The 144,179-nt window shown below is 45.5% G+C and overlaps 6 protein-coding genes across 7 annotated transcripts in view; 4 read left to right on the forward strand and 2 right to left on the reverse strand.

The window, feature by feature from the left end:
• myo1d (myosin 1D) overlaps positions 1-17,534 on the forward strand; it is a 96,729-nt gene extending 79,195 nt beyond the window's left edge. The window contains exon 22 of the mRNA XM_048233626.1: positions 13,636-17,534. Within this exon, the coding sequence (XP_048089583.1) occupies positions 13,636-13,792 (157 nt within the window). The 3' untranslated portion in view covers positions 13,793-17,534. The remainder of the gene's footprint in view (positions 1-13,635) is intronic.
• Positions 17,535-19,149: 1,615 nt separating this feature from the next.
• Positions 19,150-25,963, reverse strand: cdk5r1b (cyclin-dependent kinase 5, regulatory subunit 1b (p35)). Its single transcript, XM_048233654.1, has 2 exons — positions 25,597-25,963; positions 19,150-24,091 (listed from the first exon to the last, which is right to left on the reverse strand). Exon 2 carries the CDS (start codon positions 23,785-23,787, stop codon positions 22,885-22,887), a length of 903 nt encoding a protein of 300 aa, XP_048089611.1. The 5' UTR covers positions 23,788-24,091; positions 25,597-25,963; the 3' UTR covers positions 19,150-22,884.
• Positions 25,964-26,498: 535 nt separating this feature from the next.
• On the forward strand, positions 26,499-38,022 carry psmd11b (proteasome 26S subunit, non-ATPase 11b). Its single transcript, XM_048233645.1, has 13 exons — positions 26,499-26,602; positions 27,623-27,724; positions 27,970-28,166; positions 28,748-28,805; positions 31,363-31,557; positions 32,011-32,155; positions 32,768-32,828; positions 33,028-33,090; positions 33,198-33,323; positions 34,796-34,831; positions 35,000-35,051; positions 35,182-35,324; positions 35,781-38,022. Exons 1-12 carry the CDS (start codon positions 26,512-26,514, stop codon positions 35,322-35,324), a joined length of 1,269 nt encoding a protein of 422 aa, XP_048089602.1. The 5' UTR covers positions 26,499-26,511; the 3' UTR covers positions 35,781-38,022.
• Positions 38,023-38,333: 311 nt separating this feature from the next.
• On the forward strand, positions 38,334-63,468 carry LOC125287673 (vesicle-fusing ATPase). 2 transcript variants are annotated; one of them, XM_048233637.1, is made up of 23 exons: positions 38,334-38,467; positions 42,985-43,070; positions 43,364-43,463; positions 43,824-43,836; positions 44,277-44,316; positions 45,865-46,031; positions 47,062-47,169; positions 47,268-47,343; positions 48,187-48,342; positions 50,973-51,172; positions 52,148-52,313; positions 52,510-52,584; positions 52,760-52,947; positions 54,350-54,445; positions 54,583-54,739; positions 55,127-55,260; positions 55,453-55,519; positions 55,646-55,725; positions 57,864-57,998; positions 58,622-58,735; positions 61,001-61,056; positions 61,176-61,242; positions 61,571-63,468. In XM_048233637.1, exons 3-22 carry the CDS (start codon positions 43,399-43,401, stop codon positions 61,204-61,206), a joined length of 2,124 nt encoding a protein of 707 aa, XP_048089594.1. In that variant the 5' UTR covers positions 38,334-38,467; positions 42,985-43,070; positions 43,364-43,398; the 3' UTR covers positions 61,207-61,242; positions 61,571-63,468. The 2 variants fall into 2 exon arrangements, with proteins under 2 accessions (XP_048089594.1, XP_048089593.1); XM_048233636.1 differs by lacking the exon at positions 43,824-43,836 and having other exon boundaries at positions 38,335-38,467.
• A 3,464-nt stretch (positions 63,469-66,932) lies between these two features.
• Positions 66,933-91,470, reverse strand: wnt3 (wingless-type MMTV integration site family, member 3). Its single transcript, XM_048234133.1, has 4 exons — positions 90,993-91,470; positions 74,523-74,764; positions 69,879-70,144; positions 66,933-67,481 (listed from the first exon to the last, which is right to left on the reverse strand). Exons 1-4 carry the CDS (start codon positions 91,115-91,117, stop codon positions 67,002-67,004), a joined length of 1,113 nt encoding a protein of 370 aa, XP_048090090.1. The 5' UTR covers positions 91,118-91,470; the 3' UTR covers positions 66,933-67,001.
• An 8,429-nt stretch (positions 91,471-99,899) lies between these two features.
• On the forward strand, positions 99,900-104,789 carry LOC125287506 (ORM1-like protein 3). Its single transcript, XM_048233376.1, is given in 5 exon segments — positions 99,900-100,743; positions 101,194-101,408; positions 102,245-102,396; positions 104,508-104,584; positions 104,587-104,789. Coding segments are annotated over 4 exon segments (459 nt in total). The 5' UTR covers positions 99,900-100,743; positions 101,194-101,234; the 3' UTR covers positions 104,643-104,789.
• Positions 104,790-144,179: the final 39,390 nt, after the last annotated feature.

Here is a 144,179-nt window from a genome sequence, read left to right on the forward strand (position 1 = left end):
GCCACATAACACGGATTCCCTGGCAGGTGTAATAGAAAGAAACAAAATTCCAGTGGATATTTCACATCTTCTCAAAGATTGGCGGCTGTTAAGAGTGACGTTTTTTGCCAAAAAAATAAAGCCAAAACACGTCTGTGAATTTAAGGATTTTAACCACATGCTGTGAAGTTACATGCAGGTCTCTTTTACGGAGGAAACCCATGCTAAAATAAAACTCTGTAGTCACGAATTTGATCGTGTTGGCATGAATTTATGTTGTAGTATGTGATTCCTACAGTGTAAAAAAATATACTAACGTCTTAGAAACACTGTAAAATTATTGAAATAGATTAAGCAAGCCATTGCCAAGTGAAATTGCTGCCTTGGCAACGCTACGTCATGGCTTCGGTACTCTATTTAAACATTAAAAAGGATAAATATCAAATGCAGCTAAAATTACACCACTTCAAATCTAAACTGACCAAACCTCAAATATGTGGTATATTGGTAAAGTGGGACACCCATACTGTTAAAGTGGGACACTCATTTTTATTTCTAAATCAATTTGGGTAGAGGTGGAAATTACCTAAATTATGTAAAATACCCCATCCTTAATAATCATATGATGGACCATACTGTGCCATGCCATACATCAAGTTATTAGGTTGACACCCATACTGTTAAAGTGGGACACTCAGGTTTTCTTTCTAAATAAATCAATTTGGGTAGAGGTGGAAATTACCAAAATTATTTTTATTTACTTATTATTATTTAAGGACCGCTACTGTTCCATACATCAAGGTGAGAGTACAAGACAGAAGACAAATAAATTGGAAGCAAAGAAAGAGTGTTGAGGCCCTATATGATTTTGTGTGTGTGTGTGTGTGTGTGTGTGTGATTACTTGTTTGTATTAAACATTCACACCTATGCGAGGGAAACGGGAGAGTGACAGGGAGGAGAGTAGATGGTGTTGCTTCTGTTAATTGGGATTTGTGTGTATGTGCGCATGTGTGTGTGTGTGTCTGTGTGTGCATGTGTGTGTGTGTGTGTGTACCCCTGTCTCTATATGTGTTTTTCATAGCCCTTAAACAAACCAATGTGCTCCATACTGTGTACGTGCTCTGTCACAGCTGCTCGATGTGCTATAGAAAAACTATTGGCTTTGTTTCTGCATGTACGGTATGTTCCACAAAAGCAATTTGTTTGTGTGTGTGTGTGTGTGTGTATGTATGTGTGTGTGTGTGTGTGTGTGTGTGTGTGTGTGTGTGTGTGTGTGTGTGTGTGTGTGGCAATGGCGACCAGATGCTGAGGTGATTGAGGGTTTGGTGTGTGTGCACACTGACCTGTGAAAGAGAAAGGGGCGGCAAACACTGGGTCCCCTCCCCCCTCCGCCTCCACTCCTGTCCCCCCATATATCATAATTTATCATCATTTACTCAGACGCAAACTGTAATGCATAGTATGAAATATTCATACAATTGGCCCGCATATATCTCAGAACACATTCTGAATATTTCACATAGGTGCACCCTTATGCACTGCAGGAGCCTTTGTTTCATTGCAATCTGTGCTCACTCAGTTATGAGCTGATAATTGTTTGGTAATTGTCCTGAAGAGTGAATAAATAGCATTTGACCTAATGGGCTGTGAGAATAGACAGAAAGGCATGTTGGGATGGGGGGGGGTCTTGCACTAAGCCACTGACGATGCGTTTTCGGTTGAGCTAATAAGTCATTTAATATGGCGTTCAAACACAGGTCTCTCAAGTCAGTCAATTAGTCAGTCAGTCAGTCAATTAAGGTCCCAAGTATACACACACACACACCAATCCACTCAGACACACTCTCACACACAAGCACATGGACACAGATATGCACCACCCACTGTCAGTTGCAGACCTATTATTGTGTCAATGGACCAAAAAAACGATTGTCATTTACTTTTTATCCTCATTAATACAAAATCCTAGTTAACTTTAATGAGTGAATCATCCTCAACCCATAGAATAGAACACCATTAGTGTGGTTATTTTTAAACAGTTGGGATCATTTGTTCGCCCTCCTGAGCGCACACACACACACACACACACACACACACACACACACACACACACACACACACACATCAGTCCAGTCGGAGGGTTCACGTGGTGAACAGATGGCGACGTGAAACCGGATGAATATCGTAATGCAATCATCTCTGCTGCAGTCTGTGCCTGTTAATATAATCAGCTAAAGTATGCACGGGTGTGTGTGTGAGAGCGTCGTCTCAGAGAGACGGGTGTGCTGGCGTGGGCAGAGATACCCGATGCCGTTTATTGACGTGCGCCACAGTTGCCGCCTTTTGCGGAAGTCTCTGTAAGCATGATAATGCAGAAAGCCAGGAGGTGGGGGCTGTGCGGCATGGCGTGCCGCGGTGGACCGATCCGGTAACATGATAGCGCGCATCGGGCTCATCGTGTAGGAGAAGCCCGGCCTGCACGAGACGGCGTCGGGAGCGTCAGACGCTAGCGGTCAGTGCCGGTGCCGCTGCACCTGCCGCCCAGTGCTGCTGCCGCTCCTGCTCCTGGTGTCTTTGTCCCCCACAGCAAGGTCAGGCTTTATGCTGAATCGAAATTTCAGACTTGGAGGAGTCATGCTCCCCCTCCATCTCTCCCTCCTTCCTCTCCTCACACCCCTCCATCTCTTCTTCACCTCCCTCCCTCCATCCCTCCCTTTCTCTCTCCCTCTTTCTCCATCTCCACTCACACATTCTTCCTTCTCTCCCCACTCCTCACCATCCAGCCCCCTCCCACCTTCCATCCATCCCTCTCTCCCTCCCTCCTTCCCTCTCTCGCCTCTCTATCTCCTCCCTTCCTGTATCTTAGCCTCCCCCTGCCTCTTTTCCCCAAGAGCTGCAGATGCAGTTCCCATAGCAACCAGCCAATCCATGTTTGATATTTAGTGCATTAACAGGCCTTCTGGCAGTGAATGCTGATGACTCCACTGTCCACCTTCAGTGAGAGAGAGAAAGATGGAGATGGATGGAAAGAGAGGGAGGGATGGAGAGAGAGAGAGAGAGAGAGAGAGGGAGAGATTGCATGTGTTTTTGCCCAAAGCTCCTCATCAGTCTCTTCGCATAAGTGTGTGCTTGTTTCAGTGCTGATTTCATGTGATTGAGTTATGATCCTACTGCCGTAAATCCAGATGAGGGTCACATCTTCTCTCTCTTTCGCTTTCTCTCCGTCTGTCTCTCTCTCTCACACACACACACACACACACACACACACACACACACACACACACACACATATACCCATCTACACTCTTTCTCTTCCACTCTCTCAGTCTCCCACCTCTTTCTCTCTCTCTCTCTCTCTCTCTCACACACACACACACAAACACACACACACACACACACACACACACACACATATACCCATCTACACTCTTTCTCTTCCACTCTCTGTCTCCCACCTCTTTCTCTCTCTCTCTTTCTCTCTCTCTCTCTCTCACACACACACACACACACACACACACACACAAAAACACATATACACATCTACACTCTTTCTATGCGTTATCCACCCGTGCGTCTTATGATGCCTTCTTTACCTGGAGCCTGGACCGCATGGCGCGGACACCCTCGTCGCACAGCCCTTGGATTCAAAACATTCTCGTTACAGTAATGCAATTTCCAGGCCTTACATAATCACGCCAATCACCCCGTGAACGCACACACACATGTGAGCTCACGTGCTAACATGCAGTCATGCACACCCACCCGCCCACGGCTCATGAAAACATGCCACACATAAACACACAAACAGGTAAACACTGAGAAAGACACACAAACACACACACACAAATATATATGCATATGCATGTTTGTTTCGAACACATGGTGTTTTGTTGAAAGGCATTGAGGATTTGTCAGTTGGGTGTGTCTGCACCGAAGGTCAGATTGAGAGAGAGGAGAGAGAGAGAGAGAGAGAGGTGAGAGAGAGAGATAGAGAGAGAGAGAGGTGAGAGAGAGCAAGAGAGATGCAAGGGGTGTGTAGCTTGGCTTTGCCTGGGTATGTGTGTGTGTGTGTGTGTGTGAACACACCCGTGCGGAAAGTGGATCTGACCTACTTTTCAGCACTAGCCCTGCATTGCTGTTTCTCTGCGTCGTTCTCTCTCTCTCTCTCTCTCTCTCTCTCTCTCTCCGTCTCTCCCTCTCTCACATACACTCTGTTTCTTTCACCCACCCCCTCTCTTGGTCTCTCACTCTGGCTCTGCTGCTTTCATTGTTTGCCAACGTATCCACTGAGCAGAAATGGGAGGTCACACAGACATCACTCTAAAACATCATTCCACTCTCTCTCTCTCTCTCTCTCTCTCTCTCTCTCTCTCTCTCTCTCTCATTCCCTCTCACAGTCTCTCTTTTATTCCTCCATCATAACCAGCATTCTCCACTCTCCCCTTCACCCATGTCCACTGTATTTCTACCACATTCTTCTCCATTCTGCACCTCTATGCTTGTTCTTTTATATTATTCAATATATTGTGTTATTATTGTTATTTATCTCTCCCGTCTCAATTACCCCACAGGTGCAAAGTGCAACATAGCAAAATGTGAATCATAAATGTCAAGGAGTCCTAATGCTTTGGCATTGCACTGTATATGACGCTACGCTATAAGCCTGAGTCCTCCTACTCCATCCATATCTGTAGCTGCATGCAGGCTCAATGCTCCTAAAGCCATACATCACCCTGCACTTCCTCAGCTGCTCTTATCTGTCAGCTGCACACACACACACACACACACACACACACACACACACACACACACACACAGCAGACTGTACATCGAACAATAACCATACACAAACGCATGCACATGCACACGCACACTCACACACCCTCACACACACACACACACACAGACACACACACACACACAAACGCATGCACACACCTGCACACGCACACTCACACACTCTCATACACACACACACACACACACACACACACACACACACACACACACACAGCTCTGCAGGCTGTACATCAAACAATAACCCACACAAACAAACACACACACACACACCCACACACACACACTCACACTCACACATACATATACACACACACAAACACACACACACACAAAGACACTCACACTCAGACACATTTAGACTTAAACACACACACCTTATCTTCTTTAGTCTGTCTTGTGCTGCCTTCTTCCCATCCCCCCATCATTTCCTCTCCCTCTCCCTCTCTGTCTCCCTCTCCATCACTCTGTCTCGTATTACACATCGCATGCACACACCCACACAGATGCACACGTTTTCGTGCAGGATTGTGTGTATTGTAAGCACATACGTACAGTACACAAAGAGATAACCCCCGCGCTCTTTCATGCATGTTGATTCACCGGCTCACGTCCCTGATGACCCTGAACAACCCAGGCATTGCCTGCTCCCACACACACACTTCAGCAGCGGTCATCTCTTATTGATGTCATGTGCGTAAGATGCTCCATGCTCCATACGTACGCCACCGCATCCCAGACTGATGTCACTTCCTGTTCACCAACTCCATAGTTGTACTGCCCACGTTCTGGTTCTGGTACAACTCCCACCACCACCACCACCACCACCAGTAGTGACGTAGTCATCAATTAGGTTGTTTACCCTCCACTGCAGTTCCACAGGCTGATTCACACACAAGCCCTCACACATGCATGTTCATGCATTTATTACCATCTCAACTCAGATACTGTTCACACCCACACATACTGTACATACTGCATGCTTACACTTGCACACACATACAGTATTGCACACACACATATTGACCATTGTTTAAACATATAAACAGACTTGAACACACACACACACACACACACACACACACACACACACACATACACATACAAGCACACACACACACACACACACACACACACACACACACACACATACAAGCACACACACACACACACACATACAAAAACACACACACACACACACACACACACACACACACACACACACACACCTTTAATACCACCAGCATCATCACTCCTCCCTTCACTGCTCTCGTTTAATTGCAACCTCTCCATCCTTCTCTCTCCCCCTCTACCACTCCAACACTCCCGGCCTATTTGTACCCATCATCGCCTCACATTCATCACCTGTCAATCAATACCAAACCTCGAGTGTGCCGATCATCAGACCACTGGGCTTTGATGAGTAAGGCCTGAGTGGGATGCCATTGACGTTATTGACGGTATTGAGGGAAGAAGCTCACTTAAGCATGCAATGGTCGGCTTACAAATTAAGAAATAATGTAGTCACTCACTCGAGTGCTCTGCTCGCCTCCCCCCTCCTCATCTCACCTCTCGGCTCTGTGAGGTTGGAGTAGAAGTATTGACTGTTTTTAACTAAGACGTGTCAGGGTCTTTTGATGGATGTGTGAAAATTTAACCTGTAAAAGTGAGAGAGGGAGGTGTGCATGTCTGTGTGTGTGTGTGCGTGTGTGTGTGTGTGTGCGTGTGCACGTGGGTGTGGGGAGGGGTCATCCACAACACCGAGCCATCCAGAGAAGTCATTTTGATCTCTTCTCTGGCCCATTTGCTCAGAGTAAATAGTTACTTACTTCCCCTCCTGAGCTGATTAGCCTTGCATTAGATACACTCTCTGAGCTCGTCTGCAGTGTATTGGTCATTCTCACTGACGTCCCTGAGGGGAGGCCAGAGATAGCTCTCCCTGTGGTACTGTGGCTCTCTCCGGGGAGCTGAACTGGCTGAAAAGAATCCCAATAGGAGGAGCATGTCCGGGAAGTGTGTCCTTTCTTCATCCTCTCAAGAGGAGCATCTGTTACATTGTTTGGGGACTAGAGAGAGAGAGAGCAGATTGTCTGCAGTGCAACAGTTAATGGTGTCCCCACCCCGCAATCCCCTCCTTACTCCGATTTTCTTTTTTTGATTTTCTTTTTTTCTGTTTTGTGTGCGTCTAAGGAACTTCCTCTAATGGGGCACCGTCCGGTCTGTGCACCACCTTACCTGGCGGTGGCTGCAGCATGTGTCTGGGCCTGGTCGATGCGGGTGATTGATCCAAAGTTTTCTCTGCTGGCCTCCCTTACTCAAACCTCAAAGCTCTGAGGCACGGACCGATGAGAGTTTTACTGTTAATAACCGCTCCTCTCTACTGCTCTCAACTGCAGTTACGGCACTCTCTCTCTCTCTCTTTGTCTCAATTTGCCCTGCAGCCTGTCAATCTGTCTGTCTGTTTGTCACACAGTCCTACTCACCTGCTGTCTCCCTGGACCTTCATCTCTCTCCTTGAAGGAATGATGTCTTCCTGTCTCCAAAACAGTGTCATTTTTGCAATAAATATTGGCACGATTAAGAGAAAATACTGACAATAGAGTGTCAGATGTGATGTTCTTTTTTCTCTGTCTCTTTCGGTGTCACTCTCCTGGACTGTTCAAACGCTCAGTGAGAGTTCTCCCCCCAGCTCAACACGTTCCATAGTTAAAAAGCCAGCCCTGCTAGTGTCCGCATCCCCACCTGACAGATCCATATGCCCCCCTCTCCCTCTCTTCCTCCCTCGTTCCCTCTCTCCCCTGCCAGGCATGGAAATCATGCAGCCTCTCCCCTCTGGAGTGTGAGCGGGCAGGCCTGCCCAACTTTGATCTCCACACCGGCCGACTCCCTCTCGGCATGGCTTCTCCACAAGGCTTCCTCTATAACATTGATTCTTTCTCCACTTTAATTCTCGCTTCCCCTCTCCCACTTTATTTCTTTCTTTCTTTCTTTATTCTTCCTTTATTTATTTTTCTCACCTCTCTCACCTCCCTCCTCTGCTCTCTCTCTCTCTCTCTCTCTCTTCCCTCTCCCACTTTATTTCTTTCTCTCTTTCTTTATTCTTCCTTTATTTATTTTTCTCATCTCCCTCCCCTCCCCTCCCTCCTCTGCTCTCTCTCTCTCTCTCTCTCTCTCTCTCTCTCTCTCTCTCTCTCTCTCTCTCTGCTGTTGCCTGCAAACAGGGCTCCATGGCTTTGATCAATGCTGCTTCCGTGCTGGAAAGCCTCCCCACCTCCCTGCATTTGGAAATGACCTGCGTTGTAATCTCCCTGCTTGCTGCTTGCGAGTTATTGCGCGCTGTTTTTTTTTTTTTTTTTTAGAAAAAAAAAATGTTTGGAAATAGGAAGAGAGGGGACAGAGCGAGAGAAGGAGTGCAGAGGGGATATGAAGGGGGGGGGGGCAGCGGATTTGCCACTCTTCCATGGCTTAATAAATATTGAAAGCGGCAAGCTCGCCTCTGCTCCAATTCGATAAATAATAGCTCAGGTTGGGCTCAGACTTGGCAGGCCGGGAGGCCCCAAGTCACTTTGTGGAGGCAGATATGAAGCAGCTGTCCCTGCCATTCTCCACCCCTACTCTCCCTTAGCCCCATCCAACCACCCAGCCCAGCCCAGCCCAGCCTACTATCTCGTCTGGCTTTTAGCAAGGCCAGTAAACACTCGTTTACATAATCAAGACTGCCGTCGCCAACAAAAACTCAAATGCTCTCTGGGATTTGTCCTTTTCTCCTCTCACGGTAAAAGCGAGTGCCAGTGGTGTCTGGTGTGGACAAATGAGGCCAGGTCTTCTGGAAAGTTCTGCTTGATTCAGTGCCCATTGTCCTGACCTGCCACTAAGTTCAGTTCATGCCATCAGAAAGTGCATCTTTTCTAGCATTCTGCAACTAAAAATGACTTTTATAGTCCATTAATCTGTCGATTATTTTCTTGATTTTCTTGATTGTTCGATTGATAAAATGTCAGACAATGGTGAAAAAGTATCAATCAGTGTTTTCCAAAGCCCAAGATAATGTCCTCAGATGCCTTGTTTACTGTCATAGATGAGTAAATAAAGCTACAAATGATCAACTTAAATGAGCAGCATCATTTTTAGGTGTTTTCCTTGAAAAACACAAACTGGTTTACCAATTACCAAAATAGTTGCCAGTTGATTTTATAGTTGACAACTAATTGATTAATTGATTAGTTGTTGATTAGGATGTGTGGATATGTGCAGGCTTATGCTAATCATGTTGATATTCAGTATGCCTCACTGAAGGAGTTTTGGGGGATTAAGCATCTTTGTGTTATTGTGCCATGTGTGTGATGTGTGGATGTGGTACACATCCATATGTGCCTATCTGTGTCTGCTCAGCATCCCCTCTCTCTCTCTCTCTCTCTCTCTCTCTCTCTCTCTCGTTCTGTTTCTCTCTTTCTCTCTCTCACTCTCTCTGACTGCAGCAGAGATGAGGCAAGCACACCACTAATCCCCCTGTGCTACATAGCTGGGGTTATTATTAGCAACCGAGAGAGAGAAGGAGAAAGTCTTCCTATCCAGCTCGAGCAGCAGGAAGTGTGTGTATGTGTCAGTGTGTGCGAGACAGCGAGAAAGAGAGAGAGAGATAGAAAGAGAGAGAGAGAGAGAGAGAGAGAGAGGGAGGGAGGTGTTGCACGTGAGGAATGTGATGGCGCCATGTGAGGAAGGGGAGTAGTGGGTTCTTAATTCAGAGTGGGCCATTGTTCTGTGTGCTTACAGTAAAAGATGGTGGGCCTCTCTCTCTCTCTCTCTCTCTGTTAAGCTGTGTGTTTTACAGCGGTGTCTGAGCAGGCGTGGGCGTGATTGGCCGGCGGGCATATCAGCTATATTTGGGAGGTGGCGGCAATGAGGGTGTTTGTAACGTCTCCTCTTCTGACAAGAACAGGAGGGTAGATTCTTCTGTTCTCAGCAGCACTCCTCTAATGTCTCTCCTCCCCCTCCACTGATCTCCACCCCCCTCTCTCTCTACTCCACTCTCCCCCACCCCACCACACCCTACCACACCCTTAACCAAAACCCCCCCTCGAATTTCACCAGAGGGATGGAGATAAAGGCTCGCACACACAATCCCATAGGCTGCACAACACACACACACACACACACACACACACACACACACACACACAAACTGCACGCAGGGTTTATTGATTCTAGGATGTTGGAGATGCTTGCTCTCAGTGGTGTGGGCTGCAGAGTTGCTGAGGAGGAGGTGGGCATCAGTTGGCGGATCTGACCAAGCAGCCAAGGGAGGGGACAGGAGGGGTCACTCCTCACATCAATGGCACCCTGCCGAGAAGTCCTCTTAAGCCCCTGTGTGCATGTGTGTGTGATTGTGTGATTGTGTGTGTGTGTATGCGTGCACAGGCATTTGCATGTACACAGATGTTTGCGTGTGTTATCATGTGCTTGTGTGTGTTGAAGTGCATTGTCTGCGCGCATGTTTGCATGGGGCCGTGTGGAGGAGAAAGATGAGATGGAGAAAGAGTGACAGGAGAGAAAGGTGGCGGGACAGGAAAGGTGGCAGAAAGGGGGAAGTGAGAGTGAGAGAAAGTGTGATGGCGGAAAGGTGTGCTGTGTGGATGTTTGTGTGCTGTGTGTATGTTTGTGTGTTTGTATGTGTATGTGTGAAAAGAGAAGTGAGACAGTGAAGTGTGATGCAGACATATGGAAAAGCAGGATTTTGACAAATTGAGATTACTAGATGGAGAAAAAAAACCTAGAAACATACACAGAGGTGACCATCAGGCCGGTTGGGAGGAGACATGAGTGTGAATACACCTGTGTCAACTTTGTACGTGTTTCTACATGTCTGCTTATGTGTGTGTCTCTTTCTCTGTGTGTGTGTGTGTGTGTGTTTCACACTAAGCCGCGCTACTGTGTGGTGTTGTCACCTGTGAGCCTGTTAATGCTGCCACCTGCATCCACTTCATCATCGCTAACATCATGAGCAGAGCAGAACAAAGTAACTCAAGAGTTGCTTCAAAGTGGTTCAGTTTTGACAAAAGTGCCTGCAGAACACGTAGCTGTAACAGTACAGAGGAGGGGTTTTCACTGGTGTTGCACAGCTTTGGTTCTGAGCCACTAACAGTCGTGTTGTACAGGTGAGGAGGGAACTAATGATGCTGCTTGTGAAACATTCTGTTGAGATTTTATCCAGTCTTCTTCTGAGTTCACTTCACAGAGTTTCTGGAAAATCCAGGGTTTTTTTTTTTTTTTTTTAGGGGAGAGCTGTAGATTCAGCCGGGACAAAGAAGTCCTAATCCCATTGAACTATTTTTGGGCACTGGGAGCAATCCCCACCACTCTTTCTCTTTCTCTTTCTCTTTCTCTCCCCCAATCTCTCCCTCTCTCCCTCTCCTTCCCTCTCTCTCCCTCTCTCAGTAGTGCTGAGTAGCTCTTATCTCTCCTCCAAAGCCTCCTCTCTTCTCTTCTCTCTTCTCTCCTCTTGCTTCCCTTCTTCCTTGCCTCTTATCAACACCCCACCCCGCCCCCCTCTCCTCCTCTGAGGGTTCTGTCTGCTGTGGGTCAGATAGGGCTGTTTGAGGTTGCCAGCGTGAAGGGTGCAGGCTCAGGGGAAGGGAGGCGGGAGAGGACGAGGTGGTGGTGGGGGTGGTGGTGGTGGGGGGTGCATTCGGAAAGAATTGATTTTCCAGTGGGAACTCGCAGCCGCTGTCTGGAGCCAGGGACTCGTGCTGGGGAGAACCGGTCTGGCCCAGAGGGGAGGACTCGGGAGCACGGAGGGGTTGGGGGGGGGGGTTCAGCGCCACATTTGCCTCCCCTCTTCCTGTCGCAAATGAAGCTCCAGCCCCATGAAAACGAAGGAGAAATCATCCCCAGCATTTTGATGAGTATAGTCCATAACTCCAAGCCCATATTGGAAGGCTCTCTGCATCTCTCTCTCTCTCTCTACCCTCTCAATCTCAGTCTTAAGCATTTATCACTCATCAGGGATTAGGAACTAATGGATCACAAAATACCATGTTCAAATCTCATAATGCCTACAAGTCGATGAAAAGGTCAGCTTGAATTTGAAGTCTAGGAGTCTGTTGTTGTTGTGGCTGTGGGAGAAGCAGGCGTCGTGATCAAACACAATGGAGAGAGTCTGCCGTGCGAGAGGGCCCTCCGCCCTGGCCATCTGGGCGGCACGGCAGGCCCGCTGAGCTCAGACAGGCGTGATGGAACACCGCTTACAGTCACGCAGCAGCAGGAGCGGGAGCAAGGGGCCCGCCTGTCTCTGGGAGGGGGAACTGGCCGGCCACCGGGCACTGAGCGCCGCCGCGCACACACGAGCGCCCCACCCAGCGACATCTGTGCCCCCTGTGTGTCTCTCTGGATGCGGACTGACCAGCGGGCCTGTGTGGAGAGCAGATTTAACGTGATAGAAGAGATTCTCTTCCTCCAGAGCGTTCGTTTTTTATGGGCTGTGGTCATTTAATTGGCGCTTGCAGTGTAGCGACTGTCAGAGGGGAGGGCTTGTGGCAAGAGCGCAGAAGCTCGGAGGGTTGTGCTTGTTTTGATTTAGCTTCTCGTGGTACGGTCCAATTAGGAAAACAAATGGCCACGCTTTGTCCTAGTGTGCACTATTCTCCTCTGCTTAACAGGTCAGGATATTGAGGCTTGAACTTAGAAGTAAAACAATGGCTCAGGGCATAGACTTTCTCTGAAAGGGGTGAGAGAGAGCAGTTAGGCAAAGTCAAAAGGCAATGCTGAGCTAAAGTGGGCTGGGTCTGCTTCTGGTGCTGATTGTGTTGGATTGAGCTTTTGGAAAGAGGATACTAAGGTGAGAGAGAGAGAGAGAGAGAGAGAGAGGGAGAGGGAGAGACCAAGACAGGCAGTAGGAGACAGACTACCCCTCACAAAAAAAGGCTGGCAAAGGTAGCCATGACAGATGGAAGAGTTCAGTCGTCGCCATAGCAACGCCAACACAGCCACCCTTTCTTCACTGTAAAGTGTGGAGATGAAAAAAAAACTACTGTGGGTTTATATTATTATATTTTCAAGCCATTTATAAACAACAACAAATAGTCTGTGAGAGGGTCACTGGAGTGAATCACCCTCTTGTTTACGCAGATAGTGAGCAATCGTGTCTTTCTCGTTTTTGTCTCTTGAGACATTACATCCAAAGTCTGAACAATCTCCTCTGCTGTTCAGTTGGCAGGCGCTCGGGCGCTCTGTCACATCATCACCATGGAGATGATCTTCCTCCCAAATCTGGCAGTTTTCGGAGCCTATATTCATTGTCAGACATATGCTAGTTGCAGGGCCTTACAGCCTGTGTCAGGCGACATGTTTGCAAACACAGTTTCAATGGAGGAGGTGGCACTGTGAGAGGCGTTGCTTTGAAATACTGGGTGATACATCCATGTCAGTGGACTAAAGAAATTAATTAGCCATCATTATGAACAATTATACACACACTCTCATGTACACAAACTAACGAGCAGATGTAGTGCTTATTTGACAGTGTGGTGGCCCAGTCAATGGGCTCCAAACCCACACTGGCGTGTTGATTTACTGAGTAGGGGGACGCTGTAAAGGCTCTAAGCTGATGGGACAGACACTGGGCCAAGAGTCAGCCCATAAAAAAGGACCCACATAGGAACCCTCTGTTTAGAGAACGCCTTATCTTCATTCTCTTCTCATCAATATCGCACCCAAACATTACTGCCAGAGCTACAGAGAATGCCATTTGGATCTCAGTAGGACCTGGTAAAACAGAGACTAAACTCTCTCTACCTCTTTCTCTCTTTCTTTCTTTGTTTCTTTCTTTATCTGTCTCTCTCTTTCTCTCCACCCATCTCCAGTGAGAAGCGGAAGCTGCTGGTCAACATCGGCAGCCCCATCCAATGCAGCCTGAACGGGAGGAAGTGCACCGTCGTGGTGGAGCCCAAGATCAACCAGTCGCAGCCCGACTTCACCAAGAGCCGCTCCGGCTACATCCTGGCCGTGCCAGTCAACTAAGCAGGGGGACAAACAGGACCATGGGAAGCCATAACCATTTCTGTGCCCTCCTTCCTCCTGTCGTAGAACTGAACTGATTTCAGAGATCAAAGCCATAGAAACATTCTCCAGTGAAACAGGCGTCATATTGAACCTCGCTTAGCTGCATTGACTAGTGTGTTCGCTTGTTTCATTTGTATGTAAATGGAAAATGTCATCCGAGTAATGTCCTGTGCTTTTAATTGCTTGTAATTCCTCATACTTGCTATCCACCAAAGTCATTCACCAAAGAGTCGCATATTCAAACGTGGGTGATGTAAGAATATAGGAAATCCCAGACGGGGAGTTAAACCAATTTAATTTTCTTTTTTAGATGCCAAATGAGGAGGGTAAATCATTATTGTAACGTTTGTGCTAACCAAACAATGTAGTATTCACTCAGACTGAATACAGACTGAAATATTAGATAATTTGCTATGGGGCATTTCCTATTAGTTTAAGATGAGAGATTATATCAGACCACAGCTAAGACTGTGATTATTTTTGACCTTTTGTAGATCGTATTCATTTGGGTCAATGACATTGGTAAATTAGTTTTGGGTAGTGTGTTCCTAAGAAATCCTTAAATTCTTGGAAATCCGTGGAGACCAAATTGTGTGTGTGTGTGTGTGTGTGTGTGTGTGTGTGTGTGTGTGTGTGTGTGTGTGTGTGTGTGAAACGATGAGAGCACTTTCCCCGTCAGGTGAAGACAAGGATGTGTTGATCATGTCCTTATTCTCTTCTACAGCTCTGAGTAGAGCATTACAACTCTCTTCTAACTTAATCACCTTTCCATTAGTATCCTCTACACTTACTATCACACTACATGCAAGTACTAACTAATGCAAAAACACTTGCCAACATTGAATGTTCCAATTGTATGCAATGTAGCCTATATCCTAAATGCAGTGTATTTTAGTATCTTGAGATGTCTTGAGAGACACAATGAAATGAAGAAATTAATATTAAAATCATTGATTTTTTGTATACTGTTTCCATACTGTATGTATGTATACTAAATGTAAGATGAACGGCACTAAGGTGAGAGGCTAGCAGTGGGCACCCTCCAGGCAGGGAGCATGCAGTGGTTTTGTCCTGCATGTAATCCCTCATTAGGCTTGTAATAGGTTAGATAGAGACTCTTTTGAGTGGGCCAAGGCAGGTCTGGAGGTGGGCCCTCACCCCTGACTGAGGAGCCACTTGAGTTGCACACACCCCCTCTCCTCCGACACAATGGGTGCAAAGCGAGCGTGCTCATTGGTCATAATCCGGCTAGACCTCTCGCTTTGATAGTCTGTTGGCTTTGTGTGTGTGTGTGTGTGTGTGTGTCAAACCAGTCATCCATTTGAAAGAGGCTGGGGACCAGAGCTTATATGCCCCCTCTTGTAAAGCCCCCCTCCTCAGCATCAGCTAGAGGCCAACAGACGGACACTCAGCCAGGTAGTGTTCTAGGGGCTGAACCTCGCTACCCATCCACCACGGGCATGTTTTGTGTGGAGTTCATGGGTAGTGCATACAGGTACCTCATCCCATGTGACAAGACTGACCAGCGTGCTGTTTCTAAGCCAAATACGTTTTTTAAACAACTCCAAGTTCTACCAAATACTTCACTCCTGTTGCTACTGTATGGATCTAGCCGCCTGACAGATCACTGTGTTTAATGGCTCAGTGGATATGTAAAATAATGAGTCATCCAAAGCCTCAAAAATAGCAGCTCGAAAGATGTCACTGGCGTGTGTGGAGGGGGATATCCTTGAAACCGTGTAATGTGTTATTTATGAATGGCAAAGCCTAAACCAACCTTTATTATTATCTCTCCCCTGCTATTGATTCAGAGATGCGCACGTATCCCTATGTTTGTCATCAGTAGATTTGTGTGTGCATGTGTGTGTGAATGTGTTTGTTTGTGTGTGGGTGTGTGCGCGCGTGTGAGCGTGCTCTGGCTTTATTGATTCAACAAGAGTGACTGGAGGGGTGATGAGAAAGGCACTCCCAAGACACATGGCCTACTTTGAGCAGTTTCCCTTCTGCGGATGAGAAGTGGCAAACCCGCCTCTGATATCAGCGTGTCGCGTCTGTCCTCGCCGAGAGAAAACGATTCCGCTCCCTTTAATTACCACGCGCCTCGCAATAGCTCAAGGAGCCATCCGTGAGATTAGGGTCATAATCAGTTAATTGGTACCGTGGCTGCAGACAGAGGGAGAGTGGCCCTGTTGTGGTATCTTGCGGGGGTGACATGATCTGAATGGAGTTATGGGGGTATGGGTGGAGGAGCAGGCGGAGGCTGGGGTGGGTGGGGGTTAGTGCCAGGCAAGTGAGGGGAGTGGGCACAGCAGTTTGGTGTGTGCCATGTGTCAGTGGCTGATTCAGTTGGTAGGGTCCTCTCTTTTTTCTCTCTCTCTCTCTCAATTCAGTTGTTCCCTCTCTGTCACTCCATCGACCTATCTGTCTATATTGAGGGGACAGTCTCTTGGTTAGTAATCAAGGATCTTTGGTTCCTCTCTAAACGCTTCCATTTCCGCCATATAAGTCAAGCCTAGCGCAGTGAACTACGCCTCTGGAGCGTGCACACGGTTCTGGTCTCTTTTCCTCGGCCCCAGTTTGCATAGAGATCCAAATGACACACCAATAGCCCTCAGAAGGATAGCACCTCAGGCACCAGTTTCTACCGAATGTAGGCTGAGCTATTCAGCTTCTTAGACTTTGTTAGTATCACTTGTGTTGTTGCTGTCGGAGGATATTGAAGAGACGAGAGGAGTGCTCAGTGGCAGCGGTGAGTGGCTTCCCTCGCAGATGACTCAGTGGCCAGACAGCCCTGCTTCAAGGAGATTAGAACAGTAGGAGGTGTGCTGCCCACACACTTTGTAACGGTTGTTAGATTTCAAAACCAGGGTAGAGGAGAGGGTGGTATCTGTTTTTTTTTACATTGTTTTTTATTCTTTTGCTATGTTTTTTTCCACTCTACACGCCAAAGTTTGGTTTCCTTCATCCTTAGACAGCAGTAGGATGTGTTTTGGAATTGATGACTGCTGTGTCTGTTTGTGAACCAAATAAGAGTCCAAATATCTCTCCACATACACATGTTTTTCCCTGACATTCGTTGGAAGTAATAGGATAGCCACTGTTGATGTAGTACCTTGTCAGTGCTGTGTGAAGTCTCTTTTTGTGCTTTGCAAAGAAGATGTCTGTAATCCCATTTGCATTGGTCCACCAGAATCACATCTTAACCCTCTGTTGTCTGTCTCCAGCCTTTCTTTCCTCCTACACTTTTTGTACCTGGACCACATGCACCATAGTGCCTTTAAATGTTTCCACATTCATATTAATGTAACGTCAGTACAGTACGTAATACCACCCTATTCCTAAGATAAAAAATAACCTGTTTATTGTCTGTGCTGTTTATTGTATTCAACAGTAACTAGCTAGTCTGATCAGTGTATGTGCCTAATTTTGTATTTTGTGTATTTAAGTAATATATTATTAATATTGACTGTAAATGAGGAGATCAGATGATGGACCAGATCAAAGGGAACGTAATCAGTGTTTTTTTTTTTTTTTTTTTTTTCAAGTTTATGTTTATATGGGATCCCGCAAGACATTGATTTTTTTTTCATGTTATATACTCCTTCATTTGTTTGTACAATTGTTTGCAATTGTCATTCATGAAATTGTTCAACCATCTGTATTTGAGTTAAGAAAATAAATATCTTTTGTTTCATATGCACCAATCCTCAAAAATGGTGTGTATTTGTCTATATATTTGTTCCATATATAATCCATTCCTGCTGCTCCTACGGAGGCAAACTACTACTGTATGGCCTAATAGTAGATGCATATTTATACTAATATTAAGTATAAATATGATATATTAAATATTATGCTTATACTCTTATAAATATATTATAAGAGTATAAGCAATTTTGCAAGATAACATTTCTATGGTGTCTAAGCCTTGCAGCTTTAGATACCATCTGTTGCTTTAATGTCAATCTTTTTTTGATTTGCTCGCACATCACTCAAATTAAACACACAGACACACGCACAAAGAGAGAGAGTGAAAAAAAAGAGAGAGATCAAATCCACTGAAACCAGATGTTTATCTCGGGCGATTGCAGCTGATGACGTGAGGGTGAATGACGTCTTAAAGTGTCAAATCCTATTCGTTAATGACGGCAGTGGCTTTTTCCCTGCCTGTCTGGCTGGATCAGGGCAGTTCTCAGCATCCAGGCCAGACCGCCATTCACAATCCCCACTCCTCACCCCTCCCATCATCACTGCACACAAACACACTACCAGTCTCCAGCACTTAAAAATGCTCAGGGACAACTCCATGTATCAACAATATGGCAAGTTCCAAAACAAGTGCAGTAGACACAGTGACCTTGTGTTGATGTTGGAGTGCAGCTTGTGCTTTAGTTTGTATTTGGTTGCATTAGCGTACAGTGTAGAACAGTCCACTGTAGAATGGTACTGAGGAGAGTGAAGTCTTGGTTAAGTCATTTGCCATCAATTTGATGTGCCATCATTTGATTTGCACAAATTGGAGGGCCTTTGGGCTTCTCAGCATTTGTTGTGGTGTATATGGGACCCAAGGTGTGTGTATGTGTGTGTGTGTGTGTGTGTATGTGTGTGTACTGTATGTACATGCCAGCTGACAGCTCAGGCATGGGGCACAGGAAGTTTGTGGCGTTGGAGCCTGCTGGGCCGTGTCTAAGCCTGTCAGCGGCTCTCATCAGCGTGAACTCAAACCCCCCACGGTGCGCGTGAGTGCTGACACATCAATCACCTGCCACACAAACAACCGTATGACTTTCTCTTTTTTTTTCATAACGTGCCGTATCACGGTGATGTATGGCATGTGTCCGAGAGAACCTCAGCAGGAAAAAAATTGCAAGAGCGAGCTCATGTACGTCTCCATCTATTGCCAGGCAAAAGCCATTTTCCTCCCACCAAGAGCGAATGCACAAATGAGCCTGTTAATAAACAATGCAGATAGTAAATAGCCCCTGATCCGCCTTAGCTCAGAGTGCAGGTGTAATGAGTTCAACTCAGCCATGCTTCTCTCTCTTGCGCTCTTGTAATTTGCTGATATAAATTGAAATGTCCCTCTATTTTTCCCTTGTGTGCTGAGGGGGAAGAAATGGTGATTTGTTAGGCCTACAACCATCATTGTCTGAGCATGGTTATAAGTTTAGATCCGTATTCTATTTGATCAACTCGTGACAAGTACATTAATACGGTTTTGTGTACTTTATTGTGAAAGACTGTCATTGAAAATGCCAGTTACTGACGTTCTTCCAAGGAATAATGTCAGGAAAAAAGAAACCACCACTCGCTTGTGAACTTTGAATGATCAGTGCATTTTATTTCCATCACAGTACAAAAATAAATAAAAATAAGCAGAAATGAACTCAAAATTTCAATTACAGCAACAGCTTTTTTGTCTTTTTTTGAAAGAACAGTTGTAAATTGTAACAGCTTGGCACCCCTCCCAACCTCCAATCCAAATCTAGCCCAATACTGTTCAGATTTCTTCAATTGAGAGAGACTCTCCCTCTCTTAATTTATCAAATAAGAAAAAAATAATGCACACACACACACCGCTCTATCTTTTACACAAAAGAAAACTTCACTCACACACACATGCAATCGTGGAGAGTTTCTCCCATTGTAAGATCTTTTCATAACACTGTTTCTTTTCATTTTTTGTCATCATCTACAAATAAGTATGCAACAAGATACAGAAAAGATGAATCTTGACAGAATTGTTCTCTTGTTATCTATTCTCTCTTTTTTGTCTTTTTTTTTCAAAGTTTCTTTTTTATTTTCATAGAAGTCATTAAACTACTCAGTGATGCAAGTGAAAAAATGGCACATTATTGTGAGTCAAGGGGACAGCCGATCGTTTTTGCAAGTGGCAAAGGAGATGGCTGACTCCCCAACCTTCAGCAGCCAGAGTCCACCTTCCCCAGCTCCTACCCTCTCCATCTTAACAGTACCCCACCTCCCACCCCAAATCACCCCCCAAAAATCTCCATTATGTTCTCCATTCAGCAAAGCTCCCTGCTGAATCCCCAAAATGTAATAAAAACATTAATCAAGTAAGACCCTACCCTCGTAACCCCGTCATGGCACGTCATTGAAACATGGGCGTGATGCCTACCTCTTGTCCTCTACCCCGCTATCACCACCACCATTACAAACACATTCAGCCTTCCTATCCTCCTTTCAGCTAAATAAAAGTAACCCATACAAGACATCATCCATTTCTCTATACCAGTATCCAGGGACATCTGTCATTGTTTGCTAAAGAAGCCTTTTGTCAGGATGGAGACAGCATACAGAGGAAAGAGAGAAAAAAGGAAGTGACTAAATGATAATGTCTGCTTATAAGACTTTGTTTGTTTTTATCTCTAGAAAGAAAACTGAGACACACGACTACAGAAAGAAAGCATGCGCTAACTGACCTCTGCTGAGATGGTAGAAGAAGAAAGTGGGCAACTAAATCAATTTGCTTTATATGTTGTTTTTTCTTTTATTTTCTTTAAGATGTTCCTGACAGTAAAATCCAGTGTGCTCTTTTCTTTTTTTTTTTTTTGAAAAAAATCAAAAAGAAAGCAATTCTTTTTTTCCAGATAACTATGCCATAAGCACAACCGTTGGAAAAATTATTTCCAGCCTGGTCTGCCATTTTACCACTCTAGCCCAGAGAACAGCACTAAGATCTGGCACCGTCACCCAACAACTTCATCCTGGATCACTTGTATCCTGACCCACCTAACATTCGACTTGACTCAGATCACACATTTTTCATTTGCCAGAAACAAGTTGGGTCCGATTTAAAAATATCTCTGCTTATCTCTACAGGCTTCAGCAAGACTGCCCCTGAAACTCACTCCAGCTTCATCTCATCTCATCTCCCTCCCCCAAAAGCACATTATGGCTGAAGACCCTGTCATCTCCAATATTTGTCTTCTCTTTCGGGCATAGTGATTAATATTGCATCTGCTATCTTTGTTTTCCCCATATCTGACTGACTGACTGACATTGATAGAGAGACACAGTCTTTGGGTAATTGCTTTCGCCTTGTCACTGATATGTTGAACATGTCCGAAACTGTCCTAATGCTGTGACCTTATTAATAAAGATCTGTGTTGTGCAGTTTAGACTTTCTTTTTTTATCCTTATTGAGTCCGGGCTTTAACGACTATTGTGATTTATTTTCTGCCCTGCATGTGACTCTGGCGCTGTTCAGATTTGACATTGGTCTCGGTCTAAGCTCGCAGATCTAATATCCTCCGCTAAATCCTTGCAACTCATTTCACCATCAACCAGAATCTTCATTCCGCACCAAAGATAATCCCACCAGGTATAGTACAGAGAGCAACCTCAATCATTTCCAACAAGGTTGTAGATTAGAATATCATCACTTCTGTTTGTCTTTTTTACAATAATCCCATCCATGTGTCAAGAGAATAAATAAATAAATAGCAATAAATTAAGTTTCAATAAATATTCATTATTAATAATAATGATTCATCCCTTTCAGCAATGACAGCCTTTGGTGTGCTCATAAGACCAACGAGATGTTCATCAAAGGTTTGGCACACGTTCCCAATTTAAACATTGAACGCCTGTTACAGTGTGGACTCCTAGGAGAAGACACAACACTACAAAAAGAATGGAAAATCCCATGAAAAACAGTAGCTCGTTTTAGCAAGCATAGCTAAATAAACTAATTCTGCTATTTTTTTTTTGTTGTTCATAGCATTCTCTAGACGCAGATGCAGTTGGATTACAAATTCAAGGATAAGAGAATAAGTAAAGAAATGTCGTCCCTCCAAAAACACCATAAAAATGCATGGCACACGTGCATTTGGTTACATTTCTAAGTAGAAAAAAAAAGAAACTATTTTTTGTTTGTTTTCCTCTAAGCAAATCCGTTGGCAACTCTCCATCATATGTGATCCTGACAGAGACCAAACATTTCTTTTCCTTTTTTTCCCCCTTCCCCCTGCAGATAAAAATAAAGTAGGTCTTTCTCAACACACTGCGTGTGCCCGCTAGGAAACCAATCTCCTACCAGAGTCCATCAGCTGATCATTCCTCAGACACTGCATACAGTTCCATTCATTTCTCATCCGTTACATATACAGGTGATATCTACACAAGTAGCCATCTCCAAGCTACAGACTCAGTCAGATAGATACACACACAGACACACATTGCAGTGAAGCGATGTGTGTGTGTGTGTGTGTGTGTGTGCGTGGCCAGCATTACGCAGGACAGGTTCGGCTGAGGTGTCCTTAGGACCCTGGATTGCAGCTTTGTCCAGTGGCCCTTGAAAGGCCAGGGAAGGGGCTGTTTGCTTTAAAAGAGTCTCCCACACCAGGCAGTGCACATCTCCCATAGTCAGCAGGTGGCTGGTAAGACAGCAGCCGCCACCCTACCACATTCATTGCTGTAGATTTTGTTTTCCCCATTTCTAGTGTCTGTTTTTGTTTCTTTTTAGTTGTTTCGTTTAAGTTTTTCTTGCGATGTTTGTTTGTTGGTAGTCGTCTTTTTTTTGGTGATGGTGGTCTCTTGCTTTTTTGTCAGTGTCTTTTTTTGTTTCCAGTGTTTGTTCATAATAATGGATACATAAGTGTCTGGTGTTTGTTCAGGTGCAATTCCAAATCCTGTCTTTCCCCAGTTCAGATGGCATTCAGATATCTTTTCTAATATTGAATTAAACTGTGATTTAAAGTGAGCTTTCTGGAAAGATTTGGAAAACCTATAAGTGCAACTTTTGATTTCTTCCTTCACATACAGTACAAATCTACAGCTATAATCAAATTTCTAGTAGGCCTATGAGTAGTCAAACTTACTTAGTAGTTCTATTTTTACACATATCTCTGAAAATGGTTTCTTCTGAAACATCAGCCAGTATAATTCTCATCCACCCACCCCACACCGACGTACTTCTGAGAAGCCCTTTGGATCCCTCCACCTCCGCCCCCTTCCTTACTGAACAAACACCAGACAGCTATGCTCCACTCACTGCCCCTTGGTCAGCCCCTGGGTAGCGCCCTCCCTCACCGGTCCAGCCCGATGAGCAGGCGACTCCTCTCCTCCTCCTTCTGGCTCTCGTTCTTGAGATCGGCGAACACCTGCGTGAAGTAGTGTGGGTCGGAGTTGATCTGCAGCATCTTGGCACTCATCAGGTTGATGATGGACAGGCAGCGGTCCCAGAAGGTCTCCTTGGAGCTCTCCACCAGGAAGGGCTTGAGCGGGTATGAGATCTCGTTGCCCATGTACGAGTAGGACAGGTAGAGGCAGGTGAGGAGCACGGCCTGGAGCTCGTGCTCGGTGGCCACTTCCGAGGAGACCACATCGCGGCACAGCATGTAAACGAACACCACGTTGGCGGGCGTGATAAAGCCCTGGTCCTGCCACCCCTGGAGGAGCAGGGAGCGGTCAACGCTGCGCAGCCACAGGACCGGGTCAGTAGGGGACAGGTGTTTGAGCCGGTAGCACCGCCGGCACAGGAACTCTCCCAGGCAGCGGAGGAGTTCGCTGGTGGAGGCCTGCACGATCACCCGCTTAGGCGTGCCGGACGCCGCGTTAGAGTTAGACAGCGGCGCCTTCTTTACCGACGACACGGCATTATTGGCGTTCTTGGTGGGGCTACCCTGGTCCTGGGCAAAGGTGGAGAGGTTGGCACATGACTGCGACTTCTTCAGGTTCTCGTTGTTGAGGTGCGTGACATTGTTCTGGTAGGCGGCATTGGGCTGCACCTTCTTGGAGCCCTTCTTCTTGGCCGAGACGGCCACGATGCGTTTCCATGGCAGCACGTTGATGAGCGAGTTGCGCTTCAGGTTCTTGTCTTTGGCGTTCTTGCTGTTCTGCACAGCCGTGTAGTGGCCCACCGTGGCCGGGCCATCCTCGAAGAGCGCCGCCTTGCGGTAGCTGGGCGAGAGCGACAGCACGGTTCCCATGGTGCCAGCGGGGTCGTGGGCCTCTGGGCTCTCTCAGGAGGCGATGAAGTCGACAGCAGAGGATAGCCTGGGATTGGAAAGTGAGGGTCTTGACCTCACTTCTTCAGAGCGCGGAAGCCCCGGGCTACCAGACGGAATTTATCTTAGGCATCCACGTCGGGGAGGAGTTTGGAGCTCCAGAGGGGTGGCTTTGTTATGGTGGAGCAGGCTTGCCTCACTAGTGGATGCAGCAACACTCTCTCGCTCTCTGTCTCTCTTGTTTCTCTGTCCTGCTTGCTCGTCCACTGTTTAACCTCAGTAGGATCTGTAAAACAATTGAAACAATTACCTGAGTATTCACAATGATTAAAGTCACAACACTTCAAAAAACTGATTGATCACCTTGACCTAAAGATAAGGTGCAAATGACTCAGATTCTGGCATAGTCAAACAATGCCAAAATCCCCTTATGTACAAATAAATATATCATTATCAGTAAGGGAGATCACTCTTCTTGGGTGTCAATAGCCCATCTTTAACAGTGGTTTAAATAAAAATGTTGATTTCACTCAAAAGATTACATGGTTTTGGCAATTCACCCAATCTTATCATCGAATATCTTATCATACTAAACCAGATGAGAGGGTTGATACATAAATGAAATGGTCTAAAACAAACCATCTCTTCCAGTCTGTTTTTATATTGATGTTTTAGGCTAGGCTACATCAAAACAGTTCCCTGCCTATCAAAGGATTCAAAGGAGATGCCTCACCGATCCCTGCAACCTTCCCTCCCCAATCTTAATGAATTTGTCCTTGCACAAAACGCCTGATCGAAAACCTTGTTGGATAAATGATATATGCTACCAACCAAATAGCCCACCGCAACTACAACAAATTGGTAGCACAGAATTTTGCACTACAGCCTACATAACTAAAAATAGACTGTTACAGTAGGAATATGGGACACCACCGGGGCTGATGTTAATTTAAAAATGGTAGCACTAAAGCTATAAGATTGTATCACTGTCAGACCACCTTATAATGACTTGCATTGATACAATGAATATATGTTTCAATACAATAACATCCAAATATAGATTAAACAAACCACTCGCCACCATCTCCAGAAATATTCTAAGCTTTAAAATGGAAGCCTATGAGCGTAAACATCTGCGTGAACGTCGTCTTGTTATGACCGAGGCATGCAGGAACGCCATCATCTACTCAGTATAGTGCCATGCTAATCATGTTTTTACGTCTACAATATGTTTTAAGATAAAGTATTCGTTGATGAGTCATCTGATCACAGCAAAAAGTTCAGGGAAATGTCATGCTGTTTATTTTAAAGAAAGACCTCGCTTGATGAAGTGCATTGACCACAATACCAACTCTGCAGCATATTTATTATAGACTAGAATGCAAGTGCCGGCTCTTTATATGTGTTTTCTCATTTCGAAAACGATCTACTGGCCTGAATCTGTGCGCCGTTATTGGTGGTGCTGCGTTTGTTTATGTGGCGACTGTCCACGGTACTGAAAAGTAGCGCATGGTTAACTATGGCGATGGAATTCCCCATGAAAATAGACGCATATTTTCATTCGCCTCTTTCACAGGCTGTTTTCTCGACCAAGGCCTATATTTTTTCTTTTATTTTGCAATTCCGATTTTGACCCATAAACACATCACAACCTTTTTTTCTTTTTTAAAAAAAATGCCATAAAGGTAGCCTAGCCAAAATTATTTCAGTTTAATTAGGCCTAGGCTATATGTTCAAGGTCTCAGTGTAGGCTATGGCTACTGTAAGATTATAGGTTAAAAACGCACTTACCAGCAGTTGTTTTTTTCCTCAACGCTTTTATAGACGAATACAAGACACACAATGTCGGCGTCTGAATTGCTTTTTCCTTGTGAAATGAAGCACATCAAGGTGAAACAAAACCGGTCATCTCAAGGAATGTCCTCAATGACAGAAACGTGATTAAAATTCCGATGAAAAGCCTTTAATCAGACGAGTATCCCCACGCCTTGACAGAGCTCTCCGCTGGCTCTCCTGCACTGTGGTGATGTCGAGCTCTCTGTAGGATGGGGATGCTGAGAGCTGTGAAGCTGCGCTATTGGTCCTCGCCAGGGCAGACGCGGATTTGGGTGGTTGTTGTGCACATTCACAAGCTCTGAGCTACCGCAAGGAGCACTGTTGGCCAATGAAACACAGTGATCGAGCGCCTCTCTGTGCTGTCCTTGGTGCTGTTTTGACAGCTCCACCCAGCGACCGTACGCACACCGTCATTAGCGCTTGCTAGCCCAACTGCAATATTTATGGCAGCTTATTTTAGAATAAATGAGTTGCTCAGATAGCGCAGGTACACATCATCAGGGCAGAGCAAAAGCAATACGAGTCCCATAGTCTAAGCCAAGTTGGCCCGAGGCAAAGAAAAGAAGGCTATTCTGGTTTATAAACAGGCTATCCAGCCTAGACCCATTAAGACAGCAGCCAAGCCTATTTTTTTAAAGGGGTTAGGCCTACTGCCTATCCTAAGAAGCTGTTTTGCGAAATAAATGAAAATAAATTAGTTAAATAATTATTTGTTTAAAGACAAATTGCTATGACATCCTGTGATGGGCATCAGTGCATCAATAAAACTACACTTCCCGAAAACACTCTCCTACCCAGAATTCCTTGTAACTCCGTTTTTGCTGTCACCCTCGCGATTATTTAGGAGCTGGCTGATTTTGAATAAGGAAGATGGCAACCGCGGCAGTGGTTGAGTTTCAGAGAGCTCAGTCTCTCATTAGTACGGACCGAAATGCCTCAATTGATATTTTACACTCAATAGGTAAGTGAAAAACTCGTTATATTATTTGAAACTTCTTAAATGTAGCCTGCTAATTTGAACGTTTTCGGGTTACAGCCCTGTTTTGATTCTGCTCGCTGCTAACAGCCGGCTGGTGCGTTGCTGACTCACTGTAGCTAGCCATGCTGGTGGTAGGTTAGTGTTCGTGAACAGGCTAGCTAGCTTGCTAATAGTAGGCCATAACCTAGCTATGTAGCTAGATAGCCTAGCTCAAGCAATGAAACGTCTGTGAGTCACCATCAAGCCAATACAGAAATTCATTATCTAGCAAGTAGCTATTGACCTCGGCGACTTCATAAAACAAGTGTAGTCGAGCTTTGAACAAAACATTGTTATTCACGTCAAAGTACTATTTAACCTACGAAGACAATCAACGGGAAATGTTTAATGATATTCCGTGATTTTTGTGGCTGGAACTAGCTTGCTGGCTGCCAACAAATTAACGTTAGCAAGTCGACATTCACTGTCATTACTGTGAATACTAGACAAATCTTGTAGCTGTAGGCATATTGATTACATGTAGCTAACGTTAGCTATCTATGCCTACGTTGGGTGTTGAAAATATAATCTTGTTTAGTGGTAAAAGTTGGCTTCAAGACCGTTAACCGAAGTTTAGACGTGTTTAAGAACCCAGCTATCGTAACAATGAGTAAATTACGGAGTTTGTAGTAGTGCATGATGATTATTAACGGTTAACACTAACGATAGTTGTTTTGCTACATATTTAGCTAGCTAGCATGCTAACAGTGACACTGCTTGCTCCTGTCGATTCACTGTCCCACTGAAGTTGCCTAACAATCATGGAATCTAGACTAGTTGGTGTTGCTCTTGTGGAAATCAAAACACGATGGCTACTGACAGAGTGGCTGTCATCACTTACTGTATGGTATAAGACTAGGTGATGCGTCCTCACCTCTGTATTCCCGATCATGATTTTTCATTGCTCATTGTAAGTGTCAGACTTGGGACTACTTGTGATAATAACTTGTTTTTTGTCTTCAGTGAGGCGAGATGTCCAAGAGGATGATGAGGAGGCGGTCAAAGTTAAGGAGCAGAGCATCCTTGAGCTGGGAAACCTCTTGGCCAAGACCGGTCAGGCTGCAGGTATGTTTGCATCTCATGTCTTTTACATGAGACTAGTTTTTTCCAAACTTCCTCTTAACCTCATTGGAAAGCCTCTTACAATCTGTTCAGAAATCAGTAACATGCCCATTTTTACTTCAGAAATTCTCTCCCCAGTGGGCTGGTTGCTTGGTCATATAATTTGGGTTTGAGAACTGGGGTTATATTTCCCCACCATGCAGCGGCTTCAACGAGTAATGACCCACCTTCCTTCCTTATGGTTTCAGAGCTGGGTGGTCTGCTGAAGTTTGTGAGGCCTTTCCTCATCTCCATCAGTAAGGCCAAGGCTGCCCGACTAGTGCGCTCCCTTCTGGACCTCTTCTTGGACATGGAGGCTGCCACAGGACAGGAAGTGGAGCTGTGCCTGGAGTGCATTGAGTGGGCCAAGGCTGAGAAGAGGACCTTCCTCAGACAGGCCTTGGAGGTAAGCGTGTATACATGGGTCAAGTTGCCTGTGTGTTGAATTTAGGCTTCTGACCGGTGTCATCGGCTGGGTTGGTACTACCAAAGTTTTATGATTTAGCAGAATTGTGTATTTACATCTTTTCGTAGAGTGGTGTGTGCAGTTATTTGTAGATATAATTGATGTCGGCAGACTTTGTTATCCCACTGAAAGATTAAACGTTTGATAGGGATGTAATGATAACTCAACTCACGATTCAATACGATTCACTATTTTAAGTTCACGATCCGATTTTCTCACAATTTTTAACAGAATAAGATCCAGACAAATTGACATAAACCACCTGTCACCATGTCCCAGTTCGTGCATATTCTGTCTTATCTGGTGCCCTGATGAGGTTGTCTTAAATTAGAATAGTCTTGTGAAATCAAAAGTACATTTCGTTTTTTTTTATTTATTTTTTTTATCTCAACCCGTTGTAATATTCACACATTTTTAGCCGATTCATGGTGCATTGTTTCATTTCTAATGTTTGATGATTGCCTTGTTTAGGCATATTCTTTTTGCTTGTGTATGATATGAGTCTCACTCTTTCTGTACAGGCCCGGCTTGTCTCACTGTATTTTGACACCACACGGTATCAGGAAGCCCTGTCACTTGGTGAGTTTCATAATGATGGATGAGATTGTTCTGGAACAAAGTTGCTGTAATAACAAGTCGTTATGAAGATTAAAGGCCCATTCACACCAATAACGATAACTATAAATAAATATCGTTCTCGTTAATATGAATGACTACGTTCACACTTAAACTATAACGACATGAAGAACGATATCGTTGGGGATCACTTTCAGAGCGATTTTCAGAACGATAAAAAGCTAATAGCCAATCAGAACCCATAACATTTTAACCTTCATATTCATTAACACAAGGGGAGACTTTGCTTATCGTTGTTCAGTCCGAATGCTTTTATCGTTATGGTTATAGTTATCGTGATCGTTCTTGGTGTGAATAGGCCTTAAGAGCTTTTCACATGAGAAGCGAGACACTCTAGTTAGTATTCAGTTAATTTTCAATGAGCAGCTGGCGTGCAACAGGGGCACGAATGGATACACGAATCGAAAACATGCCTACATCCAAGATAAAAATCATTCAGCTTTTGAGGTGGCACTGCAGGCACTTTAGTTCAAGTAACAAAATTGAGGAAATATTTGTAAGGTTAGACCTGTCTAACAAATGGATAGTTTATGGATTGCCTCATTTAAAGGAGAATTCCGGTGTGATTTTGACCTAAAGTGTTTTGAAACATGACGCCGAGTGTGAACCTATGTCTCATAGCCCATCTCGCCTTGTCCCCTGCACTCCGAAATCTGGCGCTAGTTAGCCGATGCTACCAACAAGGCGGCTAATGCTGGTGCCTCGGGCATCGGTCTAGCCATGCAAATAAATCACTGTTTTACACCATTTACGAGGCTCAACGTATCTCCACACTTCATTGGTATACTTCCCAGGGCCCTGACATTTAAAACGAGACATTGAGAACTTTGAAAAAGCACTGGTGGAAATGCATGGATTCCAGTTGCTGCTTAACATATGTATTGATGATGTACATGACAACGAAGAGCACCTTACAACAAATGGCATAAATGTTTTACTACTCAGTGACGTGAATCTTGCATAGCCTAATGTTGTTGACGGAAGACGTGCTGTAGGCCACACGTGAAGAAGGAGTGGCCATGTGTGCATCCATACTACATAGCCTACTGACTGCAGCTTCAGATGGCATTACGAAGGATAAGAGAAAAGGAAGAGAAGACAGAATGGTTCGCGCTTGTGCTTTTCCAGGTTGCGGCAAGGAGATGAGAAGCTATGTTCCAGAAAGTTTTCACAGGCTACCTCTACACGAGTCAACTTGGAAGCAGTGGCTTGTTGTTTTGCAAGTCGATGTCGAGACACCTATCCATATACTAAAACAGAAGGATTACCGTGTATGTAGTGCACATTTTGGACAACTATTGGATTGATCAAAAGCAATAAAACCCAAGTGTGCAGAGTACTTACTCAGTAGATAAATGTCCATCTTGCCCCTCCGGCGGGTCTTAAATGTCCAGTTTAATTTTGGGACATGGAAAAAGGCTTCCAATACCCACAAGTCCAGAAGGGAAGAAAAGCCTTGCGCTAATGTCACATAGCGTCGTCTTGAGTCGATGGTGCAAAAGGTCCCACTCTTTGCAACAAAAACACTCCATATCGGTAGGCATTCTCTCACAGCACCGGCAGGAACACCACCATTTCCCCGTGATACGAGGCTGTGCTTGCAGCTGCTTGCTCTGCACGCTGTCTCTCAATCTCTCCTTTCCGCGGCGCCACGCAGCTCTTCCTCCGTATATTCAGGCTCAAATAAATAAGGACGCCCATCAAACTCAAATGTTTTCTCCTCGTCTTCATAAAACTCCGTAGCTTCATCATCCGACATCCTTGCAATAGCCTAGTTGCCAACTGTTTGCACTAACTCCATTCCACAACTAAAGCGAGTATTCACGTGACTTATCACCTGTAGTTTCGCTCCTGCTCGTCACTCGACTTATCGTGACTAAATTCAAGATGGCTGCAAACGCTAAACTTTGTGAAGACACTGTCTGTATAAATCGTCTTGTAAGTAAACTACCAGTGCTTTTTCAAAGTTCTCAATGTCTCGTTTTAAATGTCAGGGCCCTGGGAAGTATACCAATGAAGTGTGGAGATACGTTGAGCCTCGTAAATGGTGTAAAACAGTGATTTATTTGCATGGTTAGACCGATGCCCGAGGCACCAGCATTAGCCGCCTTGTTGGTAGCATCGGCTAACTAGCGCCAGATTTCGGAGTGCATGGGGACAAGCCGAGATGGGCTATGAGACAGGTTCACACTCGGCGTCATGTTTCAAAACACTTTAGGTCAAAATCACACCGGAATTCTCCTTTAAAAGGGTAAATTTACAATTGTTTGATTAGCTAAGTTGTTTCTATGTTTAGCTCACTGTAGTGACATATGTTTTAGATGATTTGTTATCTTTGAAATGAGGGGTAGAAAGTGTACGGGACAGAAGACGGGAAAAGCTCTTTAGCTTAAGTTTGTGTGGTAGTGAGCCGATACTTTAGCACATCACAAGTGTACATGAAAATAATCTTTCAAATAGGACCTTTTTTTGTATAAATTACATGGATGTTACTTCACAGGGTCGCAGTTGTTGCATGAGCTCAAAAAGATGGATGACAAGGCTTTGCTGGTGGAGGTGCAGCTGCTCGAGAGCAAGACTTACCATGCCCTCAGTAACCTCCCCAAGGCCCGGGCTGCTCTCACCTCAGCCAGAACCACGGCTAATGCCATCTACTGCCCTCCCAAACTTCAGGCAGCTCTGGACATGCAGTCAGGCAAGTTCTCACAGTATGGTGGGGCTTAATCTTGGCCAGATGGTTAAAATGAGCATTAAACACTTTGATTAATGGCTGCTGTACCAAGCTGCTCTGATGAGTCCTGATTGTGTTATATGGACATATGACTGTCTATGGTACTTGCATCACATATAATGTTCAGACAGGGTGTAAAGGTAATGTGACATAAGCCCAGTCTTATTTGCTGTTTACCTAGCCTCAGAGCATCCCACCAGCTGTCAGGTCCTGTTCTAGAATATTGTGGATGAAATATGTAATATAGGCAGATTGCTGGCCCTTCTACAAAAAGCAGAACATTTAATTGCACATATCTTTCTTGCAACTGATATACAATCATGACTTCACCCCCTCTCTCGTTACCATGTGGATGGCTAGCAAGCAGGAGCTGAGTCATGGAGTGTAACTGACTGTTCTGTTGCTCTCCCCCTGTAGGAATCACCCATGCAGCTGGGGAGAAGGACTGGAAGACGGCCTACTCCTACTTCTTTGAGGCCTTCGAGGGCTACGACTCCATCGACAGCCCCAGGGCCGTCACTGCACTGAAATACATGCTCCTCTGCAAGATCATGCTCAGCCAGTGAGTCACACTTGGCCAGCCGCATGCAACCCTCTCCAGTAACACTAACGCCTTGCATCGCCTCTCCTAAACACAGACTGGCTTAGAATACATAAAGGATAGGAAGCGTTTGAAAGTATGGATGCTTCACTGCTGTCAGCAAGCCAGTGAAGTTTTCTGTATTCAAGTGAGAGGAAACCATGCCTATTTGTAAAGGAAATTAAGAGTACTTAGATCTTAAAACTAGTGAAAGGGAACTACCTGCTGTTCATCCTGGTTGCTGAAAACCTGAATAATCAAGGAAATAATTTATACTACCAGGAGCTGTTGATATTACTCAGCATTGCTCTATTCCAAGTCAAGTTAATCGGTGGAAAATGCAAGATCTATGCACAGGGCACTAGTAATAACTTAATTAATATTTGCTGTTGTGGTGTATCACTAAGATCATAGTAAGTCCAGCACACGAAGGTGACTTTATTACGGGTGAAGACGCTATGATTGCCGCTACAAGGTGTAATGGCTTCCTCTCTGTTGGAGTATCCTCTGTAGAGCTTGTGTGTTCGTGTGTGATGTGGACAGCACAGTTTGCTTGAACTTGTGTAAAACACAACTGCCTATGTGCTCCTTCAGGCCAGAAGATGTTCAGTCCCTGACCAGTGGAAAACTTGCCCTACGGTATGCTGGGAGACAAGTAAGGCGCCAACCTTTTGGTTTTGTTTTGTCTTGTTTCGCTTGTTTGCCTCTACACAACTGTTGAATGTTTGGTCTCGGGTGCTTTTCTTTTGCTCTCATTGTTTGCCTCTACACAACTGTTGAATGTTTGGTCTCGGGTGCTTTTCTTTTGCTCTCATTGGCTTGTCCTCATTGTTTACGCTCCATCCTCCCCACAGACAGATTCACTCAAGTGTGTAGCACAAGCCAGCAAGAACAGGTCATTAGCTGACTTTGAGAAGGTGAGCCCGCTGGTCTTTCAGTGGATTGTGGTATGTTTTGTAAGATCAAAATGTAAGAAATATATGCATTTGCTCCTTTGTGATTTTGCCTTTTCACGCACACGTAGGCTCTGGGAGATTACAAATCGGAGCTGAGGGACGACCCTATTATCAACACTCATCTGAAAAAGCTGTATGACAATCTGCTGGAGCAGAACCTCATCAGGGTCATTGAGCCTTTCTCCAGAGTACAGGTAGAGGGCGCTGTTCACCACACGCGTTAAACCTGCTATAGGAAACACAAAAGCACAGATTAAGCACTCTAATTCAAGTGATCAATGGCTGTCTAGAACAGGGGTCTCAAACTCAAATGAGCTGGGGGCCAATTCTGCCAATGTCCTCTGATTGGAGGGCCGGCTATTTCTGAAAATGCAATGTTCTTTTTTTTTTTTTCCAAATACCACACAACTGCAAACAGAAAGTGCAAGTGTTTTTATCTAGTTTTAGACACCTGTGCTAGCAACCTTAGCTTATAAATAAAAATATTTTAACATTTTTTTTTAAACCTGGCAAACTATAAGAAAGCAACACCATTGGATTTTTATATCAAAATTTCAAAAGGCCATTGCTTGAAAGTGGTCAGAGATAAGGTCCTACTGTAAATGTAAAAATCTTTGAGTAAAACTAAATGTACCCATCTAATTTGCCACTGGATGGCAAGCACCTCAAATTATGCACCTTTCAGTAAATACTGGATGAACATATTTGAGCAGGTTTACTTTCCTTTTTTCATATTACCCACAACAAATTAACAGGAAAACATCTAAGATGTATACCAACACCTAAGATGTATATGGTTTCTAAACCACAAGGCCTACAATAAAGCATTCTGGTCAAATCAGTTCCTATCGCGGGTAATCTGAGTACCCAGAAGTTCGCATCATATTGCGGGTGACTTTGTAGTTTAGAGCCCTATTTCTACTAGCCCTGCTGTCTGTACCACGTCCATTACGGACACCATCATCACGATAGTAACCTCCAAGCTATGTTGGGCAGAGGGTCGAAATAAGCATGGTATGCTTAGTGGACACCGTCGTATAGGCTACACGCAGACGCACCTCCATTCAATAGACGATGGATCATAATCTCCAAAAGGATATTCTTCAGATTTAGAATAGGTGAATAACATGGCCTACCTAAGACTTCATCACACGTAAACGTTTTTCAACATTTGGTGTAGGCCTATTTCTGCTTAATTTCTGTTTCAATCTATGCAACACTATGGCCTGCATCGCTTCCGCGTCATTACAAATGCACGTCTTTGTTTCTCGCGTGTAGCCTAATACAAGTAGGCTATTTCCTGAAAACTTTGCGCAGCGATTTTGGGTTTGAATGAAGCTCTGGATGTCTAGCACATAGTGGAGCAGAGTACAAATGAGATTTGTCACCGTACTTGGAACTATCGTCTATTTTAATCAGTATCGTTGTTTGTCGCAATTAAAAATAGTCTCAAGGGCCAGATTACATTATTTTGACATACGTCGCGGGCCGGAATTGGGCCGGACGCGGGCCGGGTGTTTGAGACCCCTGGTCTAGAACCTGATTTATTGTTTCTATTACAGATAGCTTTAGTGAAATTTGGACATGATTTTTGGTATATTCTCCATTGAAATGCAGTTTGGTGAGACTAGTTTGAATGAGAATAACCCTGTTTTCCCGGTTTCAGATCACACACATATCTACACTCATCAAACTCTCAAAGGTAATGAATGGCCTTTTTCTTACTTTCATTAGACTATTGATCACTGATATTGCATTGACATTATTGTTTATTATTGCTATTTTCCTTAATGTAGTATTACCAACAATTTAAATTTGTTCACTGTTAATTGTACCATTATCTTATTGACAATGTCATTGTTCTACACAGGGGGATGTGGAGAGAAAACTATCACAAATGATTCTGGATAAAAAATTTCATGGTATACCATCACTATTCTGTACAAATTCTCACAACCTATTCACCAGACTAAGTTTGAATTTGAACTGCCAGTAGTCATGAAGTAGTCTGTGATAAGTGTTCTGTAACATTGTTTGTCCATACACTTGTAGGCATTCTGGACCAAGGTGAAGGGGTTCTTATCATATTTGAAGAGCCTCCGGTGGACAAGACCTACGAGGCAGCCTTGGAAACCATTCAGAACATGAGCAAAGTGGTTGATTCACTTTACAACAAAGCAAAGAAGCTGACATAGGTGAGACTTCTCGAAGGAGAAAAGATCATTGGTTTGGTCACCTGTGTGTATTCCAAAAGGCCACAGAAGGAGTTTTTTTCAGTGTTCAAAATACTAAAGCAATTTATGTCAACACTTTTGTCTGGTCTTACTAGTCTGGTTTTGTGTTACTCATGTATGTGTGTGTATATATATATATTTGCAGAAATATCTGTGTATGTGTATGTGTGTGTGTGTGTGTATATATATATATATATATATATATATATATATATATATATATATATATATATATATATATATATATATATATATATATATATATATATATATATACACACACACACACACACACACAGATATTTCTGAGATTAGGATTTGAGAAATTGCACTTTATTTTGAAAGCTATATTTAGTTGTTTCTTTTTCTTCCATACATCATACACACTTAGAATCCTTTTTTTTTTTAATCCCATAGGACCAAAGTCCGGACTGCAGCTAAGAGGGACAGAGTGTGTGTGTGCGCGTGTGTATGTGCGTGTGTGTGTGTGTGTGTGTGTGTGTGTACATGTGCGCGTGTGTGTGGCCAACACGTGGAACCTTTTTTTGCGGGGAGGAAGGACAACATCAAGCAGAATTCGAAAACTGCAATGGGAGTCCACCCCCACAACCCCCCACCTGAGAGTTTTTAACATCTCCTCCAATGGACTTCAACAAATGATACATCCGTTTCTTTCCTTCACTCTTTATTTTCCGCTCAGTGTTCTCTTTCAGTGTATCTCAACGGCCGTCACAGGCCATCAGGGATTATATTTACAGCCACAATAAAAGATAAAGCAGTAATCATATATATCAACTGTATAAATCTCCTACAGAATACATACATGTCGGTTTCATGTTCAGAGGTGCAATACAAAAACCGTGAGGAGTTCTGAAGAGTTCCTCTGCCTCAGTCTTTCAGTACGTTTGGTAATCTTAAAGAAAGCACAGGTTTGCTATGGGGATTTCTCCCCACTAGGTCAGGTGTTTGCTGGAAACTATGAGTGTTAGTTCATTTGGAGGGGGAAAGAAAACCACGCAAGATGGGTCCGAGCACCGTTTGCCAAGAATCACCCGGCCCTTGGTCGTCGTCAGTCCTTAACGCCTCCCTCCCTCTGTAAATCTGCTGTACAATATCGGTTGAAGCCCTTTCTCTCTCTCTCCCAGGAGTACATGAACATCAACCCCATGATCCTTTTCATACCATCGGTGCCCATTGATGGCCTCAGGCCTTTCTGTTAAGCATTAGGTGCAATACAAATTTGGGAGGCAAGGTGGCGAGTGATTTAATTAGTGATTCATTTATCTAGGCCGTCTACAAGCTTTTGTGTCTGTGAATACGCCCCACTGTAGTTTTCTGGCTATTGTACAGTATGCTAGCAACCAAACAATTTCAGAGCAGTTTATATCACTTGGTTTTTTTTTTTTTTTTTTTTTTTTTTTTTGTTCTCCCCACCTTCATTTCATTTATACATAATTTACCAATAAATGTTTTTATTATTATTTCTAAGTCATGTCTGCTCCATAGAAATCTAGTCACGTTTTTAAAAAAATAATAATAATAATATTTTGCCGTAGTTTCAAGATTTCAGCCTTTGCTTGCAGAGTTTGAATATGCTTTGTACAAGATTGTAGAATGTATTTTGTTAAACTACGCCAGGCTGTTTTGCATGCTTTTTGGTTGGAATTGAAGAAGGTGGCATGGAGGGAGGGAGGGAGCTAGCAGCACCACTTGCTTGGTTTTGCTTTGTTGATCAAATGTAACTTCCTGCTCAAATGTAGAGTGTGTGTGTGTGTCTGGTGTTGTGCCTGATTGATGTGTCGATGAAGGGAGAGGAACAGTGCCTGTAGAGGTGCTTTGACAAAAAAAAAAAAAAAATGAAAAGGGAATGTGTAAAATTAGAGGACATGCCAACAATAACAACCATTTCACAACACTCAGCAAGTCACATAGTGTGTTTTTGGAGGTTAGTAACAAATGCCTGTTTTGTTAATTGAGGATATTGTCTTCAAAAGGGATTTTGTTTTAAATCACACTGTAGATTGAATGTCAGCATGGTTTGTCCCAGAGTTAGGACTGTGGACCACTGATGAAGGCACAAGGTCAGGCAGCGGTTTTCTGGGCGAGTGGAGTGTTGTGCCCTGAATCCCTTGCAAATTCGTTTGTGTTTAGTGCCATACAATGCACTAAGCAGGGAAATTGTGCCTGCTCATTTGTTAGATCATTTTTTGTGGCCACTGTTCATGTTGTTAATGTCATTTTCCCCATTAGTCATGGTTTCAATTGAATTTAACTGAAAATGAAGACAGGGTATTGGGACAAAAGAAAATTAACTAAGCATAGACTCTAGAGTCTTGTAGACTATGTCCTGATAATTTAGTCTACATCTCCAGTATGGTGTTTTCATGTTAACTAATCTTACAGGGCTGAGCACTTCAATTATTGTGATGGATAAAGAGCAATCGTTTTCTCCAACACACCACGTTGCAGTTGTTTACCGCATTTTTAAAATTAAAAAGGATTCTTTTAAATAATTCCTGCTTTCTTCTTCTAAATCTGAGGACCAGCCCACTGGCTTGAAAATTACGCACATCTTCCAAAACCAAATGTAACAAACCTGCTGATCCATTACCTAATATATCTGATGTTCAGATGAGTTCAATTAAATCTTTTTATTAAATATGTTTCCCTTTTGCCTTTCTTAGCATATTCATAAAGGCCAGATTTACGAGTGTTGTTGAACACAACTGAGATTATAGTGAAACTCGTTGACAGTTATTTTGCCTGCAGGTTGTTTCATAGGAGCTGCAGCAGTGCGTGTAGCCTAAATCTTCAATTGAACAAACCTTTTTAACTTTGCATGCGAGATCCCTTTGTGGTACGTCATGCATCCAAACAATATAGAAAGGCGATACCTATTCATAGCCAATATATGCATGTCCATCTTATCTACAGTGATGTTGCATGCTAAGGAAGCTACCTCCTTGTAGGCTACTGTGTATGTGTGTACTGCTGCGACGTCATTTACAACGCGGCATCGCTGTCGTGTACGTCCGTCAGCACTATCGACTTTCACTGCCTGAGTTGCCGCTGAGCAACAAAAAACTGCGAAGATGGCCGGCCGGGTAAGTATCGCCTACTGTAAGGATAGAAAAAAAGTCAGTGATAACGTTCCCCTTCGTTGACAAACCGCGTTGAGCTCTTAGCATATTTTTCAGAGCTAAGATTTGGGGAAAAAACTTTTGACTTCCTAGGTTTTTAGTTGTGGCAAGGCAGTTGTACGTCATTGTGCGAAGCCCGGAAGGACGACTAGTATCTTATGACTTGCCACCTGATGGAAAGTAAAAGCAATGTACACGTCTAAAAGTCTTTATTCTTGTAAGACTTTTAGATTCGGTTACGCCAGTCTCAAGCATTTGTTGTTTAAAATTACTCATACTGAAATGCTTGAACGATGTATGCAAACTGATCAGTTGGTCATTGGTTAGCTTTGTCAGGCTAACCAAATTAGCTTGTTGCAGTGGCACAGCCGCACATCACACCGTGTTCTTTGAGTTTGAGTAGTCTGTACATGTAACGTTAATATAGGCTATGTCTATTGTTTATTTATCCACCAAACAGTTCTAAATAAAGTAGCAAACTGACCGGTGTGCTTTAAGATGTAATGGTGCATATTAAAGTACATGTCCGCGATTGTTAACATTAGCAACACTGTCTCGCTACTTATTATTAACTTAATGAAGCAGTTCAATCCTTGACTTGCTGTCTTACAAAAAACATTCACTCGGGATACGGCTATGCCACTGCCTGCGTTGGCTTGTAATCCGTTCGTCCTCCAGATGTCAACAGACGTGACAGCACTCTGACTATCCAGTGGTGTGTTTTCGTCTGTCTCTGGTGAAGATAGCGGTTCCGTTCTAAGATCTTTGATAACAACATCCCCCTCTTGAGCAGTGAGCACATTACAACCTTGCCGCCCAAATTAATCTTGTGGTATGGCTATAAGTAACCTTTAAATGGCACCTTTGTATGTTTGAGAAGACTAAGCCACATGAGAATGTAAGGAACTTGCTTTCATCCACTTTAATCCTATTGCTCCTATAGGCTATGGCAACTTGTGCTATGTTAGGAGTCTGAGAATGGTCTTCCTGCAATAGTCTGTAGGTCTGTTCAGTGTTATGTATTCATTTACTTTAAAGGAGATAACATTGGTATTTAAAAGTCTGTCGAGCTGTAGTTTAGCCTGAGTGATATTATACAGTCTCAGCTCATTGTCTCATGCACAGGTAACTTAAACTGGTACAAAAGACATGTTCTCGCCAGGGGCCTCTGCCCAGACAGAGACGTAAACAAATTAGTCTGCTCTTCCCTCTACCTGACCTACCCAGCCTACTCCAGGCTGGTCAATGACCCTGGCTGAACGAAGCCTTTAGGGACACATGACAAAATAGGGGTTTTACCATGTCTCAAAAAAACAAATGTGCATACTGTAACTGTAGGCTAATCTCCTCTTTAATTTAGTGTGTAGTGTCAATTTAACCAAACTGATCAGTAATCTAATTGAAAGCAGGATTCAGTGAAAACCATTTGGAGCAAAGATAAATGTTTACATTTTTTGTTTATGAGACACCTTATCACCAAAACACCTATCACCAAATCTGGTTTGCATCATATGGGGAGAACAGGACATCCTGGACATTGGAAGAACTATTGACCCATATCCTTTGGAAATAGCTGGTCAATGCACTTACTAATTCAAACCAACCTTTTCAGTTTCCCCTTTCAAAAGCCAGCATTTTCCCCAGTTGTTTTGCCCATCTTAAGAAGGAAGTAGGCTAGTTCGATTAGTCTTGTCCTCTGGTCAGGTTGTTAAATGGACAATCTAAATACAGCACTATTCTATGTCTAGAAGTACTTCAGTGCACATAAATACTGTTGACATTTAGCACTGTCACTGATTGGTATAGTTTTAAAAATAGACTTCCCTGTTCAGGATGTTTCCTTTTTCAAATTAGGCATAACACTGTCTGACTGTTCTTGCCATAGCCTACACTTCACGTACAGAGATTGAATATAACATACTATCTGGAAAGTCATTGATGGCTTAGATTATTTTTTCCACAAATTGCTTACTTATGATTTGTAATCATGCAAGGGAAAATGCACAGCTGCCTTTCTAACTCCTCACAAGCCCTGAAGACAAGCCACTTATGTAGAGCTTTTGTACACTAGTCATCTTGTCAATCCCAAATCTTTATAGTTACTAAGAATTCTTAGTAAAGTGTCTCGCAGCAATCTGCCAAAGACTCCCAAATCCCCATAGTGTTGTGAAGGTGCTGAGGACTCTAAAGTTCCCTTGTTTAGCCTGCTCCCCTCCCTAGCAGTGTTTGGGGAATTACAGCAGCTCCATCAGGACCATCACAGAAGGACCCTGAGACAGCAGAGCTGGCTGTGACGTGCCTGATTTTCCTACCCTCGTCACAATACACTTGTTTAATTGCCACAGGGGAATCACTGCTAATAGCGAGGCCATCCTCTTTTTCCATTACCCAATATCTTGTAAGTAAAGATCTAGTAATGGCCTTTCTGTAATAGCAGGTGTTTGGTGTTTTACAGTGGCCGTGTAGTAAACCTGTTGTTTGCACTCTTTAAAACATAGACCTAAGGCCTATCATAAATAGTCCCTCTTTCTCTTATACTCACTCACTTGTTCACTCACTCACTCACACACACACACACACACACACACACGTGCCACTACACATTCTATTGTATAGAGAACAAATGCGAGATTTAGGCACAGTTGCTGACTTCAGAAACACATCTTTACAAATCCACATGGGTGGCTTCCCATCGTGCTACCAAGCGTGGGAGGAATGTCTTATTGCCATGTCAACTTCAATGCAGAGAGTGGGCCGTACACTTGGTTTCCACGGCATTGGTAGTCAATAGGTGATGCAGGCAGGGAACTCATAGGCCTACTAATCAGTATGGAAACTTACCACAAAATATCAACCAGCCATTTTGCTTATGGCAACACATTGTGGTTGCACAGTCCTGTTTTAATCTCTCGTCCTGCAGGATTTCAAGCCCAATTTTATATGTTTTTTCAGTCACATTCCCTGAGAACCTGAATGTTCTAGGTAGGAGTGCTCGATAAATGCCTCTGTTAAGCATGATATTGATTTTCGTCAGACCTTTCAGAAGGACAAACAAATGGGAATGTTGTGTTAAACCATAAATAAGGGAAGCTGTAGTTGCTAGCAGAGAAGTAGACTAATATTGTTAAGGTTAGTTAATGACTCATTAGATGAAAAATTAGCATGTCATCTAATGTGATAAGAGGAGAGGATCTCAGATGGCTGTGTTCCTGTCTTGATGTTGATGTTGAGAGAGTCAGTGTTGAGTGACACCATATAGGCCACTGATATACTGAAGGATAAGACTGCAGTGCATCTTCAGCATTTCCCACTCTTGCAATCCCAAGCTGCATCTGTTTTGATGTGTGAGCACACACCTGTTTTCACCCTCTGGAGCAGTGGTTCTCAACCTTTTTTCAGTAATGTACTCCCTGTGAAATATTTTTTCAGCCAAGTACCCCCTAACTAGCGCAAAGCATTTTTAGTTGAGAAAAAAAGACTTAATTATAAGAATTACCGCTATGCTTCAACCATGACTCCATCGTTTGAGTTTTGACAGTGATTGACAGGTGATGGCGGGTGGCATGTGACAGGTTGGGTCGAACCATCCTGATATGGGGGGGGCTCTGGGTTTTTAGGATAATGAAATTGAATAGCCTACTAAAATATAAAATTCATTTTATGAACTTATATTTTCCTGAAATATTTATTAAATAATTGTTTTTAAAGTACTTTTGCATGGATTCTACTTTTTAAATATATGTATATTTTAAAATCTCACGTACCCCCTGGAGTGCCTTCACGTACCCCTAGGGGTACGCGTACCCCTATTTGAGAACCACTGCTTTAGAGGAGATCAATGAGAGGCTTTTATGTCTGAAACAGTCAGGCGAAGTACAGATGGGCCACCCTCATGTTGGTGTCTGAGACTTGGGTGCTTTGTGTTAATCTGAACTCTGACTACAGGGGGAACACCAGTCCTCACCATGACGACAATGGTCACGGTCGGTTTGTTTGGGGATGTGATAGTGGTGTTTTTGCTGCTGTGGTGGCGATTTATACAACATATACCATATATGCTAGGCATTTATCTGTACCAACTCAGAGCCTACCGGCATTAACAATCTACACCAGCCTGTGGTGTAGAGCATTTCAAAGTTAGTTTTGTGTTTCTTTATCTTCTAAAAAAATATTCACAGCTTTTAATAGGACTGAATGCATGCCTGCATTTATGAATTTGTAGTAAGTCACATTCTTGTCTGACCTAAATCATGCACATTTTTATTTTCTGTATTTTGTAAGTTTTGTGATGGAGGAGATAAGCTCAGAGAGACCCAGAGGATATCAACTCGGCAGCTAGCATTGAGCTGCAACATTTCACACAGTTCCATTAGTTACCAGTAGAAATCTCTGCGGTGATGTCCACGGCTGTGTTGACACTTGCCCGTGTTGGAATATCAGAATGGGTTGTCTGACCACTTCTCTCATGTTTTCTGCCCCAGATGATGCTAGCAGGGCGATGCCCAACAGACGAGCTGTCTTTGACCAACTGTGTCGTCATCAATGAGAAAGACGCGCAGATTGGACAGTAAGTTCCTTTTTTTTTGTAGAGTGGTGAGAAAAACGTCAGTGTATAATGTTTAATGTGTACAGTGCTGTAAGTGATGATCCACCATCATTGCTACAGATTTTTGAAATCCTGATTTTTTTTTTTATGTAGCACTGTTTAGACACTTTTCTTGGTCAAGTCATGTGTGAATGAAAATACTGTTTTGATAAGCTATTCTGATGCCACTTCCTCATACCTGGCATGTTACTGTGGCTCTGTTTCTTGACAATTATCTGTTTTTTTTTTAATCTTTTTTTTTTATTATCTTGTAGACATGTGATAGTGAAGACCAATCCGCCCCACAAGTATGTGTTTACAGTTAAATTTCATCAAAGTGTCCCAGCTGGATCCATTGGCTTCAGTCTTCCTCAGGTACACTGGGCCTAATTCCCTTCTTCCATGTGATGCCTGGTTCTGGCAGACTTTTGATGTACTGTACTGTATGTCTGTCTATGTATTTCTGAAGGTGAATGAAAATGTCCTTGTCCGTCTTTCAGTCCTTTCACTTCTGTTAGCTATGCTCCTCTAACCTTACAGTATAGATGTGGAAATTCCTCTGTCACATGAAATACCTGTCTTTGCTTATGAAATGAGTGTTGCTTCACTCTTTCGCTGTTACTCGCTGCTCTTCAGCACTCTGTTGCTCTGTTTTCGGCTTTTTATGTCTGTCATTGCCTTTGACCTTTGCTTGTCTGTCTCTGCTTGTCTCTCGCCCGTTAAACTTGACCTCAGCGTGGCCTCTCAGGTACTGCTGTAACTTTCTCACCCCAAGGGCTTATTTAACAAACACTTTTGGCTATATTCTACTTATTGCAGGTGCCACACCATAGACACAACGGTCTTGTTTCAGTGCTTATAAGTGTATTATTAAGCTTCACACGACTCGCAAATAAGATAGATTAGTTGTTCAATAAGCCCTGCCATCAGAGGAGTTACCTTGTTGTTTTGTGATAATAGATAATAATGCTATATAAATCCTATGAATCCAGCCAAATGATACCTGTTGTTTCCCTCATGAACCTGGACAAACTGGCTGGTTGTTAAAGGAAATACGGGCATATGGTTATTATCTGCCCATGTCAACAATAGCCTGTAAGAGGAAAAACCTGTTCTTGAATGACCATCATTAACAAGATGAATCTGAACTGGGAGGCCAATGCTCATGCTTATTCATTGTTGTTGCAGAGGAAATGGGCTGGAATCTCTATTGGCCAGGATGTGGAAGGTAAGTCAGCATTTCTATGTGACCTGTATGTGCACTTCTGAGTTCACCCTCACATGGTGTGCAGCATGATGGGGTGTTGGTAGTCTATGGGCTAAGGAACTGTGCTAGCATGCAGTACCCGATAAGTTGTGGGTTTGATTCCCGGACCCCGGCTACACCATCGTGCCCATAAGTAAGGCATTGAACCCCGAGTGGCTGCAGTTGGTGCCTGTACTGTAGGTCGCTCAATAGTGTCAGCTTAATAGATAAATACCGTACAAATAAAAAACATGTAATTTGGATCAAAGTGTCAGATAAATAAATAAACAAATAAATAAAAATAATACCACAGACCACCTTTATTCCCTTCCATAGTCTTTCCTGGTGAGAGTAGCCATGGAAACATTGGTTCTGTTTCCATGCTTTAATGGACAGAAGCTCTTTCACCTCTGTATTGATTTTTGTCTGTGAAAAGGGGATGTGGGGATGGTGAGCAGAGCAGCTATGATTTATTGGATTTTGGGCGTAAGGAGATTATAAGTAAGATGTCAGAGCAAGATGGAGCATAACTGCCCAACCTTTGCCATGCTAACACAAGATCTATTCTCAATTTTCATATCTCAATGACCATGGAGCTTGGTATGTTAAACTCTTACTGAATCCTTTCAGAAGTACAAGGAACACATCTTTCTTGTAAACATAAGTTTTACCCAGGTGTTTACTCTGTAAATATATGTCAATTTTTTCTGAAACTGACACCATACGCGCAGCCATTGGCAGTGCCACCTGTTTCTGTCATTGTACAAAGCCCTGTTGAGATTGGTTCCTTGGATTTTGGTGATTTGGGAAATCGCTGTGAATTGAAGAATTGCTAGACGGACAAATTCAGATGCGCTGGCAGATTCGTCTGGGGTCACCCAGGCCACACCATCCTGGCCTTGCTAAGACAAAACTCATGAGTTGCATTTAGCGTGCTTGGCTAAGATGGACGTCTCGGTGTTGTTGAACTTCCCTCAAGCTCTCACTTTGAGTTGTTATAATTTACCCAAAAAGTAGCAATTTCATTCCTTTTGACCAGAGTGGCTAGTTACAAATACCAAGGAAATATCTAGAGTGAGATGTAGTGGTCAGAGACTTAAAGCGGGAGATTATCGGCTCCAATGTGAAGCTTATCCAAGTTTCTCATTAGACAGAGAGAAAGAAAGTGTTATTACCGTTGGGCTGCCTAGAAATACAGCCGCTAATTGCCTGATTTGCATAAACAGCAGCAGCAGCTGCTTCAGAACAGGTGCTAATGTATTCTAGCATCACTCCTGCTAATTCAGCCTTCCTCTTCTTGCTCGCTACAAGCCCTTGCTGACACAAAAATGTATTTGCTTGTCTTGTTCTTACATTGGAAAAGCCCTTAGGGTTTTGTTGTATTTGAGTAGTGAGTGGTTCAGACTCTATGGAAGTGCATTAGAGGGCAGATGCGGTATGTGAAATTGATATGAAGCATGACAAGAACATCACTTCTAGGAGATGTGTGAAAGAAGCAGTATGTATTACCTTTGTCTATTCACTTCACAGTCACCAATTACAACTTCGACAAGTCCAAGCAGTGTGTGGGCACCATGATGGTGGAGGTGGACTTCCTGCAGAAGAAGAGTGTGGACAGCAGCCCCTACGACACGGACAAAATGGCCGCTGAATTCATTCAGCACTTTAACAGCCAAGCCTTCAGCAAGGGCCAGCAGGTGAGCGAGCGAGGACCTTGAGCTGCCAAGGGCAACTCTGTTCTGTGGGATAGCCTTTCATTGGACAATCTCAGATATAGACCATTGTGCTTTCTAATTAAAGGCCTATCATGTCTACAACTGCCCCTACTAGGATTGGAGCACTGTCCTTGTGAAGCTCTGCTCTGTTAGCTTTTGCACACCAATGTGTTCGTTAACACCCGTGTTCATGAAGCTGTAGAGACCATGAGTTCTCTTGAGACTGTTTCATTTAAACCCACTAAGCGTATTTATAGTATGTCCGCTCCTACACAAAGCATATCAACAACTGACCCACCACACTGACCCCTTGGTCCTCCTGGAATTGATTATGGTTTCTTGGAGGGGGTTGTACATAGGTGAAAATACCATTTCCTTCACATGGATTAGATGCCTAGATGTGCAGATCACGTCCCAAGCTCAAAGCTATTCATCTACTGACTACAAATAGTAATTGGAACAGTTTGTCTAGCATCTGTGTGTGTCTGTGTGTGTGTGTGTGTTTGTGTGTGTGTGTGTGTGTGTGTGTGTGTGTGTGTGTATGTGTATGTATGTAGTGTGTTTAGGGAAGGGGGTTGAATGTGATTGTGTTTAACAAAGCACAGAATGAGAGTGCCTCCTCTGAGGCCAATGCAAGTGAGTGGAGTTTTTTTCCATGTTAATCAGCCTAGGAATCGACTGATTTGGCTTGGGAGCTGAGTCGCCTCATTTTTGCTGCTTTTAATTAGGGCCTGATTAAATGCTTACCAAGAAAGCCCTCGGTATTCGAGTTAATTTCTCCCTTGTTAGAAGGAACCTGACTAAAATTAAAACTCCACATTTCAGCTTGTGCCACCATGAAGATGAAATTGTAGTGCCATCGTTGAAGCTCTATTTACAGAGGCATTTCAGTGCACTAAAATTTTACAGCTTTCCTGTGATTGAAATCTCTTTTTTCTCTCCCCCCTCTCTCTCTCTCTCTCTCTCTCTCTCTCTCTCTCTCTCTTTATCTCTCTCTTTATCTCTATCGCAGCTTGTCTTCAGCTATTGTGACAAGCTGTTTGGCATTGTGATAAAGGAAATAGAAGCCATGGACCCCAGCATCCTCAAAGGAGATGCGAGCTCGGGCAAGAAACCAAAGGTACTCCGAGAGGGCCCGACCCTTCTCCTGTTAGCGTGCTGATTTGCTCTGTTGATCTGATCTGCATTGATTCCTCACCCCCGCTTCTCCTTTTACAGATTGAAATAGGTTTGTTGCTTGGCAACAGTCAGGTGATTTTCGAGAAGTCTGAGAGCTCCTCGGTGCAACTCGTTGGTGAGAGTTTACCTGACACACACACACACACACACACACATGTACACACTCACGCACGTATGTACACACACACACACACACACACACACACAGACACAGCTCACTCCCTTGCTTGCGTGTTTACACAGATGTTTTTTATGGCACAGTGCTCTGGAATAGAGCTCTGTAATACCTACCTTTTCTACTGTAGATGGCTCAAGTGAGATTTCAGCTGTCAGCTTTCCCAAAGCCACTAGCTACTTGTTATTGATGAATGTTAAAATGCCTCTGGTTGTCAGGCAGCTGTGGAAATGTACTCCTTCAGTGATGCCACGTCTCACCGGCTCACACACATTTAGAGTTTGTGTGTTTGAAAAACACAATTCATCTCATAAAGAACCACATATAGTTCCACCCACACTAGGTTAGGATGTATTAGAGTTATTGCTGATAAGGGTATTCCCCCAATCTGTGTTCTGCATCTATGCAGCAGCCTTATAGGACCTCTGCCTTCTGTTGATGCTGGACTTGGAGATACCAATCCACTATCTCTATTGTGTACTACCAGGTGTAGCCACTAGGTGGAAGCATCTGACATGTTTTTGTCAGGAAAGGCTGCTTTCAGTCAAGAACGTGTTTAAAATTCCTGACATATCATAGGTTTCCAAAATACATTTTCCCTGCAATTATTTACCCTGTTTGCACTTAAAAGACATTACAGACCATGTAATATGAACCCTGAATCTAGTTGTAATGCTTTCATTAATTGCTGTGACTTATTGTGCTAGTGAAATGTTTTGTTAGCGTTTGCGTGACGTCGGCCTCTAAAGCCTCTGGTTATCCTCCCCCTCTCTGCTCCCACAGGGAAGTCCAAAACCCGGGAGGCGCGGCAGTCCATCATCAACCCCGACTGGAACTTTGAGCGCATGGGCATCGGTGGCCTGGACAGGGAGTTCTCAGACATCTTCCGTCGGGCCTTCGCCTCGCGAGTCTTCCCTCCCGACATTGTGGAGCAGATGGGTGGGTGCTCTCTCTCTCTCTCTCTCTCTCTCTCTCTCTCTCTCTCTCTCTCTCTCTCTCTCTCTCTCTCTCTCTCTCTCTCTCTCTCTCTCTCTCTCTCTCTCTCTCTCTCTCTCTCTCTCTCTCTCTCTCTCTCTTCTCTCTCTCTCTTTACCTCTTCACCTTATCCTTCTACCTGTCTGTTCCTGTTCTTCTATGTATCCTCTTTTCTTCCAGCCTTTCCTCTGTGTCCTGCAGTGCTCTCTCTTTCTTTTTTCCTTCCCTCTCTTCCCCCTCTCCCCATCTGTCATGTCCTCGTTTCATAGTCCGTGTCGCGTGGTTTGGCCGGACCTCATTGCGCTGTCACCAGTAAATCTTCGCTGGCCCACACACTGTCAGCCTCCCAGAATGCACTGGGAGGGCTGACTCATGAGGAAGTGTGTGTGTGTGGGGGGGGTGCATTCGCCAAAGTAAACTCTGCCGTCTGAAGCCTAATGATTTAATAATGATCCGGTCTAAGACTGTTCTCGTGCTCTGCTCTGCTCTGCCTGATGCTTGGGACAGTGATCGTTGAGACATCGCTGACAAAATTGCTCGCAGAGAGAGTCAGACAAAGTTGTTTAGTTTGTGTCTTTGTGGCAGCCAGGCTGTTGATGTAATGATCTTGGTGAATGCTTCAGGTCATTTTAGATCACACAGTACGGTAATGGGGAACCAGCATGTGTTCTATTAGAGGCAGCAAGTTTAATTGAACATTTTGTAGGTCCCAGGCCCGGGCAACACCGGGGCCGCAACTGAAGCACTGGCGCATGGCGTAGAAATAGTCTTAAAAGACTGGTCTAATGTTTTTGAACGTACGCGCCGCTATCACCTGTGGTGTAGCCAGTTCCGTTGATTATAGTGGAAGCTGATTGTTGCAGCAGACGCTATGCGAACGGAATGCTTTAGTTATGTGCCCGGTATAGCCTTCCTGTCAGTACTACGTCTGAGTAACCATGTCATTTCAGTGAGGTCAAAGTTTGCCTGAGGTTTGTACTTGATAAAATGATAGATGATCTATCATTTCAGTCTAACAGAAATTAAGTTTAGAAATGTCCTGGTGGCTAGTGCAGGTAAAAGATGAGTTCTTAAGGCTAGATGGAGTAAGGGTAGTGCCAGTGTGTAATCTCAGCAATCCCCGTTAGATATGGTTGGGGGCAGCAGCGTCTGCGTTACCTGCACTCATCCCTACAGAGCGTCCTGCCTGGGCTATTAATGAGGGGCTACTGACGTGTCCAAGCAGTGGGTCTATCATTTCCCCACCCACTCAAAGTTGTCTTGATTCACATGAACATTGTTTACACTTTACACAACACCTGACAAATAAATAGCCCCCCACACACACACACACACACACACACACAACAGAGCACGCGTAGGCACCAGGTCAGCTCGCCAGTGTGGTTGACATGGGGTTGGGAGATGACCTTTGGGGTGCTGATGTACGCGGGAGTTGGCCTCTGGCTGGGAGCAGCTGGCCGCAGTAATGAGATGGCGAGCTGTGATAGCGTAAAGGTGAGGGTCTAATTGGGCTGTGTGGGGCGCCCAGGTGCAGAGAGGGAGAGAGACCAGGAGAGGGGGAGGAGGAGAGGAACAAGCGAGAGAGGGGGAGATGGAGGGAGAGAGAGAAAGAGCAGGAGGGAGGAGAGGAGTTAGAGAGGGGAGAGAGAGAGAGAGAGAGCAGGAGGGAGGAGAGGAGTGAGGGAGGGAGAGAGTGCAGGAGAGGTAGAGGAGAGAGAGAGAGAGAGAGAGAGAATCTGGTTTTCAGGAGGAATGGGAGGCAGGGGCGGAGAGAGAGAAAGGGGGAGGACAGACGGACGAAGGCTGGGTGGGAAGACCGAGAACTTGCACTCTTAGTCACACCTGCACACTCCCCCTGTCTGGCTCCCTCACGCACTACACACACGCGCACACACACACATCCATGTCCACGTCCATACACAGAGACACACATTCACAAGCTCACTCTCACAACGTTTACAAAGATAAGGGGGGTTCCCACCTTAAAGGTCAGTTCTGTAAGGTGAGGACAGTGGCTGCAACCCCTACCCCCCAACACACACACACACACACACACACACACACACGGCTCTCTCCGCAGCAGCCGACTCCTGAGGCCTGGCGGTGGCCCAGCTGTCATCAGGTGTGAATGGGCAGGGCTGATTTGGATCTGGGGCCTGGCTCTTATCTGCAGCCGGTAAATGGCAGCCAGCGGGCGTAATTAGGCCGACCCGCCGCTGAGCCTGTCTGGGAAGCAGCAGAGCGCCAGGCTGAGCCCCGCGCTGCTCACCTGAGTGGTATTTGTGTATGAAAACACATCTGTCACACTGAAACAACTCAGCAGGCTTTTACTGTAAACCCCCAATAACACCCCCACAGCCCCCGATTCACTCGCCTCCTGGACTTTTGCCCATGGCCGACAGTCGTGTACATTGGTGAATAAGCCTCCAGGCTTTGGTCCTTGCTAGTTTTTCCCCTATATTAAAAGAACCTTGACTTAATAAAATAATTTGTGTGTACACTAAATTAAATCTTGGCTACATGTCTTCATTTCTTACTCTCTCTCCCTCCCTCCCTCTCCCTCCTTTTTTCTGTCCTGTGTCCCTCTCCAGGCTGTAAGCACGTTAAGGGAATCCTGCTATACGGACCTCCTGGCTGTGGTAAGACGCTGATGGCCCGACAGATCGGGAAGATGCTGAACGCCCGCGAGCCCAAAATAGTCAACGGCCCCGAGATCCTCAACAAGTACGTGGGGGAGTCCGAGGCCAACATCAGGAAGCTGTTCGCCGACGCGGAGGACGAGCAGAAAAGGGTGAGAGATGGGGAACCCTCTGGTCAGACACACACACACACACACACATGATTTATACACACACAAACACATATTCACAGACCCCCACACAAACACTATATTCTTAAGATACCATCAATCTCCAGTGGCGGGTATCCAAAACATGAAAAGTCTAACTATGATGCGTCTGTTCCTGCACCACATTTTTTTGGGGAATGGGGAATTTCCATTGCACTTCCAATATTGCCCAAAAGTAAGCATAATCCTCATCTTTGGATACAACCCCAAGAATCTAGACTTACATGACAGTCTGTCAGTTTGTTCGGCAATGTTTAATTAAAATACTTCTTTAAGGGTTATTGTCAAGATGTTATTGGCATGTTGTTGGCAAACATCAACAATGGAAGCCCTGAGCAGACTTAAGTGTGATGCTCAGTGAGTTTAGCACAATGGTGTACTTCACTGTGAGACACTGAAAAATCTTTTCAGCCATGGGCTCTTCCATCCTTGTGCAATGCTGGGCTGGGCTGGGTGTGACTGTTTGACAGTGACGGTACTCACTCCACACCTGCCTAATGAGTGTTGCACTATCTCCAGCCCAAACCCCAACCCACCCACCCACCCATGTTCTCCCCCACCACCTCTTGTCCCGTGGGGGGCACCAGGGTGGCCCGGCCCTGCCCCCCCTCCCAATAACAGCCCCTCACCTGGGCGAAATGTTACGGTTTGGTCCCAGAGTGGTTGACAGGGCGGCCAGTGATGTGGGAGATAAGCCTTAATTGGAGGTGCCACTGTGCACGCGGCTAGCCAAGCCAAAGACCGATCTCTGACCTTGGTGATGATTGCTTCACATATTTAGGTTGGAATCATTAGCCAGAATAGTCATTTAATTTGATCCGGTGGAGATTGATGGTTTGCCCCTTGGGCCGCTGGCTCGGTTTGCGTGGTTTGTGAAGCTTCAGTTGGGTAGACAGATGTTGTGCAAATCCTTTGCAGCTTGGTGCCAACAGCGGGTTGCACATCATCATCTTTGACGAGATCGATGCCATCTGCAAGCAGCGTGGCAGCATGGCTGGGAGCACAGGGGTCCACGACACGGTCGTCAACCAGCTGTTGTCCAAGATCGATGGAGTGGAGCAGCTCAACAACATCTTGGTCATAGGTCAGTGTCACTTTACCAAAATGAATACAGTGTGACATTTCTGACAATAGCGTATTCCTGTTAGGTAGGACACTGCATTTTTCACTACAGTAACATATGCAGGGTATATCAAAAGCCCATTTTCAGCCAATTCACTGATGCCTCTTGGTTGGAACTGCTCAGTGCACTATATGATTCTATTGCGTTCCATTTTCAGGAATGACCAACAGACCGGACCTGATTGATGAAGCCTTGTTGAGACCTGGCAGACTAGAGGTGAAGATGGAGATTGGTAAGACACCTGCTCTTATGTGCAGCAATCAGTTGCTCTAACCAGTCTCTCATTGCCGTGTCATTTTTTTTGTAGTGTTTCTTTGTCTGCTCAACTTTGTGGTGTGTGTTTGTGGTATGTGTTTGTGGTGTGTGTTTGTGTGCGTGTGTGTGTACGCCTGTGTCCCTTCTCTCAGGGCTGCCCGATGAGACCGGACGTGTCCAGATCCTCTACATCCACACGGCCAAGATGCGCGAGTTCAAGTTGCTGGCCTCCGATGTGGACGTTAAAGAGCTGGCCGCCGAGACCAAGAACTTCAGCGGCGCTGAGCTGGAGGGGCTGGTCCGAGCTGCCCAGTCCACAGCCATGAACCGCCACATCAAGGTTAGAGTGCTGATCTCAGATCAGGCAGAAGTATCCCTTTAACAGACAGTTACATGGATAAAGTCTTTCTTTTACTCTGGTCCAAAATGACGCACTGCTGCTACAGTACAATGCATTTTATGCATAATTTGAGGGCAAATCTGTAAAACTCCAAATGTACAGAATCTGAAAGAGTGATATTTCCATTCTCTTCAAATTGGTGTTGTCTCTAGAATAAGGCTACACTCTTTGTAAGGAACAATCAAACCATTATCACTGTATCAACAATACAAATAGATTAAGTGAACTATTCTGTTATGTACAGCTAGCTATGTAAGCTAGCTAACTAACTAGAATACTGATTAAGTAGATGAGAGAAGTAGAAACCCTAGGCTTAACTTCATCCAAACTTGATTACGGTTTGCCAAAGTGTGCTTTTTTGAAGGCTAGCGTCCTATAGGATATGTTTGAATGACATTGTAAAGAACTACTTGGTCCAGTCTGCTATAACTTCAGTTAATACATCTGTCTCCACTCTGGCCAGACACTTTCTCTTGGTGTGTGCGTGTGTGTGTGTGTGTGTGTGTGTGATTAATCAGACGTGCTGACTACAACTCCAAGGCGAGCAAACACACCCAGTGTGAGGGAGGCCCTCACCAGTAGAATGCCCAGCTCAGCTCATATTTGATGGTGTTGAAAACCGATCGACAGGAACTCGCACAACTAAACTGGGATGACATTAGCTTTGTCTCTCTCTCTCTCGCTACTGAGTCATCTGTCCAGCTCTCTGGCTGAATCACGCTCCTTTCTGGTCTGTGTGTTGAAGTTTTAATAATGGGTCATGCTCACTTAAAAGACTTTTGGACTATTTTTTCCAAAACTGAAAATACAAAACTGCACATTAGTTTTCCTGACCCAGATGCACAGTTGCAATTATATCAGTTGCTTAGGATTCTTAGCAACCTCTGTTTGGGAGATGGGCACTGAAATATGTGCTGATGACTTTAAAGATCACTTCCCAAATTTAGCATGATGCATATGTACATTGTCTTAAAGGGGTGCTGGTGTTGTAGTGACTAAGGCATTGGGCTAGCAAGCAGGAATTCACAAGTTGCCACTTTACCAAGTAATTGTCATGATTACTGGTTGCCACTGCTGTCCCCCTGGGTTTCCTGCGGAGGACTGTCTATGCATTGATTACCATAAGTCGCTTTGGATAAAACTTTGAATTTTTTTGAATTCATTTTTGAATAAAAGAAATGTAAAACAGTAAAGTACTCTACTCCTATAGTACTCTGCTTAGACTGAAGACTATTTTTTTTTTTTTTTGTGTGTGTGTGCTAATTTCACCTGTCCATTACAGTCACGGCCATGGGCTAATACTGGTCTAGCCGAATAAGTAACTCTCTGTCCCTCCTTGCAGGCCAGCAACACTGTTGAGGTGGACCTGGAAAAGGCAGAGAAGCTACTAGTGCACAGAGATGACTTTCTGGCCTCTTTGGAAAATGACATTAAACCGGTAAGAGAACAAGCAATAACTGCTCCATTTTAAGCTATTTTCACAGTCGAAAACAAATTATGATAACTAGTGCTAATTGATAATTGATTCTGGTTCCACAAGCTTTTTTTACATTTCTTGATACTCTTCTTGTTCAGGCCTTTGGTACCAACCAGGAAGACTATGCCAGTTACATCATGAATGACATCATAAAGTGGGGCGACCCCGTGACCGCCGTGTTGGATGATGGCCTCCTGCTTGTCCAGCAGACCAAGAACAGTGACCGTACCCCACTAGTGTCTGTACTGCTGGAGGGTCAGTGACCTTCTGTTCAGCAGCACTCTTTTATATACTTCTGTCAGTATTTGTGTTTCTCCCTCTCTCTCCTTTCTCTCTGCCTGTCTAGCTTGCGCTTTCTGGTACAGAAGCATCATCTCCTCAGTTCTTTCCATTGCCCATTGTTGATAGTTGCTGAAATTGAGTCCTAAAACCTCCTCTCTGTGTCTGTGGTTTTCTTTTCCCACCACTTATACTCTCCCTCGTATTTCTTTCTCTCACACTCTCTCACTTCCATTCGTGCTGGCATTTATGGAGTGAATTTGTTTGGTTGGTTTTACTCACCCATATCGTCAACCCATATTGTGTGTACATTCCCAGCGAAAAACCGCCGTACAAAACATCATAAACGCTCTCTGTCCCCAGGGCCGCCGCATAGCGGCAAAACCGCCCTGGCTGCCAAGATCGCCGAGGAGTCCCAGTTCCCCTTCATCAAGATCTGCTCCCCAGACAAGATGATTGGCCACTCGGAGATCGCCAAATGCCAGGCCATCAAGAAGGTGAGCGATGGTGGCCATGGTTACTTAGAAAACTCTTCAATCACACGGGTTGTTTTGAACTGTTGGGTGGTGCAGCGTTGTCAGCAGCACATCAGTCACAAAAATCAAATTAGTTCTGGTTGTCTTTTTGTTCTAAAAATCTTTGTCTGTCCCTAGTCTTTAGTTATAAAATGCCTCTGTCCATCCCTGTAGATATTCGAGGATGCCTATAAGTCACAGCTGAGTTGTGTGGTGGTGGATGACATTGAGCGGTTGCTGGGTAAGTATCCCTCTGCCAGAGAAACACGCCAGACAGTTTGTCTCTTTACTTACCAAAGAATGGCCCATGATGGTAAACTAAGTGCCACATCAGTAACGAGCAGTTTTGCGTGGCTCCTCTTTCCAGATTATGTCCCAATTGGACCTCGGTTCTCCAATCTGGTTCTGCAAGCTCTGCTGGTTCTGTTGAAGAAACCACCTCCACATGTGAGTACAACAGATGAGAATGAGACGGTCTGGGAATGCAATTGAGACGCTGTCAGCTATGTGGCATGTGACGCCCTAAAACACATTTGTTTATACATGTATTTGTTCAACGTAAGGAAAGAGCAGTACTGACCATGACAGACAGGGGGCAGTAGCTTAGCCTCCCAGTTTGGTTTGCTGGGACGCTAAGCTGGTGGTTGAGTCATAATGGGAGGCATTTACGGTATTTACTCGTTCAGTTTGTGTAAAAATGTGTCTGCGGTTGGCGTGTGTATCCTTGTCAGTCTGTATGTGTTTTTGAGTGATTACTGGTTTGACTGTTATTTGTGTTTTCATGCTGAAATCTGCACCTCATTAAGGGTAATTGTTTTGGTGGGAGAGAATGTTGTTTTTGTTGTGTCTAGAGATGTATGGGTGTACGTTAAGGCCCATTGTTTCTGATCTGTGGCTTACTGAGCTATGTAAGAATGTGCCATACCCCTTTCCCATTTCAAACTTGATCTCAGAATAGGTATGGACATATATTAATGTGGAAGTATAGTGGCCACCAAGAGTATGGAACCAGATATTGTGCTTCACAATTCAGTGGGTTAAAGATGGTGTGCGAACCAAGGTTATTTCACAGCATGTTCAAACTGTATCCTTTGACGGTGATGTGAGTAGTGTGTGCGAAGTAGCCGTGTTTGTTACAGAAATGGTGTATTCTTACTATATCCCTAATGCTTTTAAAATTACATTGTAAATGTTTATTCCTGGTTTGTGCCTGGTGGTTTAGAGCAATTACATTTATTCGCATGTGTGAGTATAGGCTAGCGTTGTGTGTTCACCGTGAGGTTGTGTTTGCGCTGAATCTGGCTTGAGGCCTTTGTTGGGAGCTGTGTTGTGTTGTGTTGTGTTGTGTGTTGCACGTATAGTTGTGCATTGTGTCGCCAGTGTAGTGTAGCCTTGTGAGTGAGTCCCGCTGTTGTTCTGTTGTCGCACTGGAGCCGTATCGTGCTGCTGTTGCGGCGTTGCCTCCGCCGCAGTCATCGTCGTTGTTGTTGTGGGGGGCTGAATGGGGGCTGGCTGCGCTATTTCCCCCCGGAGCGGGGAGCAGGGAGCGAGGGGCCCGCGTGGCCGGGGAGCCCAGCGGGGAGCCGGCCCTGAGCAGAAAGGGAGACCGGTGGGAGAGCGCCGAGCTGGCACAGCCCGCTGCCTGTGTGGCACTTCATCTGCATGCAACCGACGCAAAGCCCCACGCCATGGGGGGGGCGGGCGGGAGGGCGGGGGGGTGGGGGTGTGGAGGGTAAGGGTCGGGGGTGCATACGGACCATAATCCCCCTCTTCTCATAGCCGCAGGCCTCTGGGAATCCATCAGCGCCTGGCGCAGTTGGACTGGGGTCGGAGGAGGCAGGCGAGGCGCAGCTCAGTGGAGGAGTGCGGGATTGCAGAAAGCGCCGCACAGGCCGGGGGGGGGGGTTTGGGGGCTTTGTTTTGGGGTTTAGTTGTGTCGGGGGTGGTGGTGGTGCGAGGGGTGGTTGTCGCTGCAGCAGATACCTTGTATGTGTGTCTCTTCTCAGCGTGAGATGCATGCCGCTGCAGTGTGAGGTCTTGGCTGAACAGGAGATGCTCTGTGATCTGTGGAGCATCTCCCTGCTCATCACAACGTTAGGGGGAAGTAAACTGGACAGAATGGCCTCCTGAGGCAGGAAGGGCTCCTCAGATTGATCAAATCAGGGAACTGTATCACTCATTCTCAACCAAAGGCCAGTAGCCTTATAAATCCAACTTTCTGTCATAAATCAGTTGAATTGTATTATTGCTGTGGTTTTTCCCTGATGCGTTGTCCAATTTTAAATGGCCTCCTTTGACATGGAAGGTTTGTCATGTTGATCATATCAGGGGACCGTATCAACTTATCTTCAAACGAAGGCCAGTAACCTTATAAAGCGTCCAATTCTGTGATATTCAATTGAATCTTCATATTGTGCTGGTATGTCCCAGATGGTTTGTCCAATCCTGAAATTCTCAGGTTCTCGGTTTAGGCTTGGAGTGCCAGCAGTTGGAGCTTCCACATCTGGTACCATTTCTTGGTGTTGGCAACCTGAACTCTCCAGTAATGAAACACCATGTGCTTTTGGTTTTTTCGCTCTCCTCAGGGCCGCAAGCTGCTCATCGTTGGCACCACCAGTCGCAAGGACGTCCTGCAGGAGATGGAGATGCTGGACGCCTTCAGCACCAAGATCCACGTCCCCAACATCTCCCGAGGGGAGCAGCTGGTGGAGGCCCTGGAGGTGAGCACCTCGTCCAGAGGAGGGGGAGCACCTGCTAACCTGGAGGGGGGGGGTCAACCACCACCACCAGCCTCACAACGTCAAGTGTAGTGCACTACTCATGCAGTCCACTAGAGGGAGCTCCCTCTATGGCTCATTCAGTGGGAGAACAGTCTGTTTATGCTTGATCCCTTCAGCAGATAAGAAGCAGCATTTTGGGGCTTGTTGCACAGCAAACAAACCGCTGACGCACAATTAAAATGACAAGGTTTAAAAAACAGAAGTTGTGTGAAGCACCTGCAGCTAGCTGGGTGGATTTACACTTGAAAGGCAGTCTAGCACACATGTTTCGTGTAATTAGCTGCAACCGCATTGTTTGACTGTAGCTGTAGTTGGCCTCATGGCTGATGGCACAGCAGGCCTGAGGTGGAGGGTTGAGGCCTTTTTATGGTGTTTCAGGCTTACTGGCACTAACTGATCTTACGCGCCGTGGTTATCCATGCCTCAGCAAACGAGTCATCTGAGGAAAATTGACGACCGGCGAACATGCTTAGATGTGTGTTGTGGTTTTTAACACCTTTCTGTCTCTCTCTCTCTCTCTCTCTCTCTCTCTCTCTCTCTCTCTCTCTCCTTCTCTGGCACAGATGCTTGGTAGCTTCCAGGAAAAGGAGCGTGCCATCATCGCAAAAGAAGTGAAAGGCAAGAGCGTGTGGATCGGCATCAAGAAACTGCTGATGCTTATCGAGATGTCCCTGCAGGTGTGTGTGTGTGTGTGTGTGTGTGTGGGATGTGTGGGATAGCTAGAGAGCGTCCACACAGCCCACCCATGTGTCTAGACGGTCGCCTGAGTCACGGCTCGCTCGCTCGCCCGCTCGCTCTCACCAGCCCATTTTGTGGCGCGAGTCGATCTGAATTAGTGTCAGTTAAGGGCTCGGTGACGAAATGAGAACCAGGCCGGGAGAAGGGAACGCTCCAGAACCGTGGGACCACGGCCAGCAGAGCAGCCAGCATTGCTCAACACTCAAGGCAGGGCTACTGGCCTGGTTGACATTACCATAAGCTCAAGTGTTAATTTTTGACGTATTTTTTTTTCTCAATAGGCTTTTTTTTTTTATTAGGCCTGCCTTGTTTTGCTTTGTCGTTGGATTACATCTGGGTTTATTTAAGTCGTTATAAATCAGTAATTAAGATATTTTGAAATATCCACCAAACATATCTGTTGCACATAAACTTGAACAAAAACTCAAATGATGTTACTGAATGAAATGTCAAGTACTAATCTAAAAACTATGGTAAAAGCAAAGTGAGTGTTGAAGACATCCTGTATTCATTACAGGGTCGTGGAGGTTGTGTTATCACACCGGGCATGCAGTTTTTTTTAGTAAACATTGGTTAGAACTACTATATGTCAAAGCACAAGGTTGTTTTTGTTTGAGATTGTTTACACATAGTTTTATGGGGATTGTAGTTTAGTGTGGCTGAGTTGCCACCGCTTGTAGTCCTGTTTGTGCGGGATGCTGCTGTGTGTAAATGCTGTGGTATGCATCGAGTGCTCCCCACCAACCTTGAGAGAGAGAGAGGAATGAACCTGAGTCTGCCGAGACATGCTGCTCCCAGCCGCCCGCCATGTGCTCTCTCTCTCTCTCTCTCTCTCTCTCTCTCTACTCCCATAACCCTCTCATTCTCTCTGTCTCTGTGCTTATTCCTTTATCTCTTTCTCTCCAACTATCTCTCTCTCTCTCCCTCTCCCTCTCTCTTTCTCTCTTCCTTCTCCTCCCTCTCTTTCCTTTCCGTCTTTTTTTCCAAGCTCTTAGACTCCTCTGTTTCAACTCCAATGGCCATAGGCGATTGGAGAGATGAGTTATTGCGCGCTCTGCCATTAATTTTTTTTTTTTACACCTCCTCTCCACCACCACCACCGTCCCCACCCCCCTGCCCAGTCTTAATGTCCTTAAGCTAGAAGCTTTCTTCTTACCCTTGAATGTTGTACTCCTGCTTCTGTTCCATTGTGGGAGTCGCAGTATCTGTCGTGTTTACCTGTTGAGTTGTTTATACCATTTTTAAGTATATCTTTTTTTGGCCTTTTTGCCTTTATTATGATAGGACAGTGAGAAGGCAGGAAGCGAGCGGGAGAGAGAGATGGGGTAGGATCGGAAGATGACCGCAGGTCAGACACGAACCCAGGTTCTCATGGGCATTTGGACCCCTATATGGTATGAGCGCTGTAGCCAGTTGCGCCACAGCGCCGCCTTTTAACGAAGGAGGCGTCGGTGTCTCTTCTCCGTCTGATGTGGTCACATGATTCAAGCGTTGTACCTGCAGTTTGATAGATTAGCCTGAGTGCTGTCCCCTCTAGACCAATCATGATGTTCTTGGCCAGCTAAAAGGTTGTCAACCAGTCAATTTGATTTACTTGCTTCTATCTTTGTGTAAATTAATGAGGAGTTCCTACCCATGCAATTTCAGATTGTGTCATAAGGAAGTTTACTGAAGGAATAGTGCTATGCCTTTCAAATAGATGTGCCTTAGTAGACATTTCTCAGTACCTTTTACCAAACATCTCCTCCTCATCATCACAATGGCGCCTTTGCCTTGGCTGTAACGTCACCCGTGCTCCCATCCCAACAAACTCCACAAACCTTTCCCAGAGCATCCGAGTTGGAGTACTACCTTGGTTTGTGACATGACACCCACGCCCCATGATAGTCAGCCACCACCCATCCATAAAGTGTCACTCCACCAAAAGGCCCAGGTTTCGCCCCCGAGGGATTGAACGAGTGCTCATTGCGTCCTGATGCGATGACGTGTGGCCTGTGTTGTGTGTTATGTGTGGGTGGTGTTGTCAACATGTCAGGCTGAGCTGTGGAGGGACTCCAAAGCGCATAAGACTTGAATTTGCCTGTGGATGACAAGTGCTCTTCCATGTATACACGCGCATGTTTCTTGGGTGTTCTCAGAATGAGGTTGCTGGCGACCGAATGTGTTTTCTCATTTGAGCTCTGTGTGTGTGTGTGTGTTTTCAGATGCATGCTGAATACAGAGTTAGGAAGTTTCTGTCCTTGCTCAGGGAAGAGGGCGCGTAAGTACACTTTTGACGTCCATGTCTTATCATTAGAAGCATACTAATTACTCTTTGGACTTGATAGGCCATTGATGTCCCTCTCACAGGTCATGTGAATTGCTATTTTTTTTTCTCAGGTTGGATTCGGACCTTCACGTGAGGATATAAGAACACTGCTAAAGCAATGCCCTGCAGACATTCATGGTAAGTCCAGCAGTCAGTGGGGGTCAGCACTAAAACCACACCAGCTAGTGTGTGATCCTAGCCTTGGGTGCAAGGTGTTAACTCTGAAGACCGTTGACATTCTGCAGGGTTCAAGGGCAGACATTTAGCTCAATTGAGAGTGTAAAGTGAGCCAATTGAACTCAGTCAGTGGCCAGCGAGTTGCCTTGAATGAGGTCAATGAAATGCAGGAGTGTGAGAGGGACCTCACAAACACTGTGTGGCCTCTTATGAATAGATTTCTATCCCCCCCCCCCCACCCCATCCCCGGTCAGCTCTCTTTCACACTGGCCTCATCTCTCCCTGACAGTGTCCAAGGAGGACAAGACCACAGGCAGCTTGTGTTGGAGTCGGAGAGAGAGAGAGAGGAAAGAGAGAAGAGAGAGAGAGAGAGAGAAGAAGGGAGGACGCTCTCTCTTTCTGTTCCTTCCGGGGTCTCTACGTGCTCTGTTGTCAGTGGTGATCATGACCTGCCGGTGACACTACCACCACCTCCAGGACACCCACCCCACCCCCACCCCCAAGACCACACAGCTCAGCTCCTCTCTGTCTCGGTGGCTCCTCAATGTTGTCCTCTTCTGCACATCCAGCCTCACACTCCCATGGGTTGCTCTGCATTGGTGTTTCATTGTTTCTAGTGGATGTATTGATGTGGTCGATGTAAAGGCTGGACTGAACTGTGTGTGTGTGTGTGTGTGTGTGGTGTGTGGTGTGTATGTGCACACTCAAGCATGTATATATGAAAAACCTGCTGTGCTGAGTTTGATTATATTTGCTACTTAAGAAATCATTCCACCACAAAGCAAAAATGTTTTTCCTGGTCTTATGTATATCTTTCTTTCTTTCTCTCTCTCTCTCTCTCTCTCTCTCACACACACCCTTGTTCTTAATGACTATTCTTGTGCCACTTATATATTTTATGATTATTGTGTTTGTAATTATGAACACTAGTTGTGCTTTTTCTGACCAAATCCTCTTCTCTTTTGTGACACTTATGGTCTTGTCTTGTAAAATAAGTTTTTTCACTGAACTGGATCAGCTCACTGTTGTGCCTTTGCATAAAGTAGCATCTCGGTAGGGGAAACTGTTTGAGTTGTTGCTGTTATTGCATTCAACATGGGTGACGGACTTTTGTGTATGTGTACAGTTAAAGGGAAACTGCTTGCCTCTAAAAATACAGTTAAGACAGCCAATCTCCTCTATTTTATTATTTTTTGACGCATCTGAGGCTTAGCCGGCTAATGGCTCTGAGATCCCCAATCTGGACCAGTATGATGGTATTGGCGAGTGAGGCTGCAGGAGGTGATGTCATCGCCATGGTTTTTGAAAGTGCTGCGCACCGGGAAACCAGCGTGCTGACCCAAACTCCCCTGGGCCCTATATGCGTCCCGCCACGCTGGCAGTTGGCACAGTCCAACTGCGGCCAGTCCACGCTCCCTCTCTTTCGCGCTCTCTCGCGCTCGCTCTCTCTCTCTCTCTCTCTCTCTCTCTCTCTGAAGAGCCAGAAAAGGAGATGGACAATCGTGGGAGAGAGATGGACCATCTTATTCATCTGTCAGTAGGGGTTAGAATTGTGCCGCACCAGATCGAATCTCTAAACAACACTCTAGTTTCCAGCATAGAATGATCAGATAAACCTCAAATCAGGAATGTTTTCACAGTTTTCAGGATTTTTCCCGTGGATGCTGTAATGTAGAAAAACGCCAGGCCGCTGGCTACCTACCTTATACACTTATACACTTGAACAAGTCTTAAAAGCGTATAGAATACTTTTGTAGTACTTATTTCTTACTCTGTTATGTAAGGCTTATGACCATTGTCGCACTTCCAAGAGGTAACCGCATCTTAACTTTATCTTGCCTTGCAGTATGATTACAGGGTGGCTGATGTCTCTTCCATGTCACTTAACCAAGCCTGCACACCAGTGTTCCCCCATGAAGGAGTAAGACTACTGTACATTAGTAGATATCAGTGCTATGTGACTTTGGTAATCTTGACCTGCAGTCCTTGTGTGCAAGGTATAGAGTCAGAAGTGGTAACGCCAAGAACAGTAATGCTCAGTGAAGAGAAACAGTGACTACACTGCCAATGCTTAATCCTGATGTACATGTTTCTAACATTGTGATTTCATATTGGACGTTCTCTGAAAAAGTGCAATCTTGTCCAATTGCGATTTTGATTGCAATAAAAACTACACTAAAATGCAAATGGCTGAGACCGTTAAAGAACCCGTGTTTTTTTGATGGCATAGGTCCCAGTCTCCTGACCCTTGTCACACATATGAACAACGCACGTAATGGGGATCGCATTTAAATGTGGCACACATGGACTACAGCTATCGTGGTGTGTGGGAATATTGCACTGATTCACTCGTCTCGGAGCCTAGGATCTTGCCCATTCTATTAAATTAGCAGAGGAATTTTGTCAAATTAGCGCAAAGTAGCTTTAATTCATTTTGTATTGCTGTCCTAACTTTGCACTTTGCCCATGATTTAAAGTAGGGCCCGGAGCAAGAGCTTTCCAAACGTGCATTTCCCATTGGAAACGTTTCCCATCATCTCTGAAAATCTGTGACTTCTTAGCACATTTGTTTTTGATTGCTAGCTAGCACAAATGAACTGCTGGAGGTCTGTCACTGACAGCTTAGGAAGATTTTAGCAGGGACTCATATTATTGTTCTCTCTCTCTCTCTCTCCCTCTCTTTCTCTCTTTCTGGAGCTTTCTCCCAGACAATAACTAGGCAAGCAGGCCTCACTATAAGTACAGAGTGCTCCCATTTCTCATCATGAGACCTTAGTGTGAAAATGACAGTGCAGCTGCCTCTATTGTGACATGCAGGCTTGGGGGAGGGTGACGATTAAGATGCCACCATTTATTACACTGTGGGAAACTCGCCGGCATTGGACTGCCAAACCAATACGTCTGTACTTAGAAAAAGAGTAGAGAAACTGTAATTTTAAATTTATGTTCCCTAAGTGCTAAGCCTATGAGCACCCGTATGTGCCACGGTAACATTTGATGATGTAATTTAAAATGTTAATGACAATCTATTGTACTACAACTAGTTTTTGCTTGTGTAGTTCTTGGAAAAGAATAAAAACATGAGCCAAGTAAGGTCTTCAAATATATAATCTTAGTTCATACAGATATATACATTGTATAATAAATAATATTTATAAAAACATAACTTTTTTTCAGATTATAAAATAAAAAGGGAATTATTAACTTTAAAACTTTTTGTACAAAACTTTGGATATAGCAGGGGGGAGAGATGGGTTGAGGTGTGGAGATGTACTGCTGTGTGTAAGGGTGAGGGAGGAGGTGTGTGTGTGTATGTGGGTGTGTGTGTGTGTGTGGTGTGTAGACAGGGTGAAGCCTTGGCACAGGGACCAGTAGCATAGGGTATGCTACGCTAGCATCTGCTGTGCGCTTTCATCTCAGAAGGTAATTAATGGGGGTGCAAGCATGACTGCTTGAACTGTCAGAACATGTTGTATGGAAACCTACATTGGTCTCTTCCACCATGTTAATGCCACTCTAACCCCAGATCTCTCTCTCTCTTTACCTATCAGTGTGTCATACACACAAACGCACACACACACACACATACTGATACCTCTCGCACACTGACATACACATACACACACTCACTCTCATACCTCCTCTGCACAGACAAATGCAGAAACTCACACATACAGACACCCATACTTCACACACAGACATACACACAAGCTCACATACCTCTCTCAAACATACACATAGACTCTCATACCTCTCTCTCACACACACTTACTTACACACACACACACACACAACTCCCATTTCCTAACTTCACAGAGCAGCTTTACCCCCTACACACACACTATTTCCTCTTTTGCTAACCCTTCTCCTTCCATCCTTTCTTTCTTTCCTCTGTCTCCACCATCCTCCCATCTCTCCTTCCTTCTTTCCTCTGTGTACGTTTCTCCTCCTACCAAGAGGGATTGAGATGAACGGAAGTTTCACAGTAGTCTGAGGCGCACACTGTACCACAGCTTTACAACGGGTTAGGTCAAAGGTCATCCACAGATTATTGTCAAATCATTAAAGTAAGTCCTAACATTAGTATTGTCATTAGTAGCCTTTTGTAAGTGCAAAGTTGACTGTTATTTGCACAAATCAGTGTGTTTTGTTATTTTGTATTTTTTTCCTCTCAGAAATCCCCTTTTCAACCTCTGAAACTGGTTCTAGTTTTCTCCACAGGTGGACTTCTGGACTCCATTGTGTCCCTCATGCTTGGGAGGGAGGTGGGCAAACAAACCCCTGTGTGTGTGGGGTAGGGTGGGGTGGGGTGGAGGTGGGTGGGGTGGGGTTGTCCCCCATATCCACAGGACTGACATAATACACACATGAATCTCCCACATAGGTAACAGAGACTACTGAAGCAAACACAGACAGAATGCCCCCCCAAAACACCACCAGCCACTTTCTCTATCTCTTGTCTTGTTGCATACATGTACCAAAGACATTGGAGAGTCTGCTGGGCAACGTGGGTGTGTGTGGACTATGAACTCGGAGACAGCGCATCCACGTCCAGAGGCTTCAGAGCTGACGTGAGCTAGGAGGAGGAAGTGCGCCGCGCCGTGCAGGGAGAGTCCAACACGGAGAGAGGCATGTCTGCCGACGCTCGTCGACGACGTGTTTCCCAGCATGCATCGCATGCCTGCATTCTCCAGGCCTCGTGTAAAAATGTCAGAAATGTTAGGGCTCATAAAAACAGTGGTAAGAGCTTCCAGGCATGTAGGCATGTTGTCCTCCTGTCACGTGTGGGCTGGACTGATGGCACAATGCTTTATAGGGGAGGAGGTGAGAGGAGGGGGAAGGGGTGTTGGAGGAGGCATGGGGGGGAGGGGGGGGTTGGGATCAGTAGTGAAATAATAAGGGGGCGGGGGGGTGATCCATTCAGCCATTTAAGAGTAGAAGTGTCCATTTCCCTCATTATTTTACATAAATGTTCAGATATGGCTGTGTGTGTGTGTCTCTGTCTCTATGTCTGTGTGTATGTGTGTGTGTGTTGGTATGAGCAGTGTGTGTGTATAGCCTCCAGTGAGGAGGCCACAGTGACAAGGGAACAGCATTTACAGTTGCTGGTTATAAATCACCTCCACCAAACGTTCAGCAACACCTAGCCTGATAGGGTGGAAGTACGCTTGGCAGGCTGGATCGGGCCATCCTGAAGGCAGTGCTGTTGCTACCGGGGGGATAGCAGGTGACAATTTCAGGGACCCAAAGCTGGAGGGGCCCCATAAAAACTCAGGCCTGATAAATAAATTATTTGAATGGGGCCCAGAGCAATATTCTCTCTTTAAATGACCAGCTACAGCCCTAACTGTTAGAAGAGTCTGTTTAATTATTACAGCCTGCAACCCAGCTCGCTCAGATAGACTGGTTGGGAACGGTCGAGACTGTAAGGGAGGGACCGTTCAAAGGATGCAGGAAAAGACGCTTTCCAGAGGTGCATTTATTACACTGTGATTGTGTATGTGTCAGGTATTTGCCTATTTTGTTTCTGATCCATTCAGTTTTTTTTCTCCTCCAGTTTTTTTTTAGTCTCTCTCACTCTCTCTCTCTGTCTCTGTGTCTCTCTCTCTCTCTCTCTCTCTCTCTCTCTCTCTCTCTCTCTCTCTCTCTCTCTCTCTCTCTCTGTCTGTCTGTCTGTCTGTCATGTCTGTCCTTCTCCCCTCCTCCCTGGTCCCCTGCTCTCATTTGCAGGTGTGCACGTCGTAGATGCGCGTGCACTCCTGGCAGCTGACGTAGCAGCACCAGTGGAAGACACAGTGGCACTTCTCCTTGCGCTTCTCCGTCCGCGTGTTGTGGCCTCGGCCGCAGCACAGCAGGTCGCAGCCCTCGATGCCGTGCGACGAGACGTTGCAGACGCGGTCGCGCGTGCCAAACGAGCCCGTCTCCGGGTTGGGCTCGCAGAAGTTGGGCGAGCCCTCGTAGTAGACGAGGTCACGCTCCGTCGGGTGCTTGAAGAAGGCGTACTTGGCACGCAGCGTCTCCACCCAGCCACGTGACTCGCGGTGCTTTTCCACCACCATCTCCGAGGCACTGTCGTACTTGTCCTTCAGGTAGTCGCCCAGCATACGGAAGTCGGGCTGCGCCCACCAGCACGTCTTGACCTCGCAGCTGCCTGACAGGCCATGGCACTTGCAGCGCAGGTGCATGTTTTCCAGGATGGTCTGGTATGGATGGATGGAGGAGAGAGAGCGAGAGAGAGAGAGAGAGGTGGGGAGAAGGAAACAGGGAAATATTAGCTTGGACAAAATATCTAAAACATGCTAAAGGGATTGAGTTGGCTAAGGAAACCAGTCAAGTCTAAAAAGGGGTTTATGGTACAGCTTTGGAAAGTTTAAAGCTGCCAAGCGCAAGCTCCTTGGAAACCTGACACCCCTGGTTAACCAATGCTATGTAGTATATCATTTACATTATGTATTTCCTCTATAACGTTCATTCATCCATAACATTCCAGCAACTCATTTCTCCTGACTTCACCATATTTTTGTCAGACTTCACATGTGCTTTCTATCAAACCATTACATGTAAAGATTGTTAATTTCCACTTTGTTCCACCTGCAGGGGCTTCCTCTTGAGTCAGCTCCATTTTGTCTACTCCACTCGGAGTCACTACCTGCGTCCCCCTCCCTCCCTGGGTGTAGAACCCCAGCAGCCCCTGGCTACAGTCAACATTCTACAGGTGCTGCGCAGCTGTGAGGTGTTGCAGGCAGGTCCTTGCATTACAGCATTGGCTCTCTTTTCTCTATTTCCTTCTCCCCACCTTTCTCTCTCTCTCTCTTTCTCTTTCTCTCTCTCTCTCTCTCTCTCTCTCTTCGCTCCCCTCAGAAGTCCTGCTCCAGAGAGAGACAGAGAGAGAGAGAGGGAGAGAGAGAGAGAGAGAGAAAGAGAGAGAGAGGGAGCTATACATGCCACCGGCGTTTGCGCTTCTTTGTTTTGGTTTGTTTGGTGTAATTTGCCCGGCTATATTTAGCTGCAGAATTCCCCAGCTGTGGCGGAACTGAAGGCAGGTGCCCATGGCCCCTCGAGGGCCCGGGCCCAGACCCAGTCAAAACCAAAGGGGGCCTCTGACATCATGTCTCGGCCCCCGAGGGACATCGGGAGAGGAGAGAGACAATTGGTGTAGACTGGCAGGTGGGGCAGCCTGGGGGACTTGACGGAGGAGAAGGGCCGTCTGTCTGCTGCTGCTGTCGCTGCTGCTGCTCCTGTGGTCTCGGCCCCGCTCCTGTCTGTGCCAGATCAAAGGGCTGCTTGTTGCAGTGTGGTCTCAGGTATTGCCCTTCAGCACCATCAGCCTTCACCAATCCCCCCTCCACTAAGCCCTGACAGCCCCAGTGACTCTTTAAATCCCAGCAAAACCACTATTTTCTCCCCCCCCCCAAACAACCTTGCCATTTTCTTCAATTTCTCCCCATCTTCACACAAGGCCACGGTTGGTCTCCTCCCTTTGTTGCGGAATTTGGAAAGGATGCGAGTTATGAGTGGCATGAGAAATGTGCCCTTTCAGGTGGTGATAATTGCCCCCTAATTTAAAAAGAAATGCTAGTTTTGGGGGGATTTTAAGGAACACCAAAAAAACAACAATCCTCAGTCGCGCGCTGACAGTTCTTGAGCGTTAGGTGATTCCACTGAGCTAGCAGGAGCTCCCCTCATGCTAAACCAACAAGCACATCATTGTTCATTGTCTCATTACGGGCAATTCAGCACTAATTAAAGTTTCGCTGTCTCCTCCAGCCGTGTTTTATTGCAGACTGATTGCGCTCTGCCGTAGCGTTTTGATCGAGTGAGTGTGTGTGTGTGCTGTGCTGGGGCATGGCTGAAGGTTTAACTGCTGCATAATAGCAATAATAACATGTCTCTTTTCTCGCGCCATCAGGTCCGCGGCTGGGAGGTGACACCGAAATGTGACGAACAACAAAAAAAAAAAAGATAAATGGGACATTGTTGTCCTGAGCTTTACCTTGCGGTTAACTGGATTTGCGTGTAAGTGCACCGTCAACATTGTCAATACTAGCCTTTTCTGTCTTTGGATGAGGGAACAAACATGGAATTAAGAGAAAAAGATTTATGGGATGTAGTCATAAGAACCCCTCCTGCAAGTCTTGTGAGGTCATGTTTAGTTGAACTGAATATTCCTTACTGGCAACACGAGCCTATCCTTGCTTCAATTATGTGTCTTAATCCCTGGTTTCAGGTGTAGGCCAAGAGCTATAACGTCTCCACAGGCTATGCATACCAGTGTCACGAGCTCAGCATAACTCTTCATCCATATGTGTCAACAGCTACATATATCATGCCTGAAATGTCATTAAGATTTCAAATGCATAGTTATTATTTACCTTCACAGAGTTTTAAGTTTAGAGTTTGAATTTTTGTGGAGACTTGATGGCTTGAATCTCTGGAACTTGAAGGTAGGTATTTGGATGACATAGAGATTTAATCATTAAATGTCAGTCTCAATTATCTAGTAGCCTAATGTAGTTTATTTCTGGTGCTGTTTCCTTTTGTTTTTATTTTTGTTGTTGTGTTCCTCTGCAGTGTGACTGTGTGACGGGCTCTCTTACCATCCGCCCGGCTTCGTTGTTGTGGCGGTTCATGGCGGACCGAGCGTCCGGCCTGTTCTCGCGGGCGTCGGCGAACTCGCGCGACACCAGCACGCCGAACTCAGCGTCCTCGCTGCAGCCGCCCCACTTCCAGCCCTCGCCCGGCGGGCCCTTGTGGTGCGAGTCACAGCCGCACATGGTGGACGTGCCCTCGGCGCACGAGCGCGTCACTGCGTACGCCACGCCGGCTGACGCTATGGCGTGGACAAATGCAGACTCCCTTGTGGCTAAAGACGGGGGAAAAAAACACCAAAACACACACAAAAAAAATAATGTTGAGTTCGAGACAAAGCCAATGCAGAACGCATATAGGTGGTAATTACATTGTTCTGCTACAACACATTACACTAAATGACATTGAACCACATACGTAAGATCAATATCAGTATACGATATTATGACACACTAACATAAAGCTCTATCGCCTACAGCCCAGCGTGTAAAGATGAGACGTTGTCTCCTTATGCTGCCGCCTGGCTCCTCTCTCTGCCCTGTATCCTCAGTGCCTGCAGGCTGTGGATCAGTTTCCCTGCTGAGGTTTGAAGTAGTGATCGTGTGCTGCTATGTGAGAGTGGCGCTTCGCTCCGCTCTGCCCTGCCCTGCTTCGTTCCCTCCTCTGCGGCCTGATTGTGGGGGCCCTGTCACCTGCCCAGTGCTCGCCGCAGCGCCGCTTTCTCTTTGGGATCATGTGTCAGGAATTTTACTCTTTCTTTTCTTTCACTGTCGCTCTCTCTCTCCCCCTCCCTCTTGCCAAAAGCCCCCTTAGGCGTGTGAAAACCAGCACTCAGTGCATGTATGTAGGTTTGTGTGTGCGTGTGTGTGTGTGTGTGCGTGCGTGTGTGTGTGCGTGCGTGTGTGTGCGCGTGTGTGTGCACGTGTGTGTGCACGTGTGTGTGCGCGTGTGTGTTTGTGCGTGTCTGTGTGTGTGTGTGTGTGTGTGTGTGTGCTGTTCTGTCTGGAGGCATGTGTTGAGAGATGGTATTACGCCTCCTTTGAAAGCAACAGGGCATTATGTAACTGGACACCATTGTTTCACAATCACAGCACACTTAGTCGCTGCGCTCCAGCCCGCGCCATCTACCCTGACCAGGTGTCCTGCACAGGCCAGAGAGGGAGCCCTCTCACTGCCCTCTCCGCAGCCAGTCTGCATCCCTGACCCTCTCGGAACCACTTCACTCTGCCACTCAACATGTATTCTCTGCGCCACTCGCTGAAGTGTGCAGGCTTTTTCACCCAGTTAAAGTAACACAATGTAGGAATCCCATTTTTGTCCATTTACAGCATACTGGGTACCTATTTAGTGCTAATGGGGTACCTAATTTGTCTATAAACGGCGAAAAAAGTAATGTGCCTATCCGCAACAACGACTCTACAGTGCAATATCAGGTGTTCCAGGTGCGCATCAGCAATGTAAATGACACTGTTCTCCTTATTGTAAGTGTGGCCTCAAAATGAGTTTGAGGCTGTTCTTTTAAGGTGTGTAGGTGTAAGTAATAACACTAGTTCATAAGTGCTAGTATAAGTATAAGTATATATACTTTTTTGATCCCGTGAGGGAAATTTGGTCTCTGCATTTAACCCAATCGTGAATTAGTGAAACACAAACAGCACACAGTGAGGTGAAGCACACACTAATCCCGACGCAGTGAGCTGCCTGCTACAATGGCGGCGCTCGGGGAGCAGTGAGGGGTTAGGTGCCTTGCTCAAGGGCACTTCAGCCGCGGCCCACTGGTCGGGGCTCGAACCGGCAACCAAGTCCGGAGTGCTAACCAGTGGGCCACGGCTGCCCCCCAAAGTAGTTTAAGTTGTGATACTCTGGGGCTAATATAGACAGGTTTATATGATCATTTGGGGAATGACCTACAATATTTGCAACAGAGAGGCGTCAGTGATGAATCCATAACCATAACCATAACCATTTACTGTGGGCAGTCAGCACTGGTCAAACTACACCTGCCTCAATGTGCTTATTTCGCCCCAGTTTCATTTGATACATCCACTCAGTGAGCTGCGCTTGCAAACGCTGCCACACAATACAAAGATGAATTCTGATTCCAATGTTACAGTTTCCATCCACATTCCTTTCTCCTTAGTCCATTTCTTCACTCCTCTCTTTCTCTGAGGTCTTTTAACTTTTTCTTTCGGGTTGCGTTCTGAAGAATGGCCCTATACACTCTCATTGGCTGCATTGGAGTCACATGACGTAATACTCAGCTGATGATATGCTTGTGAAATTTGATACACTGCCTTGGCAGGCTGTGATGTGTCACCCAATCCTTTCTGCCGCTACCATGTTAACTATGGGAAATACTATATAAACAGCTCACGCAGAGGGCACAGACCCGTCCAGAGACATGATATCAACCTCAACTATTTGTTTTCTGCTGTTTTTTTTTTTTTTTAACTCTTTTCATTTTCATGTAATTGTGTCTCGTGGGAGGAGTGGGGAAAATAAAACCAAAACGAGCACCCACACACTCAAACACACATTCAAACAAGCACACAGAAACACACGTGCTAGCATGCACACACACACACATAAACACACACATTCACACTTATACTCACTCACATACAATCTTGCATTTTCCAGAAGTGTATGTTCACAAGAAGAGCACCTTTGGTGTTTGTTGTGTGTGTGTGTGTGTGTGTGTGTGTGTGTGTATGTGTTGGGGGGCTAGTAGAGGGGCTGGCAGGCCCAGCAAGGTTGGCCACAACAGGGGCCTGTGAGCTGGGAGCCCCGGGAGCGGAGCTCTGGCGGAGAGCCAAAGGGGGCGCCGCTCCTGCTACCTGCTGGGCCCATGAATCCGCCTTTGTCTCCCTGGTGTCACACTGTATTACGCACACAAAGGGACCCCAGCACCCCGCCAGCACCAAGCCCCAACACAGTGCACTACCCAGAGCTGGAGCTGGCATCCCCCAAAGGAACCGACCCCCCACTCTCTCCAGTCTCAGCCTCCCCATACACACACACACACACACACACACACACACACACACACACACAAAATTGGCTAACATTGCTTTTCTCGAATGATCAGCCGCATCCAAACATGGCTTTTCCCTGAAAAAGCCCCCCTGACTCAAACCAAGAACCAGCGAAAAGGCCCCTCAGACGCCCTCTCTCCACCCCGGATCACAAACCCTACAACCCCTTTCACCCCTCATCCCCCTCCACCCGCTCTCCTCTCCCACCGCCTCCATAGTCTACCCATCTGTCCTCTCCTCCATCTCTTTTTTATGTCCTCCCCCTGTTCCGCTTCCACCTCTGCCCAAAACTACTGCTATTAGCGTTCTCGCTCCACTCGTGTCAGTCTAATGATGACTCCCTCAGTGCCACTGATCTCCCTGTTTTAGAGCTGTAGTCAGCCCAGTTATAGATCCGACACCAGTTTAACATGTCTCTCCACTCTCCACTCTCAATGTGGTGGCCATGATTGTTGTCTGCTCTTGGGGTCAGGTCAGCCTGGTGTCTGTGTCAGAGCTGGACTCCTTTTCTCTCCTCTCTTCTCCTCTCCTCCCCTTTCCATTCCTCTCTTCTCCTCTTCTCTCCTTCCTCCTCTTCTTGTCTTGTCAGTCTTCTCTCTCTCTCTCTCTCTCTCTCTGATTCCCTTTGGCTTTTCTCTCTCTCCTCTCCCTGGCTCTCCCCCTCTGTTCCTGCACCTTGTTGCTTCGCGGAAGGTTCTGGAGCTTCCCTTTCAGGCCATTTCCATGACCGAGTCAAAAGGGCGTGTGAATGGGCCGTCCGTGGGAGACGAGAGCCCAGGGGCACACAGAGAGATGGCTTGCAGTGGCCTTCACGCACAGTAGGGGTTGAGCTGAGCCCCCTAGCCCTTTTCTCTCACTTGTAATCTTATTTGGCCTTCTCTATCCCTCTCTCTCTCCCTCTCTCTTTCTTTCTTTCTTTCCCTTACTCATTCATGCTCTCTTTCTCCGTCTCTTTCTCAAACTCACTCACTCTGCCTTCATTCACGTCTCTGCCCGTTACTTTCTCTCTCCCTCTCTCTCTCTCCCTCTCTTTCTCTCTCTCTCTCACTCACTTTCACCTTTCTCCTACCCCTCTGTCCCCCACTCTTTTTCTCTCTCTCTCTTTCTCTCTCTTGCTCCTTTCATTCATACTCTTTGCTCATTTCTGCAGGGTTCCCCTCCTGACCTGCAGCCCAATTCAGTGTGATTTGCTCTCCCATTCCTGGCCACCAAATCCCATTTCTACCAGAGGGAAGGAATATAAAAGAGAGCCAGCACAAATGCTCATTCAGCACTCCTCTGCTCTCATGGCTGTGTGTGTGTGTGTGTGTGTGTGTGTGTTAGTTTTAAGTGTTAACTATTCACAAAACATTAATTCAGCTAACTATGCAACAATAGCGAACATTTACTAATATACATTTACTAATATTGCAGAAACATTTGTGAGTCTATCCTTCAACTATTGAGCTATATTCAACTAGTTTTGAGTGGATGAATAAAACAATAGTATTGATTGCTCATCAACTAAATTCATCGATGAAATGCTGAATAGATTTGTTCAGCAATTGTTTCATTTATTATCATTCACTTCACTTGTATACAAAATGATTGGGAAGATTATTCCACATGCGACTATACCTTTGTCCAGTACAGGGCCAAAGATGGCCAAATTGTTCTTGATGGTCGTGCAGTTCCAGCGTCGGCCACGGAACTGGTGCTGGCACTCCTGGATGCCCAGCTTCACGCCCTCGGCCACGCTGGGCATGATCTCGATGTAGTTGCGACAGAAGCGCAGCTGCTTGGGCACCAGACCCGGGATGGAGCTGCACAGGATGGGCTGCGAGCCCAGCGTGGAGTACTGCTGCCCCAGCGCCAGTGACCTGCAGGGACCAACCAACCAACAGAGGATGAATAAAAGGGAGTAATAGAGGAGCTTGTTTTTTTTGTATATTTGTCAAAAGCATTTGATACAGTCGGTCATTCTTTGCTTTTACAAAAAATAAATAACATTGGTTTGAATATTAAAACTTCTAACTGGTTTCAGAGCAAGATGAGAGGTTTCAGTGAGTTAAATCAGGCAATATTCCATCTGAATTCTTGCCAATAACTAAAGGTGTTCCACAAGGTTCAGTCCTAGGTCTAGTCCTTTTACAGTACCATTTACATAAAAGGCATTGTCCATCTTTATGCTAATAGTTATTAATGCTAACTAAATAGTTATTTAATGTTCTACAGGAAGCTCTAATCAATCTCAAATTAGTATTAGACGCAAATAAAATTAAATTCATGTTCGTTCATAATGCATCCATCCACTCCAGAGTCAATCTGCCTTGATGAAAAAAATATTTTATCAACCATAAAGATTATCTTGACAGAAAATTGAGACAAACAAACATGGTTTCTTGTACAGAAACAAATCAACCTTTCCCATGTTGTGCAGATTTTTTAGCATTGTTGAGGCAGTCTTAACGCCCATGATGGATTATGTCTACAGGAATGCTCCTCCTTTCTTCTTTAAAGGAAAATTTCGGTATTTAGCACTTTGAGTCCCTTTTCTGGTTTGTTTTGGATAAACTAGAGTGGTGGACACCGAAATTTTGACGATTGGTCCTGTCTCGACTTTTCTGACTCGTTTTGAATTGCCTTTGACTACTCAGAGTGGCTGCCAACAGCCATACTGTAGGCTACTCAAACATGTCCTAAAACAACCCTTAATGTTCGTTTTCAAAACTGTGCAACTCACCGAGTGGTTAGTTCATCTATAAGGCCATTATTGGTGATCTTAACCAAAAGCCGAGATACAATAACCATGAAATACAGAGAGCCAGGCATGGCCTATTACAGTTAACTAAAAAATAATAATACAAAATATTTTAGGAAACTAAAGATTTTAAATGTGGGTTGAATGTTATTCTAAGAATTGTGGGCATTACATTAAAATAGAAGGTTGCTTTTTTGGAACTCAAAACAGAACATTAGGAACTTTAAACTGAAGATGGTTGTTGTTGGAATGAGTAAGATGTGGCCCAGAATACCAACTAAGCAGAGATGAGTTGTAGGGTGTAAGATCACCAATAATGGCCTTATAGATGAACAGTAACTGGTGTCCATTTCATCTATCTGTTAAGGATGGCCAATGAACTTTATCCTAAATGGCATAGTGGTGAGTACTATAGCTAGCACCAGCATGAATCTGATGCCAGAAAAGAAGACCTTAAAGGAAAATTCCGGTATTTAGCACTTTGAGTCCCTTTTCTGGTTTGTTTTGGATGAACTAGAGTGGTGGACACCGACATTTTGACGATTGGTCCTGTCTCGACTTTTCTGACTCCTGCCTTTGACTACTCAGAGTGGCTGCCAACAGGCATACTGTAGTAGGCTACTCAAACATGTCCTAAAACAACCCTTAATGTTCGTTTTCAAAACTGTGCAACTCACCGAGTGGTTAGTGGTGTTCGTTGATTATTAAAAGCAAATATATCGGCGCAATGTATGATTTCCAGCTGTCTTATTTGCTATTGTGGAACTATTTATTCAGACACATCACAACTGCGTATAAACTTCCGTTCAATATTTGAACCTGAAGCATAGACGGTGGCGCAGTAATATCAACGTGCAATGAGTCTTCCAAAAGAAATCAATGGGATTTTACAAAATGCCAAATAAAACACGACAGAAACTGTATTTCGCTACGTTACTTGTTTTGGAACATCAACGAACACCACTAACCACTTGGTGAGTTGCACAGTTTTGAAATCAACGTTAAGGGTTGTTTTAGGACATGTTTGAGTAGAACAGTATGCCTGTTGGCAGCCACTCTGAGTAGTCAAAGGCGATTCAAAACGAGTCAGAAAGGTCGAGACAGGACCAATCGTCAAAATGTCGGTGTCCACCACTCTAGTTCATCCAAAACAAACCAGAAAAGGGACTCAAAGTGCTAAATACCGGAATTTTCCTTTAAAGTCTTCTTTTCTGGCATCAGATTCATGCTGGTGCTAGCTATAGTACTCACCACTATGCCATTTAGGATAAAGTTCATTGGCCATCCTTAACAGATAGATGAAATAGACACCAGTTACTGTTCATCTATAAGGCCATTATTGGTGATCTTACACCCTACAACTCATCTCTGCTTAGTTGGTATTCTGGGCCACATCTTACTCATTCCAACAACAACCATCTTCAGTTTAAAGTTCCTAATGTTCTGTTTTGAGTTCCAAAAAATCAACCTTCTATTTTAATGTAATGCCCACAATTCAACATTCAACCCACATTTAAAATCTTTAGTTTCCTAAAATATTTTGTATTATTATTTTTTAGTTAACTGTAATAGGCCATGCTTGGCTCTCTGTAGTTCATGGTTATTGTATCTCGGCTACATCGAAAATTAGAGCTACCCTCAATTGTACTCCTGAGTATGAAATAAAGCTTGAATGAATGAAAAATTAATGAATGGATGAAAGAGGAGGTTACAGAGAGAGAGAGAAAGAAAGAAAGAAAAAAAGAAAGAAAGTAGGAAGAAAGAGGGGAAACAGTGTGAAAAGAGGAAGTGACAGTTCAAGATCTGGAGGTGAAAGGAGAGTGAGAGAGGGAGAAATTGAGAGAATATATATCAGAGAGAAACAACATTGAGAGAAAAAGATAGTGAGAGGAGACAGAATGTTACTTTGAGACATACAGCAGACTCCTTCATCCACTCCACCTTCCCCAAGATGCACTGGATACAGTGTGGCCCTCCTTCAACCCGCCCATCCTGGCCCCTGAGGGCCTGGGGCAGTGTGTTTGGGCTGTCCACTCCGTCACTGACAGCTGGGGTGCTGCACTCCGTGAACTCTTCAGTTCGGCATGCATATACCCCCGTGTGCTGTGACAAATATTAGGCTACATGATGACAGACGTGCGCCTCCAGAATTTTGGCTTCCAGGAAGCGTGTTTATTCTCCCCGAGGTGCCATGTATGTCAACACAAAACAGCCTAATAAGGAGGGATTCTTGGGAAAGTGTCTCCAACAGAACAAATATATATAATTATGCATGTATGAGTTATATGAAACTGAATGTAATCATTCAGTAAACAAGATTAGTTCTAATGGACAACTAGGGAGCAGGCGCCACCAGATGATTTGAATTTCAAGTGAAGAGATTAAAGTTGAAAGAAAGTGGCATGAGTACTGACTGACCTTTCCAAACGAGGAAAGACAAGAAACAAACAAAAATATTTGGACCGAGTGTGTCAATGTGCTCTTCAGGGTAATTTCAGAATGGCTAGACAGAGTGGAGTGTGTCTGTTAAGTGTTTGTTTGTGTCCATGTGCAGAAGAATGTGTGAGTGTGCATGCACATGAGGTTTGCAAAAGTACATTAACTATTGTTAAAAGCATAAGTTGCGTAAAGTGTGCATGCATACATTGATGAGGATACACACTGAAGCAAAGTAAATGCATTTACTGCACATGCATATTGCTATGACTGTCTCTGTGTCCCTGTGTCCCTGTGTCCCTCTCCTCTCTCTCTCTCTCTCTCTCTCTCTCTCTCCTCCTGAGAGTGCCTGAAGCCTTATGGACACGTACAGGAGGCAATTTTCTCAGCTTCTGCAGTGAGCTGGCATTTGCTCCGACACTGATTCATCTGCACACCGAGACAGGCCAGATCTGCCAGGGTTGCCAGAAACCATTATAGTTTCATTGAGGTAATTAATTGTAATTGCCTGCTTTTTCTTCCTGAGATCAGCAGGAGAAAACTCACACACACACACACACACACAATGTTTGCGATGTCCATGTTTTGACATGCATGCCGTTATGACAGGCTCAAACAAAACCACTCCAGCACCCTCCCAAAACACGATTGCCTTTGCCATGAAATATTTATGGGATTTGCAAGTGTGTGTGTGTGTGTCTACATGTGTTATTGTTTATTTGTGAACACATGCCGCTCTCCAAATGAAAACCTCACACACACACACACACACACACACACACACACACACACACGGGTACACACACAAGGAGGTACACACACACCCTCACTCTGTGGGTTCCCCCCACCCAGCGAAGGGGAAGCCATTCACAGCTGCAGGGTCGTAAATCCCTGGACTCCCTGGAGATGTACTGGTGAGCATCCAGAGCTGACACAGAGGTGTCCACACCGTTCACTTTCACACAGCGTCCCCGTGACAGAGCACAGACAAGACATTCTCCAGAGCCACACATTAGGATTGTCTGTGCCATATGAAAAGCTTCATATTCCCAACACAAACAAATACTGCATAAAATATACACCCACGGCCAAAAATTTCTCATGTATTGTTAATGTACGTGTTTAGACCCAGTAGTTGTGTTTTTGAAAAGTGTGTGCGTGCTATGCATGGTGTGTCGCGTATGGCAAGCGTCGCGTGCGTCATGGGCGTGTGTGTGTGTGTGTGTGTGTGCGCACAGACCACAGACCATGACAAAGGAGTGAGATCACTATGACCATTGTGAGGCACTACACAGCGTAGTTCTGCCAGAGATGACGCCAGTGCGTCTCTCTCTCTCTCTCTCTCTCTCTCTCTCTTTTCACACACACACACACAAACACACACAAACACACACACACACACACACACTGGACTTAAGGTGGCCAGCACCTATCGCTGCAGGTCATGGGCAGAACAATGGATGAGCAAGCGAGCAGTCGCTCCTGATCAGAGCTCCCGTGCAGATGAGCTCAGGCCCCCTGCGGGCTGGAACCCTATCTGGACACAGGCGTCTCCGATAGATGACGACTGCACCACTCCTGCTCCTGCTCCTACTCTTGCTCCTGCTGCCACCGTCACTACTACTACTATCACTATTACTACTACTATCACTACAACTACTATCACTACTACTATCACTATTACTACTACTATCACTACAACTACTATCACTACTTCTACTACTACTACTACTACTATCACTACTACTACTATCACTCCTACTACTGTCATTCCTACTACTATCACTCCTACTACTTACTACTACTACTACTACTACTACTATCACTACTACTACTATCACTCCTACTACTATCACTCCTACTACTATTACTACTACTACTATCACTACTACTACTATCACTACTACTGTATCCACTACAGCTGCTGCTACTACTACTGTTGCTGCTACTACTCTCACTACTGTTGCTAGCACTTACTACTGATGTTACTACATTACTATCACATTATTTACTACTGTGCTAGTACTAATACTACTATCACTACTACTACTATCACTCCTACTACTATCACTACTACTACTACTATACTATCTACAACTACTACTATTACTACTTGCTTCAGCTTATCAATCATTTCATTACTTCATTTTACTACTACTTTCATTTACTACTACTATCACTCCTACTACTATCACTACTACTACTATCACTACTACTACTATCACTCCTACTACTGTTGCTACTACTGCTGCTACTGCTACTACTGCTGCTACTGCTGCTACTACTACTACTATTGCTGCTACTGCCATGCTGCTTACACCATGAACAAAGAGCCTGGCCCTCAGGACATCTTCCATGCAACACCCCCCCCCCCCACACACACACACACTCACACACACACCCTTCCTCTTAATCTTCACACTCCCTTGCCTTCATGCGTTTTCCTTTTGATCTGCTGTCATACGCTGAGATGGCCATTGTCACGGCGACCACAAGTATCAGAGGCTGTGGAGGCAGCAGGGGCATTTGGAGTCCTTTTGTGAGTCAGGATGAGCTGAGCACCAGTGAAGTAACCTGCGTCACAAGGCCTTTGATACCCCCCCACCCCACCGCCACCACCCCCAACAGTGACTGGACTAGATGTGCACGTGGGCATATATGTATGAGTGATTGAGTTTGTGGTTGTGACGTGTGTGTGTGTGTGTGTGTCTGTTCATGCACGTATGTGTGCATGCATGTGCGTGTATATGTCTGTGTGCATGTATGTTTGTGTGTGCCAGTGTCCTAACTCATGTTTGTATGCATGTGCACATGTGTTGAAAAGAACAAGCCCATGAGAGTAGCAAGATGGACTTAATGAACTGTAAAGTACACAAGAAAAGGTAAAGAGGTTCACTAATGTTTTTTTTACCAATCACTGTTTTCATTACTCCCCCCAGTCCTCAACAACAACAAAAAGCCCTAATGACAGAACAGGCGTGGTGATTCCCCATCACAACATTATCCACCTTGCCTGCCACCCCACTGAGTAGGGTGAAAGGCAAGCTACTGCTATTACAAGGAGAGGAATGGCACGCAGTCTGTGTGGTATTGCACTACGCAGTACGCTATTCACTTCTCTCCGAGGTGAACCGACTTAATCCCATTTCCAGGTGTAGCGAGGGGCTCGCTCAGGTGTGTAATCACACATCTTTTTCTAACTCTTATTCATCCACTCACTCCCCTCATGCAATAATTATTTTGCCCCGACCTGAGTCGGCTGCCAGTCCATATCCAGGAATGGCTGAGCGGCTGCTGCCTGGAAGCACGCTTTCCCCTCCCTCCTCTCTCTCTCTCTCTCTCTCTCTCTCTCTCTCTCTCTCTCTCTCTCTCTCACTATGTCTGTTTCAGCCACTCTGTCAAGTGACTAAGTGAGTAAGTGGCATAATTACACAGTCTGCTAGCCTTACACATACACACACACACACACACACACACACACACACACACACACACACACACACACACACATCTCACACACAGTCTCTGTTATAAACCTATTTATAATGAATAGTGATCCATCACACATCACATCTCTCAGAGCTTTTCAGTCACTCTTTCTCTCCCTCGTGATTTACTCTTGTTCACATGGTGTTTGGCTTCCCGTCATTCTCACAGCCTAGCGGAGTGCAACTGATGATGTGGTTGAGGCCCTGACGTGTAGAGATGCGTTTCATTGGAGTCAATTACCTAACCAAAGGCTTCCAGGGAGTGCCGCCTGGGGGGTGTCTGTTTGTCCAGGATTCGCACCGCTGCCTCTCAGGCAGATGAAAGAGGGAGTCTCAGTTGACTTTGTCGGCATGTGTGCCAAACAGGAGTCTCCTGGGCGAGCGTGAGTAAGAGAGTGAGAGAGAAAGAGAGAGACTGAGAGAGAGAGAGAGAGAGAGAGAGAGTGAGAAAGAGAGAGACTGAGAGAGACTGAGAGAGAGAGAGAGAGAGAGGGTCCAGAGAATTTCTCTCTGCTCCTACGTGAGGTTGTGGTACGCAACTGTGAGCGACTTGTCTCGACGAGGTAGGGCACACAAACACACACACACAGAGTGAGGGGTGTGATGGGGGAATCCGCACCTCTCAGCGTGTTTGTGTGAAGGGGGTGTGTGGGGTGCGGAGGGGAGGAGTGGGGTGGTGGGGGAGAAGCCTAGAGAAACTCCAAGCCCTCGCAGCAGGTGCTTGTCTGTGCAGGTCTGAGGGCCACCTCTAGCCTGCGGGCGTTTTCCTGCGTTTTTAGCTGCTGGTGTGCGCAGGGGAGGGATGGCTAAGGGGGGGGGGGGGGGTGGTGGTGGGTGATCTCAATATTTTCAAGCTCAGTGTGACGCAAAGCCCACGGGCCAGTGCAAACCCCAGCTATGATGGATATGGGGCAGGATTGCAATGCACGCAATGCAGGAGGTATTCACCCACAAATGCGCATAACACTGTTTTCCTTCAAGGTTGCTCTGTGAAACAATTAGGCTATGTAATTAGCAAAGCTACCTTCAACAACAGAACAGTATGTGCTAGTTGAATACGGGTGGTCTCTGTGTTAAGAGGGGGTCATCCTTTGTGCACCTGCCTCAAAGCAACCTCAGTATTTCTTCTGAGCCAGTCAACATGGCCAGAGGGACCATGAAAATTCAGAGATGTTCTTAAGCTGTGAATTTACGACGTGTGACCCCTGTAGCCCCCGGAGCACGATGCCCTGTTAAGGTTGTTTTGAAGTTCATTACTAGGCCAATTGTCCCGTCTCACCTATAATAGGTTGGTGGATCCATCACTCTAGCTAGCCCCCTAGCATTTCTCCTGTCTCCTTGGACGTCACGTGTGAAGACGAACAGGGAATAATTCCTGGCAACCATTAGCGACAACACTGGAATGTGACAAGATTTGTGTAACATTGAATTGGTTATTTATATATTATAGAAACTGGAGCCATCAACACACATTCTTGCAAATATGTTTTAATATCACATGTTTTTCTATATAGTTAAACTATTGAGTTTAAATGAAATATATATTTAACGTCACCATGTAAATGCTGCTACATTGCATCCATGGGAACGCACGTGCCAGAGACAGGACGTGAAGATACCAACGTGAAGATACCAAATTCACACAGGTAGTTTACCTCGCCAGTGGATGGTTCTGAAGACTCCAAAGGTCCAGGTAATGTAGGCATCAAGACTAATCTCTCCCTATGAAATTATTATTATTATTATTATTTAAGCTATATTTCCTGGAGGCAAACCATTTTTGAGTTGACTTTAACCTTCTGGTAACATTGTCTTTGTATGTTGTGTAGCCTATTTCTTGGTAATAACTAAGATCACTTGACATTTAGATTTGGTGTTTCATTAAGTATTTTACTGTGAAGACACAAGCTCAGTTTGGATAGTGTAGAGCTGAGCTAGCGACATTATGTTAGAGTTTGTAAATGTAGCAAATAGATGGCTTGTCACCCTCACACACACCTTGTTGGACACACACACACACACACACACCTACATACCTACCAACATCTCCCTACCTTCCCACCTCACAGTATCCCATACTTGAAGATGCTTGTGGATTAGAAGGGAAAGTTTAGCATTTTTCGGGAATAACGCATCTCTTCATGTTTTAAAAAAGAGGGGAAAGCATGTTTGCCCATGGCACCATGACTGAAATGGGGCCCAGAGAGCGAAAAAGAGATGAGAGGGATTAGGGAGAGAACCGGCCTGTCACAATCCATTCCTCTCTGCTTTACTCCTCAGGCACTGTTCAAAGACTCGTGGAAAGTAGGCTCGTGTGGAAGACTGTGTGTCTGTGTGTCTGTGTGCGCGCGTGTGTGCGCGTGTGTGTGTGTGTATTTGAGTGTGTGGAGTTCTCTGTTGCTACTTGTACCTATAACTATCTCCCAGAGTGCCTTGCAATACAGTGTCTTCCCATCATACCCTTGTCCAGTGGCAGTTAAGTCTTTGCTCTACCGACCAACAACCAGACAACCAGTGACCCAATGCACAGTAGCCATAGGCATTAGGCAATACATTCTATTGCCTTAGTGCTAGACTAATTTTTGGGTTTAGTACTTAGATTGAAGGAGACTTATTCTCATATCGGCATAGTATAACTCAGCCAGCAGTGTACATTGTTTTTTGGTCGATTCAGGTCATTTAGGCATGTGCATGGAAATCTTGTATCTTTCCCAAACATAAACATAAGACCTGTCTTTGCATCATGGGAAAATACATGACTTTATCTCACCTGGCCGATGCAGGTCTACCTGAGCAAAAAGATGGATATACCTCACAGTCTTCCACTGCATGTAGGGTGCTTGTTAATGAATACCAGTCATTCTTTAGGTTCACCGTACGTGTGCACACTAGCTCTCCCTCCCTGCACCAACACATCCATAGCTCTATTTTTGCTGTGATAATTATTCTAATTCATTAAAGATCAGAATTGAGGACGATGAAATGTGTGCCGACTGTGTTGCAGTGCGAAGAGAACCCATCAGAGACAAAATCAAAATCAAAATCAAAACAATTCAACCACATTCACACATTCCCTGAAGGAGACATAAACAGAGATAATTCCTCAAACACACCCTTTGGAGCCATGTGTTGTGTTTGTGTTGCTGCACAGTGTTCATGTTCAGTGTTGCCATTGTTGGACGGCCTCGGTAATTGTAGCTCTGGCGCAGCTCTCGGCATGCTGTGTAAAACAGGGGCTCTGTGAACCTTAATTACAACCATGGCAGAGCAGAGGTGGTGGTGCAGGGGGACAAGGCAACAAGGCAGCCCTCCACCACCAACTCTCTCTCTCACACACACACACACACACACACACACACACACACACACACACACACACACACACACACACACACACACACACACAGAGACACACAGACATACCTACACACACCTCAGTCCTTCTTGAAGACGTTGGACCTCCCCCCAAAGGCCAACTCTGGAGCGCGGCAGGGAGTTTGTGATGCGCCAGGGAGTTTGTGATGCGCCGCTTTGTTTAGTATTTTCCCCTTTTTGTTGCTTTTTTTTTTTTTGAACAGCCGTCCAACAGCTCAGGGCTGATCAGATAAAAAATGACAGCACTCCTTGAAAAATGTTCTAACCTGTTTTTGTCTTTTTCTCTCTTCCCCCCTTTCCCCTCTATCTATCTCTCTCTCTCTCTCTCTCTCTCTCTGGCTGCCTGTGTCTTTCCTGTACTCCTGTCCTCTGTTGAGACACAAAGATAGGCCTAGGCCAGGGACGGGGATCCCCTGCAGTCAAAACAGGGAGCTGTAAACTTGTGAACCTCCCTGTCAGGAGGCTAGCAAGCGAGCGCGAGCTGTTGAGGAGAGTAGAGGGCAGAGTCAGAGCTGACAGACTGGATAGCAGCCTTTGACGAGCCGCACATCACTCACACTTGACGGAACGCTCCGGAGTCAGGAAGTGTGAATGTAGGCCAAGCAGCTTTGCCGTGTAATTACTGGTGAATGGATCATGTCCTTGCCCACCTCCATCTGTGTAGAGTTAGTGCTGCTGTGCCACCCCATGTGGAAAGCATCACAATTGTATTTTGGTGAAACCAGAAGCATATGTTTCACAGTCATTTGTCTATTCATCAAAATATTGTGCGTTTTAATGAATAGGACTTGCTCTTCCTTTTGGTTTCTTATTTTGGAAGATGCTGCATTCAAATACTATCTATAGACAAATGTGGGTATAAAAACGTGAAACATCAGACTTTATGAAGTGTTTGTTCAGTACTATACGTTTCCGGACATGTCTCCCTATGATGTGTACGAAATTTATTTGTAAAATTCTTCAACTATACACTACACCACTACACAAGTGGTACAAGCCTACATGTAAAAATAACCCATCATCTATCATAGCCACCTGACTGATAAGTAACCCTGTCCCTCATGTATCCTCCACCTATCTATCTCTAAGGCATGTCGAGATCAGACTGATATCGGTATCTGTCTGCAGGTCAGGGGTCTCCTGCTGAAGACCCTCTCCTTCCCTCCCTCCCATCCTCCATGTCCGTCACACTCCTTCTCTCTCTCTGTCTCGCTCTTTGTGTGGGAGATGGGATGACCTGGGAGATAACCTGGGAGAGGTCCAGGATCCAGGGAGGGACCGCAGGTGTTGTCCTCACCTCCGTGACTCCCAGTTACCTGCGCAGGAAGCTACCTACTTACCTACTTGAGCAGGAACCTGCAAGACTGTAGAACCCTCTATCCCCACGTAGACCTTCATTTAGCAAATCAGTGTGCTATGCTGTGCAATCAACTCAACTCATGCAATGCAACTCAATGCAGACACAAACCCTATGTCGACTTCAACACAGAGAGAAAAAAAATCCTTTCCCAACATATGTGACAAAATACGGAAACAACTTGCACTCTTTTTTTATTAGCCAAGGAGTCTAAATCTCCTCGTATTTGGAGCATCCCCACTGGTCATATATTTGTCCTGAGCCCCTTCAGAATGCCTTTGACCCTATCGGGGGGACAGGGGCGGCTCTTCAGATACCCGTTGCTATTGATATTGAACCCGTAAGTCCCAAGAATAACATTCTTTCCTCCAGGCTCTCTGCTCTCCTTTCAGTGCTGCCCTCTTAAGTGGCTGCCGTAATGCCCCCCGAACATCCTTGATCTTTTCACACAGTGCCTCGCAGACAGGGCCGGATTTTCTCGCGCTGAGTATCATTAAAGTGATCTGTGTGTGTGTGTGTCGGGGAGGTGTTGGGTGGGTCTCTCTCTTTTTTTGGTGGGATAATGACATTCCTGAGACTGGGTCCCACAGTGCCATTGAGGGCGGCAGGGCAGGGACGGGGCGGCCGGAGCAGGTCAGAGTCCCCACTGGCCTCACAGTGCAGGTCCTTTCAGCTGGCACCGCAGCAGGGCTCAGTGAGAAAAAGGACCACAAGAAACATACACACAAAAAGACCAGGAAAAAAAGCACAACTGCTTCCCCCCTCATATCTTATTACTTCGATGTGTCTTTTTCTCTTTTACATTGGGCAGTTTTTCTCTATGCATATTTTTCATATTATTTATTTATTTTATTTGTTTGTTTATTTATTCAATGGGCTGCTGGCAAAGCACTACCAATTTGGGGTGTGCTGCATTTTTACTAAAGCTTTTTGCGTGGGTTTAGAGATTCCATGCAATTCCATGAGATTCTCTAGCACCACCACAAAATGTGGAATTTTTTTTCTTCTAATAATGTGGGCAGTGGCTAAGAAAAACTGGAGTGTTTCTTTCCTTTTTGGGTTAGGTCTCTTTTTTAGTCTTTTAAAAAAATAATATATAACTGTATAATTTAATTGTATAAGATAAGTAAAATGTAATTTTTCACACCTTCATCATTACTTCCAAAATATTCAAATATGTTGTTTCACTGACCTAGTTCACTTAACTGGTTTGCTTTTTGCAAGCACTGAATACACACACAAGTCTCACAATAACTAGAGAGCAGTACGGTGGTCGAGGCTGCTAAAAGATAACCTCTGTCTAGTAAGGCTTTTAAAAAACTGCTTCCAGGTCAGCCCTTGACTCCATAATTTTGGGTCACCCACACACAGAACTTCAGCTGTTGTGCGTAGTAGTCAAACAGTAGTTTTGATGGAGAACAGATGGGGCTGATGGCTCGGAAAGCCAGCTGGATTTAAATGTATGGTGGTTTTTGCGGCACTGCTGTGGGACCAAACCACAGATGACATGTTGCTCTTTGTCTGGTATTTGTAGAGATTTGTAGAGATTGCTTGATTGAGTCTTAGCATTAGCGCTCACTCATCGTCTGCAAGGCGAATGTAAACGCACCAGGCACAACAGGCTGACAGGTTGGGATCCCTCTCACACTTGTGAATCACCTCTCGATGGTTTGTTTGCCAAGGAAACCCCATAGGGCGCACCCTCGTCTGATTTTGGGTCTTCATATAACACAAGCACAAGTGACAAGTATATTTAGAGTGCACAATTCTCGAAGATTAACTGCTGCCCTCTTGAACTTGGTAAAGGAGTAAAACATTAACTATTATCTTTCTCTGTTGGAATTTGCTTTTGAGGGTTTTTTTTTTTTGTATGAGCAGAGACCGTGTGCTATTCTTGGGAAGTTTTTTGATCCGACTGCTTATCTGTTTTTCGTTTCAATTGCATAACTGTGAATTGGTGACAGATTTTACCATGGAAGATATTTAAGCATTGTGAACTTGGCCTAAATGTGTTCCTGATCGTTAGTTCAGATGTTCTATCGAGAAATTAATAACAGTATCTACGTGACATGAAAATCACTAGTTCCGTAAAGCACATTGGTTTGTTCTGGCCCTGCCTTGTTTCTTTTTACTGTTGTCGATGAAAGAGAGTGAATTTGTATCTTTTTTTCTCTGTTCTTTTATTTTGGAGGGAATTTCCCATTTTTGTTTTTTTGTTTTGTTTGGTCGAAAAAGGCTGGGTTTTTTCTCTAAAGGTCAGATTGCCTCTTCTTAAATCCTGTTGGTTGTGTGATTTATGGCGTCTTTTCCCTTTTTCAGTGTCTTGTGTGATCCACTGGCTCTGAGTCATGGTAGCACTCACAACTGAACTCTGCTTTGTGGGCTAGAGAATTTATGAACAAATCTACCAGTGTTATACAGAAGGGGTGATTGCGTGGTTGTGTGTGTGTGTGTGTGTGTGTGTGTGTGTGTCTGTGTCTGTCTGTCTGTCTGTCTGTCTGTCTGTCTGTCTGTCGGTCTGTGTGTGTGTGTGTCTGTGTATGTGTGTGTGTGTGTGTGTGTGTGTGCGTCCATGAGTATGAGGTATTCCGAGTGAAACTCGGCACCTTTTGACTCTTTGACGCAACTCATAGCCATCTCATTTTGTCCCTTGTGGCTCCGCCTGACACCCTAGGGTGGCTGGTATGTGTGTTTGTGTGTGTGTGTGTTTGTGTGTGTGTGTGTGTGTGTTTGTGTGTGTGTTTGTGTGTGTGTGTGTGTGTGTGTGTGTGTGTGTGTGTGTGTGTGTGTGTGTGTGTGTGTGTGTGTGGGAGTAGTGATGACGGCCGTAACGACACCCATTCCTCAGCACCTGCCCATTCACCTCAAGCCATATATACACCTTTCCTTTTCATCTCTAACCCCACACTACGCCCCTCTTTCTCTCCCTCTCATCATCCCTCCCCAGCACTTCCCCATGTGTTCCCCCAAATCAAAGTTCCTGTGCCTTGTTGGTGCCGTTGAGCATGACAGCGGTGTCATGTAAGCTCTGCTTAGCAGCACAGCTGCAGGGCCCTTCACACAGAATCCCCCGTCTTTGTCATTCCTGTTTGGTGGCACTGGACGCCAGGGGAAGGGTGAGACCATCCTGGTTTTAACTCAATAGCACTGTGGCATGTGTGTTTTCGTGTGTGTGTGTCTTGTATCATTGTGTGTTTGTGTGTGTGTGTGTGTGTGTGCATGTTTGTGTGTGTGTGTGTGTGCATGTGTATGTGTGCAAATGTCTTGTACGTAACATTGTGTGCACGTGTGTTTTGATGTGTAGGGTATGTAAGTGTCTTGTATGTAACATTGTGTAATTGTGTAAGTTTGGCAGCACTCGCATTGGTAAGCGAAACCAGAAGATGCTGGTGGTTTTGGAACGTGGAGGGACCACATGCTAACCGGGGCTACCAGAGCCCGTTAGTTCTGACACGTAATGCATTGTAAGCCAGCAGAGGCTCTCTGTCACACACCCACACAAATATTTTGTCGAAAAACAGCCTCACAGGACAAACACGCATCACTGAGGTCACTCATATATATCAGAGCACAGCAGTTCCTGAGCATCAGTGCTTTGTGGACGACATGATCCTTTAATGTTAAAATGAGGGTGTGAAAGCCTTGCCAATTATTTTAGTGGCTTGGCAAGGTTCACAATAACCCTTGGATTGAAAAACTCTTGGAATGAAAAGATTTTATAAACAGTGAATTATCCTACCTACCCAAGATGGCTATAATAATATTTGTTTTTTGCAAACCACTTTTCACAAATCAATTCTCCCTCTGTCACATTGATTGTAGGTATTTAGCATTGTTCTAGAACAGCTCACAGAAATGTTTACTTGCTTCAGTGTGATCAATGAATTACCAAATTTCCTTTGCTAGGTAATAATTTCAGCTTCAAGTTGCATACCGTCCAAAAAAGTTACTTGTGTGTAAGAACTGGGCAGTAACTGGGTCCAGTCTTTGGGCCGATGGCCTCATACCAAAGCCGCAATTAGTGAAACAAGCAGGGGAAAAAAAGCATGGCGTTGTATCAGCTGGCAATGTAAAAAAAACAAAGTATCCAGATATAGTACCACTAATGTCAGGTGGAAGTCTATGACATTTTTACATCAAAAATTAGGTTTTGTCCAATTTAGAGAGTAAGTCTGAACATCAGAGCATTGGAAATTAACTGAATGAACAATCCCACCAATTCCTCAATTAGCAAATTTTTGGTTAGTAGCATTACGACAGCTGCAGTAGGGACAACAAAATAGATTATCCGATTTCCTCCTGCTGACAACCCTGACTGCTGCTTAAAACATGAAACCATCCCGCTAGTCACCAAACTTGCCGGCAGTCCCAAAACCTGGAGATTTCCAGCATTTTTGCACATCACAACATTGATCCCAGGAGATGGATAAGTAAGACCTGAAAGAGAAAGTGTAGCCGAAGAGAGAGAGAGGAGAGCGAGCGAGAGAGGAGAGACGGGAGCGAGTCTTTTCCGTTACAGCACAGACTGAGGTTAGAAGTTTTTGGACCTGAGCGGAGAACATTTTTCCAAGCAGTCAAACTGAAAAGTGCTTACTGTTTCGCCTCCTATAAAATGATCACTGACCACCATTCCTCCCCATAGCGCTTTGGAGAAAGTGATGCAGAAAATGGATGGGGGATAGTGTACTCACCACCAGATGGGATAGCCTCCAAGCACCCTGGAGCTGGACAACCACAAACACATCATATATCCAATCAGATTCAAATCCATGAGGTATGCCTGGTTTGAGTGGTGGAGGAAATTGATCAGTGTCATATAATTTCCAGTGAGGAGAGGAAAAAATTGAAGTCCCAGGAGGTACAGGTTTTTTAAAGAAGTGCCTGATTGCTTGACTGAGGGGGAGGGATTTTTTGAATTGAAAATTTTTGAAAAAGAACTAAAAGAACTCCAGATTTCTTTCCCCCCTCCTCTCCTCTTCTGCTCCCTCTTGTTCTTCTTCTTTGAGTTGGAGAGTGTGTCTGTATCCTAGTAGTTAGGAGAGTAAGTGTCTCTCTCTCACACACACACGCGCGCGCACACACACACACACGCTCCTACCCGTCCTCTCTATCCCTCCCTCGTTCTGAGGTTCTTCCCCAAGGTAGATATCTTTTTCTCTCTCCCCCTCTCTCTCTCCCTCTCTTTCTCTCTCTCTCCCTCTCTCCACTCCCCCCCTTTGGATGTCTCATCCACAGGGCCGGTATTAAGGGGACAAGTGAGGTTTGGAGATGTCAGCTTGCAAGCCAATCACAGGCGATGGCCTTAGGTTACGAAAAAAAAATTATTATTCGTTCCCATCTGTCAATCACACAGCACCCCCTGGTCATGTGGAAAAGAAAGAAACAGAAAGAGAGAGAGAGAGAGAGAGCGGGAGGGAGACAGGGAGGGAGGGAGGGAAGGAAGGAGGGAGGATGACAGTGAGGTAAAGGGGAGGAGTAAAAGAAAGGTAGGCTTTTTTGTAGTTGTTTTATCTCTTTTAATTGCAGCTGTCTTTGCCTGGCGTGGCAGAGGAGAAATGCCTGAGCTCCTGGCCCTCATTCAGAGCAGGTTGGGAGTGAGTGAGGAACTACTGCTGAGTGGGACAGTGGAGAATGCTGAGTCCATATTTCTTTTTTTTTGGAGGCGAGAGGGGGCTGACTAATTGATCCGGATATGTATGCATACAGTACACAGACATAGGCACAGACAAAGACTCACACAGTGTTTCTAGCTGCCTCTTTTCTTTCTCTCTCACTCTCTCTCCCCCTCTCACACAAACACACACACACACACAGGAAAAGTGGAGGGAATTCGGAGGGTGTCGTCCTCCTTGCAATGATGGAGTACAAAGGGGGGAGCACAATAAAGCCATAAAACGCGGTGGCTGGGCCCGGCATGCACTGTATTGGTCTCCGGCGGCCCAGAGGCGGCATACTTGTGCCCCGACGGCGCTATTGTCATTCGGATGGGGGCACGCCGCGGCACACCAGCCCAGCGCTGGAGGGAGAGGGGACAAGACGAGCCACCGGCGCCAAAACATCACTTTCTTGTGTTTGGAGAAAAGCTTATCCCACTCTTAATTCCTCCGAGAGAGACAGACAGGGAATGCCTCATATCATTAGCAAATGTGGCCCACAAAAATTAATGAATTTTGTCTCAGGTTTCAGGGCTTGTTGTCCAAAAAACATAAAGTTATAGTACCCATTAGACATTACTCACAAGTATATTGGACAAACTGCTGATTGGACTGACAGCTGAGATTTAGAGCAGTGAAACTGATTCCAGGTGTCTCCCGCTAACCTGATGTCTGTGATTTACACTCTGTCTTTGGGCCCTATTAGCATCTCCTCTATATTCATGCCTGGAGTTTTGGGAAAGAATATCGCTCGCAGCCAGAGCCTGAGTGAATACTTTGGCTAAAATGCTCGATTGGGTTCATCAGACCCCGGGTTTCTCATACTCACCACCCCCAGAGGTTTATTAGCAACAAATATTCAGGTGACGATTTGCTTGATGAGTTGATGTCTCCAGTATGTGCAAGCACACAGTGTGACAGGATTCCTCCCTCTGGATGAGGTCCAGGGGAAAAAGAGAGCCTGTCGTGGGATGAGTTGTGAAAGCTGTAGCTAGACTGCCTGCTCCCCACAGGTCAGCAGCAGTCCTGTGTGTGTGTGTGTGTGTGTGTGTATGTGTGTGTGTGTGTGTGTGTTTGCTATGGAACAAGAGGTTAGATCTTTAGGCTGGAGGTTACCACAGCAGCAGGCTCCTACTGTGCAGGTTACTCACCACTGAGAGACTGAGAAAGGCAGAGTTGGAGAGAGGGAGAGCGAGTTTGAGTAGACCACAGGCTCCCAACCCCACAGGTCAGCCTCCGAGTGACCTCTCTTTCTTCCCCAGGCCTCCGTGCTCCCCGTATCAAAAGGCCACGGCTTCACAGTCAGGCCGGCTGGATCCATGCCTCGCACACCAGACCGTCAGCAGGGGAGGTGGAGAGGCTAGCGTGATAGAGAGGTAAGACGGCATCTGCTTAACGGCATAGTCAACTCCTCTTAACACTGGACACCTGCAAGCAGTTCAAACAGAGAAGTGATGGGAAAGCCGACATTCGTGCAAACAGATGTGCGAGACAAACAGCTATATAGACAGTGAGTTAGACAGACTAATTAATACAGCCAGGGAGACAGACAGACAGATGTTAAAGGGTAGGATCCTGATAAGATGTGGCTGCTATGAGATCTGTGGTAGTGGCGAGGGGAAAGGAGGTTGGGGAAGTTAGGGGGTGGGTAGGTTGGGGGGAGGGGGGGTCTGTTTTCCATCAGCAACATTGTTGTCTTGCAGCGTTCACGTCGCGAATGTGCCGAGATCAGCGATTTGATCAGACTCGCCGCATTCTTGAGGAGTGATGCGGCGGTGCATGCCAGGGGCGGCTGTTGGGTGGGTGGGGAGTTTGGCGGGTGTGGTGGGGGGAGATTTGGTGGGGTGTTGACTGGGGAGACACGACAGTGAATGTAATTTATAAGCACAGCTGAGGAGTGGTCTGCGGTCGGAACTCCTGCTCATCGAAAAACAACCTCTCCTCTCCCAGGTCAAGGCCTCGGCGAGACAGAAATCACCAAATTAACAAATTTGGCAAATTTAACAAATAAAAAACATGCAATGGATTATTGGGAGAAAAGACCACAGAACATCTGCAACACTTCATGAGACCTTAGACACTCACACACTTCAACAGAAACAGAAATGCGCTCGATCGCTTGGGAGAATGAAGTTACCGTACTGTCCCATGGATGACTACCAGAGCGCTAAATTAACCAGGAGTGTTTTGGATGAACGCTTGTCAGCAAAGGAAGGGGCAGTACTCGGTCTCAGTATTTGACCCTGAGGTCATGAGAGGTACATCCCTCCTCATTAAGCCCTCCATTTGTGTTTGTGTGTGTGTGTGTGTGTTTGTTGACACCCCCTGCTTCAAATGAAGTGTTGGTATAATAGATCATCTTCTGCCATGGTGGTTTGGTTGTCAGTGTGGGGCGGGTGTGATTCATGTTGTGATTTGAAATAGACATGGGTGTGATAAAGCCATAGACATTCTGTCATTGTGGGCAGACAAGTGCTTTGTCAGGATGCACTAGTGTGTGGCAAAACGGAAGGTTATGTGTGTATGTGTGTGTTTCTGTGTGTGTGTGTATGTGTGTGTGTGTGTGTGTGTGTGTGTGTGTGTGTGTGTGTGTGTGTGTGTGTGTGTGTGTGAGTGACAATACATTTATGTATAAGAGAAAAGAAAGATACACTTTCAGGAGGCAAGCACATTCACCAACACACACACACACACACATAGCCACACTCTGGACCCCTGCGGTGCTGGTTTCTACGGCTACCCAAGGAGGGCTGTAACCAGGTCCGGCTCTTTCTCAGGCCTTTCTCCCACAGGCCCGAGCAGCACAGCTACAAAGAGGGACATGTGTAGAGTCCCATCCCCCCATCACCCCCCACCCCCACACTCTCAATCCGGACAGCATGGTCGGACACAAGCAGCCAATAAAACCCGGATTAGGGTTTGTCCTTACACACACACACACACACACACACACACACACACACACACACACACTACACAGTGAAAAAGAGTGTTTTAACACACCCACGCCCACCCTCTCCTCTTTTTTGTCCTCCTCTTTTCTTTCTTGCATTCTTCTTGCCATCTTTTCCCCTTCTTTGCACTTTGCCACTCCCCTGCCGGATCACACCTTTTCTGCTCTTCCTCTTTGCTTAAGAATTTCATTATTTGCCCTTGTGGGACAAAAGAAGCTCTTATGAATTTCCCTGTCCTCTCCAGAGAAGAGGATCAGGCTCGTTTGAGGGTGCGGGATGCCTGTCTGCTACACCATGCTTATGTGGTCCTATCCTCCTCCTGTTTCTCTCTCTCTGTCTCTATGCATGTGGTGCCAGTCTGAAAATTCCCTTTCCTATCCTATTGGGATGATGAAATGCAGGCCGTGACAATGACAGAGCAGTCTGTGTGTCTGTCTGTGTGTGTCTGACTGTGTGTGTGTGTGTGTGTGTGTGTGTGTATGTGTGTGCGTGCGTGTGTGCGATAGCGGTCGGGCAAGCAAGCCAGTGCATTAATATGTCCTGGTGCTGAACGTTGTAGTTGTAGAGCTGAAAGTCTTTCCAGGACGTCCCATGTGAAAGGAAATACTTTTCAGCTCTACAACCACCGCTGTTACACCCGTGATTAGTGCGCACGTCTGCTGGTCCATGTGCACTCCATCTGCAGGAAATGCGCCGCATTCTGAGCGCTCTGTCTGTCAGGAGCGGGTGCTCGGCAGTGCAGAGGTGTCTGGGCAAGCGGGGAGGAACTGGATGCTCCGCCATCTGCACCGCCTGGCCCGCGGCCTGCCTCGCCTTGCCCCTGTGTTTCGGGAAACAGGGGCATTTGTATAATATCACTCCCTTTGTCCCTACTTTGTAAGCTGGGGACAAAGAACCAGACCCCCCCCCCCCCACACACACACACACACCCCCAACCCCACCCCACCCCCAAACAAACCTTTTTCATTAGAGCCCATGCAAACGCTCTTTCTCCCTTTCAATATTTTTTTTTTACTCTCGACAGCATCCTTAGCATCCTCCTCCCGCCCTTAGCTTGAGAGGTCTGTCTCGCTTACATTCACACACATATGCTGTCACACACACACACACACACACACACACACACACACACACACACACACACACACGACACACAAACGCCCACATACATCCTCTTAGCACTTGCACAGGGCCAAGCTTAAACCTGCACAAAGAGCCTTGGTTAATTAAAGCGCACTTAAGCTGGACAATATGCTTCCATGCAGGTCCAGGCCTCCCTACTGTCAGAGCCCAGTATTCATGACACCCCTAAAGCAGGGGTCTGAGAGAGAGAGGGAGAGAGAGTAAAAGAGAGAGAAGAAGAAGAAGAAGAAGGGAGGTGTGTGTGGGGGGAATGTGGCAAAGACTTTGTTCGCAGAAGATGAAGAGTCAACAGCCCCCCCCCCCCCTCTTGCCATCTCCCCACTAATAACCACCTTCAGAAAGTGGCCCCCTCCAACCTACCACCCCCACACCCTCCACCAACACCACCACCTCCACCCACCCCCTACCTCTCTCAGCCCCACCACTCAAGAAAAAAAAAACAATGCCCTCCCACTCTCCTCCCCTCGCTCTCTCAATCACCCGGAGGACAATGGCCAAAGCCCCTCGCAGGCCCTCAAAACCCTCTACCCCCGAACAGACACTTCTTTTATTGAAATTCTTTGGTGTCCTAATCCCCAGCTTCCTCCATAGGGCAATAATGGAGTCTCACTCCGACAGCCTTTTCCAGTGAGGCTATGATCAGCCTGGTCTGGGCCACAAGCCCTTCTCCTCCTCCTATTGTTCCCCTGGCTCTTGTGCTACGGAGCTGCTCGTAGACTCCCTAAGGAAGTACTGTAGGAGGGGTGATGGAGGACCAAGAGCTGCAAGTTATTCCTATATAAAATGGATGTGTGTTGAGTTAAAATTGTGTCATTCTATGCTGCCCAGGGACAAATTCTTGAAAATAGCTTTCTCCATCTTTAACCATGTGCTCCTGCTGCACAAAATCATGACTCAATATTTTCCTTAGTCGACGTTTGAAAAAAAAAAATGGATAAATAAACGAAATATTAGAGGTTGAAAGTATGTGCTGCGGACAGACTGCCCATGCCCATGCTTGAGGTTCGCGGAATTAAATGCTTGAATGTCCAATGTAATATTAGCTCTCGTAAGTCACGTAATGTCTTTAAATGCATTCTGTATTTGAGAGGGAAATTAAACATGTCAGAGGAAGGGAGGCATGTAGCTCGCAGGGCAGTGGGAGTGAAGACTTGGAGCACTACCACCCAAAGCACCACACATATTCACCTGAGCAGAGATGCCTTATGTCTAGTGAGCAAGGCCATGCGCGCTACAAAAATTCACCCAAGAATGAACGTAAAAACTCATTGAACCTCGTTGTCTTTGTCGCATCCAAACATGTAATACTAGGTCGTTTAAAATGCGGCGATGGTAGTGTAAAACTCAAACTGAGCTGGCTGAGATTGTGTAAACTTGACATCATGTGGTTAGGATTCCACAGAATGTTCTTGAAGAATTTTATAGACATTGTGCAATCATTTTGAACCTCGTGAAACCTTAATGCCAGAGTGCACTGTTTACTTTCCACTGCACCAAACAAAAAAACAAAAAAAAAAGTATTAAATAAACGAACAAATGTGTAAATGTATAATGGTTCGTCTAATTAACTTTTTGTCCTCAATGTGGTCTACTTCTCAAAGTCTGCCTTTTCTTCAGTCTTGTTCCTATTGTGTTGGGATATGTGTGAGTTCATGTGCTCTGTGAACTGCAAAATTAAGCAGTATCTGATTTAAATTAACGGTTGAGGCATGAACATTTTGTCGTATTCGAGAGAGATAAAGTCAAACAGGCTCTCACAGATAATGGGGCTTATAATGCCCCCATGTGCTGTGACAGTGGAGGCTCAGGGCATGGATGTGCCTTGAATCTAATATAAATTCAGGTAGGCGGTACTCAAACCTTTTAGTGAAACCCAATAAAATGTTATATTGAATAGTTCATCTCACGGAAAGTAGATTTACATTATTACACAACACTATTAAACTAATTCAGCAGCTAACATGTACTATATTTGCTACTATTTAAACTCTTATATTGAGTCCTTAGATCATTATATATTCAAAATGCCTTTGCTGAACAGTGGTAATGGGTTTAGGCTGACATCTACTGGTTAGCAAAAGTAACTACACATACATCTGTGCATGAAATAGTCTGACAACTGATCGCTGTACATAACAGCCAATGTTGTTTCTATATGACTTCTCATGTTCTGTGTATCTGCACATACTAACACATTTCTAATGATCAGAAATGTCATACTTGTCATCACAGTTTTGTAATTACTGTACAGTCTCTGTCCAGTCACTCCCTTCCTTCCTATTTATGAAAATGAGATTTCCTCTGATAGCGGCCCTCCTGTTTAGAATAGAGATATAACAGACCTTTCAGTTGGGACACGTTTTACGGCCAGACACTCCCTTTAACAGTAGTTGCTTGTCTGCCGCTGGAGAGAATCTTCCCCAAGAGCCCGAGGGCTTCAGTCCAGTCCGCCACAACCTGCAGGCCTGCTGCTCGTCGTTGTGCAAGTCCCAGAGGCATCGTAAAAGACACACTCACCATCACCGACAGTGTCACAGTTTCCCTCCACCCCAGGGGCATGTCATCAGCATGAGACATGACTCAAATCTGCTGGGTCATGAAATTAGCCGAATTTTCTGGCCCTTAGCAGTGTAGTTGCAGAACCTTATGAAGAATACATTTGTTTCATCAGAGGGCAACATCATCACATCCCTTCAGTGATACACAGAGAAGGTTAGTTGTGTGCTATAGTATTATCTACAGTTTTTTAGCAGATGGCAGTACTGTAGCTTGAACATAACTATATATATATGTGTATACAATTACCTATACTTTCAGAAACACAAATCTTTAATGTGTGTGTGTTAATGCATGATCCCCCTAATGTGCTGACAGAATTGCCTTTTAAGGCATGATTTTGTAGCCTAGAGAGCAGTACTGAACAGACTCTTGAAGACCAAAGTGTACCAAACTGTTAAGCATGGAGTCTACCTTGGCATTGAAACAAGGACAGCCGACAGTCGGTGACCACAAGCTTTTGAAGTCCTGCGCGCTTGCTTCAGTTTAATCGGCCGCGAAAGCCAGTTGCATTACGGTACAGCTCAAGTTTCCATCCCCAGGAGGCTACAGTGGAAGAGGTGGAGACTCACATTGCCACAGGAAAAGGCTGTAGAACGTGAAATATGTCCACGGAAGAAAGCTGATGCCATACATACACTTCAGCCCAGAGGCACAGAACGCGATAGCTGATCTGTGCAATTCATGTCAGTGTGTTATTGTCAAGTCAAAGCTCCCTGTCAGAAGCTCCCTGTCGTGATAGCACCAGTGTTGTGTTTTGGTCGAGAAAGAAATCATATAGATGTTAGTTTTACATACCAGCACCTCCAAAAGACAATTGCAGTTGACAACTAATCAAAAGTATTGAAATTCAAATTGTAATATCTCATTATTGCTTTATACAATGTTTGCGCCATCAAGAAGCCAATAGTCCAGTGCTATCAATCTATCCTTCTGCCAATATGAGACTGTTTAAACTTAAAAGATTTATATAACAAAAGCAATCAGTCTGAATGAGACTACTGTTGCTGGCAAGAATTGCGTAACCTAAGGTCAGCGCATGTAGCCAACACCATGCTGAACCAGTTTAATGCCCCTCAACACTTAATGCCCCTCAACACTTAATGCCCCTCAACACTGAAACCCTCCACACAGAGAGCCACCATATATCCCGGTGGTGACATAAAACAGGGCTGACCCTGCTGCTTGAGGCTATGGGTTCCTCAAGGAGCTTTTATCCTCACATCTGGAACTTGACACTCTTGATACTCTCTTTGATCCAGTCTTGGCATTCACTGAGTCTGACAGTCCTTGCCTTCACTGCTCGAGGACCTGAGGGATCTTCATTAAAAAGTAAGAGTGAAAGTTCTGTTTTGTTGTAGACTATTTCAGTAGCCAGACTGAATGGTGAAAGTAGAGGATGAATGCTAGAGAGATCTTGGCCTTATCATAACTGGGCTGACTAACTTTACATAACTTCTGAGCAGTTATCCAGACTTCAACACCAGTCAGGTGTTTTCTTTTCTCTGCCTTACACGCATACGAGCCCTAAACTACTCAGGAAAAGAAAGTAAATGTTTCATCAGACTGAAGTAAACAATTGAATCTATTGCACATGCCCACGCCTGTCTCTCTCTGTACGCTAATCTCCCAATCAGACTTCATTCTCGTTGTGTGACGTTCAAGTGGGCGTGCTGTTATTTTAGCAAATGATCAACGCATTCATCTCTGATTGGTGCATTAGTTGCATGTGACGAAAGGTAACCAATCGGAATTTAAACAGATAGGTTAAAAAATATCGCCGTAATGGTGTAGCCCCCCCGAAAACGATGACGTTTAATTACGAACTCTTGCTGTGTTGTCACACCAGCTGTTTGCAGAAGGAACAAAGTGTCAGTGAACAAGGCTGTTTTGCAAGAATTTGGGATTTAATAATTGGATAATAAAGGCGATCTCTTCGTGAAGACATGAGACGGGAGTTACGGAATAAATGACAGTTTGCAAAAGTGAACAATTTCTCACAGAAGTGCTTACATAAGACTGCAAGACGATATCGAATGGTGGAAAGGGATAGATGAGCTTTAAATAAAGCCCAGCCTATTTACAAACTTCTTGGCTGAATCTTCGGCAAGGATTTAGGCTATAGCCACACTCCGGTGAGTATGACTCTTGCTTCATTTGCAAGAAAACCCACTCACTTTCTCTCGGAAGTGGATTGTCTTAAGAAATGCTGATCAAAGGCTATGTAAAACAGATAACGGAAGCGATAAGTAATCTACTCGCATGGCTATATACAGCATTGTGCAATTTAACTAAGACTATATTTTGAATTATGATAATCTATCAAACAATTTAGTTTTATCTGCGAACATGGTTAACCTGAATACCGTAGGCTACATGATTCTCATTATTTGTTAAGATCCATCTAGCCTAATGGAATACTTGGCCTCAAGCAGTTGGTTGGTAGGGTCAGGCATTTGCTCTTGTGAAATGTGAATATGCCAGCTTTGCTATTTGCTCCTCACGTCAATGGACATGGTTAGTTGTCTATTGATTGCATTGCTGCCTCGTTGCCTTCTAAAGCACGATATTCTTATGGCTCACAGGAGGTGTGCGCCAACAAGTGGCGCAAGTTTGCGTGCGAGTCATGAACGTGGGCACGGCTCACAGCGAGGTCAACCCCAACACGCAGGTGATGAACAGCCGGGGGATATGGCTGTCCTACGTCCTAGGCATCGGGCTGCTGCACGTCATCCTTCTCAGCATCCCTTTCGTCAGTGTCCCCGTAGTCTGGACTCTCACCAACCTCATCCACAACATGGTGAGTGAGTTCCTCTTCACCTTACCTCAGACATAAAATTGTGGTGTATTTGTGACCTTGGCTGATCATTCTCATCCGGTGATTCAACACTGTGGAATTTGAGTTTCATAATGGTCTTGTCTGGACTAGAACAATACTAAGCCCACATATTTTAATACTTTGAACTTTAAAACTTGACAACCAACTGGCAAAAGTAGGCTAAACACAGAATAATCGTTTGGACTTTCACATGGTTATCTAACATTCCTTTTCTTTTGCTGAGTATTTTGTCCATTAAGTTGCTGACTAGAGCGGTTGTAATTTCACCCAGTGGAGGAGTTGGGGTTACCGCACCATCCTGTATCAGCTTACCTCCATCCTGTGCCTAAAAAGTGCCAGCCTTCCGCTCATGTCCATGCACATTTTGCTGATGCCACGTGGACTATGTAGGCCAGGAGTGCCCAAACTTGTCCTATCTGACCATCACCGCTGTCTGTTCAACACTGTGTGTGCCTGCCTGTGTGTGCGTGTGTTAAAAAAGCTCCACAATAGAAGTATAACTGAGTGAGGTCCGTTGATAATGTCTTGTTTGTTTGGCATGACCTCTAGACATCATCTGGTGCCAGTGCAAATATTTCTTGGCAGCTGACATTAAAATTGTAGAGATGCTTTCCGTTAGATAGTGCCATTGGTAGTTCCCCTTATAAGGACACACAAACCAGTGCTTCTGAAGTCACGATTCACCACCAAGGAAAATGCTTGAATTGGAGATGAACCATGAACCATTCATGAACCATGCTGGGTCTCATAGTGTCCTGGTGCTGCGGACGTGATGGTGCCCCCATTTCTCTCTCCAGTGCATGTACCTGCTGCTGCACACGGTGAAGGGGACCCCGTTCGAGACGCCGGACCAAGGCAAGGCGCGGCTGCTCACGCACTGGGAGCAGATGGACTACGGCGTCCAGTTCACAGCCTCACGCAAGTTCCTCACCATCACACCCATCATCCTGTGAGCACAAATCTGTCATTGAGATTCTCACACACACACACTCACACACTCTCTCTCTCACACACCACAGCCATCCCTGATATATATTTTTTCTTCACATATTCAGAGAAATTGCCATAATGTTAGGATTCAGTTATATCTGTGTGAAATTCACATTTGAAGTTCACATTTGAATTGTCAGATAGCATGCAATGTATGCAATTGTTGACATTGCAGAGGATGTTCATTTTGAAATAATGCAACATAATCTTTTTTTGTATCATTTTTATTCTGCCGTTACAGTAGTAAAGTTGCATTCTTTTGCAACTTTTCTGAATCTCATCTTCTTTTCAATACACATACAGATGTGCATGAATAGCATATTTGCAGGTGTTATAGTGTCAGCATTTTAAAGAAGAATGGACCTAAAATAGTGCACCAGCTGCTCATTGGTTCTAAAAGTTCCAAAATCCAGACATGGCTCTTTGCTTGCAAAATAGTGTGTAGGTACTCATTTATTACAGCCAGAAGCAATATTCCCTTCCTCTACAGAAATACATCTAAAATAGGAATAGTTTAAGCTGGTTGTTTATTTATTTAGATAGTGTAATCACTGCAGTGGAGTGCAAGTGGAGAACCAGTCCTCTAGCTCTGATTGACATGACTAAAGGGAATAGACAGACAGTAGCTCAGGGTGTGCAGGCAGCTTATAAATATTCCTCTGTGAACTGCTTGCGTTGCTTTACACAAGATTTTAAGTAACAGAGAGATGGAGGATAAAAGAACAGACACTCTTTCTCTTTAATTAGCAGGACTCTTGCGTTGTGTGTTTGTGCCTCCTCTCCTCTCTCTGACACATTGTCCTCTACTAATTGTCTGTACTTGAGCAATCTCTTTCCCTCTCTCTTTCTGTCATTCTCTCTCTCTTGCTTTCTCTCTCTCAATCTCTCTGTGTGTGTGTGTGTGTCTGGCGGTCGTTGATGCAGGACTTCCTGTGGTGTCTGCTAGCACAGGCAGCTTTATTTAGAAACACTTAGGTCACCTGCCCTGTCACTTATCCTCTACTACAATGAAGCCGAATCACCACACCCTCATAGCTCCTCACCAGCCATTACATGAACAGAGAACTCACTCTGACAGTAATCCGACATTACAGCTCTGATATGATCCTGTCTTATTTGCAAAGACCTTCTGTTCACACTTAGCAAACCTTAAGATGTAAAGGGGTGTGGATGACTTATCAGAATTGTTTTGGTTCCTCTTTTGACAGTGTCAGTAGTGCTATTGGTGTCAGTTCAAATATTCAAAAATAAACTGAAGAACAATACTTTTATGCCCTAATCCTGGATTGTTTTTAGTGAGGAGGCCTTAGAGCCCTTTACAATGGGAGATTTAGTTCTGGGTCAGCCTACATTTCTGTGCGTCCAAGCCTGCTACCCAGTGGGATTTAGTTCTGGGTTGGACAGAAGTTCTGTGTGAGAGGTTAGTTCTCCAGAGCAGAGTTGAGCTCTGTGTGTGTGTGTGTGCGCGCGTGTGTACGTGCGTGTGTGTGCTCTGCCCCGCGGCAGCTGTGTTGTCACACAGCCTCCAGCCCCATCTGCTGTGGGCTGCTGATTAGAAGTGAGCACGTCTCCAGTTTCCTCCTGCTGACCTCTGCCAGCTGACGCGTCCTTCACTCACTCTCTCTTTCTCGCCGTCTCCTTTTCACTCACTCTCTCTCTCACTCTTTCTTTCTCTTTCGCTCTCAGTCTCACTGTGTCTTTTTCACCACTCTCTCCTCATCTCTGTCACTCTTACTGTCTCATTTTCTCCCTTTTTCTCTCTCACTGTCTTCTTTTCACTCTCTCACACTCTCTCTCTCACTCTCACAATCTCTTTATAACTCTCTCTCTCTCTCTCTCTCTCTCTCTCTCTCTCTCTCTCTCTCTCTCTCTCTCTCTCTCTCTCTCTGTCCATCTGCAGGTACTCTCTGTCTCTCTCGCTCATACAGACTGTCCCACTGTCCTGCTCTCCGTTGTGTCCACCTCTATCTCCCACGGCCTCAATCTCACACTCTCTCTCTCTCTCTCTCTCTCTCTCTCTCTCTCTCTCTCTCTCTCTCTCTCTCTCTCTCTCTCTCTGTCCATCTGCAGGTATTTCCTCACCAGCTTCTACACCAAGTATGACCGGGTCCACTTCATCATCAACACCGTGTCCCTCCTGACAGTCCTCATCCCAAGCTCCCGCAGCTGCACGGCGTGCGCATCTTTGGCATCAATAAGTACTGAGGCACAAAGGCCATGAGTGTGTGTGTGTGTGAGTGTGTGTTTGTTTGTTTGTTTGTTTATAAGGACTAAACTTCCTCCTCTCTTCTGTACCAATGGTTGGTGAAGTATTGCTCAGCGCTCAGACGTCGAGGCCAAAGGCGAGGATGAGGCGACCCCCATCCACCCCACCCCTTTGCTTTCAGTGTCAATCTCATCTGCCATGGTAGAGCCACTAAGGGACTGGAACTGTGTGTGTGTGTGTGTGTGTCGTGCGTGTGTGTGGCATCGTTTGGAGAAATGAAGAGGACCCGAGTACGGAGGACAGTGGCTTGGCCCTGGCAAATCGACGACCCTTGGATATCTGTGTCTGTCAATTATTTGTCTGCCCTCTGTGTGTGTGAGTTTGTACCGTTTTCTAAGCAAGCAAGAAGAGGCTCCCCAAAGACTGTGAAAGCCAGGAGCCTAATTGTCTCCCTGGGCCCCTGTCAGAGGAAGCCAAATGTACCAGGCTGTGATGGGAGAGACGTTAAGAGAAGGGCAGTGGATAACCTCAACAGCCACCCTATTTTTACACAGCACCATCAGACAGTGCAGCATTCATTTGGGTACTGAGCACATTATAATCTCTGGCCTGCACTCTCCTTTTGCCCTCTTTCTGTCCTTTTCCTTCTCGCCCCTTTCTCTCTCTCCCTCCCTCTCTCTCTCTCTCTCTCTCTCTCAGTCTCTTTTTGTCTCTGTTTTTTGTGGTTAAAAGGACAAGTAGAGCTGGAATGGTGCACTAGTTGAGTGGGCCAAGGTGGATGAGTGTGTGGTGTGGGCGGTGGGGCTGGTTTGTGGACGGAGGAAGTCAGTCTGACCAAGGGAATTATTTTTAGCTTGTGCCCCTAATTGTCAGGAAACGTCGGGGAAAGTCCAGACATACTTATATGATTGTCTCAGTATCGTTACAATTCTTCTTCTCCTCACCCCCAAGTTAACCTGAGCCCCATTCTGTCATTCCTTGGAGACGCTTTCATGCCGCAACTGTTCCCACACTGGAAATCTGCCATTCCTCAAGCACACGTCATCTCTCCGGGCGGGAGTCAGTGGGGAGAGCATTAAGGTGTAGGGGAAAGGTTAGTGTTTTACATGATCTTTGCACACTTCACATATTTCATTAGCAGGGATAAGATACTTTAAGTGCGTTGTGCCATCGTGACTGATAGCTATTGATTGCCTTGTCAGGAGCGTTGATGAGACAAGACAGATAAAAGGCCTGTGGAGGTTTCGGAGCGAGACCAGATGACCGTTGGACTGTGCTCTGGACAGTCTCAGAAAAAGAAGGCATACCATTGGCAAACCATTCAAACTATTCCCTTTTGTGCTTGTTCTAACATTGACCTATTTGGTACTGGCATCTAACACCACTTTGTGGTAAGAGCCTTAAAGCCATTAAATGTAGTCCTACAAGTAAAGCCTTTAATTTTATGGTTATTTTATTTATTTAATCCAAACAGTGCAGATGGATTTTCTTGCCTCTCTTTGTTCAATTTCCAACGACTGCAGTTCAGTTGCCAGTGACATTATCTTTTTTGGGGTTGATATTATTATGTGGAGTTCTATTATTATGAGATTTGTGTTGTAGTGGGATGCTTGTTGTTGTATATGGGTACAGATCAGCAGACGGCAGTCAGTAATGGTGCAACACAACCATAATGTCAGCACAGAGTCGCCATTGTTCAAGCCAATGGGTCCTGCCTAAAGAAGGGCCTCTGTTTTTTAAAGTCACGACTCTGGGTCTAATCGGCCTGGAACCTTTACTTTGGCGTTGGTTAGCTCCCTAACTGATCTGGAAATCCAGGGTGTCTCGATGACATTAATTGTCAAAGCGGAGACTCGCAGCACAGTAAGGGGTTTCCCTCGGGCCCTTTGCTGTCTTTTTGACAAAGTAGGACAGGGCTAATTTTGGTGTGCCGAGGCGAGGGAGACTTTTTTTTCTTTTTTATCATGAAGCACTTGTGAACTGAATGGGTCATTGGTGTGTTTTCAGCAGAAATGGCTTATCATTTTTTCCCCCACTACTAAACAACATCCGTGATCCCTGAGAGATACTGTCCTGAGTAGTGTTTGTCAGCTTATGACCTCTGAGGCTTGTGTTTTGAGAGTGTAATGTTTCCGCCATTTGGTTTGTACATGTACGTGATTTGGTTGGTACATGTTTACTGTGCAGATAAGGAAAGGGCCTACATGCAAATCATATTGGTTGTGACTGATGGAGACTAATTGTGGCAGCCTTTGGTTGCTGGATAGAGACTGTGAAGATGTTCTTCCGTGGAACCTGAGCATATGCAGTTTCAGCTCTTCGTACACAACAATGTTTGTGTGTAATACTTTGTGTTCATTGCAATACAGTATTCATTTGTAGCATCCCAGTTACAGAAAATAACATGTCATTGTTATTTGACCGGTTCTTCATACATGTGTGTCAGATGACCCTCCATTGTAACATTTTACGTGGTTCTCAAAAAGCTGTTATCAGTTCTGTTTTTTTGTTTAATGAAATTGTTTACATGACATTGTTTACTTCTCATTCTTCACTGTCACTTGAAGCAGAAGGTCACGTCCTTGGAAGTAGCGGACACTCAAAACCAAAAGTCGACCGTCATCGCTCTGCTGCACCCTTTGCAACGTGAGGCAGGGCCTTGTGCCGGCTCGCTGACCCTAATGTGGCCACTTGTTAAACACTGAGGAGAGGTGACCGTCTGACCAGGGCGAGAGTGACTGACCACCTCTGTGTCTGATAGTCGAGCGTTGCTATCAGAGGAAGTGAGCTGTCATCGAGGGTGTTGATTATTGGTTAGAACTGCTCCTGCATGCTCCTTTTCTCCCTCTGCTTCACTCTCTTTCTCTCTCACTGGCTCTCGGTCTCCTCTTCTCCATTTCAGACAGGCAAACAGTGGGTTTGACAAGTGGACTTTGATATGTTTTGAGACCTGTTAAACTGAGGTGTAATGATTTCAGACCCTTTTTCATACCCTTTTTCCAGTTTACTTAGATTGTCAAATGTGTTTTTATTGGCTAAACATCAACATCTGTAACAGTGAGTCATGTACACATACTGAAAGAAGGGCTACCTGTTTGTTCACATTCAAACCAGGTGCAGACATTGTTGATTAACAAACGGAACATGACATTAAACACCTTGAAAGAATTCTGGTTTACTAGCCAGCAAAATTAGGAATCAAAAATGATGCACAACTATTTCAACACATTTGATGATTTATTTCATTGTATTTTAAGCACACTTTTATCAGAGACTCAACCTTAAATGTGTTGTTGAGAAGAATACAGTTAGCACTAGAGGCTTGACAAATGCAGTGCTTACACTGCACTGTTATTGCACTTACACTGTCAATATGGAATGCTTTTCAAACCTTGAAAATAATTTTCATTGAGCGTTGTCTAGAATCCCCCTAAACTGGGCTTGTTCCCTGTACATGGATTAAGTCCTTGTCCTAGACTACTTAAGTGAAGATCTCCATTGAAAAAGAGCTTGTAGTCTCAACTAGGCTTAATCCATGTATGGGGAGCTGCCCCAAATGTTACAGACCTGCCACAACAGGCTGGAAATGTAATTTTTACTACTATGTTCTTTAGTACTATGAGAAATAAAGTGTATTCATGTAAACAAACTAGACCTTTGTTGTTTGTTGTTGCAAGAGACAGACATGGCTGTAAATAGCTGAAGACTGTAAATAGCTCAGAGTGCAGATGTCTGCCTGCTACTGTAACTGCACAGTGGCACACAGTTCACACCGCTTTAGGTACAAAATGTCACATTTTCTCAATGGGTTGCTCTGCAGTGTTCACGGCGACCTGTGTTCCAATGCTCTTTGCACTCCAGTCCAATGCAGTGGTCTCAGCTGTATGCTATTCAACATTCTTTAGTAACCAAAAGGATTAGACAGATTAAAAATAAGAAATGTTCTACAGTATTTAACTTAACATTGTGATGCTTGCATATACATTTATCAGCATGTGTCTTTTTAGCACCCACCAAATTCTTGTTTTTTGTGCTGTCAGTAGTTGAGTGGTGTTATGTATTATAACCCCATATGCTACTGAAGAATAGCATTGGTTGTTTTGGGTGGGTTGCAATGTGGCTAGTAGACAGCAGGGGGCAGCAAATGCTAGTTGATACTAATTTGAGGTGGCGTTCTGCCCTATAAATAGGAATTGCCGCTAGGTAAAAACTGTTGGCCTGGTTTCTCTTTCGAAGCCGTATGCACTGGAATGTCACTGGTGTTCTGACTTTGTGTTTTCTGTTAATCTTAACCTTCCAACTTAAAGCAACACCAAAGAGTTTTTTGTACCTTAAAATAAACTGGATAAGCTGGATAAACAAATGGTGCGTGTGACAGAGGAAAAGTTCTTTGGTGTTGCTTTAATAGAAATAATGTGTTAATTTGGCCCCGTACTTGCATATGCTACAAAGGGTTATGCAGTCTGTTGCTTTATCTGATGTTTACAATGTTCCTCATATCGCAACACTTTGTTCACCATCGCTCTTGATCTTTTATTCACACACCTACGGAGTGGGTCTCTCTCTCTCTCTCTCTCTCTCTCTCTCTCTCTCTCGCTCTCTCTCTCCCTCTCTCTCTCCCCCTCTCTCTCCTCTCTCTTCATCAGGTTGTTAGCTGTCAGCTCCTGAGGAGTTCAGTCATCTGTATGGAGACATGACGGAAATGCAGGCAGTGGAAGAAGACAGCAGCCCTCTTGAGAGTTTCACAGATCCCTCACCCGGCTGCATTTCAGCTTCTGCCTGGCTGATGGCAACGCCGCTTGAAGTTTCACCTCCTGTTTCTGGAGAAACTTAATTAACCATCCCTGCTCTTTACAGAGGCAAGAGCATGCCATCAAAGAAGCCCACTTTCTGAACACTCCTCAGAGTTCAGCTTGTGAATTATGAATGCTCTGTGGCATTCAAGCTGCTCCTGCTGCATATGCTGGACACCCCACACACACACACACACACCCACTGTGAAGAACAAGTAGATTGATTCCTGAAGAACAAGATGAGAGTGAAGAGAGAGACGGAGAGAGAAACTGATGAAGAATAAATAATGTGTGAAAGAAGAAGAAAGATGTCCAGTCAAATTAGACTTACGAGAGAAAGTCCCCTCCACACTCCAGCTCCCCCACTTTGGTTCTGTGAAACATCAGATGTAACTCACAGTGTAGATCTAAATATCTCATGCGACCAGGATAACTTCTTTGGAACCCCGGTACCAACCGAGAGCCTTGCTAGCGGGGAGCCACTCTATAAATAACCACAGGCCCTCCCTGATCAAATGCATTAAACATCGGGCCTGGAGAACCATGGAGCCCCCAAGGGAGAACCACCCCCTCCACCCCTAGGGGCTCAGGGCTAGATGGGCCCAGTCAGACGCTGTCAGGAGGAGGGGTGGTGGGGGTGCGGGGGCCTTCAGAGAGCTGCCTGCTGATGTGCCTGCTGTGTAATGCTGCTGTCAGAGTGGATTTGGTGGGAATGCATGGCCACTGTGAGACACAGGAGGGAGGACAAGATAGATAGGCAGCTAGATGGACGAAGGGGTTGAAGACCACTCTCTAGAGAGACAGTGAGTGTGTTGGTGTGTGTGTGTTTAATGTGTGTAAGCGAGTAATGTGTGTGAGCGAGTGGGTGAATGTATGTTTTGGAATTTTTTTTAACCTTTTGAAAAGCCCTGTCATACCATTTTCAAATATTCAGCATTCATTGCCAAAGAAGCTCTTAGCAAGAAGACATGAAATATAAAACGCAGAGTGACTTGATTACTAGACGTCAGCTACAATCTGACCTTTTTTTTCCCATTTTGCCACTTCCTAATGCGTCTGCCAGTCAGGAAGCCTCCTGTTTCCTGACAACCTGTCAGATTTCAAATCAGTCCTTGTCAACATCTGTAAGCTTCGAGATACACTTTCAAAGTAAACATCATTCTAACTGCCGTTTTTTTTCTCATTGTATGGAACAGTTTAGGATCAAAATATTTAGATTATGATCTCTCATGAATATCATTCCCCCCCTGCTTTTATGAAAAATTGCCTCCATAATTATTCACATCTACCCTCCTCATTGAAAACAACCCTTGGAGACACTTTGTTTAGGTTTTACATGCAGTGTATTGGACTCAGTCTAAACACCATTTCATATTGTAGATTAAAGAGCTACCTCATGATAAATGCATGTAATATCAAGGCCATGAACAATGTCAGTCACTGGCTCCTAATAGCTAGTCTCTGGCATCAGAGAGCCGTCATTCAGCTCATGCATATTCACACGGCGCTTATTTCAGGCTGACTAACTCCCATTCACAAGAGACCGTCTATGATGTTGCTCTGATGAGAGTGATATGTTTAATAACCTCGCACAGCTTTATCCTCCTCCTATAGGGAAAACAGATCGCTTTGATGGTACCATTGGAGCCCTTAAAAACAAAAGGCGATCTGGACAAACTTTCTTAGCTAATGAGCATTCAGTGCATTTGGTGCAGATTACAATCGTGCTAACCATTAGTCGGCTACTTCTATGGACCGCATTCGTTTTTAACAATGAGGACCGCACTGACTCTGCGGTAATTAAGAGCCATGTTGTTCTTAAGAGCGCCCAGACAGACTCTCCAGATTGCTCTCATTCTCTAGCTGCTGCTGGCCTAGTGGATGAACTGAAGGATGTGTGTGTGTGTGTGTGTGTGTGTGTGTGTTTTATGTGCATGTGTGTGTGCGTGTGTGTATGTGGCCTGTGGAGGTGGTGCTGTGAGAGCCAGAATGCCTCCTGGTGTGTGTGTGTGTGTGTGTGTGGAGGTGGGGGGGGGTAAAAAGTGCAGTAGAAGAGGGGTTTAGTAGATTAAGTGGCAAGGGCTGCATAAAAAAGGTGGGGGAGGATTGGGATTGGGTGGGGGCACCAACAAAGAACACCCAAGAGCAACAGGGGCAAGGAAAAACTCCCTTACCAAGGAAGAAACCTTGGGCAGATCCACGGCTCAAGGGGCTAACCCAACTGCCAGGGGTCTTGGTGTGTGTGTTGGGGGGATGACAGGGGAGATGGGATAGTGTGCTGTGTATGTGGGGAGAGGGGCAGTGTGCAATATGTGTGTTGGAGAAGCTTCCTCATGAGACAATGTGCTGTGTATTGGGGGCAGTGTGCTGTAAAGTATGTTGGGGATGTGTGTTGGAGAAGCTTCCTGATGAAATAATGTGCTGTGTATGTAGGGGGGAGGGGACTTACTATTGCAAGCAGAGTACTGTATGTAATGTATGTGAGTGATGACAGTGAAGATGTGTGTGTGGGGAGGGAGGAGTGGAGCAGTGACTGTGTGTGTGTGTGTGTGTGTGGGTAGGTGGGGGCAGTGTGCTGTAAAGTATGTAGAGGATGTGTGTTGGAGAAGATCCTGAAAGACAATGTGCTGTGTATGTGGGGGCAGTGTGCAGCAAGTATGTAGAGGAGGCTTACTGTAGCAAGCAGTGTGCTGTATGTATGTGAAGTGATGACAGTGATGATGTAAGTGTGTGTGTTGGGGGGGGGGGGGGTCAGGGACTTACTATTGCAAGCAGAGTACTGTATGTAATGTATGTGAGTGATGACAGTGAAGATGTGTGTGTGGGCGGGAGTGGAGCAGTGACTGTGTGTGTGTGTGTGTGTAGTGTGTGTGTGTGGGTAGGTGGGGGCAGTGTGCTGTAAGTATGTAGAGGATGTGTGTTGGAGAAGATCCTGAAGACAATGTGCTGTGTATGTGGGGGGTGTGGGGCAGTGCTATACAGTGCTATGTTCACACACGTCATACAAAGCTGTCTGTGTAATTAGATTGATTTTCACTGCTTTTATCCCCCCAACCCCACCCTCACACATACACACACACACACACACACACACACACACACACACACACACACAACCATGAGAACACCATGCCAGACATATCTCTTGAGTGTTGTCATGTGGCATTCTATGACCCACCGGCCAGTGTCCCCCTCCATGGCCTCTCTCTCTCTCACATCTCTCTCTCTCTCTCCCAAGCCTTGGCTACAGTCCAGCAAAGCCCTTAGTCAGAGAGCTCGCCTCGACCACTCTGGGGCACCCATGTCAGACGTCAGACTATCGCCTCCTGCAGGCGCCAGGGAGAGCTGCAACTGTCACACGAGTGGGATGGAAAAACCTCGGCCCACATTGATTCAATTTTCATTATTGCCTTTTGTTGCTCTGTTGCAACTCAACTTGATTTATTGCCAATCTGTTGCGAAGTGGCCGCACACCTGCATAAATATTGATCTACATTTCTCCAGGAAGGAAAGACATGCTATATACATCCAGCATAAAATAAGCAAATAAGGCCAAACGCTTGATAGCACTTTATTTGAAGACCAGATGATAGCAATAATCAGCATACTCATATGTTATGGCAGTTTTAACTGCCCCCGAAGAGATATCAGACGCAGACCAAGTGAGGGCAAATGTTGCAGTGTTTTTTACGCTTCGGCTGGAAAGCCTCAATCACATATTACTTATTAAACACTAATTAAAGGTCAGAACAGTACTGTAAAAAAAACTGCACAGACCTGTACAAAGTACCACTGAGGCATGGTTGTCTCTGATGAGTTTTAAAAGTCATTTTTTTTTCGAGCTCTGTCGCAATACCCCCTCCTGTTTTCCGTCCAGAAGGACTGAGGTTCCATAATTAACTTGTCAATGGTTAGCATGTAAATGATGTATGCTTGTAGGGGAAGTCAGCCACAGATGAATCCTCGGCAAAGCGAATGAATTATGCAAGGGATCCAGAGTGTCGAGAAAAAGTCTCCCCCTGGAGACCCGAGGCTTCGGGCGAGCGAGCGAGCGAGCGAGCGAGCGCGCTCGACATGCGGCAGGAATTATTCAATGTGTTTGCACTCTGTCTGCACGCCCCTGCGCTTGCATGGTTCCCACCCCCACACCCCCTCTCTCCTCTCCTCCTCACAGGCCCATGGCAGCGAACTGTCGCAACTGTCTCAACGTGTCCTCTCCCCGGTCAGTGATTTATGAGATCTCATCCTGGCCGGCCGTCGGGGGTCCTGGAGAGTCCTACTTTGGGAGTGGCAAAACTGCAGGGGTGTTGACCAAGGTGTATAGAATGAGTGCCCTAAGTGTTGGGGTCACACACACTATACAGAACAGGTATGTCCTCAGAGCAAAGGCCATGAGGGCGCCTCTGTGGTCACTGGCTGTAATTGCTTTTGAAGGGAATTTTTTTTTTTCTAGAAGGTTCTGTGGCGATGGCGTCCGTGTCTTTGTCCCAGGTTGTTCTCAGTCTGATTGAGGTGAGGTTTCCCATTGTGGCCCACTGCAGGGGAACCTCGCTTGGCGGCTGATGAAAAAGGAGCGAGGCCCGTCGCCCGGAAGCGAGGGATTACCTCGGGGAAGTGGGAGCGACGCCATCCGCATGTCAAATAGGCCGCCTTTGTCGGGGATGCAGTAGAGCTGCCAAGGGCGGTCATAATGCCATAGAGTTATAGGGCCTGATATACGTGCCCCAACACAGACACACACACACACACACACACACACACACACACACACACACACACACACACCAGGAGGCATTCTGGCTCTAATCCTCTTCAAGAGAGCTTTGAGTCTGCCACCTTCAAAATCACTATTGAGTGAGTGACATGATGCGACGGTAAGAGGCCAGAGTCACCTGACCATTGCCTCTGGAGCCGCCGATCGATAGCCTCCTGTGTCCACCACAGAGGGATGCACAAAAACTCATTTGCACACACACACACACACACACCACACACACACATATTCAATCTTGGTTCCAACAGAACAAAAGCAGTGGCTGTGCGGGTGTCCCACCGTGACCGATTGATGTTTGACTGTCCAGCGTAATGACAGGCTGGTGGGGGCAATAGATGCGGCTTTATTTAGACGCTCTCGACCTGGAGCAAAGATCAGTGGGTCACCCATGTCACCTCTCATTAGAGGGACCCCAAGGAAATAACGCGAGGAGCGGAGGAAACAGCTCGTCAGCGTGCGCCCGCGCCTGAGTCATGACTGCCGGGGGGCTGGGATGGGGAGGGGGACCAAGCCTGACCACTCACGTCTGAGTAATGTGGCTATTAAAGTCGTAGAGGCACGACGTCTAACGATGCATCACCCTTGTAAGCGCAGCTTATTAACGGCATTATCTGCGGAGGGAGCTAAAGCCAGTTCACCGCAGCAGCTGTTGTGTTTTCAAAATGACAACGGAGAGACTACAAAGGCGGCCTTAAAGCTCATCAGTTCTCTGATAGTCTTGTTTTTGTTTATTTTTTCCTTCCTTACCCCTCCTCCTCCTCCATCTCCTGCTCCATCCACGAGCTGAGTGTGGCTGATGGCTTGACTGTCAGCAGCAGGACCAATGCCTTTCATATAGCTCCACCATAGACCCCCACACACACACACACACTCTCACCCACCCACCCACATGCAGCCTCCCCGAGGCGAGATGGGGGCCATTTGTCTCCACAGGCCCACAAATGGCGCTCCCACAGCGGGCGCCAGCGTAGACGACGGGCATCGTTGCCGTGGGAGCGCGGGAGGGCGAGGGGAGAGACGGGTTACTCGCTCGTTCTGCCGGTATGCATCATCCGCGCAGACGGTGCAGGGCTTGCATTTGCGGCCCCATTAGAGGTAATTTCCAGTCATACTTCACAGGGGCTATGTGTGTGTGTGTGTGTGTGTGTGTGTGTGTGTGGGGGTGGGGATCAATGAGTGCTGATGGTCTGACAGCACTGTGTGTGTGCTTGCATGTTAGTGTATGTGTGTGTGTGTGTGCCTGCGTGTGTGTGTCATGCAAGTCTGTGCAAGCAGGCATCCAATTGCTTCTTCCCTCGCTGACTCACACATCGCAGTCATGGGAAGCTGTCAACCCCTAACCCCCAAGTCCATGACACACACACAGTTCCGCCTGGGCTCGTTGACCTCTTGATAAGTGAATTTCGCGGACGCCGCATCGATCGGACGGCATCTCATCTCCACTTGAATTAATGGCCACTCTCTCGCCTCTCACGGACTGTCATCTCCTACAACGCCCCCATCCCCATCCACCCCCACCCTCTATTACCGTATCTGCACCGTCATTTGCCGTCAGGTGAGGGGGGGGGAAAGCTCCGGCAGACACCGACAGCCGTGACCCCGGCTGTCCCGGCCACCCGTAATGGATGTCTTCAGCCTGCGCCGCGTTCGACAGCTCTCTGCCCTGCCCTCTCTCTCTCTCTCTCTCTCTCTCTCTGTGCTATTGCTTTTAGAGGAGGGGAACTAGAAGGTGATGAAAGACGAGCCCGGCGAACGCGAGTGCTGTAATGTTATTGCAGGCCTGAATGTTCTACCCCGTGTGTAAACAGTGTTTTGCAGGGGTTTGTGTTTTCCTTAAGCCGGCCTGACATTGACAGTTGGCAGCGGCACTGACGCAGAAAGAGAGAGAGAGAGAGAGAGAGATGAGGTAGAGGTGTGGGCCTGAGGAGGAGTGTGTGTGTGTGTGTGTGTGTGTGTGTGTGTGTGTGTGTGTGTACGTGCTTGTTAGGGTAGAGGTGTGTGCCTGCCATGACACTATGAGGAGAGAGAGTGTGTGTGTCTGTGTGTGTACATGTGTGTGTGTGTGTGTGTGTGTGTGTAGGGTGGAGGTGTGTGTGTGTGTGTGTAGGGTGGAGGTGTGTGTGTGTGTGTGTGTGTAGGGTGGAGGTGTGTGTGTGTGTGTGTGTGTGAGGTGTGTGTGTGTAGGGTGGAGGTGTGGGACCTCCTTTTCCCCTCCTCTTCCCTTTCCTCTCCTTCCTCCTCCTCCTCCTCCTCCTCCTCCTCTGGACCCCCTGATGTGTGATTACACACGTGGCGGTATGTGGCAGAGTGAAGCCCAACACGGCTATGACCATCAGCTCCACGTACACACACACACACTCACACGCATACGCTCACACACATACGCTCACACACATCACACACACACACACACACACACACACACACACACACACACATATAGGCGCACACACACACACACACATACACACACCGCCCGTCTTTGTTCCAGCCTGTGCTCTGCAGTGATTAAGTATGAGTAAACAGTCAGTTATTTTTTGCTCCTATCACTCACAACGTGCTGCAGCAAAGACAAGGGCTTCCATTTAGCTGGTGTCGAGCCACATGCAATCAGACTTAAACATTTAAGCATGGCTTAAGCATGTGTGTGTGTGTGTTTGTATCACTGCAACGAGGCCCGGCACAGTGTCAGGAGTCTTTAATGAATTGGTAGCACTCTGTTTGAACCCACGCTGTCTTGTGAGACAGACGTGACCATGTCATAGACGCTACATGCTCTGGCAGATGGCCTGTCCTCTCATGCTGTTGACATGACATTCAATGTCAGTGTCCAGTAATAAATTTCTGTGATATGTGACAATGATCAGTCATTCTCAGGACTGCTCTCAAATGCGATGTTATTAGAGCTAAGTATAGCCTGTGTGACATCGTGCTGTGTTGTTATTGCATTCACTATTCAATACTGTCATGTTATTGGGCTGATATCGACTGACTGAAAACAAGACCTGTGACATGTTTATTACAAGTTTATGCAAGTCTTGACAGAGGGATCAAGAGATACTAGGAAGCCAGTTTCTCAACATACCATTCCGTACCATACCTTCACCAATTAGGCTGGAGATAATAGCAAAACAAGATTACATACCATGTTAAACCTACAACATGTGTAGATCATTTGGCTCTTATACTGGGCAGTAATGCTTGTACCCTCTGTACAGTAATGCCAAAGTATTGCACACTGTTCTGGTCTAAATGTCTAACACCCACCACCCCCCTCCCCTCAGGGCAGGGTTCTTATGGGGGATGGGGGCTAGCGCTGGTTTGGCTGCTGGTTTGGGGGCACAGGGGTTAGCGGAGGCCAACAGGGCCAGAGTCAAATTGACATGACAGGCGACACGCGGGTGCAAGAGCGCACATGACGAGGAGTCTTCCCACGGGGCACGGCAACATAACTCACGGCACGCAGGGAATGCCGCGGAAACGAGTTCACAGCGGCAAACTGACAAGCGCAGATAGGGTCGTGTCCGGTCGAGTCGTAATGTTCGACAAATAACAGAGCCCACGGCACCTAAGGATGAGCAAGACCTGCCACCCTCCCCCCCCTTTTCCCCACCCGCACTTCCTCAGTCTTCCATACATCGCCTGTCATTGTGCATGAGGGTGTGCCGAAGCACATTCGTATTCACTGCCTGACGCACACACACACACATTCACAGTTCTCCTCGACATGCTTTATTGGCGACGGCGAGGGGAGCATGGGATGTGGGGCGATGTTGCCGCGGTGTTGCCGTGGTCATAAAGCAGGCCATCATTGCAGCTTTTGCTTAATGGGCCTGCGGAGGCCGATGGATCACTCTATATGCAGGCGAGTCGGAAACCTCTAAAATGGAGCCGCTTTAATTATTACTCCACTGTAATCTCCAAAGGAGAGGGGAGCATGAAGGCGGAAGTGTGTGCGCGTGTGTGTCTCTCTGTGTGTGTGTGTGTGTGTGTGTGTGTGTGTGTGTGTGTGTATGTGTCTCTGTGTGTGTGTGTGTGTGTGTGTCTCTGTGTGTCTCTGTGTGTCTCTGTGTGTGTGTGTCTCTGTGTGTGTGTGTGTGTGTGTGTGTGTGTGTGTGTCTGTTTGTGTGTGTGTGTGTGTGTGTGTTTGTTGTGTCTCTTGGTGGAATGCCATCAGATGTCTGGGAGGGGTTCGCTGCTGTCACATGAGCCCTTTGGTTTATCCGTGCATCTTACTTCCGACCCGCAGTTATCGATAATGCGCATCTCCGGGAAAACATTTGCCTCGGCGACTCCTGTGACTTTTACGTTAATGGTCTGGGATAAGGTCAGCAGAGTAGCGACCACATAGAAGGAGGAGGAGGAGGAGGAAGAGGAGACTGTCTGATGGCTTAAAGTGGCTTGGTGCCATGGAGCTCCCAGTCTGAAGGCTATTACTCCTGCTAATGACATTATAGGAGAGGAACATGAACTCTGTGTGTTTCTCCATGTGTGTGTGTGTGTGTGTGTGTGTGTGTGTGTGTGTGTGTGTGTGTGTGTGTGTGTGTGTGCGTGTGCGCGCGCCTCATGCACCTGTGAGGGTCGTGGGGAGGTGAGGAGGTGGTGAACCTGGCCCCTGGGATAAGCGTGGCTGGCTGATTGTGCTGCTGCCATAAAACGCTGCGCATGACTGAGCTCATCAGCATGCCGCTCGTGCTTACGAGGGCAGCGCACCCCCCCCCTACTGACACTCGCTCTGACACGGTCACTCCGCACAGCAGCCGGCCCTACTGGAACTGCCTTTTCCACTTCTCTTTCTTTCTCTCTCTCCTCTCTCTCTCTCTCTTTCTCTCTCTCCTCTCTCTTTCTCTCTCTCCTCTCTCTTTCTCTCTCTCTCTCTTTCTCTCTCTCCCTCCTTCTCTCACTCTCAAACTCTTGTGCTCTTTCTCTGTCTCTCTCTCTTCTCATTCTCACTTGCAGGTTTGCTAACCTTTGTCATCTCTCTCTCTCTCCCAATACCTCTCTCACACACACACATGCACACACTCACACAGAGAGAGGGGTATTAAAGACTGGAAAGCATGTAACATGTAATAAGGCACATATATGTGAAACCTGTGTGTCTGACACTGTATCTGCTGTCTATGAATTCTCTTTCTTATGGGCTCCATCGCGTTTCACTCTAATCTGCCTCCTCGGCTGTGGAGCTCATTGTGACAAAGACACCATGTGTGTGGTGTCTTTGTCCTTCCGCTGAGCTCCACTCAGAGAGCCCCACTCTATCTCTTTCTCTTTCTCTGTCTTTCTATCTCTCTCTCTTTCCCTCTCTCTCTCTCTCTACCCTCATCTGCGGTGGCTTATCGTTTCGTCCCGTCTCAATCAGGGAGCCCCCACTGCATCCCTGCGTCTCTCAGACCTCCCTCCCTGCGCGTCCTCATTGAGCGTCCAGTGCCATCACCACTCCTCCCTGTCCTTGGTCACACCTTGATGCACATGCCTCCCAGTGGCTCCCAGGAGCTTTGGCTCAGACAATACCACCCCCACCTCCCCTCGATGTCTTTCCCCGTTCGTCCCTCACCTCTTCTCTTCCCTCGTTCTTATTTATCGTCTACCCTGCCGAGGACAGAGCACACTCCTCCTTCTCTGTCCCGTCCTTGAGAGAGAGAAAATGAGAGTGAGAGAGAGAACGAGAGAGAGACTGAGAGAGAGAGAGAGAGTGAAAGAGAGATGGCATTACCCCTTGTAATATCTGCCTGCATGATTCATATTTAATGCTCCTAACGAGGAGCCCCCACCCCCTGCCTGCCTTGCTCAGCTCACGGGGGGCTGCCAGCGACGCGGATGCCCGCCAGGGTTTGGGTGACACACTCCGAGGAGCCCTCCAGGTGACACGCCCTGAGGCTGGGATGTCGTCAGCTGACAGAGACCCTCAGGAGTCCTTCCAGAAAACTCCCCCTCTCCCTCTCGTTCTCTCCCTCCGTCTCGGTGTCTCGAACGGTTCTCCTTGAACACACTGGCACCCTTGTTCACTCACACAAATCCTCACAAGATGGTCATTTTCAGCATTTTCGAAAGAAAAAAAAAACATCCTGTTCTTTTTCACTTCATGGCAAAGAACTCTCTCCCTCGTGGCAGTGACTCTTTGGTGAAACCAAGAGTGCAACAGCCTTCTCTACAATATGTAAATATAATGTCAAATATTATATAAATTATTTGTATGTTCTGTGCATATGTTACATGTTATTTATACATATTTTATACATGTACTTATCTATATACAGTATAACCACAGTTATATTATTTATATATATATATATATATATATATATATATATATATATATATATACACAGTATATATGTGTGTGTGTGTGTATGTGTATGAAGTATAGGCTGAACATACCTTTTTCATTTTAGAATGGCTAGTGGCTTGAGACTGCTGCTTTTGTAGTTGTTGAAAGCACACATTTGCTCATGAGTGCAGCTGCCATTCCCAGTCAGAGGGCAGCTTGGGGCTGTCCCATATTTCCCCGCCGAGGCTCAAAATGGACCCAGAGCGTCGCTTCATCTGTGATGGCTGAGGGAGTTTGAATGTATGGTCAGTCAGCTGTGGCATCACTGCTTCAGGTCGGCGTAAGGTCAGTCCAGCGCGTCGGCACACTCCTGTTGGTGAGGGTACCAGAGAACACAGCCGCCGCAGACAAAGGAACATGTGGCGGCCGCACGATATTTTTCATTGTCCGCCCGCAGGAGTGAAAAGAAGCCACCAAACAATGGCCCAGAGACCGCGGACAGGCACAGATACAGTGCCGGCAACTGTGAGGCTGTTTGGAAAATGACTCTATTGGCCCGCTTCCTAGAGCAGTATTAGGCCCATTGCTGGACTTAATTATGTTGTGAATAGAAAAGCCCTTTTCAAAATAGTAGGTAATTCTGGGCAAAGTCTATTCCTTCCTCCACTGTGAATCATGCCCTGTGTGTAATAAGCCTAGCTGATTGGAGCCCTATTGGACTACTTAAATTCATCTGATGTAATAGACCGCTTTGCCGCACTGAGATTTTAGCGATGCATATTTAAAGCTGCTCCTCAAGGATTTGCAAAGGTTAAAAAAAAAATACCTTGAATGTGCAAAAAAATACCTTGAATGTGCCCTGCATTTGTATCAGCTTCTGCTACACTGCTGCTCCGGATTTGACAGCACTGAGGACACTGCTACAGGTTATTGACAGTTCAGCACATTAGCCCATTAGCTTTTGTTATTGATTTGAGAGCAGTCATGCGTGTAATCCATTATGACGGTGCCTGCGCGAACAATGAGGAAGTTACACTTCACCGTTCACTGATCTAATTCTCCCGTGTTAACAAGTAGGCGCACGGGCTCTCTCTCCTCTGCTCCAGTGTTACTTGATACCCGCTCTCCAAGGCTTTTCTTATTGATGATAAGGTGCCAAAAACTGTTGCCTTAATAACGTTGCATAACAAGGGTACAGCATTGGGTAATTATAGTATGAATTACATGGTCTTTTTCACAGCTAAGCTGATTTGACTGGCGAGGCTGCTGCTCGGTCTCTACACTTGTGCAACCATCCCACCACTGCCGCTTACGGGAATAAAGGCACAGGTTGGTTTCTTCATCAAGATCACGGCATGCATGTTTTTTTTTTATCGATTTAATCTTTCAGACCTCCATCTCTGTCTTTAGGAAGGGATCAAATTTCCCTTAAACTTTTTATGTACTTAAGAGAGCCACATCCAAAAGGTACAAACAAAGCAGAGTAGCAATTAAGATGTTACCGTAAATACACACGTGCTGCAACAACGACAACACGCACATACACTTGGAGTTTATAACTGCTGTATACTCGAAAAGGAAATCTATAGGGAGAGAGATATACCCCCTATTAATCAACATTCAAAAAAGAGCCCTTAAATTCTGGCAACACATTAAAATGAGCCACCCCGACTCACTCCACCATCTAGCTCTGAAAAGCCAAGAGCAAAACATAGGAAGGAGCCAACTTAGCCAACTTGTCCTGAGACTCAGTGACCTCACACCATCCCACATCACTGAGGCCCAGGACAATGTTACAGTAGCAAGAACAATGAAAAGGAAAATGACATCACCTATTGGAAAGAAGTCACTAAAACACAACCTAAACTACAATGTTATTTGGCCCTAAAACGGGAATACACAACAGCTACTTACCTGAGTACACTAAAAGACCCAAAACTCAGGAAAACCATGACAATGTACAGACTCAGTGAGCACAGTCTCTCCATAGAAAAAGGCAGACACAGGCAGACCTGGCTACCCAGAGAGGAGAGGCTATGCTCACACTGCAGCCTGGGGGCTGTGGAGACAGAACTGCACTTCTTGACAGAATGTCCGAAATATGAGGAAATTCGAACATTGTCATTCAGTAAACTAAATTCAATCCTCCCAGAGTTTCGAACTTTGACAAATGAGGGTAAATTGCCTTACATCCTCAGAGAGAACGAGGATGTGGCCATTTTGCAAAATTTGTAGCAGCCTGCCATAACCTGAGGGACAGCCAGTGAGGCCAAAGCCATACACAATAATAGGATTGTTATTATTATTAGAATTGTCTCTTAACTTTTGTCTTACTTAATTTACAGTTCTGTTAAACATTATTTTATTTATATTTTTGTGTACATGTAATTGAGCTTTGGCAATAATGTTATTGAAACGTTCATGCCAAAAAAAGCTTTCTTGAATTGAATTGAATTGAGAGAAAGTAAGTAAATCAAGAAAGAGATTACGACTGAGCCGTATATATATTTTTTTAGGTTTAAGTTTCAGGACAAGGCATCAATTATCCCAAAGCCACTGGTTCTAAACTACTGAGGTTCCGCTGCAATGCGATTGTAACTGCAGTAGGGGGAGAAAAAAAGCCTGCCATGGGTGTGCACCTCCTCATGTGGCTGCGGCCTTTGATGGGGTTTGCATTTTTTAACATGTTTTTGAAGAAGAGCGTTGCGGAGAGGCAAAGCAGAAGAAGAAGATGAGGAAGAAGAAGAAGAGGAAGATGAGAAGAAGGAGGAGGGGGAGGGAGGGGGTTGAGGGAGAAATGAAGAAAGAAAGAAATAAAGAAAGAAAGAAAGGAAAAAAACTTCACTGAATTCATTTTGCAGTTTCAGATAGCTACTGTATGAAAGATTAGGCCCTGAAGATAGCGGTATGGCGCTTCACAGGAAATTATTATTTCAGAGTGCAAGTGAGGTGGAAGAATGACAGATGTGTGAATCACCTCACACATGCACACACACTCACACACACACTCACACTGACAAGTGTACCCACATAAATGCATAAAAACACACACATACACACAAAGATGTATACACATGCGACATAAATGCACACACTCACAAACAGATACAGACACAGAGAAACAGTCATGGGTAGATATACACACTGTGACACACAAACACAGCAAACATACACTAATACAAGGTCGCGCACAACCCCCAGGTACGAACATCACCACACTCACACACTCTCCCCCACTCTGAAACGCTCACACACACATTGGTATTCTGTGCCATGCGCTGTTGCTATGATGATTACATTTATCATTCCCTTTTTTGCTGCTGTCCTGACATGTACCTCCTTCGTCTTCTCCCTGGCCTTTCCTCCAGCTGTTGCTTTGATATTAGCTTTATGAAATCTGCGTGAATGGCATATACCTCCCTAATCTGCCTCGCTGTGCTGCGGGCGATGGTCTCTGTCTCTCTCTCTCTCTCTCTCTGTCCCCTGCTATCCCATTTTCCTCTCTTCTCTCTGTCTTTCTCCTCTGATGCTCTCTTCATCTCCTCGCTTTAATCCCCTACGCTGTGATCATATGACTGAGGAAATAATAATAATTTGATAGATAGATAGATAGATAGATAGATAGATAGATAGATAGATTGATAAATAAAATATAAGACAAGTAAAATAATTAAATAAACTTAAAGTAATAGAATCAAGCAATATTTTGGGGTAATTCCTTGCCATCCAGCGTTTGATGTAATTAAGACATGTTAAACGGGTTTTCCAAAGTGGAAGCACTATTGGGGGTAACTGGGAGGTAGAATTGAGTGTCATCTGCATAGCAGATACTGAATATTTTATTTCTTAAAGATAGAGCCAAAGGAGCATGTATAATGAAAATAAAAGAGGGCCCAAATCTGAACCTTGGTGGTGTATTTGTCTCCCATTGGTGGTGGTGGTGGTGCATTTGTTTCTCCAACGCTTTTAAATACATTTTTTTTTATTATTGAAATGAGTACGGGGTAGTGACATTAATGCGCACCCATCTCTCTACCCCACCCCGGTTTCAAACCTCTGTTTCCCTCCAGCACACACACACATCAGCCCGCCACACACACATCACTCCGCCACACACACACCCTTTTCTCTCCTTTCCTCCCTTTTGTATATCTCCCTCTTTTCTCCCGTAAATCATTTCATTACATTTCTGTCTGATTTCTTACCCGTTCGCTGCCCGGCCTCATCTGTCCTCCTCCCCTGCCTCAGGTGAACCGGCCTCCTACTGTCGCCACTGGTCACATCGGTTATCTCAGACTCTGCCTGCCACCTCCATTAAGACGTGTGTGTGTGTGTGTGTGTGTGTGTGAGGAGGAGGAGGGGGGCATCTGAGGTCTGCTTTCCGCTAATTTGCTTAGGATACCTTTCTGTTCCCATTAGCCAGCCACTGATAGCACTGTGGGTGGGTGGGTGGTAAGCACAGCATACACATAGAATCAGTGGCTGCACTGCATTATTGATTCCATTGTAAGATCTCCACGGAGTATCGCCGAGTCCGTAATGAAGTCTTGCCCTGAGCACAGTGGATCAACAGATTGATTCGGATGCATCAAGGTTTGTGCGTATGCTTGGGGGGGTGGGGGCACACCGTATGAGAGATGTGCTGTTAGCTTTTTTTGGGAGCAGGTCAATACATGTACGTATGTATATTTATGTAAATTCATCTCCGTGTGTCTCAATCTCGCTGTTTCTCTCTCTCTATTTAGCATTAACCTGCAGGCGTCGGATGACTACTGACGCGCTGCTGAGGCTAAGGCAGCGGGCTACGCTGCACACTGTTTATGATTTCTAATCGTCATGAGCCTCATCAACACTGCCATGATCATCAGCAGCATGAACTTGATGCACTCTGCTTGATGATGAAGTCAGTGGAGTCAGATGCCAGCAGGTTAAGGAGCGTCTCCTCATCCAGATGCAATGATCATAAAAAACAGACGCAAAGTACGCCATCGTGCTCTTGTTCGCCCACGGCATGTTAGGTTGCTAGGGCGATTGATGTGCCTGAACCAATCCCATGAGCTTTATCACACATGTAAAGTTCCTACCTCACCCTGTCCCTTGTAACTCCTCTCCCTCCCTTTCTCTCTCCCTTCCTACCTCTATGCATCCCTCTCTCTCTGTCTCTCGCTCCCCTTTCTATCCCCCCATCCCCTGCAGGCCTCCGCCCCATTAACTTTCCATTATTTACACCACCATGACCTTCTCCTGTTCTCCTGGGCAGCCGTGGCGCTGCGCCAGTATCCCCCGTACACGCCCGGGGAACGCTCAAGGACACTGATTCATGCGGTCACCGCCGACAGCATCGCCACGGCGGCGGCGGCAGCAGCCGTGACTTCTGAGGCCAACATCCGCCTGAAGGGGAGAGAGAGAAGAGAGAGAGATGGAGAGAGAGAGAGAGAGAGAGAGAGAGAGGGTATGGAGACTTAAGTCTGCTACTCCACCTCTGGGATAAAACAAGGGGCGTATGGGAGGAGGTGGAGGCGGGCAGAAGCTGGCAGGTTATGGAGGCTAATGGGCAGGTGGAGAAAATGCTGGAGGCGACCTTTCCCTTCTCTCGGTGGCCTCCATTACCCAAGGCTGCCACAGGTGAGGACGGTACTTGGCAGTGGCCTGACCAGTGCAGTGTCATTCAAGGGGCGGCCATGGAGATGCACAGAAGCCCCACTGATGACTCAGACTAAATAAGTAGCCTTGGGCAAGGCATTATCTCTGCGATGTGCAGTCTAAAGGCTCCCATGGCAACAAAGACCATTAGGTATAAAATGAGACAGCGGGATGGGTGGGGCTGGGGTGGTGGTGCGGTTTGTTTAGCATACACACTTGTCTTGTACAAGCCCTTAGCCTTGCAGCTTCTTGCTGAGCGCTCCTGCCAAACTTTATGCTGAGCATGTAGCCTGTGTGCAAGATGGGGGCATTGGGGCCCTTGTGGTTAATTCTGCCCTGACAAATGGCCGACACTTAGCAGCACCGCAGATCATTACAAAGCCGCCAGAGTCGGCGCCCGGCTCCGCGCTCTGTAGGTCATGTGCTGCTCTGGTGAGCGATGGGAAGACCCCCGGTACAGGAGTAATTGAAATTTCATGTTAAACCTTGATTATGGCAGGACTGTTAAAATACCCGCTAACGAGCGCTCATCCATCTGATCCTGCAGGTTCTTCCATGGCGATAAAGAAAGCCGGAGGGAAGCCCCTGGGAGAGAAAAAATGGGAGCGAGGGATTTATAAATCAGGGAAGGGGATACGGCAGAGTGAGTGGAAAGAGAGAGAGAGAGAGAGAGAGAGAATGCGCAGCGTGAAGGCGAAATGAAAGGTCGATGGTGTCGGGTGGAACGTGAGTCTTTTCTGTCCGGTGAGAAGACAAGTGGTCTTCATTTGAGATGGGGGTGGTGGGGCATTGTGAGCCTAAAGCTAAAAGAAAGAAAGAGAGTGTGAGTGAGACAAAAGACAGAATATTGGCTGGCTTTAATTTGTCCGTCGCAATCTGAGCAGGGGGATATCTGAACTTTGATCTTGCAGACTGTACAGCTACATTTAAAGAGGGTTGTGGATTACAATGATGTATCCTCCCTCACCATGTGTCTAGGGAGTGACGACACAACCCCTGAATGTACACTTACATAACCCCCCTTTGACTAAAAGAAGTGGGTGCTGGCTCCAACTGGGGAAGGTCTTGCAGACAGTTCGTCTATGTATATAATATATAACGTTTCTGTGGTCTTGTTGTAAGTGGAAGAAGTTAGGAGTTTTCTGTCCTTAGCCAGAGGATGTATAGTCTCCAAACGAATAAGAAGAAATGCAAATACAAACGAGATCATGATTCAGATGAGGAAGACAAACGGATATAACTTCTGGGAGTGTTTGTCTTCGTGCCTCAGATTTTGTTTGAAGAGAGCAGGATCCATGTTTGTTAATACATCAAACATCTCTTTTTTCAGTGTTCAAACAAGTCCTTTCATCCGTGTTTGACCCACATATACTTACAAAATATGTATGTTCTTCCACAAGCGGAGGCTGCCACATACCAGCGTTACATTATGTCTATCTCCCAGGATCGTCTCTCTCGAGGACCTGACTGACGCTTTTCAAGTTTATTGATATCACGCTTAAGCCAAAAGACATAAATAATAGGGAAAAGGTTTGGACTCGCTTCCCCCCTTCCTCTCATGGAACATTTTGTATTCTTGCATATTTGATTTATTATTCCGTTTTGTCTTTGTCTTCTCACAGCTTTGTTTGGTTTTCCTACTTTAACTTTCCTTCAAGTAAAAGTTTTTTTGAATTACACAAGCATTTAACAGTCTTTCCTCGGAAGGCTGTTATTTACATTACATGTCTGTCCTTTGTTGACTGTGTGAATTATTATTGAGCCTTTGCCAAGCTGATCTCAGTAAACACAGAACAACCACTGTATCGGTTCCAAGACTCCCATTTTTCGTTTCCCTGTCTCTCTTCCTCTCTTTCTCTGCCTCCTTCTCTCAGTCAACCCCCTTTTTCTTTCCCTTGTCATGTTTTCGCAAGTAAAGAACATTCTATACTTCACCATGCAGGCCTCTTTCTCCTGGTCATTGAGGTGCTCAGTCCGCTGACGCACAAAATCTCAAAATCTGTCGTCGCAGCCCCCGATATTGTCACAAAGCCAGCTAGACGACGACTGTACCGCTGCGCACACTTCGCCTAAGCCTGCGACCTCGCTTCCTTGGCAAGTGCTTATTTCTTACGTCTTCTCAGGAAATAATCCCCGGATGTCCTCCCAGCCGAACTTTCTGTCTCTCCTTCAGAGCCCATTTTGCACCACCACGTCCCCCTCTCTAAGCAGCCTGCCAGTCTCTCCCTGCTCTGATCTCTGAGTGCCTGCCCTTGTCTGGTGTTCTCCTACACTGAAGTGACGTCCAATCTCCTACCTGTGTTATTACGGCTCGAGTAAAGGTGTTTAATATCTGGTTTCCTCTCCACCTCCCTCTCCCCCTCCCACTCGTTGTCTTTTTTCATTAACTTGGAGTTCACTGTTTCACACAAGGCTGTTCACACAAGGTTTGTCTCACTGGAGTGGGTTAAGGATACAAAACCTAATGTACACAAGACAGGGCTATTAGCTCAATCCATCAACCAGTCTTGGCTCGGGGACAACTATTTCTCCAAGCAAAAACACGGCACGGTGAACTTTATTAACTGCGAAAGTGGACAAAAAAGCCATTAGTCTGGCTTAGATAAGTCACTGTTAATGAACGCCCCCACCCCCCCGATAAGGCCCGGTCTGTCCACGATTCCTCCTCCGCCTCCTCCGTATGCATTTCATGCGCCAGTTGATATGGTCATATATAATATTAAAAGGAATGTGTCTGAAAGCTGTCACCCAAAATAGCCTGAAGGAGGTTTGAGCATGCAAGAGTCATTGGGCAATCATGTTTCTCGAAAGTCTTCAAATTTACAAGGCCTTCAAAGTGGAGTAAGAGCCAGACCGTGGACTGTGTCTTACATAAACCAGGTGAGGTGAGCTCTTAAAGGCCTGTTTGGGAATAAAGGGCTTGTTTCACATGTAATTTGCTCTCGTTACATAAAGTTCTGCATGACTCCATGGTGTGTGCTGTTGTGTGTCTGGAGTCTATTGTTTAAGCACAACAGTACTGTCTTGTGTTTTGTGTGCTACTGCTTTGAGCAGGGTGTGTGTGTATGTGTATGCGAGTATGTGTATGTGTTGTATCTGTTTATATGTGTGTATGTATGTGTGTGTGTGTGTGTGTGTGTGTGTGTGTGTGTGTCAGAGGGAGCTATGTCATAGGTGCCAAGTTATGAGATCACTTATTTATCCTGCTGTGCTCATTCGGGGTCCCACATGATGTGATGCCCCTTCACTTGGCAACCCCACAGCTGGAGTACACAGAGCACACAATGGCAACATGGCACTAGTAAGTAGTTACACAGAACAAATACGGACTTGTTCTCATTCTTTTTGTCCTTGTTGTCACTGCATCTCTCCTCCATTGTGGTTCAGGCGAGGGGAACTGCTGCCAAGCTCCTCGGTGAGAGTGTAATTTATCAACATATCCGATTCGGTTTAATCGCATTGATCTATGCACAGGTCCACAGGAACGTTGAACAATGTTTTAGTCAAAGTCGTTTTTTTAAAACCTCTTTTACTGTGTCTGACGTGCTGTAAACTGACACCTTTCCCCTTGACAACTCTCGTTGGCATTCAGACGAGGAGGCGAACACGGCCGCCCGCGACCTGCCCTCTGCGAGCGTCCGCCTCTGTCAAACTTGCCCGAGCAGGCAAACAAATCAGCGGTAATGTGACTGACTCACGCCGCTGATTAGCGTAATGAGTGTGAACGCCGCGCGCCAGTACAGCTAGCGCTAGCGCTCTCCTCAGACGTGCCGTTTAAATGCCTGCCATGCACGGTGCAACGAAATGTATCAGTCGCACTCCGCTAATTGTTCCCCTTACATTACAACTCTGGGAAATGGGTGGAAGGAGTATAAGTAGATTTGCAGATACATTTCTCTTCCTTTTTCACTGCCTCCCTCTCTCTCTCTCCCTCTCTGTCTCTCTCTCTCCTCTCACATTAGTGAGGATGCCAGGCCTTTAGCAAAGTATTCTACTCAAAGTAGCCGCTGACATAATCAGTTGCTTGTGTTCAAGCAGGACTAAAATTAGATGGATGTAGCAAAACCGTTGTGTGGATGGTTAATCAGATCTTTGGTCCTGTGACTGGACAGTGTGCTGCGCCAATGGGCTTCTACTCTGTCCGCTCTTTGTTTTGGCCCGCTTGGTCCACCCCTTGTGTGTGCATGCACATGCCTCACGCTGACACGCCTAATCGGGTTACCTGGGGGCTCCTTGACCCGAGGAACCAAACCTGGTCTGTCTGCAGCGCGCCAACACACTTGAACACAATGTTCTGTCTCAGAACATACACACCATACTCACCATACACACACACACACACCCTATCCCATCTCAACTCCAGCCCCATTCCATTTGCCCCTTGTGCCAGCACACTACCAACCACCACCTACTGTACATACACACACACACACACACACCTACACACACACTACACAACAGATCAAGATACAACCCAGCACAGCATTGAGATATTTCATATACTGTCTGGCCCTTTTTTGATCTCTCCTCCCTGTGTGGAGAGCCAAGAGTACAGCTACTGAAAGACTGAGGATTAAGGGGAGGAGGAGGAGAAGGAGGTTGTTTGTTTCCAGGCAGGCCATTTTGTCGGCACCCCCTGTCCAGACTCCTAGCAGCACAATGCCTCAAGGCTCTAGTGCCCTGTCCGACAGGCTGCCGCGCTGGCCTCACCTGGAAACGGCTGGTCCTCAAGGTAACAGTGTGCTGGAGATGAATAAGTTGTGTAGCAGTTCAGCGGGGCTAAGGGTCCTCCATACATCTCGACTGCACCAATGCCCCCCCCCCTTTCCCTTCCTGCCCCTCTCCAGTGACCCTTGACCGAAACGAGAGCCCTAAACTAACACTAACCCCCCCACCCTTACAACTCTCCACCACCCACCCCCACCCCCCGCATTGACTCCGATCTGATCCCAGGGTGGAGGAGTGACGAACAGACACCCCCTCACCCGCGCCGTCCCCGACATACTTGACATTTTCCCGATTGACAGCTTTATGTCCCGCGTGCTTTGCCGGGTGGAATGCAGTCGTGCTCGAGGTTTTTATGGGCCGCTCTCTGTCGGAGGAGTGTAATCCCGCGCTCCCTCGCTCTTTGCCCGAGTCTGGATCCGTTTTTCGAGGGGAGCTAATCAGAACCAGTCCACTCGCAACGCTTCACAGGCGAGGGAGCAGAGGAGGCAGTATCGGAGTTTGACCCCTCCATGGTCTGTGCGGTGGTTTTTAGGTTGTGGGATGTCGACATGGATGTATGTAGTGTGTGTGTGTGTGTGTGTAGGTGTGTGTGTAGGTGTGTGTGTGTGTGTGTGTGTGTGTTTGGCTGAAGTGAATATGTATGTGAAGACATGGTTTATAATCGCCAGAGGTCAATGAGAAACACTGGCCTTATGTCAGCGACATGTCAAACTATCAACAGCCAGTTCTAGTTGCGCCATTACTGTTATTTTTTCTAATATGTTGTAATAAACCTTAAATGCCTTCCATTTGCAATCACACCATGCTTTTGTGCAACATTATGCAGCAATTTGATGCTTTTTCAAGTGACACTTTTATAGGCAATTGGTTTTTAGTATATCATCAAGTTCATTGTGATGGTTTATGGTCATGTGAGAGACAGATAAATACACATGCAGGCTGCTCCCTCCCAGGCTCTGCATCAAGTAGTTCTCTGGTCCAGAGCGGGTTACCTTATGAAGGTGCAAGGAACTGAGAGAAAGTGGAATAGAACATTATGTCCAATATTCCAATATGTGGTTTAATGTTCTGCATTTTTCATTAGTGGGTCACTTTGATACTAAAAGTATGATTCTATGTAATGACTGTATGATATCTGTACTGTCCCTGTGTATATCTCTGTGTGACTGTGTTTCGAGATAAGCAGGAATATTATGACTTTGCAGTGTTTCACTGTTCTGCATGGCTGCGTCAGTAGCTATCTGCTCCGGATTGCCAGGCTGCCACTAATCAGGGTCTGATTCAGTGTAGTCCACGTGAGATGGGATGACCAACGCCATCTCCCGTCAGCCTGAAAGGATACTTAAACCCTAACTATTTCCTTGTCGTTAGAGCAGCTGATGGATCTTTAGGTGAAGTCATGCTGTCTCTCCCTTGATGCGCATCATTGTAAATAAACTCTGTTCCTGATTTCTCATACTATTGGTCTGACTGGGTCTCTATTAAATCTATGGTATCAAAATTACCATCAGAACGCTCCGGCAACATACATGTAATATCTCCAAAAGACACAAGGTCACTCACGCTAGCACATGTTAGCTTTTATGAGTGCCAACTGCGCCCGTGCTGAGGTTTGCAAGGCCTGCCTTTCAGCAACAGTCCACACTAAATAAACAACAAAAAAACATTTACCTTGCACACATTTGCTTTCCAAACAAACACACATTGTTGTACAAAATGATGTGCATGTGTTTGACATGAATGAAACTCCCCTGTTCCTACATATAGATGCAAATGCAGAGCAGCTGTGTGTGCGGTTTGCCTTAGTGCCGGTGTGTATGAATGGCGTTACACAGCGGGCCTTGTGCCCGGAGATGGTGTGTGTGCGCAGTGCGCACATGCTTGCGTATGAGTGTGTGTATGTGTTTTGGGACTACGTGCGTACCAGGGCTCCGAACCGGTTCAAGGAACTAAAACGAAAACCGAAAACGAACGGAATTTTATGGAATTTTACGAGGAGCGGAAACGGAAACGAAAACAAAATGGTCTTCAACTGTTCCGGAACAGAAACGTTATTCTGAACCACAAAACCGGTTAATAAAGTTTTTTTTCGTTCTCTATATATTTTATAAAATTATATATAATATATATATATATATATATATATATATATATATAACATATAATATATATATATATATATATATATATATATATATATAATATATATAAGCATATCCTATGTCAGGGAGACTATTTCCGGTTGTGCGAAAAACAAGCCCGCATCTACACTGTTAATGTGAGCTAACAAGCCGCTATGTAGCCAACTACTTAATGTTAGCTGGTGTGGTTGTTACGGATTGATTTCTGCAGTTTGAAAAAAAAGCGAATAAATGGACCTTTGGTCCAAATGTGTATATTTTGTCTTGCTGTTGTAATGTAACCTATCCGTCTGCCACTTCGATCTTAGGCCAGCTCGTGGCGTAGGCTACTGAAACTGATTTGGAAATTGTTTGTAGCCTATGCGTAATAGCCTATTTTGCCTGTCCACTTTGTCGCTTTAAAGTCGGGATTTGAAATGTTTGCGCAATTATAGCCTATTCTATGTAGGAAATTTGAGATAGGCCTTGTCAGCAACAGACAGGTTCGTTTATAAACAGGGTTGGAATTATAGCGCAAGCCTTTGAAGAGCTCCATATGGATAAAACTTAGGCTACAGCCAGGTAAGGAGTTTAGCACGTATCCAGAAATATTTTTGATAAGAAATTATTTATAGGCATAGGTTAGGCCTACAGTAAGTCTGTAGGCTATAGGATGGATAGCCCATCTGAATGTTTTTGGATGCCGCCTGTGATTTATTATTTTTGGGCATAGCTACGGTATAGGCTAAATCAAGGGGAAATAATGAGTAGGCCCTACGTCTATTCTAAGGTAAAGTCCACAAAAATAGACTTGATAGGCCCGCCAAACACTGCCGGAACTTTAAGAACGAACAATATTTTGCATTCCGAACCGGTTCAGGACCGATATGTTGGTGGTGGAACGCATGCAAGAACGAAAACATTAAACATAGGCCTACCTGAACCGTTCGGAACGGAACGTTTGAAAAATAATTTTGTTTTCAAGCCCTGGTGCGTACGCGCGTACACTGAGCGTGTGTGTGTGTGTGTGTGTGTGTGTGTGTGTGTGTGTGTGTGTGTGTGTGTGTGTGTGTCTATGGGGCCAGATGAGTTTCTACAGCAGTGGAGCGCAGCGCGTGGTAATGGAATGGGTAATCCCTGTGAGCTGCCTGACCTGGCACCCCATCAGCTCTGGATTCCTCCCTGGGCTGCAGGTGTGTGATTGGGTCTGCAGTGAGAAAGACAGGGAGGGAGATAGAGAGGGAGAGAGTGTGGGTGGGTGTGTGAGTGAGTGAGAGTGAGTTAGAGGTGTGTGTGTGTGTGAGAGAGAGAGAGAGAGAGAGAGAGTGGGTGTGGGTGTGTGAGTGAGTGAGAGTGAGTTAGAGGTGTGTGTGTGTGTGTGAGAGAGAGAGAGAGAGAATATGTTTGACCTCTGCACTCTCCCAGTCCCTACCACTCCTCTCTATTTAGATCAGTTCAGTCCACGTGCATGCTGATGCTGATGCCATGATTAAGTTGGTCTGATTGTAATGCTGTAATGTGTCTTAACTCTCCCTACATTACTCTGCCTTTCTTTCTCTCTATCTCTCTTCCTCTTTTTCTACTCTATATTTATCTACAACCCCAAAACAGAAAAAGCTGGGACGACGTGTAAAATGTGAACAAAAACAGAATGTAATAATCTGCAAATCTCTTATTTCATATTTAGTTGCAAAAAGGACACAGACAACATACCAAATATTGTAAATGACACATTTGACTATTTTATGGAACATATATATTAATTTTGAATTTGATACCAGCAACATGTTTCAAAAAAAGTTGGGACGGGGTAACAAAATGCTGGAAAAGTTGTGTAATGATAAAGAAAACAAAAGGAAGAATGTCTAATCTTAAGGCTATATCTTAAAAGTGATAAGAGATACAGACTTTCTGTAAATTAGGGAAATATTAAGGATGACCCAAAGTTTATGTAGGGATTAAATGTTTATATCTAATTTGCATATTATGACGTCATATGGTGGCAGCCATCTTGGATTTTAGAATTTTCATGAAAAGTCGCATGTTTGAATGATAAAATGCACCACTTCTTTCCCCCCAAAATGTCCCTCACCTTCTGTATGCTATATTGCACAATACTGAATGCTCAGGTAAATAGTAAGTAGTGAACAAACTGTAAATCATTACTAACTAGATGTACCGCATAGCGGTACAAAATATGACCGCCGCTCAGTCCTGTACATCCGATCCGCGAAAATAAATCACACTTCAATTTGTCTCCATATTTTACTCCATCCTCCACTCTTGAAACTTTTGTGTATGCTTGTTTGGCATGCCTGAGTGTGTGTGTGCGGCTGCACAGAAAGTAGCCTACTGGTGCTGAAAAGGTGAATAGATTGTAGAATAGCCAAAGAAGATGTAGCATTGTTATAAAACCTTTAAAATCTCTAAACAATCACAAGTAGGGCAGTTCATCACAGTTCATCCATTGCAACTGGATTGATGAAAGGTCACTTACACCTGTAGGCTACATTGTATTTGGGAAAAGCAAAAGGTATCAGCATAATGTTATTTATTTATTTTTTTTAATTTTTTTTTATGTATTTATAAACAAAAACATCTCTGTCAGTTCCATGCCGTTTTCAACAGCTATCAAAAACAAAGGTCCTTTTTGGATGGATGGATGGATTTTTTGTGAATATTTCTTCTTCTACATAAGATTTTAGTCATCTTTAGTTCATGTAATACTTTATTGTCAATGCACAAATTAAGTAACAGTAGTCTGAAACGTTATTGTTAATGCACAAATTAAGTAACAGTAGTCTGAAACGAAATGCTGTTTTACATCTAACCAGTGGTGCAAATAACTGACATGTCCAAATGGGCCTTGATGAAATGCGTCGCTAGACTGTTCATACACATTTTAACGGGCCAAAGTTGAAGAGCTTTTGTCCGTTATTGTTCGTGCAAATATAGGCTGATTCATGTTCCCTTGCATTGTGTAACTGAGGTCCATGGCTAGTCTGGCTTTCATCAGACCAAGCTCAATCTTTTAAGAAATCAAAAATAAATATAGCGGGCAGATCAGGCTGGGTTCACCCAGCCTAGTCCATAGGCACCCGATATTGTTTAATTTTCAGATTGAGATATACACGCTCTGGCTATTCTAAATGCAAAAATGCATTAGGGAGTTATGACAAAACTGTAACTAACAAACTAGATCCTAATAGAAAGCTGTTAGCTTCCCTAAGCTACAGGTAGGATTATAAGGTAGGCCTATTTACAACATAAATTGTCAATAGGCTATGCTGGCTACACAAATAAAATCTCCTTTGGAAACCAATGGCTTACTTACTTACAGTATCAAGCGGGACTTAAACTGCCATATCGTGGCGAAAAGTTGTAATAACATTCACGCAGCTCCATGAGTCAAGGAAAGCGCGAATGAAGTAGCCACTTCTAAATGGGACCCACTACACATAGCTTAAGGTGTGTTGCTAAAAGCAGCCATAATGAAATGAAGGTGTCATTGTTTGGATACTTCACACACGTGCTTTTTAATTTCACAGACTACAACTACCAAGCTGTAATCAAAAGCACATCGATTCCCCTCTCACACCCTGCACGCACTTAAAACTAAATAAACAGGCGCCTCAGTCTCACGCATGTATAGGCAAAACTGTATCAGACCGGTGTAGCGTTGGTAAATCTTCCATTGCACAGAATGATTTTGTAGCACGTGCAATAAATGACAGTCGAAAGATACAAACAGTGCTGCTATCAATTTGCTTGGTATAACCGCATTTATAGTTTTCTACAAATGCAATCAATCAAATGGGCCTCTACCACTCAACTAACGCTTAACGGTAACATTACCTAGGTCCTTATTGATATTACAAGATTAACGCACCTGCAGTAAAACCAAGCATGTCCGATAAACATCCTCAGATTTATTTCGGCTTCAAGAAGAAATGGGAATTAAACTTCATGTGAACATCGTCCTGTCCTTATTAGATGTTAAGCTATTTGCGGTAAATTACAGTCCTTGTAGGAAGTGTCCATTGTTTTCCCCAACCCACTTTTAACTTCCAACAAAATTACGTCTCACTGCAACGATCGCCATCTAGTGGACAAACGACTACTTATCGCCAATACTGAAAATGCAGCCATGGTGATGATGATGATGAATATTTATTTTGGCTTTCTTTTTTGATCCTACTGAATTTGTAATTATGTATCGGCCGTTCTAATACCGATAGTATGTGGGTGCCTGTGTGTGTGCATGTTTATATGTGTGCACCGCCATTTACAGGCCAATGAGTGTACAGTCACTAAATGTACACATAACCTAATTTTTTTAGACCCCCCCATGGATGAAATTCTACGAAACTTGGCATACCCCCAGACCCCAAGAGAATGCCAGGTCAATCATACACATAAAATTTGGTGCAGTTCTGAACATCTTAACTGAAGATAGGGGCGATTAAAGCAGAATAATATTGCATTTTCATTTTTAACCGGGGGGGGTGCAAATCACAAATGAGTGATTATGAGCCAGGTTTATGTGGGCCCTTGAGACCAACATACCATAAAAGAGAACTGTGTCTGCCCACAGAGAACTGTGTCTGCCCTACACTCCTTCGGGGGTCCAGTCCAGCCCGGGGCTGCAGATCAAAACGAAAAATGACGGTTCCATGCTATCCATGTGGGGGTACATGCCCACCAAGTTTTGTGTACCCCGGTCTTTCAGTGTCCCGGGAATCCTTGTTGGTGTACGTCACTAAATGTACACATACGTTATTTTATTGTAGGGCCCCCATTGACCGAAAGTACACAAAACTGGGCATGCATTCGGAGGGTGTCATAATGATCCTACACTTTTAATTTCGTGCAGTTTTGACCTTGTCAGCCAGAGATATTGTGATGAAAACACCAATTTTTTGCTTTTTAATTTTTTAACTAGGTGGCGCTATACATGAAATAAGTGGTAATGGGATGGGTTGACATGCCCCTTAAGACCAACATGCAAAAAAAAAAAGGTGGACCTCCTAGGCCCCTACGGTTCTCGAGATATTCACAGAAAACTGTCTCCGACCACCTACAGGCCAGTTGGTGTATAGTAACATAAATTAATTTATTGTGTGGCCCCCCATGAACGGAATTCCACAAAACTTGGCGTGCATACAGAGGGTGTCATAATGATCCTACACTTCCAATTTCGTGCAGTTTTGACTATGTTAGGTCACAGATACCTACAATTACAACACCTCATTTTTACTTTTTGTGTTTAACTAGGTGGCGCTATACATGAAATTAGTGGTTATGGAATGGGTTGACATGGCCCCTTGAGATCAACATACAAAAAAAAAAAGTGGTCCTCCTAAACCTTACGGTTCTCGAGATATTCACAGAAAACTGTGTCTGCCCTACCCTCCTTTCGGGGGTGCAGTCCAGCGTGGGGCTACAGATCAAAACGAAAAACGATGGTTCCATGCTATCCATATGGGGTTACATGCCCACCAAGTTTTGTCTACCCGGTCTTTCAGTGTCCCGGGAATCATTGACGGAAATTTGGACATCTGAAAAAAAAAAAAAAAAAAAAAATCTGACTAAACCTATATGACCCAAATGCCGTAGACTGGCCTTTTGCTGTAGAGAATCCATTAGTATTTTTTTCTTTTTTCCATGTTGTTTTTATTGATGTTTTTTTAGTTTTTTTTTCTTAGCTGACAAAGACACAAGACAAGAGACAATGTTACATCACAAGGACATGAACACATAGTGTATGTCCTAAATGATCAGGGAAATAGATAGCAAATCAACAGTGTAAATCATTACTAATAAATGGCTGACTTTTTTTTTTTATGTAGCAGGCCTTTTGCTGTAGAGATAATGACTCCCTATCCCTATCCATACAGGGCCGGCATTCCCATCATCTTGTGATAGACTATGCATGACCTAATGTGTGTGTGTGTGTGTGTGTGTGTGTGGGTGTGTGGGTGTGTGTGGGAGAGGGAGAGAGCGTGTCACCACCTCCACCATGCGAGCAGCATGGCCAGATCTGCCTCGCGCGCGCCGAGTGGCGAGAATTTGCGCCGCTCTGACTAGGCCTACTGTCATTCTCATTGCGACTCCCCACACTGCCACTACGTTCCCCCCTAACTGTCCTATGAGCACTTCGACCTCGTCTAACATACCCAGTGGCATTAGACAAAGGCTCCACCACGTTACTGTCGCCACGAATGTGGAGAGGCACACGTTTAGAAGACAGAAGCTAGCGCTATGGACATTATGCTACCTCCAGCCTCGTTCGCCACACCACTAACACCCTGCTAACTTCCCGATGAACACTCTGAACCCGTGAAACATTATTCCCACCAGTGACATTGGGCAAACGATTCAACGTTTGTGCTTGGTGTAAGCTAAACTATGGAGTAAACTCTCACTTTGTCCAGCTGCATCATTGCAAGGCAGGGACGCATCTGAAGCCTCACTAAACGAATCACCGTCATTTTCTGAAGGCAGATATTCCCCTTCAGAATCAGGGTCCACGAATAGAAGACCCAACACTTCATTTCAGGTAAACTTTTTTGATGCCATTAGACGATAATCCAGTGCAAATACTCGCTGACGTTGACAATATCGCTCTGACAAAGTGGCTCACACGCACACTAGCTCCGGTATTGTACGCACTGATTCAATGCAGCTGTAGCCGAAAAGTTTTGTTTAAAGAGTGCCCTTTTTTTCGGGGGGATGACGTATGACATGTCTGCCATCTAGTGGAGTGGAGGTCGAACGAAATATGACACCCTATTTGACTAAATCGGCCGTTTTATTCAGTACCGCATCTTGTTGACTATAGTCGACTGTGGCGCCTAGAGGGTTAACCTAGGGTTGCAATGGGGCCCGCAGCATGCTTTCGCTATAGTGGGATTTAGAAGCTTGACGAGCTGGGCAACCAGCGTCTAGGGCAACCTAGACCAATGCGGCGGCCGGGCAACCGGCGTCCAGGGCAACCTGGACCATAAGCACTTCACGATCTGGGCGCCCAGAGTGAGATGAATACATTGAGCTGCTGACCCAAGGCCAAGATGGATGCGTGAGAGCTACACCTTAGCACCTGCTCTTGGAAAGCCCCCCAAAATAAGATGAGCAGCATCAGTAATGCGAGGGAAGCATGACCTTGCGACGTAGACAAAGGACTTCTCAGGACAATTCATGCCTGTATGTGACAGGAGGAAGAAACGTATGTAACTGAAATATGACAAGACAACAAACAGATGAGTGCTGGGGTACCATTGGTGCTTATGCATCTCAGAGTGCAGAGGAGCTCTGAGTGACGTAACGAGAGCTCGCCATACCAGCCGCACCAACTGTGGCAGGATAGGACAGTTTAGGACTGGATGCTGGAGAGACAATGAGTAAAGGTAGCAATGAGGAGAGAATAAGCAATACACATCGCCCAACTGGATGTAGAAATTATATTAGTCATGCGCCAAGCACTGGCCCCTGAGTGATGAGTGGAGGGGTGTGCATACACGTGACATTACATGTGGCCGGCACATTTTTAATCAAAGCGACTGACAATGTACCCTGGGAATCCAGAGTTCTCACGGAAGCGTTTGCTCAGGGAGAGACTCAAGTCTGGCAAGGAGTATGATGCACGTAACTTTTGCCCCTCGCAACTTAAACCACAACTAGCGAAATGCAAAATTGCCGACATAATCATGAACAGCCGGTAACCATTAACACCAATATATGGAGTGCTGAAGTGACCCACTGGTGGGCAGTGAGCAAAGTGAGGCCTGCCATAGAATTCCTAGGAACCCAATACGGAATCAGAAAAGACATTTTAAACATACTAAAGACACTAGAAGGATATGTTAAATACACAAATGACACAGCTTCTTAATTCCCAACACCATGTGGGCGTGAGCCCATCACTGTGGCGTCAGCTCATGAACACTGACACAGTACGGGCATTGAAAAGAAAACACCTATAATTGCCTAGATCAGGGGTCCCCAACCTTTTATGTACCATGGACCGGTTTGATTTCCTATTTTTTTTCCACGGACCGGCGGCGGCGGTTATGTATGAACAGTGAAGGTAACGATCTCTTAAACATGTGAAAAACGTGAACTTGAAGAAGTGAAAATTGAACAATATGAACTATGAATATTGAACAACTTGAAGCTACATCCATAGCCTACGTGTGAACATGCTTAACAAAATATGGGAACAAAACATGGGAACTAAACGTGCATTACGAATATAATCAGTGGGAGCCCTGCTTATGGAATGATGGAAGACAGTGACACCCTAAGTGTGTTTGAAATGTTCAGTCGATTGCGCAATTTGGTCTTAGTTGCAGTCATTGCCGAAAACCCAGCCTCGTGGTGGGAAATGGTAGCAACGCCTTCAGCTTTTACGGCTATCTCGATATTCTGCTTTCTTATTGATCCAAAAACCCGCCAGAGAGGTTTCCTTATAGACACTCTTAAGACCACCGTCATTTGCAATTTCGATCAACTGCTCTTCCTCCTGCGCTGACAAGTTAGGACTATTTGGGATATTGACAAATGGGTTGCGGACCCACTCATTGGTTTGCCGTGGATCTTTGGAGGATGGGAAGTAACGCCAAACTCATTTGAAAGCAACAAGGTGATCGGCGCACCAGCTGCGCGAGAAAGGGCCCTGCCTCAGTCTCTCCCAAAACCCCACTACTGTTTGGAACATATCAAATACACCCCGGTCCACTTGTCGTCCCCACAAATCAAGCTTGGCTTTAATTGCAGTGACTTTATCTGCCAGTTTAAAGACAGTCGTCATTCTCCCCTGGAGTGACCGGTTGAGGTCATTAAGCAATCCTAATATGTCACACAGGTAAGCGAAGTTTTGACACCCAGTCCTCATCACTAAAATGTGCAGCTTTTTTTTCTGTAAGAAATCTCTGGGCGGCTCTCAACTCAAACACTCTGGCCAGTGACCTGCTAAAGATGCTTGTTTTTGTTGCTCATTCTAGCAGTTTAGCTAACTTAAGTGGTGACATACCGTTCGCCAAGAACTGATCAAGTGAAGTGAGCTGACCTGAGGCTCTTGCAGCTGAAGGCAATATGTAAAAGTGTTGAAGGCGGACAGACAGACCTAAGAAAATAGACCTTGCAAAATGCAAACATGCGTGCAATCAAACAACTGCATAAAGGCCTATGCCATGTAAAAACGCGACATTATTAAGTAATTAAATTTAGTTTAGTTTGCATGAATTTTTTTTTAAACTCATGTCGTAGGCTACGGCCCGGTTAGGAATGTCCCGCGGCCCGGTGGTTGGGGACCGCTGGCCTAGATAATAGCTTGTGTGACATACTGGCAATTGTTGACCATGGGCCGGCGTGCCGTCATTTTGGTTCAAGCTTTGGTGTAAGACCCCCCAAAATTGAGAACCCAGATAGCTGAGAACGTCGGGGACGTCACGGCATACCTGGGACATGACAGATCAGCGGTAGCCGAGAGTAGTTTGAGCAACACTAGCGATCAACAGCCCGTGCCACATCGAGCCAGCTGAAGTGCAACTCACATACAAGACCGACTGAGGAGGACTTGAGCAGTGCATGCAGAGAATCACCCGAGGAAGGCCGTGTAGACTTCCCACCAGAAGGTATGGGACGCAATCCCAGATGATTAAACAAATGCAACGAATGAACTGGCTTCCCGCAGCCATGCACAAGGAGTGATACCTGAACCGAAGTCCAGCAGACGAGTAGCCTAGCCTAAAGCCTATGCAGCCCAAAGAGCCGCGAGGCAAATTAAGAGGCTACACAAAAAACAACATGTTTGACGACGCTCAACCAAGGTAGACATCGAGAGAACCACAGTGAGTGTAGAACATCAATTAAACAGGTCTTAGGTTGGGTTCAACGGCAGCGTGGTGCAGGCTAGCAATTAACAGCACAAATTACAGGGATTATGAAATCAGCAGGAATTATCGTAAGGAGGCCTAAGTGAAAGTTAAACCGTGTCAGACGAGTCAGTTTGTTTGCTGCCCGCCGAATATCGTTGGCAAGCAGATGGCATGACTGTAAAGTGTAGCCCAGCTCGAGGAGCTTGGGAAGAGAGCACAATAACCTTACCAACCAGACGCAGAAGCTTGAGAAATCGTTGCCGAAACGACATGGGCCTGCAACAGAGTTTCGCGAGGACGGCGACCCAGCAGTGGGTTACCGTGAAGTGAAGGCTGCAACAGCGTGAGTGTGACTGGCTCCGATATGCAGAGATTAGCGATGAAGCGACACGCAGTGGCCCTGACCGAAGGACGCACAGGTCTTAACAGCGCGGCTGGATTGTAACAATTAACGCCACTGAGGGCAGAAGGGGCGAAGGCAAAAACGCAGAGAGCCCAGGTCCACGCGGAAGCCTGAGCTAGGACGTCAAAGTCAGCGTACTGAGAAGCAAAAGCAGTGTTAGGTGCAGTGTTGCCAACTATTTCAAATGGAAAGTAGCCTAAGCCAGCTCCAAAAGTTGATAAATGTCGCTAGATGACGTCACGCACCAATTTGCATATCAATTACGTCACCAAGTCGTGACCACCCCAAAAAACCCCAAAAAACGGTGATGGCCCTTTAATTCCCCTTTACACCTCTTTGCTTTTCTCCTAGGCCTATTGAAATAGGCAAGTTTAAGAGCCTAATTTAAATATATTTAATTTAACATACTTGTATATTAGGGTAATTGATACACTTTACACTTCTGTACATCTTGTCATAGTAGGCTATACACCAGAATGAGCATTAAGTGGCTGAAACTAGCCTAATTTCCAACCTATTCCCAACTGCTGCATTTGCTTTGCACAGCTTGAAGTCTGATTATAACTTTACCATAGGCTACACACAATTTAACCTTACAACAATGGCTATATTTTGGATTAATTTAATATCACTCAGACAGACTGACATCATTTTTTTCCCCCTCAGCCGACAGTCTGTCCTGCATTGACAACATTGAGGCGACATAGCCTAAACGAATGCTTTAGGTTTTTCTAACTTCATATGCTCGATTTTGAACTATCTGTTTGTGAATGAAGTTGTAGCCTTCTTTCCTTTGTTGAACGGTGCTGGAAAGCGTGTCCCTGTTTCCCTGTCATCATGATCATGTCATTGCTCTTGTCGTTGACTCTGGTTGTAATCTCACCCGAAGTTGCTGCAAAGGCTAATCTCACCCGAAGTTGCTGCAA

Source organism: Alosa alosa, chromosome 22 (genome assembly GCF_017589495.1).
Source record: "Alosa alosa isolate M-15738 ecotype Scorff River chromosome 22, AALO_Geno_1.1, whole genome shotgun sequence".
Lineage (NCBI taxonomy): Eukaryota > Metazoa > Chordata > Actinopteri > Clupeiformes > Clupeidae > Alosa > Alosa alosa.

What these genes read in the sequence shown, in the direction of transcription:
- cdk5r1b (XM_048233654.1), bottom strand. Translation starts at nt 23,787, where the DNA reads ATGGGAACCGTGCTGTCGCTCTCGCCCAGCTACCGCAAGGCGGCGCTC.
- psmd11b (XM_048233645.1), top strand. Translation starts at nt 26,512, where the DNA reads ATGGCAACCGCGGCAGTGGTTGAGTTTCAGAGAGCTCAGTCTCTCATT. An exon ending in TGATATTTTACACTCAATAG is followed by an intron (nt 26,603 to 27,622) that starts GTAAGTGAAAAA and finishes TTTTGTCTTCAG; the next exon opens with TGAGGCGAGATGTCCAAGAG. An exon ending in TGCAAGATCATGCTCAGCCA is followed by an intron (nt 32,156 to 32,767) that starts GTGAGTCACACT and finishes GTGCTCCTTCAG; the next exon opens with GCCAGAAGATGTTCAGTCCC.
- LOC125287673 (XM_048233636.1), top strand. An exon ending in AGTGTCTGTACTGCTGGAGG is followed by an intron (nt 54,740 to 55,126) that starts GTCAGTGACCTT and finishes CTCTGTCCCCAG; the next exon opens with GGCCGCCGCATAGCGGCAAA. An exon ending in TGACATTGAGCGGTTGCTGG is followed by an intron (nt 55,520 to 55,645) that starts GTAAGTATCCCT and finishes TCCTCTTTCCAG; the next exon opens with ATTATGTCCCAATTGGACCT.
- wnt3 (XM_048234133.1), bottom strand. Translation starts at nt 91,117, where the DNA reads ATGACACTGATCAATTTCCTCCACCACTCAAACCAGGCATACCTCATG. An exon ending in GGAGGCTATCCCATCTGGTG is followed by an intron (nt 74,765 to 90,992) that starts GTGAGTACACTA and finishes TGGTCCCTGCAG; the next exon opens with GTCACTGGCGCTGGGGCAGC. An exon ending in TGGCCCTGTACTGGACAAAG is followed by an intron (nt 70,145 to 74,522) that starts GTATAGTCGCAT and finishes CCCCGTCTTTAG; the next exon opens with CCACAAGGGAGTCTGCATTT.